We start from the raw sequence: 118,660 nt of genomic DNA, 5'->3' as shown, positions 1-118,660 counted from the left end.
TTCTCCACAGCCAACTACTTCTTCTCCCACATTTGTAAAACTTAAGAGTTTCTTGAATTGGCAATTATAGATAATTAATAGATCTTAAAACATACGATTCTCATCAATAATAGATAAACAATGCATATTTTTCTCTATGGTGAGACTTTTTTTCGGTACACTTTAATTCCTTGAAAGATGAGAGAAACAATATTTTATTTCCTTGATTATTCTTTTTGTCTCTCTACATTCATGATAACTAAGAGTTAGAAAGAACACTTTTTTACTAAAAAGAGGATCTTGTTTCTCATTAGTGGATATTAACCCCTTTATAATCACTATTTCCATCAAGTAGTCATTGTCTCTAAAAACTTCTCATATTTAACCAAATTACCATTTAGTTATTAATTATTAATTATTTGTTAGTCCCTACATAAGTCACATACGTCTCACATGAGACATTAATTTTAACATTCTCCCACTTGACTCATGTGATATTACCAAACATTATGGACTAAATAAATAAATAGATTAAACTAACATAATAAGCATTAAAATAACTAAATTGTTCTATACATTAGGTACATCATAATTTCATGATTAAGAATAGGAACCAATTCGAGTCATGACGGTTCTATATTACTTCATTGACATAGTCTCTTCCATGTACTACAAATTAGTCTTCTCCTTAAAATGACCATTAGTTAGGAGTACATGATTAGTACAACATAATGTCTTTATTTAAGATAAAACTTCTTAACATTACTCTAATACAAATATGCATGCAAAGTAATCAGAAACATATCATAAATGAGCTCAAAGTGTCAATAAAAATGCATAAGGTAAATTACACTAAATGATCATCAATAACAATAATGTTCATACTTTCAACATGTTCTATAAATGTCTTGAGTGGTAATCCTTTTGTCAAAGGATCAACTATCATAAGATTAGTGCTAATATGTTATATTGATACTCTTTGTTTCTGAACTTCTTCCTTCACAATAAAGTACTTCAATTCCATACGCTTAGTACCCTTAGAGTATTTGTCGTTCTTAGAGAAAAAATACTGGTGCAGAGTTATTACAATACATTTTCAAGTGCCTAGCAATACTATCAACAATCCCAAGCCCTAAAATAAAGTTTTGCAACCAAGTAGCCTGAATTGTGGTATCAAAACATGCTATAAATTTAGCTTCCATGGTAGATGCAACAACAATTGATGCATACGGAATTACTTCCATTTGTTTTCGTTCCAAATCATTTCTAAGACATTGTGCGAGACTAAATTTGTCTCTTTTCTAAATTGGAACGGGTGATGCTGAGCACTTTTCCATCGTGAATCTCTCTAATACTTTATTGATATATGCTTTCTGAGACAAGTCTAACAATCTTTGTGATCTATTTTGGAATATTTCTATCCTTATCACATAGCTTGCCTCACCCATATCTTTTATTTCAAAGTTGCTAGAGAGAAACTTCTCAGTCTCATGTAGAAGACCAAGATCATTAGTTGCAAGTAAGATATCATCAACATACAAAATTAAAAAAAAAAACCTTACTCCCACTGACTTTCAAATATATACACCAATCAACAGTATTTTCCTTAAATCCAAAGGAAACAATGGTATTATTAAACTTCAAATATCATTGGCAGGAAACTTGCTTAAGACTATATATTGATTTCTTTAATTTTCACCCATGTGTTCCTTTCCTTCAACTAAGAACCCCATTGGTTGGTCTATATAAATATTCTCCTCTAAATCTCCATTAAGAAAGGAAATTTTCATATCCATCTAATGTAACTCCAAGTCATAATGGGCTACTAATGTCATGATAATCCTGAAAGAATCCTTTTGTGAGACCAATGAAAATGTTTTTTATAATCAATGTCATCTTTCTGAGTAAACCCCTTATCAACAAGTCTAGCCTTGTAATGTTTAAGGTTGCCATGAGAGTCACGTTTAATCTTGAAGACCCACTTACAATCAACTCTCTTACAACCCTTTGACAATTCTACAAGGTCCCAAACACCATTATGTTCCATGGAATTTATCTCTTAGTTAGGAGGCAAGCATTCCTTCCCACCATATGGCTTGCCTCCTAACTATAAACCACATTGAAAAATGTATCAAGAAAAAGTGAGGGTCTTGATGAAGGATTTTGACTTGAGTTTGACAGAGATGTCACATAAGGAAAAAGGTGTTTTTCTATTCTCTTTTTTCTTTTACAATTTTAGAAAAGAAAATAAAGTAGATATTTATGTTCTCGAGAAAATAAATTATTTCTATTGTTATGATAATATAGAGTTTCATTTCTCTGTTTGACAAGATGGGTGTGTCATGAGATAGAAAATCTTTGTTCCTTCTGTGAATGTATATGTATGAAGGTTTTGATGATGTCAAAACAAAAACAATACAAGTTTTATTTCAAGTCCAAATCAAGACCAAGAAAACAAAGTACAAGAAGAAAGCTAAGTCTTAGTCTATCTTTGTTAAAAGAGTCTCTTAGTGATTGCAAATGTTTGACCTCACAACATAGTTTTTAAATTGATTATAAAAAGGTTTTAAAATATTTTTAACATTTTCCGAAAAAGACATTTTCCACTAGCAATCGATTACCAGACATTGTAATCAAATTACCAGAAGCAAAATTATTTTAAAAAGCTTTTTCAGAAAGTTTAAAATTTGAAATTTGAAATTTGAACTTTGAAATTTTAAAAGTTACTCTGAAAAGTCACATCCCTTCATAAGTTTTTGGAAAACCACCAAGAGCCTATAAATATGTGACTTATCTGCGAAAGTTTGAAGAGAGTTTTTTAGAACTTTATTGTCTTGTTCTCTCAAAAACAAACTTTTGGCCAAACACTTGCAAATCAATTAAGGATTATTCTAAGTTCTTCAATTTGTATTATACTTTTCTAAAAGAGAGAGAAACTTTTGTACTTCAAAAAGAAAAAAATTATTGTGATCAAGAGGCAGTGAGTCTCTTGGTTTGTGAGTTTTTCTGAACACAAAGGAAAAGTATTCATAGGTGGTTCAGAAGTTGTAAATGAATTTACAAAGATAGTGGAAATTTCAAGTGGGTTGCTTGAGGACTGGACGTAGGCACAGGAAGTGGTCAAACCAGTATAAACTGAGTTTGTAATTCTCTCTTCCCTTATCTCATTTACATTATTGCAATTTAATTTTGTCTTATGCATTTAAAGAGCATCAATTAAATTATTCATTGCTTCTTCTTCTGCATATTAAGTCTACATATATCATTTAAAGAGAGAATTAAAATTTGTTAGGGGAAAATTTTGAAACTTAATTCACCCCCCTCTTAAGTTATTGAGACCACTTGTTTAACACCTTCTCTATCTCATCAAACAAAACTGTGAGCTAAGAGATCAGATGCAACTTAACCAAAATCGTGTGTCAAAAGGTAGGAACCTCCCTTTTCCTTCTTTATCTTGATTTCATGCAAAACGGGTACCTAAAAAATGGTGCTAATGTTTCTTTGGCAAGCATATCAAACCGGACAAGTAGTAAATTGGAAGTCCAAGTATCGTTTCCTTAGAGACTTGTGTAATATTGGACAAATTTCACGAAATCACTATCTAATCTAACAAATATCACAAGAAAACAGTAAAACATGAACTTTAGTTGATTTTGAGTAAGTTAAAAATAAAACAAGGCAAAGTAATTAAAATACTTTTTTGTGGTTTTTTAGTAAAAACAAAGCTTAAAACAAGGGAGTTTTCAAATAACAAAGTGATTGTCAAGATTGGATTGCACTGAACCAAACTCTCCTTACACTAAAACGTAATACCTAACTTGAGATTTAATGTTAATGTTAGTCATAGTTCCAAAATGGTATTCCAATCCCTAATTCTTTAGGTGAAAAGACCAAAGTTCCTCCATTAAATTTCAATCCCTTGCACATTTTATAAAGGAACTTGCTTTAAGCTTAATAATGCAAAGATAACCAATAACTCTTATCCTATTCCTAACTTCGAGGTTTATTGTTCATTTTACCTTAATTCAAGATAAAGAGAGCATTTTTCAATTACAATCTCATCCCAAAATCAAGTTATGAAAGTATTTTCCAATAACAAGCATTAAAAACTAACATTGAAGAACAAGAAGAATATATATATATATATATATATATATATATATATATATATATATATATATTTCAAAAGAAATACATGAAAGTAAGATTTAATTACAATTTAACCCCGCCAATGGAGAGATCTAGCTACCCATTTCCATGGGTAAGACCAAAATACATGGAGGGAGGAAGAAGATGAAGAATGGAGCCCAAAAAAGGCTTCCCCTCTCAATGGGGTCATGCACTTGTGCCAAATGAAGTACCCCCTTCCTAAATGACAGCCAAGCCCTATATATACAAGAGCAAAAGATTTTAATTTTAGTGACTTTTAGCTAAGCTCAAAATTCTAGCTTAGCTAAGCTCAACGAAAGTGAAAAACATTTTGAGTAAGAGAACATAATCTAGCTCAACTCCAAAATTTAGTTTCATCTTATAAAAAGACCATTTTGCTTGCACTCAGATTTTAGATCAAACTCCATTTCTCGGCTTAGCTACATCAAAGTTTGCTTTTTCTTCAAAAATTAACTCTAAATTTTTTCCACTTTCCATTCCACTTCCACAAAAAGTAGTCAAAACATATTAGATGAAACCCAAGAAACTAAATCTAAACTAGAAATTTAATATTTACCAAACTAAGATAAAAATGAGTAAAACATTTCCCTAAAATTAGATTAATTGCCTTATGAAACATGTGGTTAAGTAATTAAGGCAATTATCAACTAGCTTTCGATGATAAACCATAGATGAGAGATCTTTGCTTTGGGGTGCAATTTGGGTAAGGGATTCCCACAAATTTCTTTTAGTTCCATTTTTTTTAAGATTAGGTTTTAAGGTTGGTTTTTCTATCTAATGTAGGGGTAAGTGATCTCATAACAAGCGAGTGTTTTTTATCCCACGAAATATACATTCTATATGTTGTTAGGGTTTGAAATCCCTATTTTCTAAGTTGCTTTTTGATCATCATTTTTATTTGGGTTTTTCTTTCTATTAAGGGGTGAAAGAGACTTTACCCAAGCTTTCTTTTGCTTTTTATCTAAACCAAATCACCATACAAACCACTAATAGAAATAAAATTTCAGTTCACTAGTAAACTACATTTTTCTTGCAATGTTTGACTATTATGAAATTTGTGATTAGGATTGAGAAAATTTGAATGTAGAGGCTAATTCAATTTGATGAATACTCTCTTTTTTATTTTTCTTTCTTTAACCAAATTAGCCAATGAGTCTTTTTATTAATGCTAAATTGAAATTGGTAATCTATAAGGTTTTTCTTATTCTGAATTGGTAGTTACTAGCTATGGTTGTTACTGCCAAATTGAAACTGGGTACTCTATAATTGTAGTTTTTCTTTTTCTGATTTGGTAGAATAAGTTGCCATGTTTAGGTGACTTGAAATCTCTTTTGTCTCCACTTATAGATTTATGTTTAGGTTTTGTGTTTCTATTAACTTCTCAAAGAATATATGCTAAGCTTAAAGCATAATGCAATAATGAAATAGGAAATTATTTGCTATGTTTTATTCAATGTTGGTACTGGCTATGGTTGCTATTGTCAAATTGAATTTGGTACGCTATAAGGTTTTTGTTTTTCTGATTTGGTATATACTGGCTATGGTTGCTATTGTCAAATTGAAATTGGTGACTTGATATTTCTTAGATGACTTGAAATTGTTATCCAAGTTTTTTCTTATTTCTATAAGTTATGTTTAGGTGACTTGAAATTTCTGTTGATTCAAAAATAAAATATAGGTTAAAGCATAGTGCAATATAAAATGTTTACTTCTCAAAGCATATATGTACATGGAGTATAGTTGTGTGTTTCTGTTAACTAGCTTAAAGCGTAATCCAATTGTGCAATCGAAAATGAATTTTATGAATTGGGTTTAAAGTTGAGGAAGATAGAATTGTGTTGAAAGCTTACATGAAAAACTTAGTAATTTTCTGGTCAGGTTTCATATTTTGCATTACTCTAACTTATGAATGCTTTTTTTTCAATTTCTCTATCTTGAAAATCTTAGATTCTAAATTGGGATGCTTTTTCTTTGTTATTCATAGATCTAATTAAAGGCTATGGGATGCAAGTTTGATCTAATCAAAGAAATAGATGGGGAAAAGGAAACATTGAAGCTAGCGGTACAAATAACTAATCTTTGGTTTGTGCAACCCAAGGATAAGCAAAGGCATCTTGAAATGATAATTATGGATGGAAAGGTATATATATCATTGTTAGTCGTTATTTACGACTAACTTTTGTATTGAATAGTTTCATTAAATTTGCATATTTCCCCTAATTTATGGTTCTTTTTGTAGGATTTGTACATATTTTCATGTTTAGTTTGATTATGCTCAGTAGATATTCCAATTTTGTGTGAATTAATGTGAATCAACTTTAGTTTCAGGCCATTTGAAGAGAAGGCTAGCTGCTGGTGTCTCGCTAAGCGAGGCATGTATGCTTAGTGAGTGATATCCGCTAAGCGAGGCACTCAGCTCGCTTAGCGCGTTGGAAAACCCTAGAAGAGGATCAGTCAGAAGGTTCCGCACTCAGCACGCCACCAGCTCACCCAGCCTGGAGTTTGTCCCTTCTCGCGCTTAGCACGCCCAACTTGCTATGCCAAAGTTGACTTACTCGCACTTAGCGAGCAAACCGCGCTAAGCGAGCCTTCAAAATATGAAACATTCAAGAGCTTTTTTAAACACTGAAGTTGGGCAAAAAAGAAAGGGGCTAGAGAGTCTAAAGAGACAGAGAATAAGAGGAGAAGCTAGAACGTCAGAGCTTCAGCTTCAAGATAGTTTTAGGTTTTGGGAGTGATTTTAGGTTTCTAGAGGTGGAGGAGACATCCCCACCAATTGTAAACTCTATTTCCCTTCCAAAAATCCCTTCTTGGTGCTGAAAGTTGTTACCTTGCAATGGAAGGCTAAGCCTCTTGTTGGGGATTTCAGTTGAACAGTTGATGTAACACTCTCTTACTATCTATTTGAAGTTGTTTGTATGTGTTCATTGCTTCTATCTGTGTTTTTTAACTACATGCTTGTGGCTTGATCACCGATTTATGTGTAAAGTTAGGATTTTTAGCATTGGAAAGTGTTTTAAATCCTTAGAACTTAATAGAGTAGGCTAGAGAACTGTATGTCTGGACATGGAGTACAGGGATTTAGTTTATTTTATGTCGTAATCTTAATGCAACTCATTTAGGCTAAGTTCGACGAGGGATCTAGAACGAAGTTTAAATAGAGTTAGGCCATTCACTTGAAGAATCGTGGTTTAGGTAGTTATTTTCAGCATAAAATACTAGAACAACGTTAAATAGAGAAAAATCCTTAGTAACATCAAATAGGTTCAGTAGAATGACCCAACATTTTTATTCATCAGTTTTATCTCTTATTCTTCAATACTTTAGTTTGTGGTTAATTAGAGTTATAGATAAAAACCACCTTATAATCATTTACTTGCTTTACACAAATGTTTGCTCATTGAATGCATATTTTCTGAATGAAACAAGTTCCCTGAGATTCGATACTCGGTTCTTACCGTTTTATATTACTTGTGTGACTCAGTACACTTGTTGATTAGCATTGCGATTTAATTTATTTAGTGAACAAGCCTTTATCGTAAACCGTGAAACAAGTTTTTGGCGCCGTTGCCGAGGAACTTCTTTCCATTTAGAAAGTAGAGTTCAGTTTGTAGACATTTATTCTTTATTCTTTCATTGATTTTGTGAATAGTTAGTTAGAATTTATATTTCTCTTGATTTGGTTGACCGTTGCTTTGTTTAGTGCTTCTTGTATGTGAGGTAACTCTTCTGCAGGTGATTTAGCTCCATTAGATTTGGAGATAGAAGCCACTTATAGGAGAAACAACACGGCAAGAAGGAGAAGAATTCTGCAGGAAAGGACAACACAACTAGGTCTGGAGGAAGCTCAATCATCTGAGTAATCTTTGATTTTTCCAAAGTTAAGAGAATCTGGAGTAGGTACATCTGAAGTCCCAATTATTGCTGAAGATCAACCACAGAGGGTTACTCTTGAAGATTATTCTAACTCGACCGTGCTGTAATTCTTCACAAGCATTATGCGGCCGGAAGTTCAAGCCCACAACATCACATACCCTTATTCCTTGATACAGTTGATTCAAGGAAAATTATTTCATGGTTTGCCGAATGAAGACCCATATGCACACTTGGCTACATACTTTGAAATCTGTAATACAGTGAAAATTGTCAATGTGCCTAAGGATGCAATAAGGCTGAGTTTGTTCTCTTTTTCATTGTCTAGAGAAGCCAAGAGGTGGCTACATTCATTTAAAGGAAACAGTTTGAAGACTTGGGATGAGGTGGTATAAAAATTCTTGAAAAAGTATTTTCCGAGTCCAAAACAGCTGAAGGAAAAGCAGCCATCTCTTCATTTCATCAGTTCCTGGATGAATCTTTGAGTGAAGCACTTGAAAGATTCCGTAGCTTGTTGCGGAAAACACCAACTCATGGATTCTCCGAACCAATTCAGCTTAATATTTTTATAGATGGGTTAAGGTCACAGTCCAAGCAGTTATTGGATGCTTCTGCTGGAGGGAAGATCAAATTGAAGACCCCTGAAAAGGCTATGGAGCTTATTGAGAATATGGCTGCAAGTGATCATGCCATCTTGCATGATTAGACTTACATTTCTACAAAGAGAAGCCTGTTAGAGCTTTCCTCACAAGATGCTTTATTGGCACAAAACAAGTTGTTAGCTAAACAGCTAGAGATATTGGCTGAAACACTGAGTAAGTTGCCTAATCAATTGCAAGTGATTCAACCTTCACATCTAGTTGTTTTGCAGGTTGTAGCATATGAGGAAGAGCTCATGAGTCTGGGTGTTGTATACCTCTTGAAGAGGCTGCATAAGAAGTGAACTACATGGGAAATCAGCACAAGTTAAATTTTAATGCAAGTGGATTTGCAGGCTTTCAGCAAGGTTCTAACTTTAATCAGAATCAAGGGCAATGGAGGTCACATCCAGGAAACCAGTTCAACAAAGATCAAAGTGGACCATCCAACAGGCCTCAAAATCAAGGGCATAGCCTTTATGAGAGGACAACCAAGCTGGAGGAGACTTTGGCTCAATTCATGCAAGTTACTATGTCGAATCATAAGAGCACAAAATCTGCCATAAAGAACCTGGAGATCCAAGTAGGACAGCTGGCCAAGCAAATAACTGAGAATTCTTCTGGAAGTTTTGGAGCTAACACTGAAAAGAATCCAAAGGAAGAATGCAAAGCTATTATGACCAGAGGCAAGAAGGCAATCATGGTGGAGAATGAAGGGAGGGGTAGTGAAGAACAAGAGCTAGTAGCTGAAAATGACAAGGAAAAAGAAGGAGATCAGTTGAGAGAGATAGAAATAAATGATGAAAAAGAAGAAGAAAATGAAAAAAAGGGAGAAAGGAAGACAAAGAGTGAGCTAGCTAAAGAAAGGAAGAAAGAGTTTGTCCCATGCTCAAGGAAGAGTACCATATCCTTTGGTATCGTCTAAGAAAGACAAGGAGCGACACTTTGCTCATTTTCTTGATATCTTTAAGAAATTGGAGATAACTATCCCATTTGGAGAAGCTCTACAACAAATGCCACTTTATTGCAAGTTTCTAAAGTATATGCTGACCAAGAAGAGTAAACACTGAAAAGAATCGAAAGGAAGAATGCAAAGCTATTATGACCAGAGGCAAGAAGGCAATCATGGTGGAGAATGAAGGGAGGGGTAATGAAGAACAAAAGCTAGTAGCTGAGGATGACAAGGAAAAAGAAGGACATCAGTTGAGAGAGATAGAAATAAATGATGAAAAAGAAAAAGAAAATGAAAGAGAAAAAGAAAAAGAAGAAAAAAATGAAAAAAAGGGAGAAAGGAAGACAAAGAGTGAGCTAGCTAGAGAAAGGAAGAAAGAGGTTGTCCCATGCTCAAGGAAGAGTACCATATCCTTTGGTATCGTCTAAGAAAGACAAGGAGCGACACTTTGCTCATTTTCTTGATATCTTTAAGAAATTGGAGATAACTATCCCATTTGGAGAAGCCCTACAACAAATGCCACTTTATTGCAAGTTTCTAAAGTATATGCTGACCAAGAAGAGTAAACACTGAAAAGAATCGAAAGGAAGAATGCAAAGCTATTATGACCAGAGGCAAGAAGGCAATCATGGTGGAGAATGAAGGGAGGGGTAGTGAAGAACAAAAGCTAGTAGCTGAGGATGACAAGGAAAAAGAAGGATATCAATTGAGAGAGATAGAAATAAATGATGAAAAAGAAAAAGAAAATGAAAGAGAAAAAGAAAAAGAAGAAAAAAATGAAAAAAAGGGAGAAAGGAAGACAAAGAGTGAGCTAGCTAGAGAAAGGAAGAAAGAGGTTGTCCCATGCTCAAGGAAGAGTACCATATCCTTTGGTATCGTCTAAGAAAGACAAGGAGCGACACTTTGCTCATTTTCTTGATATCTTCAAGAAATTGGAGATAACTATCCCATTTGGAGAAGCCCTACAACAAATGCCACTTTATTGCAAGTTTCTAAAGGATATGTTGACCAAGAAGAGCAAATATATCCACAGGGATAATATTGTGGTGGAAGGAAACTGTAGTGTTGTGATTCAAAGAATCCTCCCACCTAAATACAAGGATCCAGGGAGTGTCACAATCCCTTGCTCTATTGGTGCAGTGTCAGTTGGAAAAGCTCTCATTGATTTGGGAGCCAGTATAAATTTGATGTCTCTCTCCATGTGTAGGAGAATTGGAGAGTTGGAAATTATGCCAACAAGAATGACATTGCAGTTGGCAGATCGTTCTATCACAAGGTCTTATGGTGTAATTGAAGATGTTTTGGTTAAGGTGCAACAATTCACCTTCCCTACAGATTTTGTTGTCATGGACATTGAAGAGGACACTAACATTCCATTGATTTTGGGTCGTCCCTTCATGTTAACCACCAATTGTGTGGTGGATATGGGGAAAGGTAAAATGGAAATAAGCGTGGATGATCAAAAAGTTACATTTAATCTATTTGAAGCTATGAAGTGTAACACCCTGGTATATATCTATATATTATTAATAATTATGTTTGATGCTTGATTATATTTGTTGTGTTATTTTATCCGTAATTATTTTCAAGGAGGTGAGTTTAGTTATTAAAAGGGTGTTAGTAGTAAAGCGTTAGCTTCTCAAAGAAGCCTCTTGAGAAAGCTTCTCAAAGAAGCCACGAGGAAGCTTCTTGAGGAAGCCTCTTAATGAAGCTTCTTGAGGAAGCTACATGAAGCTATCTCAGTAAAAACGCCTTTCAGCCTTCATTGACCGTTGGATCTTCTCGAAATTTGGTTTGCAGCTTCACAAGGCACTTGGTCATGATCTGATCATTGGGATCTTTGAGAAGATGTCTGGAGTGTGCGCGAAGTTTCTGTTCCGGAGAGCATTTCTCACTTGAGCATTTCAGCCTTTGCTTTCGTGTAGCTTAGGAAAATCGCCATTTCTTCTCCTTTCTTTCTTCCGAAGCCATTTACAATGACCCAAGCTCTTTCTCCATCATCCATAACCACCATTAGCCACCACAAACCGCTATTGTTCTCCGTTGAAATCCCACACCGAGAGGAACCCTTCAACCGAAGCGGAATCTTCCAACTTGGCTCGCGGTTTCGGTAGAGAACAAAACCCTAATCTGACATTTCGTTTTCCTTCAAGGTAACCATGGTTCTATGCTTGTTTCTCGTTAGTTTCATCCTGTCTTTGTATCTTTTCTGACTTTGGAACCACCATTGCATGTTTTACGCTTCCTTTGAAAAACCCTAGAGCAAAGAGACTTTGTAAACGTTATCCTTTCATGAAATGCATGTTATTTCCATAACCTACACTGAACCCTAGTCACATTGGCGTGGTCGTAATTTCCAAATGATGTCCCTTTGTAAAACCCGAAATGCTCTCAGCCTTTTCATGTAGTGACGTGGGTGTTTGACCCAGAGCATTGTTATTAGCTTTGTTTTCTGAAATCCATATTAAGTCTCCTTCGTTTTGGCATGGTAGAGGCTTGCGAGGAATCGAAGAGCAAGGACGAAAGAGAAATATCCAAGTGATGTGACGAGGAACCCGCGGGTAGCTCACACTAGGTGAGGGGAGTTTATTATAAAATTTACCGTTTTAACACCATAGTTAGGGTCAGGGAACCTAGCTATGAGGATATCTGCCTATCCCTATTGTATGCTGGTTTTTCTTTCAAGAAAATTATGTTTTTAACTAATGGTATGCGATATAACTGTTATTGATATGCATGCTGGTTTTCAGGAAAAACTATGTTTTTGACGAATGAAATGCATTATATATATTTATTGTGATGAATGAAATTGTTGTCTTTATGTGACTTGTGTTGGTTGAAGACCTGAGGAGTGTGAACCTCAGGCATGAAAGTAACATGCATGTGTGGAATGCAATTTATTGTTGCTGTTGCTAATGATGATTTTAGTCGATGTGTGGTGATGTTGATAATTTTGATGATATTGGTTTGAGATGACGTTGTTGATAAGACTATGTCAACATGAATTGATGTTATTGTTAATGATTATGTGAATATGAAATGAGGTTGTTATTGTTGTTGATAACATCATTGAGACGAGATGATGTCTATGTTGAGAATGATATGGATATGGAATGTTGATTGATGTTGGATATGCATTGGCATGTGTATGTTGTGTATGTTCATGGGGGACACTGTGCAATAACCTTGTCTTTGGCACTAGCTTTTGGCCACGTTCATATGTTGGATGTTGTGTATGTTCGTGGGGGGCACTGTGCACTGACTTTGTCTTTGGCACTAGCTTTTTTCCACATTCATATGTTGGATGTTGTGTATGTTCGTGGGGGGCACTGTGCACTGACCTTGTCTTTGGCACTAGCTTTTGGCCACGTTCATACATCGTATGGAGTGTATGTCATGGGGGGTAAGTGCACTGACCTTGTCGGATGGCCTAGACGTGGGCGACTAGCGTGGTTAAAGAATCTAAGTATTTCTGAGGGGATGTTTAGGCGCTTTAATTGGTCCATGGTCTTTGGCACTGCTTACAGCCATGTTCATAGTTCATACGACCAGGAAATAGAGTAATTGTGGCAGAGTGTACTTTGTACTGAGGGGGCTTGTCACCTGGTAGGGAACTCCTTTGGGCTCCCAGGCTGATCACCTATGGGAGAGGGGTTGCTACTTGCACAACCAGGTGGTCTTGACGAACTCTGCATGGTTCCCTAAGTGGGGATGTCGTGTGGACACTCGTAGGCTATTTTCTGAGATTTAGTTGTTGTTGATACGTACCACATTGCATCTGAGAGTTGAGTCAGGTGCATGCATCATTCTGTGCAGTCTTGATTGGATCCGTGGATGGATGATGAGAAATTGTTGAATGTGGATGATGAATAATTGCTGGATGTGAGTGTTGAATAATGAATGTTGTGTAATCATAATGTTTGCCTATAATTCTTGCTAATTGTGGTTATTTGGAATTGGTATTGGTTCTTTTTATAATGAACTCACCCTTGCAATTTTGTATCATGTGGTTGATACCTGTGATGATCGTGAACATTGTTCGTGGGAGCAGAATGACAGTGGCAGGGTGCAGGGAGTAAGATTCTGGTGAGGAGTCGCCGAGCCGACGTGATGACGTTGGCATTATTTTAGGAGAGAGTCGTGTTTTGTAGTCGACTCTTCCGTAGTTGGTTTTCAAGTTTTATTTTATTGAATCAAAGATGTAAAACTTGGATTTTAATTATATTTATGAACAACTTTAATTTCCGTTATGTGTATGAGGTGTACCGAGTTATTGTTTCTATATAATTATGTATATTCACTTAAGTAATGGCGTGTTGATTGGTGAATGTATGTTGTGACAAAATTACTTATATTTTCATAAGCAAAATTAAAGGATTTCTTTTATAAAAATTGAAATTATCTCATAATAGAGTATTGATATCGTAGCGACGAGGCGGGTCGTTACATGAAACACCCAAGTGACCACAAGGCCTGTTTTAAAGTAGAAAAGGTGGAGCATGAGATAGACATGGTAGCTAGAGCTATGGTGCTGCAATCACCACTGAAGAAAGCACTGACTAACAACATGGAGTGTCTGACTACAGAGGAAGAGAAAGAAGTGCAAACTTGTTTAGAAGAATTAGAGGGAGTAGAAGAAAATCCTCCTAGAAGAATGGTTTTTGAAGAGTTAAAGAAGGATAGCCTAGTTGAAAAGGTTAAAGTAGAGTTGAAGACTCTTCCAGATCATTTAAAGTATGTATTTTTAGTAGAAAATGAACCCAATCCGATGATCATTAGCAATTCTCTGGGAAAGGAAGAAGAATCTCAGCTTGTAGAAGTTCTAAAGAAACATAAAGCAGCTATTGGATGGCACATTTCTGACTTGAAAGGAATCAACCCTTCTTACTGTATGCATAAGATCAACATGGAAGCTGACTATAAGCCTCTAAGGTAGCCACAAAGAAGATTGAATCCAGTTATGAAGGAAGATGTGCGGAAGGAAGTGCTTAAACTGTTAGAAGCAAGCCTCATTTATCCCATCTCGGATAGTGCTTGGGTTAGTCCTGTGCAAGTGGTTTCCAAGAAAGGAGGCATGACGGTGATAAGGAATGAGAAGAATGATTTAATTCCCGTAAGAACTGTCACTGACTGGAGGATGTGTATTGACTATAGAAAGCTGAATGATGCCACCAGAAAAGATCATTACCCACTTCCCTTTATGGATCAAATGCTAAAAAGGCTAGCTGGACAATCATTCTATTGCTTTTTAGATGGATATTCTGGCTACAATCAAATTGTTGTAGATCCAAATGACCAAGAAAAGACAGCATTTACTTGTCCCTTTGGTGTGTTTGCCTATAGGCGAATGTCATTCGGTCTTTGTAATGCTCCTGCAACTTTTCAAAGATGCATGATGACAATCTTTGTTGACATGGTGGAGAAGTGTATTGAAATTTTCGTGGATGACTTCTCTATCTTTGGCTTATCCTTTGATTGTTGTCTAGCAAATTTAGAGAGAGTGTTGCAATGATGTGAAGAGACAAACTTGGTGCTTAATAGGGAAAAATATAATTTCATGGCCCAAGAAGGTATTGTATTAGGCCACAAGATCTTTGTGGGGGGATTAAAGTCGATAAAGCAAAGATCAATGTGATTGAGAAGTTACCCCCTCCTATCAATGTCAAAGGAGTAAGGAGCTTTTTAAGGCATGTTGGGTTCTATAGGAGGTTTATAAAGGACTTTTGAAAGATTGCCAAACCACTCAGCAATTTGCTTAACAAGGATGCAATGTTTTTATTTGATGAAGACTGTTTAAAAGCATTCAATGCCCTAAAGTCTAGTCTAGTGTCTGCTCCTATGATTACAGCACCAAATTGGGGTCAAGAATTTGAACTAATGTGTGACACAAGTGATTATGTTGTAGGTGTTGTCTTGGGCCAAAGAAAAGGCAGAGTATTCCATGCGATTTACTATGCTAGCAAGGTTTTGAATGATGCTCAGATCAATTATGCTACAACAGAGAAGGAAATGCTCGCAATTGTTTTGGAAAATTTTAGATCATACTTGGTGGGATCAAAAGTGATAATCTACACTGATCATGCAGCCATGAAGTATTTGCTAAATAAAGCTGATTCCAAGCCTCGATTGATCAGATGGATTTTGTTACTTCAAGAATTTGATCTAGTTATCATGTACAAGAAAGGATCTGAAAATCTGGTAGCTGACCACTTGTCCAGAGTAGTCAATGAAGAAGTGACCCAGAAGGAGCTAGAAATAAGAGACAAATTCCTTGATGAATAACTGTTTATGGTAAATGGGAGGCCATGGTTCGTTGATTTGGCTAACTTCAAGGCAGCTGGAATCATCCCCAACGATTTGACTTGGCAACAGAGGAAGAAGTTCCTACATGATGCTCGCTTTTATATCTGGAATGATCCACATTTGTTCAAGATTGATGCTGATAACCTTTTGAGAAGATATGTAACAAAGGAGGAAGCCAAGAACATATCATGGCATTGTCATAACTCACCATGTGGAGGACATTATAGTGGAGACAAAACAGCAACCAAGGTCCTACAATCAGGATTCTTTTGGCCAACACTCTTCAAGGACGCTCATGAACATGCCACTCATTGTGATCAATGTCAAAGGATGGGAGGAATCTCTAGAAGAAATGAAATGCCCTTACATAACATAATGGAAGTAGAAATCTTTGATTGCTGGAGAATTGATTTTGTAGGTCCTCTTCCTCCTTCTTTTGGAAATGAATATATTATTGTAGCTGTGGATTATGTCTCCAAGTGGGCGGAAGCAGTGGCAGCTCCGAAGAATGATGCTAAAACAATGGTGAAGTTTTTAAAGAAGAATATTTTTGCTCGCTTTGGAGTGCCTAGAGTCCTAATAAGTGATGGAGGCTCTCATTTTTGCAACAGCCAACTGCAGAAGATGCTAGGTCACTATCATGTCACTCACAAAGTACCCTCACCTTATCACCCACAAACAAATGGTCAAGTTGAAGTTTCTAACATGGAATTGAAGAAAATCTTGGAGAAAACTGTGGCTTCCACGCGAAAAGACTGGTCAATCAAGCTGGATGATGCATTATGGGCTTACAGAATTGCATTCAAAACACCCATAGGCTTATCGCCATTCCAAATGGTTTATGGGAAATCCTGTCCCTTGCTTGTGGAAATGGAACACAAGGCATACTGGGCCCTGAAATTCCTTAATTTTGATGAGGCTTTATCAGGTGAAAATAGGAAGTTGCAACTCTTGGAGCTAGAAGAGATGAGGTTGAATGCTTATGAGTCTTCAAGAGATTGTAAAAGGAAAAAGTGAAGGCTTATCATGACAAGAAGCTACTCAAGAAGGAGTTTAAGCCAGGACAACAAGTGTTGCTGTTCAATTCAAGATTGAAATTGTTTCCGGGTAAGCTAAAATCTAAATGGTCAGGACCCTTCATCATCAAGGATGTCAAGCCATATGGAGTTGTGGAATTATTTGATCCTCAATTAGAAACTCCAGACAAAAAAATGGATAGTAAATGGTCAGAGATTAAAACAGTACCATGGTGGGAACATTGAGAGGTTGACCATCCTCATGCAATTACAAGACCCATGAGGTAACAAACGTCAAGCTAGTGACGTTAAAGAAGCACTTCCTGGGAGGCAACCCATATCTTTTTCTTTATTTTTCATTAATCATTGCATATAGTTAGGATCAACTTGTTTATGATTGCCTGAGTAAGTCACAACATGTTTTGCATAGACATATGGGGTTGTTAAAGCTTCTTTGAAGCTGTGGATGAGAAATAACTTAGAATTTTTTTTCACTCATCCACTCACTCAGCGTGTCCTGTGCGCTAAGCGAATCATCATGCATGCGTTGAGCAAGCTATCACTCGAGCTAAGCGCGTCAACCTATACCCATTGGTTGAAAAGGGTCTCGCTAAGTGAAACCGTTGCGCTAAGCCTAAAAACTTCTCTGGAATTTTATCTTTTGGAATTAGGCTAAGCGAGTCATCTCGCTAAGCGCACCAGTGCGCTAAGCGCAATTCCCTCTCTGTCTGGACCCTCATGTTAATTGGGCCCAGCGGGTCATACCCGCTAAGCCCAAATCCTTCTCGGGTTTGGAATTGCACTAAGCGAGACCATCTCGCTAAGCACGCCCCACTACTGCATCTTGAGGCATTTAATTCGCTAAGCTTGATGCAATCCTACCCTCCAAGGGTATTGGATAGAAGACTCCAAGAGGATTGAGCTAGAGCTGCTAAAGAAGGCCTTGGGGTTCTCATGAACCCCAAGGTAGATTTCTGAGCCCATGGGCCATGGTTGGGTCCACTCTTCTTTGTAAATATTAGAATATGTTTTTCCTTCTTTTGGGCCTTGTATTTTGGCCATTCTAGTAGTATAGGATTTTAGCCTTGTATTTCATGGCATTTTGAGTAGTCTTTGTAGTAGGGACTTTTTTTTTTCATGTATTTTGGCATGGGGGTGAGCTTAGCTATTATAGGGGGTGTGTAGCTAAGCTCTAGCTTCTTTAGGAATCTTCCCAAGGAAGCTTCTTAAGGAGGTGAGCTTAGTTATTAGAGGGGTGTGTATAGCTAAGCTCTAGCTTCTCAAGGAAGTTTTCTCAAAGAAGCTTCTCAAGGAAGTTTTCTCAAGAAAGCTTCTCAAGGAAGCTATCTAGTCTATAAATAGAAGCATGTGTAACACTTGTTGTAACTTTGATGAATGAGAGTCTTGTGAGACACAACTCAAAGTTTAACTTCTCTCCCTTTTTTCTTCCTTCAATTTCGTGTTCCCCCCTCTCTCTTTCTCTCCCTTTTTCTTTTCCTCCATTGAAGCATCCTCTCCAAGCTTCTTATCTAAGGCTCATCTTGGTGGTGAAGCTCCTTCTTCCATGGCTTATTCCCTAGTGGATGGAGCCTCCTCTCACCTCTTTTCCTTTGTCTTCCGCTGCATCTCCAAGGTGGAAAATCACCATTAAAGGACCTCATTGAAGCTCAAAGATCCAGCCTCCATAGAAGCCCCACAAGCAAGCTTCCATCAAAGTCGGCATACGTCCCGCTAAGCGTAAGTTGCAGACCAATCAGAGTTGCAAATCTTGCTAAGCGCGTACCTTTTGCGCTAAACCCAAATCCTTCTCCTTCTCTTTCTATTACAAAGGGCCACATGGCCTGGTGCATTTAAAGGTTCCAACTCAAACAGTCATTTGGCCGCACGCCTAGCAACATCTGCATTTGTTTTACTAAACCCACATACTCCAATCAATGCTCCCTAAATGGCATGATTTGGTTCAACTGGTAGCCTTAAGACAAACTCCTCAGCTTCCTTCACCTTTCCTGCTCGGCCCAGAAGATTGATAATACTAACATAATGCTCCAAACCAGGTTGAATAGCATAAGCATTAACCATGGCAAGAAATAACTCCCACCCTTTATCAACAAGACCCGCATGAGCACATACTGTCAAGACACCAAGGAATGTAAGGCCATCTGGGTAAATTCCAAATTCAAGCATAGTTTCATACACTTTTAAAGCTTTGTTGGCCATCCCATGATCTGAAAGGCCCATGATCATGGTGTTCCAAGAAATTTTGTCCCGGTAAGTGATGTTAGAGAATATCCTATATGCATCATCTATCTCCCCGCATTTTGCATAAATTGCAATAAGAGAGTTCTCAAGAATCAAATCATATACATACACTATCTTCAACTGTATACTATTAGTCATTTTATACGATTAACTTTTGTATAGAAAACATTTCCTACACTTCTGAGATTCCCTCTTCTACAACTCCTTCTACCACTACTATTTCATCTTCATCTGCTCCATCTTCATTGACTTCAGCTCCTATTTCAGTTCCAGCTCCTTCAGGATCTTTATCTTTTACTTTAGAAACCTTATTTGCCATGCTATAGAGTCTGCACAGAGGCTAGGTGATCATCATGTAGAGCTTACAGAGCTCAGGCCTACAGTCTGTTATGAGCGTGGATGAGTTCCTGACTCAGGTGGCTTGGTCAGGAGTCTAGCCTTCTCCTTTTGGAGGGGGTGGGACCTCCGCAGCCCAAGAGCCTAAGCCCACAGAGGAGCCTACACTAGTAGCAGAGGACGAGCTGATCCCTCTTGAGTCATTTATTCTAGAGCTAGATGCAGAGATTGCTTAGAAATAGCCAGCATCAGCATCACCAACACCAGTTCCTAAGGATTCCTAGCCATCTGCTCTAGCATTGGAGTCAGAGCAGCTCATTGTTCAAGATCCACTAGCTGCTCCGGTGTTGGATCTGAACGAGCATGCTGAGGATCGCATACAGGAGGATTGAAAAGATTTTTATTTTCTTGTCTTGCATTCTGAACAATTTATTTTTATTAGTTTATTTAGTTTATGATTTATGTTTCAGTTATTTAAATTTTAGTCTTTATGCTTCAGTTATTTAAATTTTAGTCTTTTAAACTTTAGTTGTTTTAGTTGTTTGTACAAAAGCATGTTTGAACAATGAACTGATTGAATATGATATTCAGTGGTTTGATTTCTTATGAAATGAGGTGTTTGTGATTGATTTGAATGAGAATTGTATGAATTGAGTGGATTAGAATGTTAGATTTTGTTTTAATCAAGCTTGCAGCCATTTGAAGAGAAAGAACATGTGATTAGTAGTATGAATAAAAATGTTAGTCAGTTTGTCAGATTGATTGTGAAGGAATGCATTGACCGTATCCCGATGAGAGTGTGATCCTTAAATTTTGAGAGAAATGACTATCATTTAGTTCTGATTTTTGCATGAATCTCTGAAGTATGGACTGAATGCATGAAATTGAGGATGATGAAAGCCATGTTTGATTGTGATAGCCACTTAGCCAAAAAGTTGACCATGTGCTTGAATTAATTATCCGTTGCACCCAGTTTTGAGCTGAATGATTGATTGATTGAACCTTGAATCTATACAATGTTATCTCTTGTTGCCTTGTCTTAGGTTGTAGGAGAGCATCATCCACAGAAAAGCTTGGTTCAAGACAAATTTGTCCCAAATTTGGGGGAGTTATATGTCAAAACAAATTTGTCCCAAATTTGGAGGAGACACTGGGTAAGAAATAAAATGGTCAAAGAAGAGCAGCATATACACATTGTTTCTGTATATATAAAAAAAAAATTGTAAGTACAAATAAAAGTGTTTAAGTGTGTGTGCTGCAAATCAATGAAATGAAGCTAAGTGCTTAAAAAGAGGCAAACATTGGGGTGGGAATGAATGAAAAGTAAAGGTTTATCTATGGATGAATGCTTTCCTAGAATCTAAGCTTTTGAAACCTAGAAAAACCATGATTTGTTGGCAGCCCAACCTCATTACAAGCCTAGAAAGTCCTTCGGATTCATTTTGTGTGTTTATTTTTGTATGGTATGAGATGAAATGCAAAGGTTAGGATTTGTGTTAGTTGTTTATGATGGAATGAGCCTAAACACTTGCGCTTGAGTGAATCAATGACTGTGAGGCTTGGGTCGATGATCCTTCCTTAATTTCTGCCATTCTTACTAGCTTCTTTTAGTTGTGACTCTAATGCATACGTTCCTATCTTTGAAAAGTTGCATGTTTGTGAAGGGCATTTGATTGAAGCATTCCATGATATTCATTTCATATGATTAGATTTTTTTGTGAAACAAACACCATTTTGATTTACCACTATATTTTGGGGGAGTTTGTTAGTCTTCTTATATGACTACATTTTGTATAGAAAACATTTTCTAAAACTTGTATAGTTCCCCAATTTATGGTTATTTTGTAGGAATTTGTATATAAATCTTGTTTTGTTTAAATAATATGTCTTTAGAGTATCTTCCATGTGATTTAATGATAAAAATTGCTTAATTTCAGGTTTAAATGAGGCTAAGTCTTGAAGTGCAAAAGAAGTAGTTGTGCTCAGCGGACCATTTGGGCTCAATGCACATCTGGCGCTAAGTGCAGCTTCAGCGTGATTAGTCTGACAAAGGAATCTGGCAGAGCTCAAGAGTCAAGGCCTCGCGCTAAGCACAAGATTAGCTCTCTAAGCATGATGGTTGTCCTTAGCCATGCTCAACACATGACTGGTGATAAGCTCAAATCCACTTACTCGCGCTAAGCGCGACATCGTGATTTCAGAGCCTATTTAAAGTTTGTTTTGCTCAGAATTAGGGTACGACTTGTACAACACAAAGTACGAAATTGACCCCACAAACTTCCAGAGTGTAGTACTTGGCTCAGAGGCAACAAAGAGGAGCAGTTGTGCAAAGAAGCCTAGGGTTCTACAATTTTAGAGAGATTAGTGAGTGTTAGAGTGATTGTAAGGTGCTTAAAAGAGGAGGAGGGATCCCCTTTCTTGTGTAAGCAACAATTATTTTGTACTCTCTATCTCATTTGTGTTAGGGTTTCTTTGTATGGCTGGCTAAACACCCTAGTTGGGGATTTCTAAGGAACAATTGATGTAATTAGCTTTAATATCTAATTAATTGTGTTTTGTGTGTTCAATGCTTAATTCTTGCATGCTCTTGGTCTGATCACCCATTTGTGTGTATTGTTAGGTGACTTTAGCATTGGGAAATGCACTGTTGCTGTAGAACTTGATAGAAGCAGGGCTAAATAACTACATTACCAGGGATGAATTGTGGGGTTTTGGTTTTCTAAATATGTTGTGATGATAATGTTGTTTAAATTAAGCCTAGTCTTAAATTAGGGATCTGCGGATGAAGCTTAGGTTAAATTAGTCTAAACTTACGAGGGATCGAGGTTTAGTACTTTAGGCTACAACATGGAACACAAGAACATGATTAATTAGAGAAATATTCTCATATGCATCAACTTGTTTGTTAGAAAGACCCAACGCTTTTTACCTATTGCTGTCAACTTTTACTTGCATTTACTGTTTTTACCATAGAATTAGTTTATTTATGTTTTTAACCATCAAAGATAAATGTTTATTCCAACAATGCCTTACTTCTGAATAAAATTATATCTAATAAGCAAGTTCCCTGCGTTCGATACTCGGATCACTCTGTTTTAATTTTAAATACTTGACGATCTGGTGTGCTTGCCGGTATTTCATTTCCCTTGAATATATTTGTTAAAAATTGGAGAAAAAGGAATAATAAGGGAAAGTGAACACATACCATGTAAATGTCACCCCTGGTCAAGATAAGCAACTGAACCCATGGCTCCAAATAGAACAACATATGTAGAACTCATAGGAGAAACACCATGAGCCATCATCTCAACAAACAAGCAGAAGGCTTCAGCAATGAGCTCATTCTGCACATACCCATAAATCATCTCAATCCACGCAATGTAATCCCTATCAGACATGTCATTACACAAATTCCAAGACTTTAGTACTTGGCTAGCACTAAGATAGCCAGCAATCATGCTGGTGGATGCAACCTTGATCCAAACAGGTACCATGTCAAACAACTCTTGAGCGCTTTCCAGCTAACCGGCCTGAACATAACCATTTATCATGGAATTAAAACACTGATCATCACAATCTTTCATATTAGCTTCAAACACATTGTGTGCAGAGTCCATAAGACCAAACCCAGAGTACATCCTAACAAGACCTTTTCGCAACCTACCATCATAATCATCAATCCCCCAGCTGTTAACAATCAGCTGAGCATGTAACTACTTGCCAATGCAAGAAAAACCCAAACCACCACAAGCATAAACAAGAGAAACAAAGGTCTCACCATTGGGCTTTGCATCAGAAACTCTCAACATCTCAAGAAAAAGCAACAATGCCTTTTCATAAAAGCCATTCCAAGCAAAGCCACCAATCATAGCAGTCCAAGAAACAACATTTTTCTCCGGCATGGCCCGAAACAAACAATAAGCCCCCTCCAAATTTCCCTCGCGACAATAACCAGATATCATGCTAGTCCAAGTAACCATATTCCTAAACTCCATCTTCTCAAACAATTTTCTTGCCTCATCCATTCTCCCTTTCTCAACATACCCCGCGATCATAGCATTCCATGAAACCACATTCTTATAAGGAGTCTCCTCAAAAACCATCCTCGCTTCCTCTAAATTCTCATTCCTAACCAACGCCACCACCATCGCGTTCCACGAAACAATATTTCTCTCAGGCAATTCATCAAACACCTTCTTCGCATCTTCGATCCTCTCGGCATCGGAGAAACCATTGAGCATTGCAGTCCAAGACACAACGTTCCTCTCCGGCATGGTGTTGAAGAAGCGGGAAGCCTCGTCAAGCATGCCAGAGCGGAGGTACGCGGACAACATGGCGTTGTAAGTGACGAGGTTTTTGTGGGGCATTATGTTGAAGAGTGTGCGAGCTTCGACCACATTTTTGCTAGTACACTCCACATTTTTTCTAAAATACCAAAAATGTTCTTATGAGTATTTTTAGTTTTGTCGTGCCTTTTTTTTGTATTAAAATTGTACTTTCAAGTACACTCCACATTCTTTTGTACAGTTTGACGGTTTTTCATCGCCGGAGAAGAAGAGATGCGTATTAAAAAAATTCAAAACATACGGCATGTGTTTTGATTTTTTAAAAAAATTATAATTTTTTTATACATTTAATTTATTTATAAAATTTGATAATTAAAAAAATTTGATATTTAACTTAATGTTGTATTTAAATGTTTATTACAGTAATTAATAATTAAACAAATTTAATATTTAATTGAATGATGTATTTGAAGGTTTATTACAGAAAAATTAAACAAATATGATATCTAATTATCACAAAATTTATTATATAAATTTACATGTGCATTAAATACACATTAGAAATTTTAGTGTTATATATAACAATATTAATTATTTTATAACATAATTAGTCTATTAGCTTAGTTGGTTATGACATTTTCGTAATAACGGAAAGCGAAAGACATAAAACAAATCTTTCTTATAATTTTCTTTTATTTAATTCTTTAATATTGCTTTGTTATTATTTTCGTTTAATCTGAGATAAATGAACAAAATATTTAAATAAATTTAATAAGAACGCGATTGAAAATATTTAATGTTATTTTATCATTCATTTTAACACTTATTAATATATTTCGGTCCATTTAAAAAATATACTTCACTAATCCAAGGGTATGGTATACCCAAATAATCGTGAGTGTGAGTGTTTCATTTATGGGTCATGCTCAAATTAGTGACTTATTTTCAATGACTTAAATGTCGAAAATTATACCTTTGCTAGTTAGCACTCTTAAGTTGGGAAGGACCATAAACACATCAGAGCAAGATTTTCAAATACTCTCGCATAAGCTTAGTAAAATGCACGAGAAAATTTATTAGAAAATCACGATGGCTAGCTAAGTTTCAAAGCCAAGTACATTCTGTTGTAATGTCAAATGGAAATTAAAAAGACACGGAAGGAGGAGCTGTTGTGATGTCAGGAGCTATTGAACCCTAAGAATTGATCCACAAGCTTAGCCACACAGTTGGCAAGTGTATCAGCTGCTTCCGGTGTAGATGCCTCAGCATACACACGAACAACATCTTCAGTGCCAGATGGTCGCACAAAGCACCGACCTTGGGGGTACTTAGCTGTAAATGCAGAAGAGGAGTACCAAGCTGCAATATTAGTAAACTGAAATTCTGCATTTCAATCTTTCACACTAAAAGGCATTCATGGATGGATGAAACTGACAAATATCTCGCACTCAGTGCAATTTTGCCAAGCCACTTGGACTTGATAACAGTAATAGTATAATCCCATAAACAGCAAGACACCAACTTTTCAGGAATATAACATTCAATGTTTGTATTATTTAGGCCTCCTTGCCTCCCTCCCTCTGCCCATTCTTGGTGGTTTCACAAATAAAAGCAAGCAAGCAATGATAAAACCAAAAAATAATGCTGTCTTTGAACAAAACAATGCAATATATACACATTACAAAAACAAGCCTCCAACAAATCTTGCAAAATTGGTGTGGAGAAATGTCACTAGCCTCCCTCTCCCTCCGGCCTCCTTCAATCAGTGGGGAGAAGTGCAACTGGCCTCAATGTCAGAAGGAGTGGTGCCATACTATGTTACTACATTTTTCTTTTCATTAATCTTAGACACTTGTTGCATCAATGTGAAATTTGGTAAAACACATTGGTAATTCAAACAAACATGTCGCACAAATTGAAAAGAAGGAATAGAAAAAAAGATACCAGTTTCTTCATTTATGGCTTCTTTTAGACCCGGGGGGCTCACAACCACAGTTTCTGCATTTGTTGTAACAATAGCCGTTCTGTCAGCAACTTTGACCTGACAGTTGAGAAAAGCCAAACCAAGCATTAATTTCTGAATTTCCATGAATTAATCAGTAAAAACAAATAAATTGACACTGGAATGATAATCACATATATTACATTGGCACATGCATGCTAAGGGAGGGAAGATTAAAATATTTAAATTGAATAGTAGCTTCATAACAAGGGTGAAATGTGAAATTTTGGGTTAAAACAAACACATTCAAGCTAACAGAGTTTAAACAGTTAATTAACATAATTGAAATTATGATTAACATTTCAGGTATAGTAGGACCACACTATATTTTCTTATACATAAGCTTCTGACAGCAGTGCAAAAAATTCTAGTTACAGAAAAGATAAAAGATAATAATGATTGACCTTGAGCTGCTTGCTGGGTAAATCATGATAAAGTTCATTCCATTTATTTATTGACCATCCCATATGCTGTAATATGACTTCCACCAAGAGCAATCCACTCAAAGCATCTCCAACAGCTTGATTGATCAACTTACTGACAGCCAATAATCTCAGAGCAGCTTTTTCCCCTTCTGAACCTGAAACTAACAATCACACATTTCTATTTAGTTGAATCTTGTAAGTGAAGTGAAAATAGTCAGAAACCTCAGAACAAACCTTTGGATCCTAAAGAAATCTCATTAGTTCTAGCCTCCAACGACTCTATGAAAGATTCTGAAAATAAGACAGTTCCATGGCCATTTGCCTCAAAGTAGATACCAATATCAAATTCGGTGGCTTTTTCATGCAGATATTTCACTCCAGTTGGAGTAAAATTGACTTCAAGTCCCAACAGTTTAAGGTAATTAGTAGATGCCCCATTTGCATAAGCAGTCTGTACGACACCAAGATGGGCTTGGTGGCAATTTTTCATGTCTTCTTTCTCATTAAGAAAGCTTAGTTGCTCCCTAATAAATAAGGCAAACAGGGATAGTATCTTGTCCCCATCAACAAGGTCAATCCTACCACTGCTTTCAGGTGGCACAATAAAATAAACAAGCCGATCAGCATCTCCATCCAAACTAACACACCTACAAACTAGAACTAGCTCCATTAGTAAAGACCATAATAAAGAACACCAATATAACAACACTAAAAGAATACATATACTAAAATGGTAGGGCTAACTTATCCAGCTTTCAATAAGACCTCCTCCTACTTCCCCTAACCTGCACATATCACAGACACCCTCCCCCCCTACCAATTAAAAATGGAAACAAAAAATTACTTACAAGCCAGAAGCCTAGTCCTTTTAAGTTGAATGTTTTTGTTTATTATTTTTTTAAGTAAAATTAATTCAAGGATTATGTTAACAAACTATCAATTCATGGTTACAAATTTGTAAGTTTCAATGAACAACAAGCCTTCCATTTCTACAATTGTGGTTGGAATTACTTGCGGTAAGGTAACCATGCAGAATTGCAGACTGATTAAATTGTTAGAAAGAAAATCTCAACTTATTTATTGGAATATTACTGGGATGCAGATATACACTTCATAATTTCATATTAGTATAGAAATGTCAAGCAGCATGCCTGCATGAACTTCACTTCTAACACAAGATTATCAGCAGACTAACCTTATCCCGGTGTCTTTAGAACCAAAGCTGTTTGGAAGAACCTTCTCTTTTTGCACATAATCAGCACCAACTCCATCATTCAGTACACCTCCATCTTCACTGCTGTTCCGAACCTCAATAATCAAACCATTCAACAATTTCCCTAAATATTTAAGTTTCACTCCACCAACCCCATTAGCTGCATCCACTACCACTTTGTCGTTCACCCCATCAAACTTACATTTTTCAGCTGGGATCAAATCCACTAAGCACCTGATCCAATCACACAATGACCCTAAAAGGATGTGCTCATTGATGATTTAAAAATCAACAAAAGAAAGGAACAACATGAAGCAATGTTCATCTACCACAAGAATATCAGGATTGGACTAACCTGAATGAGCTTGAAAGCTGTTCAAAGTAATCCTGCTCCGAAGCTTTCATACCCTTATTTCTAGCACGAACCATCCAATGCAATTGTGGAGTTGTCAAGATTCCCATATCTGTCGCAACAGCTCCAACAATTGAAGTGACGCCCTTCATTTTCATCCAATTATATGTAATTAAAATCCACTCAATAAAATAAAAGATGGTAGAATTTCCCAATCATTTATGATTCTCAAGGTTTTAAATTGTGGTTGTAGTTTCATCGAGTTTATTGACATTGCAGGGAATAGCAGACAAATGCAGCTCGTGCAACCACAATTGCAGTCGCAAATACTCCAAATACCTTGACATTGCTGCTGAAATCACAGTAGCAGAGCATTTTCTAAAATTATGATGACTCTTATACCCTCAAGGTTATAAAAAAGGGTCTGCAACAGTGATTTCAGCCACAACGTCACGGTTTTTGGGGTGTCTGGTTGTCTGCAACCCAACTGTGACCACATTGGCCGCATTTGTCCACGCAATGTCAAGGAGCGCCAAGAAACTGTGACTGTAATTTAAAACCTTGCTCATGCCTGTTTAGCTGCTTGAAGCAAAGCATCTCCACTTGGTCTCGTGTCTCTCCCCAAAAGCACTTCGACATGCCAGTCCCCATCCACCGAGATCCCTTCTTTCTCCACGAATTCATTTATCAACTGTACATAACCACATTCGCCAAACACGGTTTCAACAAAAAGGGTAGTGTGGGAAGAAATTATTGGTGCTAATAAGCTAACTAACCAGGAGGAGGTGTTGGGGAGAAGGGGCGTTGGCGAGGGCGTCGGCGAAGGGTTCCCAATGCTGAGAGAGCATGCCGCCGCTTGGGTCAGCGATTTTGACTCCGTTATCGGAGACTTTGTTGTGTGAGGCGGTGATCATGAGGCCGATGACGGAGCGGGTCTTGAGCGATCTAAGGGCTGCAAGGATTCCCACTCTGTACACCGTCGATTGGAGAAGTGATGCATCGGCCCTGAAGCCCGCAGTGCCGTACGATAGCTTCACTCCTTTGGGGGGCCAGAAGCGAGAAGCTGAGCTGAGAAGCAGACACTGTTGTTCTTCGTTCATGGCGGAACACACACAGATTGCTTGTTTAGATCTTCACTCCTTTTGGCGTGTTTTGTGCAAATGTTAGTTTGTTAGAATGACACTGATGTGGGAGCGGGCGTGATCGACGCGGATTACAGGGGTGATACTGTTGATAATCCAGCAGATGGTGATGCCGCAGGTTGTTGAGGTTCAGGATTTGGATTCTACGCTCAGAGCTGAAGCTGGCTTCGGATCCACTACTGGAGTTTAGGAATAGATACAGTTTTAACAAAAAGGGGAATAAACCCCAACCCCAAACCGAACAAGCTATTATAAGTTATTAATTTTCATTTGTTCATTTAGTTTTAATTCTTATTAATTGTTTTTTATTAGAGAAAATAAATTATGCATTCTAGTATAAATTATACACAATTTATTAACTTTATTAATTATATAAAATAATCGGCGTGGTGATTGACCTTTGCCTCTAGTGATTGACCTTACCCTTCATTGGCTTCACAAAATGGAAAAATAAAAAAGGGAACAAAACAGTTCTCATAGTCTAGATTCTAGAACAAGATTCACTGCATATTCATGATGTATTACCTAAGTAAACAGTAGTCTATATTCTTATTTCAAGTGTTTTTCCTTCATATTTGCCAAATTGCTTGTTGGGTTATTCTGCCCTGCACATAACACTTACAAGAATGAAGAAAAGTTGGCTCAAATATTTGGGCTTACTGAATTTATAATTTATTGAATTTCACCAACTTTTATCAGCTGTGTTTTAGTGTAACTGGTTTAGCCAAGTGGTCATAGGTTAAACCATGGGTTTGAAAACCAAGGTTTCAAGTGCTGCTGTGCATCTGTGGGGACTGGGGAGTTCCCATTCGAAGTTTATTGACCCTATGCCTGATTTAGGTCTAGATTATAGAACAATGTAGACCGATGAAGGTGGCATGGTGGTTTGTTTACCATCTGTAGGATTGCAGTACATCTTATCATAAATACAATTTTCAAAATTGACCATGTAATGAGGATTTGAGTTTTAATTCCTTTGTTTTGTCGCTACCATGCAAGGCTTGATGGGCTGATGTGCATAGCCAGTGTGTGTGTGTGTATATATATATTAGTTTGTACAGTCCTTAAAACAAATGCGCCTTAAGTTGGTATATGCAGCTGTGGAGCTGCCTGCTACCAAGTTGATGCATATGTATTTTGGTCTAAAGCTCAATCTGCATAACTGAGTCTCTTATCATTACCGTATTTTTGGTTTTTATGACTTTCTCTTTCATTTTCTTCTGTTTCTATTTATGGTTTTTGATTATATTTCTTTTCAACTTCTATTTGTATTTTATTACTACCATCTTTCCTTAAAGGATGGAGAAACAGCATATGTTTCTCTTTGCACTCCTTATTGATTTTCCATCTTAAAAATGCAGAGCTCATGGATTATATGCCTGAGTGTTGGTAGTACTCCTTGTTTACAGGGAAAGGTGGTTGATTGCAACTATATTCGGGGTCCCAAGTATTTAGAAGTAAATTTTCATTCAATATCTTTATAAATTTTTGTCTGTCTTGTTGTAGGAAGTTTCCTACTAATGGATGATGTATGTATCCTAACTTGTCTGCCATGGTTTTTTAATCAATTACTTTTTATTTGTAGATTGATGTTGATATTGGTTTTTCTACTGTTGCTAATGGAGTTTTGGGTCTGGTTATTGGTGTGATTACAACATTGGTGGTTGATATGGCTTTTCTTGTACAGGTGAGCTTGATATACTAGTAATTAACATTTAAACAAGTCATGGGATTAAGTGGCAGCAATTGGGCTAGAGCTATTTTGTTGCATTCAGTGTGGAAACTTTCATGTTCATATTGCACAAGCATAATGGCTTTGATTTCACATTTGCTAGTCGTACTTGATTTTAGTTGAAATCACTTAGGGTAGGTTGTAGGTCTTCAATATTTCAGATTGTGGAGACCTGCTAAATGACATGACAACAAATCTGTTACTTTCTTACGAATTGTGTTAAATTTCATTACCTGTTTTTCCTCCAACTGCTAGGAATTATAAATACTCTATGAAGCTGAGCTAGCTATGCGTAACAAAAACATTTTTTCCAAAGTAACAATATCTTGCTCTGCTGTGTGTGTTTTGAAGATTCACTGCATGCTGCTGCTTTTATGCTTGCACTTTTGTATTTGGGAATGGTATGTATATTCTGAAATTGAGTGCCCTTGATTTAGCTAAAAAAAAGTTTCACAGGTGGTGATTCTATTATGTAGATGAAGTCTTCTATTAAAATTAAAATTTTGTAAATCTTTAAGCACTAAATGATATGATGGATAGCCAACTTTGTAGTGAAAGTGTGAATTTGGTTGTTAATTGAGTTGAGGTCGCGTTGTATTGTGTCCAAGAAGTGTCCATTAGTTTACCTAATATGTATGGGAGAGATGGATAGTGGAGCTGATGAATTGCCCGAGAGGCTTATTGGAGCTGTCGTATTTCTCATATGCAGATGTACCATTTTTTTTCCACTGTGATTTAGGTTCATTGTTTTATAATTGGGTTCTTCTATGAAATCTTAAAAGGAAATTCTTCTTTCCTTTTCCCCCTTTCTTGGTTTTTTTTTGTAGCTCATTTAAGTGTTAAGCTGATAGGATCTGTATTTTGTCAATGTATTCATATTCGGATATATTTCATCTGATTATGAAGTATTGTCATATAGTTCTAAAAATTTTTTTTGTAACTCCCAGTAAGTTAGAAGAAAAAGGGAAAGTTTTCGGTCATTTCATCCCGTCATGGAATTTGCTCGTGTAATAATGTACATAGTTTCTCCTTCATGACATCTCTCATCACCAAAGATTGTATCTACATTTTGTAGTAATGCAGTTTCTTTCTCATTTCCAAGGTTTTATATGTGAAAAGGTTGCCAACTTCCTATGTTTAGTAATGAGGGGAGAACGAATGGTGTCATTCTTAACATTCTCTTCCGAAGTTTTTTTGTTGTTTTATGTATAGATTAGGAGTGCCTTTTTATTTTTTACTTACCTATTTCTTTTCACTTTAATTTTCTATTTGAACAAGTGGTACACGATGATTGGATGAGAATGAATGGTGTCATTACTCATTTGTTTGCCATTGAGTATATCTCATATAAGATTAATTTTTTATGCATGGGAAATTGCATGACCTGATTTCACTATAATCCACCGAGTAATCAATCTGTTCTGTTTATTCAAGGCCAATATTTATTTCTTAAGGGTCTAAATATTTTTTTGGTCCATGTAATTTAATGTTTTTTTTTCATTTTTTGTCATTATAATTTTTCTTCTATTTTAATATAAAATGTGTTTTATTTTTTACCTTTAAAGTATTTTACATTTTTAAACAGTAAAAAAGTGTTTTGAATTGTGGAAAGAAGTATTATTTAAAATGCTTTAAAGAAGAAAAATAAAATATATATTTGGTAAGGACTAAAAAAAAATAAAGACATTTTAACCAAATAATTAAATACAAGTGGTTAATATATTGAAGTTAAAGGATAAATTATTCGGATAGTATTTGAGTTTAATTCTTTTGAGGGAAATAATTTTATATCAATATTTATTAATTTCTCAGTCGGACTCCGGAAATGGGACAATGAATAAATGAGTGGATGGTTTGGTTATTTCTGAAATAAATATATAAAATGATAATTTTTTAACATGTAATAGAAATGCAATTGAAATTCAAACTAGCATGGTCCAAACAAATTTTATCCTGGAAACACTTATAAGTGCTTATAGCAAAGAGAAATGAAGAGTGTGAATTAGATTTTTACTAAGTGTAAAGAATATAGTTCTAAAAAACCTTCAAAGATAATATTGTAGCCTATACGTAAAAGCTTTGAAAAAGATTAGTGGATATACATTTTTTTATTAATACCTAGAGAGGGGAAACAAAAACGCAAGAGAAATACATGTATAATATGTTTTTGGGTTGAATATATAGGTACAATGATATAATATTATAGGAAAAATTGAAAAAAATATAGAATGTATGACATGTGAATGTCAACATATAATCACTTCAACACTATTTGAAATGACACAAAGACAACACAGGGGATAGAGAAAAATACAAAATCAATTTCTTCTACTATTTGTCTTGGACGGAAAGATGAAAGAAAGCTAATTTTGTGTAGTAAAAAAAATAAATATTTGGAAGTAAAGCATTGTCTAGATGTTAACTTCAAATTTTAGTTACATTGTCGTAAAGTGATGTTCTACATTGAAAATTTGGAAGTGTGTCCAAACACACCACGTATTACGTTACAATGTCATGTAAAAAAAGTTACAAAGCTAACAAACAAAATATAATATTCATAATTAAAAAGATACAAGTACTACATTGACCCAATTATCGTCAATAGTAAAGATTAATAACAAGCCACCACCTTTTGTTTACCAAAATACAGGAACTTATCTTCATTTATATTCTAACAAAAAAAAAAAACAGCGAAAAACACAGAGTGATTCATTTAATCAGTGATTGTGATTGTCTGATAAAGTTCTACACAATAGTCCACACACAAATGACGAAAGATGAATTTATAAACTGTACAAGTAACAACTTGCTACTCATTGACACCACTTTTATGCTAGAAAACGCCATTTCTTTGGGCCCCAACTTCAATACTTCGTTAATCAAATGGCAAGTGTGTAGAGTCCTTTCTAAATCTCTGCAAAAGAGCTGGAGACCAACCCCTGTTGCTCATCACATAATAAGGTAGCTTCATAAATTATGTTAACATAGAAAGAAGGATATTAGTTCGTATAGACATTATGTTAAGGAAAAAGATTCATTGACAACAGAGGGAGATAAGAAGAGTAGGATAGTAATTAACATTAAAAGTAGGATAGTAGTTCTTATTAGTAAGATTGGTAATGTGATGTGACAAGAAAAAAAAAAAGAATAAAGAAAGCTAATATAAGGGGTGCCAAGTAGGTGTTTGCACTGTTTGGGGTGTCAACAAATCAGCAGTCTTAAGTTAATGTCAATGTTGTTTCTAATACATATACATTAAAACAATATTGTGGCTCTGAAAAAGACACCATAGTGGATTTCCTCAGTTATGGCACATAAGAAGCTAGAATTGCTTACCATTAGTATTTCCTGAAATATCAAGCAGATGGAAGAATCTCAAGGGCAACTTCCTTGAGGGATGGCATACTATTCTGCTGATGTAGACAAACATATTTCCTATTCCCCACTCTTCTAAGGACCTTCCAGAGTCCTGGATAGCACCTGAGGGAAATTGTAATAAACACACAACACATAAGTGGTACATATGCCCAAAGAAAAAACAAATAAATTTCTTAAGCACTTAAGCAGTTACTAAACCAAAGTCTAGCTACTGACAGAAATTCCATTTCATCTCAAAGCAAGATATTGAATATTTCTCAAGCTACTGCAATACTTTTTTTTGCTCAGCAAAAATAGATAATATATTAATTGAGTACCAGAGGTACTAAATATACAAACGGTGCATTATAAGACCACAGACCAATGGTTCCATTGTCAGACTAATGTAGTCTTGATGGAAACCAGAGCCTAGATTACATGTGACCAGTATTTTGCACCTATACATTGTACTGTCGACAACTAATACACAAACCCTGATCTAAGATTGCTGGACCAATGATTGTAGCTGATGCTGAAATCCTTCTCTAAGTGCCGAAGCCACGTCCACAATAAAAAAGATGCATCTTCCATGATTTTATTAGCATCAAATGATTAGACCAATTCTCTAAGCTACTGCAATACTAAGCATGACCTTCCAACATAATTAGACCAATGGGAGTTAATTTAGCTAGCAGACCTAAAAAGTGTTCCTCCATTGCGGCCCTTGAAATTATGAATGTAATACACAGTTTCCATCATAGGTAGGAAGGACTTCGTAAGTGCAGCAAGCTTTGGGTAGAAGAATGATGGATAATCTTGATTCAATCAAGGATAACTATTTTCTGAAAAAGGCAAGAAAGAGACTGAGACTTTCTGATGTAGTTGTTTTCTCAAAATCACATATTTGACCCTATTTTCTTTGGTAACTCATTTTCTAATTACTACCTAACAAATATTTTGAAAGAAAATAACTCTTAATATACGCGGGATAGGAGCAGGTAGATCCATATTAAAAAGCTGCAAAATTTGGCAAAGGATACATCCAGATCTTATGCGATCGAGTTCTCCATTGAATATAATCAGTTTCCGTTCAGTGTTCAAGACCGCCTCTTTATAAAGTTCTTCCACAACGAGCATTTCTGAAATACAAGGGAGCAGTAATCTTGATACTTTCATTGTTTAAATCAACAAGAACAAAGGGTATTTAGATTTACCATTGACATTAAAATATGGGTAGCCAACCAAGAAAAGTTCATCTCCGGTCTTCACCCTGTCTGACATTTTTATTTTCTCAACAAAGCCAAAATCTTCAAAAAATGAAGGCTTTGTCAAATAGTCCAACTTAAAAGAACATCCACTAAAAACTGATTGTCTGGCAAAGTCAACTTCGCTAGCCTCTGGAAAAAACTGATCAAAAGGTTATGAATCAATTTTAACTGGAAGTGATGAAGTTGAATTATGTCAATAAAAACATTTTGCATGGCCATCTTTAGAGAACAGGACTAACTTTTCTAGATAACAAACATATGAAGAAGGGGGAGACCGCATGCATAAACAAGAAAGTTAGAGCTACTTGGAACAATCAAACTATGGAATTAAATCTTGGCATCTAGGTGTATTGATCATAATTGATGTATATATGCTGAGTTGGAATTATACAGCAAGAGACTTGTAACTAACTGTAAACATAGTTAGATTGTATGCTAAGAAAAAGAAAACTAAAACAACAAAAACTTCCTAGTTATTTGAAAAATGCAAGGAGCACAAAACCCTTTTTTACATGTAGAGAAAGCTTTTCATCCAGAAACACATTCCAGGGGCACAAAGAAGAACAATTCTTTAAATCAAGAAGATTACTATTCTTGTTCGTGTGACTTTCTCTGAACTAATGAAGCGGTCACAAAATTCACGAATCAATTGCATGCTCTCAGTCATTTCAATTCCACCTTCCCCATCACCTGTGATGTAACGAGTGAGATGAATCAATTTCCATTTAGATTGAAACAATGATAAAACAGGGCTCAAACCAAAAAAATGAAACTGAAACATGTAGAACCTGGCACAGACCCGAGTCCAGCTGTGGGAAACTCAATCTCCTGTATAAGATGGTTTCATTACAGGCTCTATAATAGATTAGCTCCTCACTTTAGTGTGTGCAACTTTAGTTCTGGATTCCAAATTCCTAATAAAACTACTATCATATATTACTCACCATTAGCTGTCTGTTATCCTTTATAGCCAAATCTGCAGCTACTCTGGCCTGTTGGTTGATTCAATAACAAAGACACCAATCTTAGTGTTCAATTACCATGTGTCTGAGTGTACATGATACACAACTATAAGTCCAACCATTTTTTCTTATATTGTTTAGGGTGGTTTAAATACCTTTTCCATTCTTATAAATATACTACTTTTTTTCACTTTTAATCTTTGTAATTTTCTTTCTTTTGTTTATAATCCCAATAATGTCGAAACTTTCTGTTTTTATTCTCCTGTTACAAAAAAATGCTTGCGTGACTCCTTCGAAGTGTTGCCACATAGGAATGCCACGTTACAAATTGCTTACATAGCAACATTAGATGGAACCAAATAAATGTTTATGTAAAGGAGACTGATGAAATATTTGAATATTTCCTGGATTATGACTACAAAAATTGCATATTTGTAGGTTCGAAAAGGTGTTGAAACCTTTTTTATTCAGTAAAATTTACCTGCTCTGTCGATCAACACAGGATTGACATATAACAAATTAACAAAACCACCACTACATCGGTCCATCAATATCAAAGTTGAATGTTGCAATGAACAAAAGATTGGTGCAAAGGGAGGACAATGAAACACTTACTTGTTCCAGAAGCTCATTAAGAAAGCTTAGTTGCAATTTTCCATGTCTTCTTTCTCATTAAGAAAGCATAGTTGCTCCCTAATAGATAAGGCAAACAGGGATAGTATCTTGTCCCCATCAACAAGGTCAATCCTACCACTGCTTTTAGGTGGCATAATAAAATAAACAAGCCGATCAACATCTCCATCCAAACTTTTTTTTTATCAGCAAAAATATATATTTATATAAATAGATGTGAGTACCAGAGGTACTGAAATACATGTATTTGGATGGCCATAGAGTTGGTTCCAAATCAGACTGAATAGAGTCTAGTAAGGAACCAAAACAGGCTTCACCAATCTATAAAGCTACTGCTAATCTCTGTGACTTTTCTATCCTAATACAAAAACCCTTCTCTAATATTACTAGACCACTGATTAAAATTACTTACAAGCCAGAAGCCTAGTCCTTTTAAGTCGAATGTTTTTGTTTATTATTTTTTTAAGTGAAATTATTTCAAGGATTATGTTAACAAACTATCAATTCATGGTTACAAATTTGTAAGTTTCAATGAACAACAAGCCTTCCATTTCTACAATTGTGGTTGGAATTACTTACGGTAAGGTAACCATGCAGAATTGCAGACTGATTAAATTGTTAGAAAGAAAATCTCAACTTATTTATTGGAATATTACTGGGATGCAGATATACACTTCATAATTTCATATTAGTATAGAAATGTCAAGCAGCATGCCTGCATGAACTTCACTTCTAACACAAGATTATCAGCAGACTAACCTTATCCCGGTGTCTTTAGAACCAAAGCTGTTTGGAAGAACCTTCTCTTTTTGCACATAATCAGCACCAACTCCATCATTCAGTACACCTCCATCTTCACTGCTGTTCCGAACCTCAATAATCAAACCATTCAACAATTTCCCTAAATATTTAAGTTTCACTCCACCAACCCCATTAGCTGCATCCACTACCACTTTGTTGTTCACCCCATCAAACTTACATTTTTCAGCTGGGATCAAATCCACTAAGCACCTGATCCAATCACACAATGACCCTAAAAGGATGTGCTCATTGATGATTTAAAAATCAACAAAAGAAAGGAACAACATGAAGCAATGTTCATCTACCACAAGAATATCAGGATTGGACTAACCTGAATGAGCTTGAAAGCTGTTCAAAGTAATCCTGCTCTGAAGCTTTCATACCCTTATCTCTTAAACACGCGGATGTAATTTGTTGTCTGAGAAGAAAATATGAACTGTCCCCCTCACCAATATCCAACTACATCCAGGTGCCTTCCTCACACCTTTCATCCTCATTTCTTTTCTTAAACTAGTATCCTCAATATGCCTATCATTTGCGGCATATATGTTACAAAGGGCCACATGGCCTGGTGCATTTAAAGGTTCCAACTCAAACAGTCGTTTGGCCGCACGCCTAGCAACATCTGCATTTGTTTTACTAAACCCACATACTCCAATCAATGCTCCCCAAATGGCATGATTTGGTTCAACTGGTAGCCTCAAGACAAACTCCTCTGCTTCCTTCACCTTTCCTGCTCGGCCCAGAAGATTGATAATACTAACATAATGCTCCAAACCAGGTTGAATAGCATAAGCATTAACCATGGCAAGAAATAACTCCCACCCTTTATCAACAAGACCCGCATGAGCACATGCTGTCAGGACACCAAGGAATGTAAGGCCATCTGGATAAATTCCAAATTCAAGCATAGTTTCATACACTTTTAAAGCCTTGTTGGCCATCCCATGATCTGAAAGGCCCATGATCATGGTGTTCCAAGAAATTTTGTCCCGGTAAGTCATGTTAGAGAATATCCTATATGCATCATCTATCTCCCCACATTTTGTATACATTGCAATTAGAGAGTTCTCAAGAATCAAATCATATACATACACTGTCTTCAACTGCATACCATGTAATTGCCGCCCCTGATCAAGATAAGCAACTGAACCCATGGCTCCAAATAGAACAGCATATGTAGAACTCATAGGAGAAACACCATGAGCCATCATCTCAACAAACAAGCAGAAGGCTTCAGCAATGAGCTCATTCTGCACATACCCATAAATCATCTCAGTCCACGCAATGGAATCCCTATCAGGCATGTCATTAAACAAATTCCAAGCCTTTAGTACTTGGCCGGCACTAAGATAGCCAGCAATCATGCAGGTGGATGCAACCTTGTTCCGAACAGGTACCATGTCAAACAACTCTTGAGCGCTTTCCAGCTGACCGGCCTGAACATAACCATTTATCATGGAATTAAAACACTGATCATCACAATCTTTCAGATTACCTTCAAGCACATTGTGTGCAGAGTCCATAAGACCAAACCCAGAGTACATCCTAACAAGACCTCTTCGCAACCTACCATCATAATCATCAATCCCCCAGCTGTTAACAATCAGCTGAGCATGTAACTGCTTGCCAATGCAAGAAAAACCCAAACCACCACAAGCATAAACAAGAGAAACAAAGGTCTCACCATTGGGCTTTGCATCAGAAACTCTCAACATCTCAAGAAAAAGCAACAATGCCTCTTCATAAAAGCCATTCCAAGCAAAGCCACCAATCATAGCAGTCCAAGAAACAACATTTTTCTCCGGCATAGCCCGGAACAAACAATAAGCCCCCTCCAAATTTCCCTCACGGCAATAACCAGATATCATGCTAGTCCAAGTAACCACATTCCTAAACTCCATCTTCTCAAACAATTCTCTTGCCTCATTCATTCTCCCTCTCTCAACATACCCCGCGATCATAGCATTCCATGAAACCACATTCTTATAAGGAGTCTCCTCAAAAACAATCCTCGCTTCCTCTAAATCCCCATTCCTAACCAAAGCCACCACCATCGCGTTCCACGAAACAACATTTCTCTCAGGCATTTCATCAAACACCTTCTTCGCATCTTCGATCCTCCCGGCATCCGAGAACCCACCGAGCATTGCGGTCCAAGACACGACGTTCCTCTCCGGCATGGTGTCGAAGAAGCGGGAAGCCTCGTCAAGCATGCCGGAGCGGAGGTACACGGACAACATGGAATTGTAAGAGACGAGGTTTCTGTGGGGCATTATGTCGAAGAGTGTGCGAGCTTCGGCCACAAAACCGTGGCGGGAGAAGTTGGAGAGTAGCGAGGTCCAGCGAACAACACGCAAGTGGAGGTCACCTCCAGAGGAATTTTGGAGGAGGTTTCGCGCGTCGTTTAGCCACCCATTGGATAGGTAATGTAGAAGCAGAGACTCGTCGCATTCGGTTCTTTTCGGAAACGGAAATGGGGATTTTCGGGGTCGGGAATGGTTGATGCGATAAACATTGCGAAATGAAGACTTCAAAATCCGCGGGAAGATTGACTGTAATTTAAAACCTTGTTCATGCCTGTTTAGCTGCTTGAAGCAAAGCATCTCCACTTGGTCTCGTGTCTCTCCCCAAAAGCACTTCGACTTGCCAGTCCCCACCCACCGAGATCCCTTCTTTCTCCACGAATTCATTTATCAACTGTACATAACCACATTCGCCAAACACGGTTTCAACAAAAAGGGTAGTGTGGGAAGAAATTATTGGTGCTAATAAGCTAACTAACCAGGAGGAGGTGTTGGGGAGAAGGGGCGTTGGCGAGGGCGTCGGCGAAGGATTCCCAATGCTGAGAGAGCATGCCGCCGCTTGGGTCAGCGATTTTGACTCCATTATCGGAGACTTTGTTGTGTGAGGCGGTGATCATGAGGCCGATGACGGAGCGGGTCTTAAGCGATCTTTTCCCCTCCCTTCTTTCTTTCCCAGCCGAGGGCTAACTTTAAATCTCCCCGTTTTGTTTTGTTTTTCAGCACCGCGATCTGGATTAGCATGGAAGCACTCGACCGATGTGGGAGCGGGCGTGATCGACGCGGATTACAGGGGTGATACTGTTGATAATCCAGCAGATGGTGATGCCGCAGGTTGTTGAGGTTCAGGATTTGGATTCTACGCTCAGAGCTGAAGCTGGCTTCGGATCCACTACTGGAGTTTAGGAATAGATACAGTTTTAACAAAAAGGGGAATAAACCCCAACCCCAAACCGAACAAGCTATTATAAGTTATTAATTTTCATTTGTTCATTTAGTTTTAATTCTTATTAATTGTTTTTTATTAGAGAAAATAAATTATGCATTCTAGTATAAATTATCCACAATTTATTAACTTTATTAATTATATAAAATAATTTAAATAATAACTTATGATTGATAAATTTATTATTTTTTAAAATAATTATTTAAAATAATTCAAAAGATAACTTATAATAATTGGATGACGATACAGACACTTCTAACAATAACAGTTTCTTCTGAGAATGGCGTCTCAAGATAACTAAGTATTCATTATTTTTTCATTGCTATACCCAGAGGAATTTTTCAAATTTTCAAGGACATGGTGTTGTGTGTTTCCTTTACACGTTTGTGTGCGATGATTGCTAAAAGTTCCTCATTTTCTATGTCCTTGTGTGCCAATCGCATGTGTTTCAGAAACCTAGCTTGATATTTATTTGTTGAATCACTCATCATTCTGTCATGAGTAATTGTGATTCATAGTTATACTTTTCATATTCTTCATGTTTGTTCTGTTATGATAGCATTTCATATGACACATGGATCAATCCTTTCTTACGAATATAAATATTTGGTGAATGGATGAATCTGCTATTCACTTTTTTCTAGCTGAGACCAAGAAGGATTTTGCACCCAAAATTATATATCCTGTTTGAGTTGCCTTTTCTTGTCTTGAAAATTAAAACAAGAGCCCTTATTTGCCATTGTTCATAATTTTGAACCTCCGGAAAAAACTAAAAAAAAATCAAGAAAAAAAGCACGAATCTTGAAGTCATATACATATATTGTAGGTGGAAAGGGCCAATTACTATTAGCCAACCTTCTCCTATAATATTAAGTTGTGTTAAGGTACTTCACTGCCCCAATTCCCTGCATGGTAGGTGCAAAAAGTCTATCGATGTTTGGATCTGACAATGGCCAACAAGTTGTGTTAAGGTAACATTCAGGCATTCATTAGGCTTCAGTTATACACCTCAATGGCCAACAAGGGTGGCATTTCAATTTTTGTGCAGCCCAAAAGAGGCAATCACCAGTTGTTGCTTAAAAAAAAGGTTTTATAAAATAGTCATAAACTGAATGAAATTAAATTAAAAAATCTCAGAAATATATATATATATATATATATATATATAAACCTTGAAGGAGTCGCCTGGTGAAATGGCTTGTTCCCAGAACCAGGCACAAATGGAGCGATCCATACGGTGCCCCGAGAGCTGTTTGTCTAACATTCTCTTCATATGAAATAAAAAAAACTCAAATTAAAATCAAAGCACCAAAATTCCAGCAAGTAGAGCAGATTTAAAGCGTACGAATTGAAAATATTTTTCACTGAGAAATGAAAGTTATAAGATGGGACAAACAAAATTAAAAAAAAAATTGTCATATTTAGGGATAAAATAATATCACATTAATTTATGGCAGTTTATTTAAAGTCTTTAAACTTAATAATTGTGAAATGACATTTATTTTTTAATTTCATTTTAAAAAATGATATATTACCATTAATTGAATATGTTAATCTTTTACTTACTTTTATAAACATTATATAACTATTTAAAAAAATATTTACTCATCTGCCATCCCCTCCAAAATCTAATCCTCAAATGTATCTTTAATTTTTTTTTTATTATTATTTGACAAAATATTGTATTTGTTAAAAGTGCAAATAATCTGCAAAATAAAATTATAGGTTTTGGAAAGTATAAAGCACCATCAAATGGATCAACAGATCCACCTAATTAAAGATATTAAAAAATAGTGTCACGGGTGTATTTCGCAAATTGTTCTTTGAAATTACCTCTATCTGACCAGACGAGTATTTTCGCTTCTTGTTAAATCTTTCTAAATTTGATTTAAGTTGTACATATATTTTGGTCAGTGAAACAATTGTGACCAATCAACGGTGATGATGCAACCTCGTAATTTATAATTATCCTTCAATTTCCAAGAGTCAATATCCTGATTATATGCCATAAAGATTTATTGCAGTCAATACAGAATATAAATCTTAATCCTTCGATGCAAAAAGAATACAAGAAAAAAACATGATTTACACCTACAAAGAACTGTTTTACTATGTAATTTGATCATCAAAGTCTCATTCAAGCCATTTCATGTAAAAAGTACAAAATTTTGCATTTGCTATATCAGTAACTATGCAAGTTTGATCAATCCAATTCGATGCTCCTGGCCGAAATAATCATGTACAAACTTCCACCGCATCTCAATAATGAACGGTTCAACTTGCATTTCCATCTTTGACGATCAGACAACACTGAACGCTGACTGTAAGGTAGATGAGAACCGAGAGGCAATTGTCTGAGAGGCAAATTGTTGAATCTGCTTCTTGGCATCTGAAAAGGCAACCAATATGTTTTAGCCATTGCAAGTTTCTCCATTAAAGAGGAAATGGTATATTCATTTTGAGTACGAAGAGAGATCCTTCCTGTTGGGTATGAAGGGGACACACAGAAGACAAGAGCTAGCGTAGAACCACTATTCTCAAGATGTGGAGTAAAACTAGCCTTATAGAAAACTCCTAAGGCATGTATGTTTCAGAAATATCCAAATTATTTGAAACGAAACATGTATTCATGGCAAGTAGGATCCTATTAAACAGATGCGATGCAGACAATATTGATACAATAAATAAAAACAATACCAAGAGTTCCTAATCCCACCAAAACAGGGTACTGCTGCAGGGAGTTGTTCCCTTTCACAAACCATGTACAATATCATTCCAAAATGGCGTTTCTTGTTACTTAACCAAACCCCCTACAATTATTTCTATAGCTATAAGAACAACATCTTCCAAAGCATTTTCGTACCAAATATCACAATCCAACCCTAGGAAACTACAATTCAGTTGTTAAATGGCTCATGTTGAGGCCTAATGGAGCCCTTTCACCCGCAGGGAATTGACAAAAAGATCATAAATTGCTATTTGACAGATAAAAGATGAACTCTAAACACGAGTTATCAAGTAGTCAGCAGTCACCCTCATATGTCAACAACTTTGCAAATTATAGTTTGCATTTTTCAAAATGAGATGAGAAACAAGCGCTACAAGATAAGTTTCCATAACTTCAAGATGACATATATGCATATCATAAAGCATGAAAATGTCTTGCACTCAAAAAATTTGCATCTTACTATATGCAGACAATTCCTCCAACCTAAACCAATTTTGCTATATTAGGAGAGTGAGAAACACACATTTTAAGAATATTATCAATAAACTTACTGACCTTTTTTGCATTTGGTAAAACCAACAATATTTGCAATGCTAAGGGTCAGACAAACTCCTACAACAAGGAGATAATCAGCTTGAAGCCTTATGAGTGAGAATATAGCCAGCACAATCCACAGAATCGCCTGTTGAACAATACAAATAAAAAATAAATAACATTTCTTATGCTGAATATAATTATGATTATATCTTTTGGGAAGTGGGTTGTATCATAACTACAAGCAATGTTCTTAATGGCAGATGGTGGTTCATGGAAGCAAGCAAAAAAAGCCCATTAAAATATGTTAAATAGTGTAGCAGGTTAAGGCAGAAGCATGGTGGCTATTAGTAAAAGCATAACACAAATGAAAAATACAAGAAACTGCACAATCTAGCAAAAAAAAGAAAAAACTAACTAGTGTTAAAGAACAATAAACAAAAAATATCGCAATTCATAAACTTTAAAGACAGCACTATTGCCTAAATAAACAGAGTAGAAACACTAACTACAAGTAGCAACACAACCATGCCATGTTAATTCATAGAGTTATTCTCCATCCCAACCCAAATTTTATGGAGAACTGATTACTTTATTCTGAGCATTACAACCTATCTAGCATACAATTTACTCTTAAGCAACACATGCCCCATGTCAATGAATCTGATCAAGCAATAATATTATATAAAGCCCCTATTACTGGATCTGACAACAACCACATTTTGACTGTAACTCTGTAAGGATCAAAGAGGAATGTCACAGCATGCAGTAGTCAATCATATTATCTTACTGTAAGATACAGGGTCCACCAGAAAAGCCATGAGTCCTTCTTGTTCATCCGAGCCAATGACTGTAGGGGAAAAAAATCAATATATGTCAGATGCAAGCACATATCTATAAAGAATTCAGCGCCTGTTCTTATGCTATGTTCTGATTCAGCAGATACAGTACATGATAGAGAGATTATTTCAAAAATAAGATTACACCACAACAACTGATCTAAACAAGGAAAACTGAATACCTACCTCGTGGTCAAGACATTCAAATTTCCAAACACTCTCACCCAGATCATTAATTTCATTCCACCACCTCAATCCAACTAAAATTCGCCCACTGACATTCTTGACTACCCAAAAATCAAGGGCGGCAAGAAGGACAGTCACCACGAAAATGATGACAAAGTTATCAATAAAGAGGGCCGAGAGAATGTAAAATGCCAAGGCTGCAGCCTGAGAGGATACAAAAAACAAAATATGCCTTAATAAAGTGAACATGGCTTGCATAAAAAGATATGCTAAAGAGCACAATTGGGTAAACAAAACCTTGAAGAGGACATGAAAGAAGCAAGTCCTGGGATTGGCGTAGTTTTCACCCACAGGCTGCACACACAGGAAAATCTAATTAATCACCTAAATCTGAAAATTGAAAAATTGAGCAGAAAATAAATGACTTTACTGAATCACCAGAGGAAATTAAGCGTGTGATTAGATTTTCCCCCAAGGAACAAAAATCAAATCAACTCACTTTCGAGGAACATACCAAATTGAACGAAGCAACCTTAGATTAAACCAGATCTAAGAATTATGCAGAAATGTTGACTCACCTGGTTGGGATCCATGAGTGCAGATGAAGCTTGCAAGTAATCAGAGACGTGGGAGCAAGATCTTATACTCTGCAAAGCAACGATTTTCAGACCAAAATTTGTTCCCAAAGCACAAGTACTTGTGAGTAAAATCGCATTAACCCCTTCCCTTGTATGGACTACGGAGAATTAGGGGACTTTTTTTTTTTCCTAAATGCAAACATATACCAAAAAGCGTTTTGGATTGGATTGGGCTTTACTTGAACTAGTATTGGAGATGGGTGGGCCTGGAGATAGTGGGTTCTGCTCGCTCCCTCCCAGGAAATTGCTATTTATAACTTCACATTTGCTACTCAAACCTCATGTGCTTCAAAAATAATTTTGTTCTGAAAATAACCTTTTACAGAAATGTGATTTGTTGATAAAATACACAACAAAATCATGTTTCCATTATGTAAGAGTACGTATAAAAAAATACACTATGAAAACTTGATTTTCAATAAACTTTTCTTAAAAATCACCAATTTTAGTGAGTCTTACTCTTAAATTAGGAGAGAGAATAATTAAATAAGAAATAAGACCCTACAAAACTGGTGATCATTAATGTTTATGGAACTGTCCAGCCATCAACAATATTACATGTGTCAAGAATTATTGCATTTTTACCTTTTTTCCTTTGCATTTAAAAAAGAAAAAAGATAAATGAACACTCAAAATGCTAATAGACACCTAATGAGAGAGAGAAATATATAGGTATTATAAGATTTATGATATAATTTGAAGAAAGAGGAAGAGAGGGAGAGAGAGAGAAAAAAAAAAGGAGATGTGGGTGGATCAAATGAAATTGAATTTTCTAGATGCTAAGATAGGTGCCTTCTGCATTGTGCCAATATTGTCAAGAGGAAAATACTGCACATTGCTAGCTCAACAGTTTCTTAATCTTCAACTAATTACTGTGAAATTATCCATTGACACATAAAAAGTGAGAATCTATCGATCAACGAAAAACCTAGAGATTACAAGTCTGCCAGCACACTCATATTCAAAGTTTGACATGCATATTTATAATAAGTTTAGCACTACCAGAAAACACTGAATAGCGACCGAAATCAACGACCAATAAAAGTTGGTGACAAATTGCAACTGCTTTAGCAACTGAAAATATCATTAGTCATTTGCCCAACTTAGCGACCAAATTGGCAAACACATTTTCAGTAGCAATGCATGTAATCTCTCATTTGGTCACAATATGGTTAAGCAAAATGTTTTTGAAAATACTAGCGACTGACTTAGTGATTGTAGTTTAAATTGGCTTAGTAATTTTATTTTGGTCATGGACACTTATGAATATTGACTGAATTATTTTCGGTCACAAAATAACAAAACATTTTTTTTCTTTAGCGATTGATGATTGATCATGGTCTAATAAGTCCTAGGTATAGTATTAATGATTGACCAAGATCCAATAAAACTCAAGAGTAAAACTAAGGATTGATTATGATATAATATGTTCAAGTGTAGCACTGGTAATTGATTATAACCTAATAAGGTTCAAGTGTAACACTAATATTTGATAAAGATTTAATAAGGCCTAAACATAACACTAATGATTAAACAAGACTCAATAAAACCCCAAGTGTAACACTTATAATTGATCCAGATCCAGTAAGTCGCAAGTGCAACACTGATGATTGACTAGGGATCAATAAGGCCTTGGTGTCATACTAATGATTGACCAAGGCCCAATTAGGCCCTAGTGTAGCCCCTAATGATTGGTTAAGATCTAGTTAGGCCTTAGTGTAACATTGGTGATTGATTATGACTCAATAAGACCCAAGTATAACATTAATAATTGACCAAGACCTAATAAGACTCAAGTGTAACACTTATCACTGACTAATGCCCAATAAGGCCTAAGTGTAACACTTATCATTGACCAAGAACCGAGTGAAATATTGATGATTGACCAAGGTCGAATAAATCCTAATTATAAGCCTAATGATTGACAAAGACCCAAGTGTAACACATGATTGAGCAATGCCCAATAAGGCCTAGGTATAATATTGATGATTAACCAAGGCCGAATAAGATCCTAGTATAACATTGATGATTGACCGAAGCCTAGTATGACCCAAGTATAACACTAATGATTGACTCATGCCCAATAAGGTTCAAGTGACTCATGATTTACTAAGGCACAATAAGGCCTAAGTACAATATTGATAATTGACCAAGGTCCAATAAGGCCAAAGTATAACACTAATGATTGATTATGACCCAATTCTGGCTCAAGTGTAAGCCTAATGATTGATTATGACTCAATAAGACCTAAGTGTAACACTAATGATTGATTAAGATCCAACAAAGTCCAATTATAACACTTATGATTGACCAAGACCCAAGTGCAACATTGATGATTGACCAGGACCCAATAAGGTGTAGTACTAATGATTGACCAGGGCCTAATAAGGTCCCCTAGATGTAGCACTGATGATTGACCAAGGCCCAATAATACTCAAGTGTAACACTAATGATTGATTAAGATCTAATAAGGCCCAAGTAGTGCAACACCAATGAATGACAAAGGCCTAGTAAGTGGTAATTGCTATGCATACTTGGTTTTTGAACTTAAATCATATAGCAATTATCTCATTTCTTCTCTTGTAATGCTTATTTTGATCTCAATAAAGTAAGATTTAGTTTTCTTTTAGACTTTTAGTTTAATGAAATTAATTTCAGTGAATTTTGTAGTTTTAATTGTGTTTTATAGAGTTTTGGTGCATCAATAATAGACTGGAAGATGTTTGAAGTTTGAAGCATCTAGAGGTTGTTAGAATTAGTTTAGAAGTTTTGAAGGCGTAGCTATTAGTTGTTATTTATGACTAAATTTTGTATTGAATATTTTCATTAAATTAGCATCTTTCCCCCAATTTATGGTTCTTTTTGTAGGAATTGTACATATTTTCATGTTTAGTTTGATTTTATACAGTAGATACTCCCATTTTGTGAATTAATGTTGAAACCACTTCAATTTCAAGCCAAAAGAAGATAAGGTCCTTGCAATTGGTGTCTCGTTAAGTGAGGCATATGCGCTTAGTGAGTGACATCCGCTAAGCGAGGCACACAGCTTGCTTAGCGTGTTGGGAAACCCTAGAAGAGGATCATCCAGAGAGATGCGTGTTGCGCACCACCAGCTCGCCCAGCGAGTCATTTGTCCCTTCTCGCGCTCAGCGCGCCCAGCTCGCTAAGCCAGATTTCACTAACTCTCGCTTAGCAAGCCTTCAAAATCTGAAACATCAATGAGCCTTTAAAACACTAAAGTGGGCCTAAAAATAAGAAAGAAGTCGAAAAATAAAGCAAGAGAATAAGCTAGAACGACAGAGCCTCAACCTCCAAGAAAGTTTAGGTTAGAGGAGTAATTTTAGGGTTCTAGAGGTTGGAGGAGACATCCTCAACCATTTGTAGCCTTAGTTTTTCCTTAAAATCTATCATTTGTGCTGAAAGTTGCTAATTTGTAATGGAAGGCTAAATCTCTTGTTGGGAAGCTCTGCTGAACCTTTGATGTCATATTCTTTTACTATCTATTTAAAGTTGTTTTTATGTGTTCATTGCTTCTATCTATGCTTATTTCTGTATGCTTGTGACTTGATCACCCATTTGTATGCATAGTTAGGATTTTTAGTACTGGAAAGTGCTTTAAAACCTTAGAACTTGATAGAGCAAGCTAGAAAACTGTATGTCTGGGGACATAGTGCAGCAATCTAGTCCTTATTATGTTGTAATCGTAATGCAACTCTTTTAGACTAAGTTTGTTGAAGGATCAAGGATGAGGTTTAAATAGAGTTAGTCCCATTCACTCGAGGGATCTTGGTTTGGGTAGTTTTTCAGCATAAGAACACTAAAACAACGTTAAATAGAGAAAAACATTTAGCAACATCAAAGTAAGTTCAGTAGAATGACCCAACGCTTGTTACTTGACTGTTTTACTTCTCAACTTTTAGATATTTTAATTTGTAGTTAATTAGACTTTTAGACAAAAACCTTATTCAACATTTACTTGCTTTATACAAATGTTTGCTCATTGAACATATATTTTCTGAATGAAACAAGTTCCATGTGATTCGATACTCGGTTCTTATCGTTCTATATTACTTGTGTGACTTAGTACACTTGCTAATTAGCATCACGGATTACTCCCGAACACTAGTTAATTGTTTCCCTTGCCTAGTATTTTGGCTCAACATGCACCTTAGGCTTCTGCATAGCCACTTACTCCAATATTACTTTTGCATGCGTGCTCAGTGCGACATTCTAGGCTAAGTGGACAAGCCTTTATGCATTGATGATGGTGCAACTATTTTGGACCTATTTAAGCCACTTCTAGCATTATGATGGAAGGAAGCCTCAACCTAGGGTTTTGTGTGGCAGCTAAGGAGCTCTCATCCTCCATTTTCCTTTGTTGAGGAATTAATGTACTGAGTTTACTCTCATGTAGTTAATCTTCATATTTATTCAGTGTTTATTCCTATGTTATTACTTCTTTCCATTTTGATTGCTTGTTTTATGGTTTGATTACCTTAGCTTTAATTCTTTTTTTATTGTCATTGGAAAAATGCTTAAAAACAGAGTTTTGAATAGAGCATCTAATGAATGTCTCATCTAGGGACAAAGGGATGCTTATTAGTATAATTAGTGATCAACTATATGAACTTGTTTCATAGTCAAAATGTCATTGAAATTATTTTTTTAACTAAGATCTGAGAGTGGTATCTAATGGGTGTTATGTCTAGGGATGGAATAGCACTTGTTAGCCTTGATAACTCCTTGTTCTTGAATCCAAGTGGTTTAGCTTGACTTGCTAAGGGATTAAGAGTTAAGTTAAGCTACTTAAACTCTTTCAAATGAGGAATCATGGTTAAAGCACCATAATGGGTTAGTGTAGCATTAGAGTGAACATTGGATAAAAATAACTTTTATAACTACATATATTGTTAACTTAGTGTAGTCAAATCCTTAACATTTCATTTATTTTTTCATATAGCTCATTTCGCCCACCAATTGTTTGTGTTTTTGCTTACCTTTAATTTATTTTGTTTTTAGTTTAGAACCAACTTTATTTTTTGTACTTTTACATTTAAAACAAAATCTCCATTGCCTACAACTTGAATTTGCATGAATAGCTTACACAAACAAGTCTTATAGATATGATAGTCGGACTTTCCGTTTTATACTATTTGCACGATACTTTGTATGTTGGCCATGGATTCAATAGTAAGACCCAATAAAAATTGAGTAACTATATAAATAGTATGTTTTAAACTATTTAATGTAAATTAAAAATACAGTTTGTATATTAAAGTTTTTATTTATTATAATTACAAATTATATAAAATAATTATTTATCTTGTGATATATTCAAATTAATATACTAGTATTTAAATGATATTTTATCAAATGATAAAAAAAATATTTTACCCGTGACTAAAAAATGGTTGTTATAATCAGTGATTGATTATACAGTCACTTTTTTGGGTGACTAATAATCAGTTGCCATATCTAACTGGCTCTCTTTCCCAATTTTTATTTTAATATCAATGATTGAAAAAACAGTCACTATAATTTAATATCAGTGACTGATTACTTGATCACTCTTTTGGGAAACTAATTATCAGTCACCATATATAACATGCTTTTTGATTCACTATCCAAAAAAATAACCAGCTCTTTTTTTTTTTATTTCCCACTCAGTGTCTAGATTGAAAAACCCAAATGGATAACGAAACAGATCCATAAAACACTAAGGAAACATAGCTCTCGTGTCTTTCTCACTAAGGAAACATGTTGCGTAATTGGGGGGGAAGGGCTATGTCTCTCTCACATTGTTATGGGGTTGTTTGATTTCGAAAGAGGATCGAAAGGCATAGAGGGGTTAGGGTTGTTTGGTGTGGATTGAAAGGTTCAAAGAGTTTGTGACGTAGAGAGATTGAAAGGTTCAGAGAGGTTGTGGCGTAGAGAGATCGAAAGGTTCAGAGAGGTTGTGGTGACGAAAGGTTGGGGTTATTTTGTGTGGATCGAAAAGTGCAGAAAGGTTATGGCGCAATACAGGGGTTAGGATTGTTTGGGTTCAAATAGGAATATAGGATTGCTAATTGCACAACACACACACACACTCTCTTAGGCTCTCTCTCTCTCTCTCTCTCTCTCTCTCTCTCTCTATCGTCTAACATTGAAGGGGTTGTTTGGTTTTGTTCTTCACTGTCTCTTTGATATCAAATCTTTAATTCCTATATGGATTGAAGTGCATAGGAATTTCTTCTTTCAACCTTTCATTCATTGAAGTTTACAAGTTTGTGGCTTTCAAACAATTATACGGGGAATTGTGTGGCTAAGGTGAGGATATTTAGATACATGAATCAGTTCATTAGGGTAAATGGATAAAAATTGTATTCAAAACCTCTTCCAACATTGCAAAAGCTAAACAAGCAGCCTCTTGTACTTGCTTGTTATCATCCAAAATTCTTCTTAGAAGACCCATAAGAACATTATCAAATTGTGCACAACCGTTAGGATGCCCAATATCCTAAGGCCCAAATTCAAATTCAAATTCAAAGAAGACCACCTTGAAATGAAAACTATACAACAAATTGCTTTATACTTAACTATTAATTGCTAAACTTTTCATATAGGTGTTATATAGAATACTTGTGTCACGACCCACTTTTGGACCATGAGCAATGCACCAACTATAATTTCCTTAGTCTCTCACTCCAAATCACAATTAAAAGATTAACCAAAAGGAATTACCAAAAATCCAATAGAGTTTCCCCTAAAAACAGGATAAATCCCATATTAAATAACATGTGGAAACATATCATATATCCATAGAAATAACTATATATATATATATATATATATATATATATATATATATATATATATATATATATATATATATATATATATATATATATATCCAACAGTTAGATATCAAGGCTACAAATCACAACATAGGCCCTTGACATACTATCCAAAATATTAACTAGTAGTGATGTTGGTCATACTTACTAATCATCAAAGTGTCTTAAAACATCATAATTACACCATAAACATATCTATAAGATAGGATCATCTACATCTCAAAATAAAGGGACTTTTTCTATATCTATTACAATCATTATCCCTATAACTGCATTATACAAGAGTAAAAAAAAAAAAATACTCTCTATCAAACGCAATGGATACCTACCAAAAAGATAAACAAATTCCTAGGTAAATCAGTAAATCCCAGGAAGTCAGCTACTGAACTACTTGTGTATCCGAGAAAAAAATGAAAGAAGGAAGTAAGTCACGTAGATTTAGTGAGAGGATAAAATACAAAGCGGACATGAAGGATAGCACAACATAGCACGAGTCTTTACATCCAAAAAGAATTTAAATAACAGTAAATAAAAGCGAAATAATTACAACTCACTTTCAGAAACTATTGTATACTACCTCAAAAGTTTTTAGAACCACATATAAACTTATATTCAAGAATAATAACTTAGTAAAAACTTTCATTCTATTATGTGCATATAGACCGCATTATCTCTTTGTTGTGACAAAAGGTAATTATAGAACTATGACATTTAACTCATAGGCTACATTTTCTCTTGGTTGCAACAAATGGAAAAAAATATACATACATAAATACATACATACATATATATGTGTGTGTGTGTGTGTGTGTGTGTGTGTGTGTATGTGTGTGTGTGTGTGTACTATGAGTGTTTATGGAAGTTTTTACATAAGCAGTTTTTCTAATTTGCATTTTTTTACATAAGCAGAAACCACATTTATGGTAGCTGGTACATTACATTTATTTTAGTGTCAAGACCACTGCAGAACTGCATGTGTACACAACTTTGGTTTAACCAGTTCTACCTAGTTTTAACAGTTTTTAATGTCGTACTCTACAATGTCAAAAGAAGCAATATACACTATGGTTGCTTCTATTCCTAGCTACATTGTTGTTAAATACAAACGAGCATAAACTCATGCTCATAAATTGCTCACAGATTTGGTCTAAGCGAAAAGATTTCTTATACACTTAAATGGGTAAGTTACCTTGCCATAAACTACCATAATGTTCTTACATATCAAGTGGGTAAGTTACCTTGCCATTAGATACAAAGGCTCGAGAATTTTGGTTTTAGAAACATTGAAAACAATCTGTTTTGGTTCTTTGGATAGTGAAGAAAATTATGAGGATTTTCTAGATAATATAAATGTAAACATTTAGTAGGCAGTAAGTTGATCTCTTTGTTATTCTGTTGGTTTATTCTTCTAGTTTATGATAACTCTAGTTTTCTTGTCTTTGCAGCATCAGGCATTGAATGAATCTCCTATTGGACATAACCAGTCCCCTAAAGTTACCTCAGAAGTTGTGGCCATCGCTGAAGATATTAATGACATGTCATTTATCAGTGCACAATCAGTTGAAGTCACCTCACATACAACAGACAAGGGACATGATGGTTTATTGGAGGAAGATGAAAATGGAGCAGAGCAAAGGATAGTATAATTAAGGATGGAGATGTAACTGATGGATTGAGGAATATGTCAGAAAATCTATATGCAGCGGTTGTGAATGTAAGTGACAAGTTTAGATTGTCTCTTAACTGCAAAATTTTTATAAACTTACAGGCTGGGAGAAATTCAACACTTGAAGATAGAGTCACCCATCTAGACATTGCACTTAAGGAATGTGTTAGGCAGCTAAGAAAAACAAGGTGTTTATAACCTGGAAAAGAAGGTATTATGGTTCCAAGTCTCTATGTTGATTTCTATTTTTTTCTTTCTTCAAATGAAGGCTGATTAATTTTGCCTAATGCTGATATGACTTATTTATGTACTATGTCAGTAGTATATTGCTCTAATTCATATTGATTTATGTAGTCATTTGGACCAAGATCATTCAACATTAAGGCTTACTTGCTTATCATCCAGAATATAATATATCTAATACATGATGTTTTTACTAATAATATAACTTATCAGTCACACTAAAAGAATAGAACAACATTGCTAGTTATCTCAAACTCGAAGAGTGCAATTGATGAATGGACAGCTCAAAAGAAAGCAAACCACCAAGGTAGAGGTAGAGGTACTCCCTACGCCTTGCAACTAAATCTACCGCTGAGAAGCAACCAAAAGCCAAAAAAGAGAAAATAAATATTAGAACTTGGCATCAACATAGATATACTTGCCTGAGAGGTAATTTGCTGAATTAAAGGAATAGTACTGCCATTAATTATAATGTCATCAACATACCCAAGGAGATATACATGGCAAATTGACCAAACTGGGTTATTATAGAATAACAAAACTTGAAACTTTTGGAAAAATCAGTGGTTAAATCTTAAATCCTATTTTTCACCTACTTAGAGACATTTTTTGGAAAAATCGGTTGACCAAATCTCCTTTAGCATTTGCTCTTGGATTCTTCTTTCAATTTCAAGCGTTTTGACATATTATGGACCTCAAACGGACATTCCTATCAAAAGTTACAGTCGTTTGAAGTTTACTTGCACAAACCCTAACTAAAGTAAGGTAGTCTGAAGCATAGGGGTTAACTATGGAGTATGTTGGTGGTGAAAAATAGCCATATAGGGTTTAACTTAACAAAGCTCATTTCAAGAAATTGTAGAGAAGGAATTACCTGACTGAAACTACAATGTTGGTGTTAGTGTTGAATGTTGAAGTCGGACTCCAACGGACCCTAGCGATCACGAACCCCGACGGCGATCACGTACCCCAATGACGATGATGGTGTGGAGGAGACCATAGTGACAGGTCTTCGTGGTGAGGGAGAAAGAGGCTTTTGTTTCGTTTCTGAGACTAAGCTAGTGTGCGGGGGGAGAACCTTCTGGGTTTTAATTTATCTATAACCCAACATCGGTTTTATAAAGAAAATCAATGTTAACATCAACTGGTTAACATCGATTTTTTAAAAGACCGATGTTAACTAGTTGATGCAGTTGATGTTAACATCGATTTTTAAAAAAATCAATATTAACTAACTAGACTTATTTACAAAAATACCACCGTATTTTTTTTAACATCGATTTTTTAAAAAATCGATGTTAATCATGTGATGTTAAATCTATATTTTGTAGTAATGACGACTCCATCTTTTCTCCTATCAACAACTTTTGGTAAGTTGTCGCCCATCATTTTATGATGGTTGTTGGTCTTGTTTGTCATTCTAGTAGACTCAATCTAGAAAATCAGAAAGGAAGAAGTTCGGTTTTTTTTACCAAATTACATACTCTCTTTCCATTCTTTTCCTAAAATACACTACTTTTGGTATTTATTCCCAAAGTACACCTGTTTTGGCCACTTCACGGAAGTCGGGTTCTCACACCCCGACTTCCGTTCTTTCTTTTTTTTTTTTATAAAAAAGTTTTTATATTATTAAAATTAAATATTATATTATATAAAATTATTTTTAAATAATTTGAAAATTTGTTATTTAATTAATTTATGTAATATTATTTTATAATTTAATTTTGTTATTAAGAAAATAATATTATTAAATTTAAGTGTTTTTGTTATATTATTTAAATTATTTAAGATATTTTTTGGTGAATATATGTTTTAAAATTTGAATTTTGTATAATAATATATTTATTTTAGTAAATATTTATTTTGTATAATAATCTGAATTTTAAAATTTTTAATTTAATTATATTATATAAAATTATTTTTAATTGATTTGAAAATTATTTATTTATTAAATTAATTTATGTAATATTATTTTATAATTTTTTGTAAAGAGAAATATACATATAAGGAAAAATATAAAAATTGGATAAAATTAGAGTATAATTTTTTATTTATGTTATATGTAATTGTGTAGTTAAATTTATGTTTTGTTAATTTTTGTATGTTCTTGTAATTAAAAAATAATAAAATTAGTTAGTAGTATTAAAATACAGTAAGAAAAACACCACAAAAAAATATATATGACAAATGAGTCATAGACAAAATACTCAAATTACAGTAACTGAAATGATACTCGACAATAATGAAACATATTGAAAGTTACACTTACAATGCAAACATAACAAAACTAATGAGGATATGAAATATGTTGTGCAGAATACATGTCTTCTTCTATTTAGATTACTGGTTTGCTAAAAATAGCCAAAATTTCTATTGTGCAGAATCGTTTCCAATAGTTGGATTGTGCTAACACTTTTAGCACGTCTTCATCATTTTTCAATTCTGTTATGTCATATTCAATCAAATTTTCGGAATACTTAGAATGACCTGGTTGTCGAAAGAATAATCGTCTAACCAATTGTGATCCGTGAATTCCATTAGGGGGAACCCCTGTAGGTGCAACTTGTTTGATTAAATCCTTGAGTTTCTCCATGCCACATCCCGAAGGAATGCCAATTCTTATTGGATTAGTTCCAGTAAAGGAGTAACCCAAAAACTCACCTATATATAATATCACCATTTGACAACAACATATCACACACAACAATTTTCTCACAAAACAAAACTCGATTTGTAACTCTCACACCATTTCCACTCATATCCCATAAGCACCACCATGGCTCCACCTAAAGAAATTCCGACCCTCATTTACCACAGTGGTCACATTGTAGACGATCCAGTTCAAGGATCGACGTACCAATGTACGACCCCAATATTTTTTTACGCCAGTCGTTCTATTACGTTTACACAATTCATTCGAAAAATTAACAATCGTCTTCCTACTCGAGCAACTGAACAAGTTGCTCAATTGTTATTTCGTGTCCCTATTTCAATTCATCTCGGTCAGACACGTTTTATTTCGGCTCAACTATTCGACAATGATGATCTTAGAGGCGCGATGGAAACAATTATCCAGAATCCACAATTGAATTCTGCCGAATTCTATGCTGTTACTGAGCTTATTTCTCAACCACAACCATCGTTTCCACAACCCTCATGTCCACAACTACAACTACCGCCTCCACAACAACATAGACCTCAATAATCCAGTATCTTCATACAACAACCTTGAATCACAAGACCCCTTTGACATTTATACTTCATACACACAAATATTATCCGAGAATGATTCCTTTTTTCATGGCCAAAAAATCTCCTTTGACCAACAAAACCATCCTTCATCCCCCTTTACGCCACCTTCACAACTACCACAAACGCAAACATCAAACCGAGATGAACATCCCATTGCTAACGAAGATCCCATTATACGATTTCATCATGAAAACATGGATGATTTTACTGAGGATGAGGATCAACAGTTCTTTGATCACATCAATCAGCAAAGCGATGACCAAAGTGATGACCAAATCGATGACGAGGGTGTTGGCAGACCAACGACACCTCTGTCACCTCCGTTGCAATATCAGCAACCTAGGTGTCCAGTAGACTTAAACTTTGACCACCTACCACACTATATTGATCGACCCCATTTTGTTCATCAGCAACACAATGTACAACCACCAGTCGGTGTACTCGAGGTTGGCATGACCTTCGATGACAAATCACAATGTATTCGAGCAATCAAAGAATACAACATCAGAAATCATTTTGATTGCAGAACAATTTACTCTGACCAAAGAAGGCTACACTTCGTCTGCAAGTTACATGAAAATGGTTGTACATGGAGCTTGGGCGCATGCAATTCAAAGAGGCATAACAAATGGATTATCAAGAGTATCAGAGGTCATCACACTTGTCTCGTGCCGATGCTTAGACAAGATCATCGCCAACTCGACAAACACGTCATAGCACAGATCATCCAACCAATTGTCAAAACAAACCCAACTGTCTCCATCAAGACATTGATTGCAGAGATCAAAACGTTCATGAATTATACCCCATCCTACAAGAAGACATGGTTAGCAAAGCAAAAAGCATTGGAGATGATTCATGGAAACTGGGAAGAATCATATGCCAAACTGCCAAAACTTTTCGGAGCTTTGCAATCTTGTGTTCCCGGGACTGTGGTCGCTGCTCAAACAGAATCCTTGTATGAGGGGGGAGAAATAGTACCGGGCAAAAGATTGTTTAAACGTGTCTTTTGGTCATTTGGTCCATGCATTAATGGTTTTGCATATTGCAAACCCATTGTACAAGTAGATGGTACATGGCTTTACGGAAAGTATACTGGCACACTGTTGATAGCTACCGCACAAGATGGAGCTAACCATATCTTCCCGATTGCCTATGCCATTGTAGAAGGGGAGACAACTTCAGCTTGGGGGTTTTTTCTAAAGAATTTGAGAAGACATGTTACTCCGCAAATTAACATTTCTCTTATTTCAGACCGACACCCCTCAATTATAAGTGCCTACAACAACCCAAGTAACTTATGGGTCCAGGACACATCCCATTTCTTTTGCCTGCGCCACATTGCACAAAACTTTCTTCGTGGTAACTCAAACTGCAAACATTTAAAGAAACCACTTATGTTGGCTGGTGAGAATCTATTTTATTTATTCGTTATAATTTTCTTTCAATCAAATTTTATAACATAATACATTGATTAAATATTTACAGGGTACGCATACACGGAGAAGATGCACTGGCAACATCTTGGGGATATCGTGCGAATAAGCCAAGTGCAGCTGAATGGCTTGATCAATTACCCAAACAAAAATGGGTACAATGCTTTGATGAGGGGAAACGTTGGGGACATATGACTACCAATTTGTCGGAGTCTGTTAATTTCATGTTCAAAAACACAAGACATTTGCCGGTGTCATCATTGGTTGAGGAGACCTATTTCAAGACCGCACAACTCTTTGCTAATAGAGGTCGACAAACTCAGGCAATGATCAACTCCGGCTCACAGTATTCTGAAGTCGTCTTCGATGCAATCAATAGTGGTCAACAAGAATCTAATACACACATTGTAAATGAATTCGACAGACACAATCACACTTTTATTATAACCGAGACTCAATCCCCACTTGAAACACCCAAACCACCTGAAAGGTTTAGAGTAATGTTACAATCCCAAAAGTGTGATTGTGGTGAATTTCAGGCTAAACATTTACCGTGTTCTCACGTCATGGCTGCCTGTAAATCTGTCAATGTTGATCCCATGACCTATGTGCCGATGATATTCACTTTACAACACATTTTGCACATCTACGACAACTCCTTTGGTTTATTGCCACACGAATCAATGTGGCAAGAATATGAAGGAGATCAGTGGGGTCCTGATCCAAGGAGAAAGAGGACTGCAAAGGGTCGTCCCGTTTCAACTCGCATTCCTACTAAGATGGACGAAGACGAAAATGAACGAGCAAGTAGAAAAAAATGTGGACTTTGCCGGCAACATGGTCATAGCAGAAATAATTGTCCTAATGTATCCTCATCTTAGTTTTTCCTTAGACAAATGTCATTGTTTAAATATTTTATTAATGACGTAGTATAATGTTCTTATATAAATAAATTGTTAAAAGCTTTAATTTTATCATTTTTAATTAAATCTAAAAACATAAACAAACTAATTATATTTAGTAAAATAGTTAAATTAAAAATTTTAAAATTCAGATTATTATACAAAATAAATATTTACTAAAATAAATATATTATTATATAAAATTCAGATTTTAAAATATATATTCACCAAAAAATATCTTAAATAATTTAAATAATATAACAAAAATACTTAAATTTAATAATATTATTTTCTTAATAACAAAATTAAATTATAAATTAATTTACATAAATTAATTTAATAAATAAATAATTTTCAAATTATTTAAAAATAATTTTATATAATATAATATTTAATTTTAATAATATAAAAAAAATTTATAAAAAAAAGGAAGAACGGAAGTCGGGGTGTGAGATCCCGACTTCCGTGAAGTGGCCAAAACAGGTGTACTTTAGGAATAAATACCTAAAGTAGTGTATTTTAGGAAAAGAATAGAGAGAGAGTATGTAATTTGGTAAAAAAAACAAGGAATTGAACTTACTTCAGAATCTATATAAGGCTTAAAAGACAAACCTGAATTGTAAAAAAGATTCATTTTAAGTTATATTGAGAGTCTCACATGTTTTTCTAGCACATAATCGTTATCATTATGAGAACATAACCAAGCCTCCACTATATCAACTATTTCCTTTCTCTTTCTAACATAAATTGTAAAATTTGTTAAGAAAAAGTTATGCATTATCCTTAATATTATATATACTACTAAAAGCAAACGCTAACATCATGCTGACTTACTAATCAACTCAACTGGGAACCTGTAGTCTAAATGATCACGTACAACGCGCTCGAGTGTTTAAGCCGAACTCACATAAACATCTCCTATGTTTAGTATAAATATTTTAAAAATTACTATAAGAAATATAGCATTCTCAAGAATCTTTTTTTTTTTTAAAAAAAAAAAATTTCTTACTAAAACTTTTTCACAGGACGGAGTGAGGCCTTTATCCTTTGAACATTCTTTTTTGTTTTTTTTTTTCCTGTTTGCAAATCTGCAGGTTTTTGTTGTTAGATCTAGAAAACGCCAAAGAAATAGAATCAAGAAATTTACCAAAGCATTCCCTTTTCCTTTTCTCGATTTTCTGATGGAGAATAAAAAAAAATTTGGTTGTGCAGAGTTGCGGCGGAGGAGGTGTGGGTATGGGTAACGAGGAGGTGGTTTGGGCTGTGTAGAAGTGCACCGGAGGAAGAGGTGTGGATGGAAGCTGGGGGGGGTGTTGTGGGGATTTTGAGAGATGGGAGGTTAGGGATAAAGTGGGAAACAGAGAGAAAAAGGGCATAAAGGAAAAGAAAGAAAAAGAAAAAGTGTCAGCCTTTGGTTAAGAAATAAGTATGTCCAATGGATACAGTTTGTTTCTCATTGGAGAACCAAAGCACTTTCCCATGCTGGCACTCACTATTCTAATTTTGGTTTAATTATCTTTAGTTTTTAAACTTTTTTTAATTTATATAATTAATAAATGGATTTTTTAGTTCATAAAATTTATATTTTAATTTTTAAAAAGTCTTTATTATTAAAATTCTTTAACTAACAGAGTCAAAAAATTATAATATAAACTTGAAAGACTAAAAAACTTACTTATTAAAAATCAGGGATTAAAACATCCACTTATTAACTATAGAGATCAAAAGAGATAAATTTAAAAATTATATAAACTAAATAGATAATTAAACCTTTAATTTTCAATAAACGTTAGCTAATTACACAAAAATGTTAGAAAGAAAGTGTAAAAAAAAAATCGTCAGTAGTCCCCAAAATAAGATATTGATGAATGGAGGAATTGATTTGCTAAAAGGATGGAATGAATCCTTTAACTCTCCGATGAGATCACAAGATATCCTTACAAGTTTAGATATTTTAAGTTAATTATGAGACTAATTTTTAATAGACTTAATCGTATCTTCATTCCTTCTTAATAGTGTATTTTAGGGATTCAAACTCATGTTCTTTCTCACAAATTTTTACTAACCTTTTTAGTACAAAGATAATAAAAAATACTCTGATTTAATGGCATAAAAAAATCGCAAAGCTCTTATTAATTTTGTTTTGCTGCAGCTCTCATTGCGATTTATTTTTACTTTGACTTAAAAGCTAAATATAGGATCCAAAATATGAAAAATAAAGGAATCTGGAAATTTAGAGAATATTCTCATGGAGGATGTTTCCTCCGTGTTGCTGCCAGTCAATTTCTTTTGTAAAAAATATTGAAGTCAATTTCTAAATCTAAAATGGTCGGTGTTTGAAAACAAAGCCCAAAGTATTATCCTAAAAATATAAAATGTTATATTTCATTTACTATTCTATTCGACTATTCTTTATGTTGTTGCTGCTGCATCATCTTATATACCATCGAGTAATGTCATATTTTAAAAAATGTAACTTTTTACCAGCCTCATGATATTTTCTATTTAAATAAAAAGTCTCACATAGAATACTTTACTAAAGTTATAATTAATTAATTCATTAAATTAGACTTTGGTCGACCAACTAACATCCATGTGGCTCTCTCTTCACCAGACAGTACCACCTCATATTACACACGCAAAGGATTTTATGGGTCCCACCAAAAATACAGAGACTTCGCAGCAATACCTTAATTGGAAGCCACGTGTCTAGTAACGGTCCACGTGCCTCACCATGGCGATGGTGATAGTATCCACTTTTTTAATTATTTCTGTATTGTTTTTTAAAAATTATATAATTTTAAAATTAAATTATAAAATTAAATATTAATAAAATTAAATATTAACACAATTACATTAACAATACATAAACGGCAGGAAAAAAGATAGAAGTTAATTTTTCACTGTTGGGGGCGGTGGCAGTTAACCTGAAAACGGATATTAATTCTATACTTTCTTTTTTGTCGTTTATGTACCAAAGAAGTTTTCAACATAGAGAGAGGTTGATTAGTATGAAGAAGGATCATAAAATGTGGTTAGTTATCTGTATGTATCACCTATCATGTCATCTCACATTTAACTTTTCCCATATTTTTGGAAGTCGGTTTCGAAATTGTGTTTTTTGTTAAAACTCTCAAAATTAACATAAACCTTAAAAAGTCATGTAAAGTGTAAACTATTCAAATCTCTTATTATTATGTTTAATAGGTTAAACATATATAAACTATAGTATATATGTTTCTTAATTAGAAAGCATTACCAAATCGTATATGCTTTAAAAGAATTCACTTTGCATAATAACAAATATGTTAACTAGAGCTTGCTCATTTGTTCTGCCAAAAAACCAATATATGTATGGTCAATGTTGAGAGGTTTTATTATGGACTCTGTCTCTCTTTAGGAAACAAAACTTAATTGCAAATTTCTCGATTCTTCGTATGCATGTCTACTTCAATGATATTATTCTATTTCTTCTAATTAAGAGTAAGAAGGGGATCATGATCTTCAAAAAAGAAAAAGAAAAAAGAATCTAATGCAATTATTGATACTACACATGAATAAATATATAGTAAGAAAATGCGTTATAACTTTTTTGACTACGAAGAAAGAAACTGTTTTGATTTGTATCTTAAAAAGAATGATACATCCGTCAATCACTATGATTCATATGTTTTCTTAAAAAAAAAAAAAGATTCTGATTCATGTTCCCAAACGTTAATTATTTTGATTCTGGTTTTTTTTATTATATATATTTCCATTTAAGATATAATAAAAATAACTGCAAAAAAAAATTATTTTGATATAAGAATGTGCTTTGCCAATTGTTTGCTATATTTATATTTACGAGAAGATTTTATTGTTCAATTAACAAAACTTAAATGCTACGATTCTTCTTATAGTTATAGCTATATTGTCTATCATTATCAAGATTTTATTACAAGCTTTACAACTACTATAACCTAACAGTTCACATCGAAGCAACACTAGAATGCTCTAATGTTACAAGCCTACAAAAAAGATAATATAAATTAATTAATCGTTTCTTTAACTAATTAGCCAGTAAAAGACTATCTATAACCGCGTGAATGGAATAAATTTATTAATTAATCAACAAAACATTATCCATTATCCTTCCCCGTGTGATTCCAAAACCATCTCCTCAACCGTTGGATTCCTTGAGACTGTAATGGCGATAATACCCTCCGAAGCTCTATATAAGCAACCACACCATTTCCCCTACCATCACAACCACAAACCAAGATCTTAAAATATCTCTTCCATACAAGTTTGTTTTCAAAGTGTTTTTGTCTCCCAAATCCTACTCTTGTGACCACAAGCCTTCACTTCACTCTCTCTCTCTCTCTCTCTCTCTCTCTCTCTCTCTCTCTCTCTTTTTTGAAACCCTTTTTTCTCTTCTCAAACCAAACCAAGCAAGCAATTATATTACACTACTCACTCACTGAGACCATGGCTCCTAATATCACCACCGTCACCGACGCTCAAGCCAAGGCCGCCGGCGGGCGTGGCCGTGCCTACGTCACCTTCCTCGCCGGAAACGGTGACTATGTGAAAGGTGTCGTTGGCTTGGCCAAAGGTCTGAGGAAGGTGAAAAGCATGTACCCTCTGGTGGTTGCAGTGTTACCCGATGTTCCAGAACATCACCGAAACATTCTCACCTCCCAAGGTTGCATTGTTAGAGAAATTGAACCCGTGTACCCTCCTGAGAATCAGACCCAGTTCGCCATGGCATATTACGTCATCAACTATTCCAAGCTACGTATTTGGGAGGTACGTAAATAAATCTCTTTATAATCTATGCTAATTAATATGTAATTACTTCCGTTCTTTTTTATATATAAAAAAAAACAAGTTTTTTTTTTTGTTGGACCTTTTGGGAGTTTAGTTAACGTGTGTTTTCTTTGTTGTTATTGCAAAATGTATATCTCAGTTTGTGGAGTTCAGCAAGATGATATACCTAGACGGTGATATACAAGTGTTTGACAATATTGACCACTTGTTTGACTTGCCTGATAACTACTTTTATGCGGTGATGGACTGTTTTTGTGAGCCCACTTGGGGCCACACTCTGCAGTATCAAATCGGATACTGCCAGCAGTGCCCTCATAAGGTTCAGTGGCCCACTCACTTTGGGCCCAAGCCTCCTCTCTATTTCAATGCTGGCATGTTTGTTTATGAGCCCAATCTGGATACCTACCGTGACCTCCTTCAAACTGTCCAAGTCACTAAGCCCACTTCCTTTGCTGAACAGGTACTTCCTTAATTAACTCAATCAATTAATCTTATACAATAGTATTAGTCATATATTATATGAGTTTAATACTTATACACGGAAAATTCACTTTGAATTGATCAAAATATATGCAGAAATTCTGACTTTTTGTAGAGATGTAAAATCCAATTACAAATATTTGGTATTTTCTGTGTAAAAACTTTTTTCTCATATTATAAAGTGTAAGAGTATATTTATGTTGGATTATTGTGTTGCAGGATTTTTTGAACATGTACTTCAAGGACAAATATAGGCCAATTCCTAATGTCTATAATCTTGTGTTGGCCATGCTGTGGCGTCACCCTGAGAACGTTGAGCTTGAAAAAGTTAAAGTGGTTCACTACTGTGCTGCTGTGAGTGTTCAATTTTAATTGAAATGAAATTGGAATTTAAATTTTGGTATACAATAAGAGAGAAATTTTAATTTGGTTGAATTGGTGGGACAGGGATCTAAGCCTTGGAGGTACACAGGGAAGGAGGAAAATATGGAGAGAGAAGATATCAAGATGTTGGTGAAGAAGTGGTGGGATATATATGAGGATGAGACTTTGGACTACAACAATCCATTCAACGTGGATAGGTTCACTGCGGCACTTTTGGAGGTTGGTGAAGTCAAGTTCGTCCGTGCCCCATCTGCTGCTTAGAGTGTCTTTGGAAATCAAGTGTGATCCAAGTACATAGGATAAGATATACAGACCCATACATCATTAAGTTTTATGTGTTTTTAAAGTGTTTAGAGGACCTTTTTATGTGTCCCTTTTTTCTTTTTTCTTTTTCAATTCTGCCATTGTAAAGCAGTGAAATACCATGTCCTTAATTTTATTATTGGATATGAATTTTATTTTGTACGTTCTCTTTTTCTGGTGCTGATTCTATTCCCTTTTACTTCCATGATAAGTCACAAGGGCACTGTAACGGTGTCGGTGGTGACCCATGTTGTGACACCAATTCATAGTACCAACTACCAATTAACCTTACAAATGAAAATGAAGGGCAATTGTAATTTAAAAATTAAAGCTTTCAATGTGGCTCCTCCTCCTCCTCACATTAGTTGTGTCAAATTTCGCCTGTACAATCGCATGACCTGCAGGGCACGTAAATACTTGTCTGTTTAGCATGAAAGGTGATCACATAAAACCAATTAAGGTGTTGGTGGTGAATCAAAATGATCAAGAAACTTATTTTGATTTGGAACCAGTGACTTTTCGACATTCACAAGAAATGTCTAAATAGCATAATATAAATATATCACTTGGGGAGCTTTTGGACTTATTAAAGGTCACAATAAATGTGTAGATAGCATAATATAAATATATCACTTGGGGTGCTTTTGGACTTATTAAAGGTCACAATAAATGTGTAGATAGCATAATATAAATATATCACTTGGGGAGCTTTTGGACTTATTAAAGGTCACAATAAATGTGTAGATAGCATAATATAAATATATCACTTGGGGTGCTTTTGGACTTATTAAAGGTGCATGCTGTGGTGCCTTCATTCGAAACTGTTTTGGTGCCTTTGAACAGACAAATGAGTTGTCTTCATGTGGACTCATCATTTCCATGTCAACAATGACCTGACCATTTTAAACTCTTCTAGAATTTAAATTTTTCTAAATTATTGTATTTGTTAAACAATACTTTTAGGACCTTATAAGAAAAACAATCCATCTAGGACTTGATTAATAAATTAAAACACTTTAATAATAATATTTATTTGAATATTTAAAAAGTGAAATTGTTTTTACTATTTAGTTCTGCCTCTCATAGGAGAGTCCTAGGCAGTCAAAAGTCAAGCATCATAGTGAAAGAGCATGAACATGTGACAATGAAAGTCTCGTTGAAAATCAAAGGTTATTTGCCTTGTCTTGTTTGTGAATCATTCTTAAGACTAAACCAACATTAAACTTGTGTAAAAAGACTCAATGGGAATTTATAGAACTGAAAAGAGTGAAAGTGTACTAGTTCGAGATGTCTAATTTTGATTTTGACCGAGTTCTGAGATGCTTTTAGATGGTTTTTCTTTTTGACATAACAAAGTTAGTGGTGAAGGGTTGGTAACTACAAAGGCAATTTAATGCTCAAATTAATGAGAATTTTGGCAGAGTTACGTTAAATGTCATAAATGTGTACCTGATGCTTGGTGATAATAAACCTATTTTTATAAGGACATTCTAAAGGGGAGATTTTTATTTGTTTGGGATCATTAATTTTTTTAGAGAATATACTATTATTAGTTTACTCATAATTTTTTTTATAACATAGTTTACTCCTAATCTCTCTCTCTATATATAGACACACACATGTATATATGTAGAGTGACACACATGACTATCTCATATTCATTCCCTCCAAAAATATTAAATTGTATTATTCAAAATTCAAATCAATATTATTTAAATAGATTTTGTTTTATTATTCATTCTATTAAAGATATATTTAATTATTATTTTATTAAATACAAACAATTCTATTTTTACAATTTTTATTCTTAATCAATTATTTCATTCCTCTTTTAACATTTATAATAACAATTCTAATATTTTTTTAATAATATACTACAAAAAAAATAAAAACTCAGTTTATTTCATTCATTTTTAGTATTTTTTAGTTAATAATATATTCTTTCTAGGCAATATATATTAAGCTATATCAATTTTGAAGAACAAGGGTAAACTTATGTTTTCCATCATGTAATTAAAAAATATAAAAATGAAATATAAAAAAATATTAAATTCGTGAATCATATTTAAACATCAATTGATAAAATTATACTCAAATTTTAAAAAACACTTAAAAATTTCAATAATAACATTCACCCATTTGGAATAAGTTTTTAGTTCAAATCAAATTTTTCCTTATTTATTCAAATAAAGAAGATTTTAATATTTTAATTTTTTCTATTAATGTTCAAATTTCTTCAATTAAAAATATATAAATTTATTAATATAAAAATATAGAAAATATAAAATAAAATATGAAGTACGATGTTAAAAAAAACACAAATTTGGTGCATGTATATGAAAATATAATATACAGCATACAAAATTTTGGTTTGAATTTTATAACATATATTAACCTCGTTAACTATATTATATATATATATATATATATATATATATATATATATATATATATATATATAATATTTTTATTCATGTATTTCTTATTAATTTAAATATAATAGATAAATACATTAAAAATTTATAATATATAACAATTTATAAATTATAAAATTAATATCGACATGGGACACTAAGAATTCATTTGATTTGTTAAAATTATGATATTAGATAGAATAAGATAAGACAAAAACACAACTAAAATTATATAAAATTTAATAAAATATTTAATATCAATTATCTTAATATAATTGATATCAAATTTAATGAATTTACTGAAATAAAAAGAAAAAGATATTAGAAAAAAATCTGATGTTTCCTTCTTAAAATGATTGTGTTAGTTAGTTATTATTATTATTTTGTTATTAAAGAGATATAAATATGAACATATATGTCTTTTTAATACTTTATAAATGAAACAAAAATTTTCCATGATTTCCTAAATAACAAAAATTAAAGATTTATTTTATTCTCATATGCTTGATTTATACTGTTTACTAATCTTTTTCAAATCAAACGTGTAACACAAACGCACCCTAAACTAGTTGAGGGATAGTTTGTTGTTATAATATATTGAACTTGTCTTACAACTGGGTCGATAACTGTCATGGATTCGGCCTAATTGTCTTAAAGGCTTTTTAGAATAGCACATATTTTGGGTTAAGGTGGACTAGCTCTTGTAGATTGGGCTTTTCTACTTTTTGGAATTATGTGCAGTGCGTGATTTTGTTAATTGAAGTCTTCTTCCAAAAATTAGATGATAGAACAATAAAAATATCAGTAATACATTACACAAACTAAATATTGAAATTAGTAATCTAATAACATTCTATCGATTTGTTTTCCAAATATTACAAAATTAAATTTTGGAAATAAAATTTCAAAAGTTTATAAATTTATAATTATATGTTCTAAAAAAGAAAAAGAAAAGAAATATACAATATAAATTAATTTTATATTATTATTCAATTACATTTTTCATGTATGATAAATTTGTTAACTCTTTTATAATAATTACTTTAAAAGTTATATAACGATGATTGAATTACAATTGTTTTATACTAAATAGCCTTTAAATTATCTAAAAAAGTATTTTCATGAAAAAATACAAAAAAAAAATGAGAATATGAAGAGAATTATGTAACCTATTCAAATGAAATTGAGGTTAAACAACTTAACAATAGATTATTGGAGTAATTCCCATTTTGTACTTTAAGATGATTAGTAGTATAATCTTTAAATTGCACTAATTATCTATGATGAAGTTATGCAACTCTATTTTGCTTTGAGTAAGTTAAGGGGTAAAAAAGAACAAGGGAATTGGCGCTTTGATTGAAGACCCAAAAGGCCACCAAACACAAGTTCAATTTCAATCTATAAGAAGCAATGTCAGAAGCAGAAGCATAAGCGTCGGTGTTGAACGTTAAAACCTAAAATGACTGGTAACGAGACCCATTCAGATTCAAAAGCAGCCACATTTGTGATTAAGGATCTGAAATTCACATACCCCGGCGTCGACGGCTAGCCACCGCCGGGCTCCACTCCGCTCATTGAGGATTTCAATCTCACTCTATGTTCCGGCCACCGCTGCCTCCTCGCCGGTTCCAACGGCGCCGGTACTCTCTGAATCTTAAGCATTTGGCTATTCGCATATCCATTTATAACTTTATCTGTTTTTGTGATTATTATGAAAGACCACTATCCTCAAGATATTAGGAGGGAAGCACTTGGTGGAGCCTGACATGGTTCGCGTGCTCGGAAGACCAGCTTTTCACGACACCACTCTAATATCTTCTGGTCATCTCTGTTACCTTGGTGGCGAGGTTCGTTACTGCTTTTACTTTACTTTTCCACCTTCAAAATCGTAACCAACTCTACTTTATTTATTTATTATTATTGATGTAATTAAGTGCTCAACTCCTTAGTTACAATTTAGGACTGTTAGAAATTGATATCGTCTTTTTTGTTTTTTGCAGTGGAGGCAAGATGTTGCTTTTGCGGGTTTTGAGGTTCCAATACAAATGGACATATCTGCTCAAAAAATGATATTTGGTGTGCCTGGGATTGATCCTCAAAGAAGAGACGAGCTAATCAAGGTCTGCTTTGATGAATCTTTTCTTAAACCTTTATTAACCTAACATGGTTCCTTGGTTTTATGTGTCAGCATATACTTCATGAATACTTTTTTTTCTCTTCATATGACACGAGTATGCTTTTTGTAATTTTAAACAGGCAAAACAAAGCAGCAGGGCAACGCCATGAATAACTTACCTTAGTGGTTAATACAATTGACCACAATTCTTTGGCAACTTGTTTTCTCTTTGTGGGCATAGATATGGCTGTAGGAGTGGCTTAGTGACCACTGAATTGGCATGTTGTTTTATACAAAAGTACCACTTTCTGTATAACCATGAGTCCATGAGAAATATTATTTGACTTTCATTCATTTCGTAAGATATCCTTCTTTTTCCATTGGGCCTCTTTGGTTCATTTATGAATGTGGTTGTCCATGAGGTTTCTCTTAACTTATGTAGTTTATGTTAATAAAATATAAGGAAACTAACTCATTGAAGTGAATGCATTAAATATGTTACCAGCATCTATCCATGAATTTGATATTAGATGCCATATGGCATAAAGACTGAGCTTTGAAGTTTCAGATTTGACCAAAAATAAAGCCATTATGTACTCTTGATGTTGATGTTCTGTTTATGTGTGGCTATTTCTGGAAAGGTTTTTGTGGGAACGCATATATAGTTGCCTCTGGAAATACTGTTGCTTAATTTCTATCTTGCTGTTCAACTGGATAGGTATTAGATATCGATCTTTCCTGGAGATTGCATAAAGTATCTGATGGACAAAGACGAAGGGTGCAAATTTGTATGGGTCTCCTCAAACCATTCAATGTATGATAATCTTTTGTTTGATCTGTTAAAAAAGTCATTTTAGCCTCATTGCGCGTATGTACAAGCTTGTTCCTTGTTTATATAGGTTCTTCTTCTCGATGAGATAACAGTTGACCTTGATGTCCTAGCAAGAGCTGACATTCTGAGATTTCTAAGAAAGGAATGTGACGAGATGGGTGCCACTATTATCTATGCTACACATATATTTGATGGTCTTGAGGATTGGCCAACAAATATTGTACGTCTATGCTCCATTCTGAACACTTTTTATGTCAATGTTTTAGCATAGTCCTTCATCATTCTTAATGTTCTTTTTATCAGGTTTATGTAGCCCATGGGAAGCTGCAACTAGCAATGCCTATGGACAAAGTCAAAGAAATTAACAAATTGTCACTAATGGTTAGTGCTATACATTATTTTGAGACTTAAAACACATTTGATCAATTATTTATACGCCACTCACTGTATCATATGGTAAAGAAATTAACAAATTAGTCTATGGTTGCATAGTTGGTCCAAATCCAAGTAAAGGAAAGAGGGTTGTGTTAGGTTCCTCACAGCTATCATAAAACTTGTCAAGACCCCAAGCATACTCATGCCGAATTGTGTGACAATGTACCAAGAAATAATGCATTGTATGCCTCGAGTATAATTTTAAATGAGTTGGTGTCATTTTTCTTGGCACTGTGATAATTTCCAAAACACTTTTTTGCTCAACCTAGTATTACAGTCATAATCAATATTTAGGGTTTGGGACCAACTATGAGACTGTAGGCAGAGTTAAGCAGTGAATTTTCAATTAAAAAAAAATTGTGCCTAATTAGTTTTGAATATGCAGAGAACAGTAGAAAGTTGGCTGCGGAAAGAACGAGATGAAGATAGAAAGAAAAGGAAAGAGAGAAAAGCAGCTGGTCTTCCTGAATTTGGAAAGCAAGTTGTGGGAAGCCGTGTAACAGGGGATCCAGCGCGTGCTGCAGTTCAAGTAATTAATAATGGTTGGGCTGCAGGACGATTAAATTCCACCATTGCTGGCGAGGAAAACTTTCTCCTGAGCTCAAACCGAGTATTGAGGCAGTAGATAAATTTTAAATGCTATGTGCGTTTTTTCTGTGTATTTTATGAACTTCAAAACAAAATTTGTTCTCCAATGCTTTCTGGCATATGTAATTCGTTTTGATATAGAAATGATCATAACAGGTTATACACATAAAATCAGAGTTAATGTATGTATCTCTACCCTTGAAAGTATTGCAAATTTGTGACCAATATATGAGAATAAACCAATAACAACCTTCAGTTCTCTTAAAATTACTCTGGTTGTTTTTTTTATTATTATTATTTATTTAGATTATCTTTGACTTTAAATCCAAATATCCGAGAATTTCACTAACATAAAAAAAAGGCTTTTAGAGACAAAGGTCGCCTGCCTACGGATTCATAGATTCATAGCCTGGCGGCAGTTCGCTAGAAACTAAGGGACTAAGTTGTTCGTATTCAAGATGGATAATTCGATTCTTCTGAATTCCATCTCTCAATTCTCTGCATAAAATCACAATGAGATCTCCAACTTTATAATTTGTAAAAACTCTCATTCATTTTCTCTAAAAGATAAGAGTATATTTACAAATTAGTTTGTGAAAAACTTATTTTAACTTATGCAGAAGTTTTTTTTGTTTTTTTTATTCTTATTTTATATAACCAAAATAACCTTTATAGGAAATTGGTCCAAAATTGTGTTAATGTTTAAACAAACTAAACTTTTAAACGAGTGCCTCCGGTCTCGGGAGTAGTAGAGCTTTAATTAAGCTTTGCCAAGAAAATATACGTATATTTGGCTTCACAGAATATTTACACAAAAGTGTCTGAAAATAAAAAATTTATACCAAAACTCATGCAGGCTGCTCATCGACCAAAACTGGTGGCTTATGGTGATAATACAAAAAGAAAAGAGACCTAGCTAGTTCTTGTTACTGGAATAAAATGTATTAACTATTAAGTGCATTAGTCTTCCGCTATGATGACTTAATTACATGCATGAATCTGGAGGTGGTTCATTTATTTAATTTGCATTTGAACAAAGATATTGTTTCTCCCATACGTATAATATGAATGTCATTGTCTCAAATATAACTTCACAATACTCGGGAAGTAGAAGTAACAATTTCCTTAAATTTCCGATTATAAACCGGTATGTTCAACTACGCGAAATAGTTAAGAGGATGATTTGTTTGGTTACCTTGAAACTCTGATCTGATCTCATTTGTTAGTGAAGCTGCAATCATCATAAACTCTGAAAACAAATTAAGTACGCTTTTATATATATAGGGAGAGAGAAAGAGACACACATGCAGGTTATATCGTTATGTGTTTTATTATTTGAAGAAAAGAAAGATTAAAGAAAAATAATACTTGAACACCCAAATGCTAATTGATACCTATTGGAAAAGAAAAAAGATATAAGTAAAATGATATAATTTGATAGGAAAGATAGAAATGATGAGTGTTAGGTAAGTATTGAAAAAATTAGTTGTCTAGATATCATGAATTTAAATTATTTTTCTTTTCATAATTATTTTGGTGGGACAAAATTTGAGTTTATTTATTTTCCGCTTCTTTGATATATTTTATGGAGTTAAAAACCAGGAGGAGAAATGTGAGGGAAGTGGAAGGTGTTAGCCAATAGCCACTCGTAGTTTACGGGCACTAAATATGAACAACGTACACTATAAATGAAGCTCTGCAACAAATTAACCAAGTCATATACAACTCCTAGCATGAATATATATTGCCTTAATCCTTTGCTGGATCTAGGTTATCATGGCTGGAAAACTCAAATCCTTAGCCTTCATTTTTATTATTCCCCATTGATTCAATTACAGACATAGGCTTTTGTCACATGAAAAAGAAATAAACATTAACATGGAATTATGTAACGTCGGTGATAGACTCGAGTAATTCAAAGTCTTTTTTAATAGAAAAACGCAGTGCTACCAGAATCATTATTATAAAGTAGCTGGTTTCCAATAACACCCAGGAAGGAGAAATATTGGAATCCCATTGATTACAGAATTAGCACTGTTTCCGCATAATCAAAGTACTGTACTCCATATTAAGTGAAATTTCTAAAGCGTCCAACGGAACAACTGATTAATGGAAGCTTTAAATTTAAAGGTTTAGAGATTATTGACTGATGCAGGATTGAAAAACATGATCGGGTCATGTATAGTTTGTAATTCATTAATTATTTAAAAATTCTACAGGATCCAATACGATTGCTATGATATAGTATCAAACACCTAAATAAAGAAAAAGAAAAGACTTAAAAGAGTAAAAAAGAAAATATTATAATGCTATATAAGAGATGCAACAACCCATCAACCTCATAATATAATCGTAAAGCCAAGCAAGAAGATAGCGGCATTCCACAAAATGTCCCTTAAGCCTGATCCAGAAAAGTAAACAGAAATCAGAGTTACACAGGTCAAGCAACGAACACAAGAGATGCAGAATTTTCAAGGCATACCTTGTTAGCTATATTGTTGGAGAGCCAGTCCAGCCCTTCATATAGTCCTTCCCCAGAGGTGGCACATGTGCTCTGGATATACCTGCAATGAAAGGGAAAAAAAAAACAATACAAAAATTCAATTATCAAAGTACACATTAATTAAAGGTGGAAGCAGGCAGATATAACAGAAATGCATTTGAATACCAGTGGCGTTGGCGTAGAGAATGAAGACCAAGCTTGTCTGTGATTTCTGCAGCATTCATAGCATTTGGAAGATCTTGTTTGTTGGCAAATACCAGGAGAACAGCATCTCTCAACTCATCCTTTAAATTAACCAAGAAGATAACTAAATTTTCTACCACAAAATATAATGCTTAAATGCAACAGTTTCACCATCATCGCTCATAAAGTCAACCAAGACCTTTCGAATCCAGTGTATGCAAGTTTATTTGTAACAACTCATCAAGCAAGACCTTTCGGTCAAAGTGATGCTGTCCACATATTTAAGATTCATCTTGCTCTAAGTGTCATCTATTTACCTCATTCAACATCCGGTGGAGCTCATCTCTAGCCTCAACTACACGGTCACGATCATTGCTATCCACAACAAAGATAAGCCCCTGAGTGTTTTGGAAGTAGTGTCTCCATAAAGGACGGATCTGTGAGTGCACAATAAAAAAGACCATAAATGTTTAGTATGCAAGAATAAAAAAATAAAGGCAAGACAAATTTGGAAGTTAACCTAATAGGACTTGCATGTATGTATTCTAACTCCAATAAAGGTGCAGAAGCCATAGGAACCATCCAAAATTTTAGCAAAGTAAACAGGAACGCAGTAAAAATTTTGCTACCTCATGAATTTCAAAAATGTTGTTGATTAAAGCACATAACATGGTAAATACTAAATACTTTTGAAGAAATACAAATGGATGAATGAACAAAGGCATTCGCGGAAATACACTAAAAAAATACATGGATGATGAGACTACTCTGTACATGACTTTCCATAAGTAAATACAACTCATCAACCTTTACAAATACATATGCACATTGGAATTCTGATTAGCATCCAAACTGTAAGCCACGCCATGTATCATGCCTGCCATCACATTTTCACAGGAAAAACTTGGAAACCACAATGGCTTAATATATAGTTTATAACTTATGTAAGTATGTTGGTGTTGTGTGCTAATGAGGGAACCTCCGATAGGCACAAGACCATCAACAAGCATGTTGCAATCAAAACCAACAGATTTTAAGGATCAAATTCTATAGAAGGGGAATTTAGAATAAATTACAAAAGATTGCATATATCTACATTTAAACAAACATAAAGCAGCATATATTTTCATAGGCAGTGGCAGAGCTTCTTTCAGGTAGGGGTTGGCAACTGGCATCCTAAAGTTTTGAGTCTTTCTTGTTTTGTCATAAACTTCCTTCACAGTCATCTGTCAAAGCTTGATGTTTTTTACCATAACTAGGACCTAAGTTAATTCAAAGGAACAAGGACTACAGAGAAGACATCATTAAGCTCCTGCCCCCATCAAACTTTTGGGTGATGTTCTGCTGTGTTCTGTCACTGTTTGTAGGAGTTCTTTGTTATAAAATGTAAGTCCCAACACTGATAACTTTCCATAATATGGTTAAAAGAAAAACTCAAAAGGAGACAGGTGCCATATATGTATCCTATGTTGATGCACAAAAGTAAGTTTGAAATAGAACAAGGTAGTTAGTAGTTACTGCCACATGTTCACATCACATCTGTGATCAACAAAGAAACATAACAGGAGAAAAAAAATACTATAAATCATTGCGAAATTGAATAAAATATTCTTCCAAAGTTTTAACAGAACTTATTGCAAAAATACAAATATACAATCCACAAACCTTATCTTGGCCACCCACATCCCATACAGTAAAGCTAATATTCTTATATTCCACAGTCTCCACATTGAATCCTGGATAACAACAAACATAAGCATCAATTGGCAATTCATTTTTCAACAACCATAAGACATGCAAGGGAAGCTGAATGGTGAGTAGAATCACATCATAAAGCACTAGAACTTCTAAAACTATGGAGAATAAAAGAAGTTGAAACACAAGAAAAAAAGGAAGCATGTAGAAGACCAATTAAGGTGAATACCAATTGTGGGAATGGTTGTGACAATTTCTCCCAGCTTGAGCTTGTACAAGATGGTAGTCTTACCAGCAGCATCAAGACCTACCATGAGAATACGCATCTCTTTCTTAGCAAAGAGCCGGCTAAAAAGCTTGGTGAAAGACAACCCCATCTCTTAGTTCAACTGGATGACGAAATTCATGAGAAGGAACATGTCAGCCAAATCACATAGTTGCAATCAAATCTCATATTTCAAGAATCAAATGTATAAGAGAAGCATTGTCATCTTATCCAGATGCAACGAACACAACCTAATTTTTGAAACTCAGACTGAATTAAAAAAAATACTACACGAAAGTGATATTCCAGGTTTTTTTCTAAAAAAATTAAAGAGGCATTGTTAAGTGTTAATTTATTTCACCAACTACCTTTAAAATCCATCAAACAAAATACAATAAAATAATTCATTACGAGCAAAAATCTAAACCGAACAGGAAATAAACAGAGAGGAAAAAGAACAGAGAGATCTGCTCGACACGACTACGAAAGAAAATTTTCAAAAACTGTTTCGACAATAAAATGATTTGACTTCTTCACTCAGCAGAACACACTACACATCAATTGCTCGATTCGCGATTTGAAAATGAGAAACGGATTTACTAGGAACAGATCTGGTAGCGTAGCACGTAACAAGATTGAAAGCATTTGAATTCAGATTATGCACGGACGAAACAACGAACCAGAACTCGAATAAAAGATAATCAGATCTAGAGCAAGCAAACACGCGAAAATGAGTACATAGCGAAGGCAAGCACCTCTTACAGTCCACAAGGAGAAGAAACAGGCGGAGAGAGCGAGCGAGAGAACTTACAAGGAGAAGAAGCAGAGACAGAAGAATGAGAATATTAGCAAACAAGAGGGTAAGATCCAAGAAGAAACTCCCCCGAAACCATACGCAGATGAATGCTCCTCGGTTTTAATATTTATTTATTTACTTTAGTACAAAATATTATTATTTATTTTAAGTTAAATTATTTTTTTTCTATTTTAAAAAAAAAATTTGATTCTGTATTTTTTAAGTTTAATTTAATCTTTTAATTTTTAAAAATAATATAAAATTATTATAAAACACACATTTCCTAAAATTGTTAATTTAATTTAAATGACATATGATCAAATCAAATTGATTTTGAAATTTGGAAAATCAAATTAAATCTAAAAAAATTAAAAGATCAAATTAAACCTAAATAATAAATTAAATAAAAAATTAATTTAACCTTTATTTTTTTATAGAGTGTTATTACTAGAGAAATGTTTATCCGCACTCGTTGATACACGTTTTAACATAAGATTCATTAAATTATTGGAGTTTGATTCTTTAATATATAAAATTTATTTATTATTTATTAAGTAAAAATTATCCTCTAAAAAAAGTAGAAATTATTTTTTATGGATTGTCAAAGTATAAATATTTGTATATTGTGAATAGAAAATCATTTGAAATTAGATTTTTATTGTAATTATTATAAAAATTAATAAATTTAATAATATATGATTAGATGATAACCTGTTTCAATTAAATTCTTTTTTTAAGTATATCTTATATGTTAAAATTCATTAATCAAAGAATATGTCAAGAAATTTATAGGTTAAATTATTTACTTAGTTTTTATAGTTGTCTTTATTTTAAGTTTTAGTCTCTATGCAAGAAAAGAAAATTATAAGTTTTAGTATATACACAATTTTTTGTAATGATTTGTCACCATCAAAAAGATTTTGATTGGATTTACACAACGTATGTTTTTTTTAAAGTGTCGCAATGTGGTTAACGACGGGACGTCAAAATAAAATTGTCAGATAAATAAATTGATAAATTGTTTTCCAAATAATGAAAAACTTGGAAAGTCGTCACCAACGTTTACTTATAGAAAACCTTGAAAAAACCAAAAAGGATAAAAAATAATCTACCATTCGAAAAAAAAGATCATAATATTTTATTATTTATCTTTCCTTAAAAACATAAATTATATTTTGTTATATTATTTTTTTATTTAGAAAAGGAAATCAAATTCTTATATTTTTCTAAAGAAAAAATATTTTATTTTTTAGTTTTTTTTGGGTCGACAAAGGGTTTGCTCTCACTCCTACGTATCTCAGGTGCAATGAGAAAATCAAACTTACTTAATTCTTTGTAAAAAAAGAGGTTGCGTGATGGGTTGATTTATTTTATTTTATTTTGAAAGGTTTTGGTTTTGTGGTAAACTTTGTGAAGTCAAGCAAATCGAAGACCCAACATGACATTCACAAAATTTACTCACTTTATTGAAACACTGTCAAGCAAGTCAGAGACCCAACATGGAGTGTATAGAGCATAAGCGTGTACCGAAGAATACTAATGATGATTTGCAAAAATAAACAAATAATTGACATAGTGATAGGAAAGCAAATAAATAGAACGTGATATAATAGAAGTGGGGAGTACACTTAGTAATTAAGGATGTGGGATTGAAACGCGGAAAAAATAAGAGGAATAACCAAGTATTTACAATATATTACTTAAACTAAATAACAAGACAATGATAAAAATAAAATCACATGGAAGAATAAACAATATAGACAATAAAGAAATACAACAAAATAAAGAGTTATTCCTAATATGTATAATTATTTTTTTTAAAAAGTCAAAGGATTGACTTGGATTATTTAGTCAACACTGATGGAGTGCTGACATGATGGGCCTAGTCATCATCCTAAGTGGCATGGGTGCACATATAAACAAAGAGGTGTAACCATCAATCTTTTTTTATTTTGGACTTCACAAAAGAAATGGGCTAGCCCAAAATGAAAGGGTGCATGCATGTAAAAAAGAGGTGTAAATAGTTGTTTGCATTTTATTTCAGACTTCACAAAAATTGGCTAGGCCCAAAACAAAAAAGGATGCATGTATTAAAAAGAAGGTGTAAACAACAATTGTTGTTGTTGTTTCTTTTTTACGTTTTTTGTTTTTTTGTTTTTCTTTTTTTTAGGGTTGGGTTGGAATCGGGTCAGGGCGACCCAGCCCAACTCGCAATTACGCAACAAGGTTGAAAAACCCTAGTTGCATCACGTAGAAAACAGCACGCCCAAAGTGGAAACCACTAGCGTGCTGCCTGTGGCGCCACTAGTGCAAGGTCCTGCGGCGTGAGGCCACCACGGGGGTAGCGGCCTGACGGCGGCGGTGGCACAAAGGTGCAAAAAAGAAAAAAAGAAGAGAAAAAAATGAATGTGAAAAGGGGACCTAACGCCACCGGCGAAGGGTCCAAGGGCGAATGGTGACGGCAACGCTCCTACACTACCATGGAATAACGACAAAATAGTGGGAGCGAGGAGAGAAGCACTATGGTCTCACCAGAGTTGGCAAAAGACAATAAAAAAAACAAAAACGCTTCCAAGAAGCATTTGCACAACTCAACAAAATAAAGGGATGAGAAAAAAAAAACAACAGACCGTGTAGGCCTTGTTGACGACCATGGTGGAGTCACCACAGAGGGTGGCCTGATGGTTCGAAACCATGGTGGAGTCACCACAAAGGGTGGCCTGATGGTTCGAAAAAAAAAGTGAAAGAAGAAGAGGAGGAGGAAGAGATAGAAAAAAGAAAACAAAGAGAAGAGGAGGAAACGTGAGAGTGAGGAATGAGGGATTACCTGATGTTCCCTGATCATTTCCCAAACCTTCCGTTTTTTTTTTGGCTTTTATCTTGTGCTATTTTCTGTCCTAATGGATTCTCTTTGAGAGCCCAATAGACCTCAAAATGTATTATTATTATTATTGTTATTGTTTTTCTTATTATTATTTTTTCTCTTTTACGTTTTCTTCTTCTTTTTTTTTACTCTTCTTTTTTCTTCTCCCCTTTTCATTTCATTTTTTCTTAAAAAATAATAAATCAAACCTTTAATTATTTGTTTCCTTTTACTCTTTTATGAATCTTTCTTTCAATTTGCTCCGAATTAGCCACATTGATTTTATCTATCTTGTCTTGTTTCCTTGTATTGAATCAATTTGATTTTATTGTTTTTATTAAAACCAAAATGTCTTGTGTTTAGTGTTTTTTTCTTTGTTCATTCATTTTCCAATTTAACCAAAACCAAATTTTGCAAGATCATCTTAATCATTCACTTTTAGAACTTGATTTTATTTAACTTGGAGCACAAAACAGACTTTGTATAAATAATTAAAAAAAAAGAGACAAAGAAAAAAGCATTTAGGCTCATGAGTCCTTTTGGCACAACCTAATTCTGAGTTGTGTTCAATCTAATCAGTCTCAATAAGAATGATAAAAATATACATTGATAATATCTTCAAAATTCCATAAAATTAAACAAAAAAATATCAAAAATGAAAAACAAAATGGATCAGGACATTTCTACATAGTTCAATCCCCTATTCTGAGCCCTGCTCACTACCCTACACCTTGGTGCAACCACCTGTTTCACTGAACTACCTTCCTTGGGTCAGCTACCTGCTTGTGCTACAAGGACTCCTAGCCACATGTGATAGTAATGGCACTAGCTGCCACTGCCATAAGAAGATAATTTAAAATAATTACAATTGAAATAAAAACTATTTCCAAGCCTCTGTAAATAGGAGAGGAAACCCAGCAAGAAAAACAAAACAAAACTCTAAAGAGATCAGATACTCACTTCAAATACAAACAAAATTAAAGATAAGAAAAAGAGGAACCTGAGTGGCATCGAAGAGATCACAAGGAGAAAACCAAAAATCACAAAGGGACACAAACACAGGTAAGCATCATCTCCCCCCTGGTTCTTTGGCTTGGCCATGACCATGTTGTTAATGTCTTGTATAATCTTGTTGTGTGCACCATTTGTACAAAACCACATAACTGAAACAACAAATAGAGGCAATAAATTGACTTCAACATTAGTCTGGGATAATCAACACTCATCCAATGCTTAACCTTGAAAGAATGAGCAATACTACCTACACCAGGAATCAAAGCAAATGAAAAGGCAACAATGGCCAAACTCAAATTAATTGCATTAAACATTGACTCCCTGAAATGAACACACATCTCACAATTGAAAACCTTGCAAATAAAAAACCCTAATGCTCAACAGAGCATCATAGGGGAATAAAACTATAAGAAGAAGACAAGGAAAGAATATAAAGAATGGAAATTTACCACATCATCATGCACAGTCGCACTTCGCCATGCTCAATTGGTGAAGCGATTTCCAATGACCTTTGTCTTCTCATTATGGAACCACTCTTATCCCTGCTTCTTCTCTCTTGTTCGACCCAAGTAGCAACAGAGTCGTTGACGCTGCCTCGTACCGCCACAACGACTCTCATCCCATTCCCTATCTCACACATCTCCCTTGACCAGAACGATCCTCGCCACCACTACGTTGTGATGGTTCAACTTTTTCCTCCCTCACTTATGCCCCATCACGCCACCATGGTGAGCCGTCGTGATGGCGTTTCCATTATACGTCTCTCCCCCCTTTCTAATACCTTGCATGGCCCTTATTGACGAAATCCATAACAGAAACAAACACTCGCTACCATCGCATCGTGCCGCAACGACATGACTTTTCGCTCTTCGCCATAGTCGCTCTTAGCCTCTACCAGATAGAGAGTTGCTTCAATGTTTGTGATATTTAGGTTTAGCCTTTAGGTTTTAGATTATCTTGGGTAGTTCCTTGTTTTATTCTCGTGCATTTGATTGTTTTGCAATGGGTCTAGCCTAATTGATTTTTTGCCCCAAGTCCAATTCGTGCGAAATCCATAAAAGAAACAAATAATCACTAATTACAACCTATATATTGATAATAATGCTTTAAAAAGGATTGTAATATAATCTTAAATAAAAGGTAATAAATATGTAAATGATCATCTTTTTTTACGTGTAAATAATTAATCATTCATTAAACAATCATTTAATATTAGAGTAATTCAATTTCAAGGATTAATTTTTATTTTGATGATGATGATCAATTTCAATTTCTATAATTAGAGTATTTAAATTAAAAAAATATTTTCTTTAATTAAAAGGGGATAATTATATGTGACATCTCTTTGTTTCTTAAAATCTTCGAGGACACAAACTATGACAACTTGATGCGCTCAAAATTATTTCTCAATTAATATGTGTTATCATAACTTTCTGAACACATATATTCCATAAAAAATAATAATAATAATTTAGAACTATTAAAAGATACTGGTCATTTGGATGTATCCTTATAATCCTTAAAGCTCTGAGCCACATGTTGTGACAATTTGATTCTTGATTTTTCCTTCTAAAATATACATGTTGAAACCATATTAACTTGCTTAAGGAAATGATTTTGGTGTGACACTTATGTCAAGTCTACTTTTAAGACATATGAGTTGTGACAACTCAAAAATCCTAAAATAACAACTATAAAATAACTATGCACATATCACAATCAAAAAATGCATAGTCTTTGATTCTCCATTATACTTGGAGATACGTAGGACCAGAGAATTATCCATGTCGAGCCATATAAAATAAAACACAAAATTTATCAAAATTAAAAATAAAATAAAAATAATTGGATGAATAAATTCATAGTCTTTGTTATAATTAATTCTTAGTTGTGTTTAAGGTGAGATAAATATTTTAAAAGTTATTTGTTTAACTAATTGAAGGTAACCGTTTTTTTAAAAATGGATGTCGTAAGGTGCTAACACCTTCCTTGCGCATAATGAACTCCCGAACCAAAATATGATTTTCAAAGACTATTTTTCGTTTAAAGGTTTCCTAATGTTTTCCTAGTAAAAATATTGGTGGCGACTCCTTAACTTTTCACAAAATTATCGTTTTGAGTTCTCGTCGTCCCATCACGACCCTAGTTGTGACACCTTCCTATTGAAGAAGGTTGTATTTCGATCACTGTGCTTAAGCTACAATGCTTTCACATTAGCTCTTCTAGCTTTAACAGATCATCCAACTCCTTCACCATTGATCTCGACTCCAAAAGGATGGTCTTGGATTGGGGCTTGTGTTGCAGGTCATCCAACTTTTTCCTAAGGGCCTTGATTAGTTTTTGGATTTGGCCAAAATTTGCATCTCCCATCATTTCCAAATTGGATCCCACTCTCTTGATATTTTTCATAGTATTACCACCCAAAACCCGTGAGCCTATGATGATGGCCTAACATTCCTCTATCTTTTGCAACCAAGTTTACTCAAAGTGATAAAGCTTTTGCCTCTTTCTCTTCTTCCCTTTTGGCTTTAGACTAGCAAGACAATCCAACATAATGTGATTGTGGTCAAACTTATATTTAGGAAGAGTAGAGACCACATAATGAGGCCAAATATCTTTCCATTTGTCATTCATCACTACCCGATCCTACTTTTCTTGAGTATTGTAGGGGTCTTTTATCATATTTGACCAAGTGAGACAGAACCCAACTTGACAAATATCAGTAAGACCACAATTAGATAAACCAACATAAAAGGTTCTCATCGAAGTCAAGTTTGGAGCATCTCCCCTCACCATCTCCTTCGTTAATCTAACTTGGTTGAAATCCCTCAAACAAACCCAAGGGTAGTCATCTAGAGGCTTCAATCTCCTCAAAAGGTCCTAGGACAAGGGTTTTCTATCCTGATCAAGGAAGCCATAAAAACCTGTGAGAATTACCTGAAAAAACTGATATTTACACACATATTTCGCTGAGATGTGATTCAGAGAGAAGGATAGATGTCCACCTTAAGCAAATCTTTCCAGAGAAGGATCAGAGCACTTGCTTTAGCCTTTCCACATCCCTTACAGTCCACACCGAAATAATGCTTCAAATACCCTAAATTCCTCAGAAAATTATACTCCCTACCTTCTTCTTTGTCTCCATTAACATTACATTGAGACCCTCTTGAATAACGAGCTTTCGAAAAGCTCGAACTATCTATGGGTTTCTAAGCCCATGATAGTTCCAACCTAGGGCCCTCATTGTGCCTAGTGGGACTGGGCCTTAGTCCTTACTGGTCTTGCTTGGTGAATTTTTTTTGTTAAGGTGTTCATCCTCCACCTCCATCGAGTCACCTTTCGCCACCATCTCCATACTCCTCTTGCCTCCACGGGAGTGTCGTGGTAGTTCAATTATTATGGTATTACTCCTAGCCACCCTTTTCCAAACTCGAACCTATTTGTGCTTAGGGGAATTAGTAGTGACCACACCCTTTATCTCTGGTCTCTCCACAAAGTCTTTCTTTCCTTCCTCTGTCTCATTATTCATATTAGGGTTTTCCCCTAATCCTTTTCCCCTACCTCTTTTTTTCCCTAAACTTGGTAAAACTTTTGGTTCCATATCCCCTTTTACTTGTCCCATCATGTCCCCTTTCTTCCCTTCACTTAAGAGGTTAGGCTCCTTTATAAGTGTCATAAGAGAAAAGTTCTCCAAAGAAATTCCAACATTCATCATGGACGACTCTATTTCTAGTGTAGGGTGGGTCCCATAGTCATTGGTTTGTGAGACACCATCAATAGACCCTGCCTTGGTAGGTGACAATTTGTCACTAATTGGTTCCCCATGTTTAGTGCAATTTCCCACAAAAGACCTCATTGGAAATAACTGATACAACGTTTGGGTTTAGGGGGGGGGGGCTTAGGTCAGGGCTAAAAGGATAATTATCATAATCCTCATCGTCCACTTCCACCCCTGGCTCCTCACATTCTTTCAGCACATGATCCATCCTCCCACAAGCATAACAAAAATTACTCAATCTATCATATTTCACTCTTAGCCTCCTTGGCTTCTTGCCTCCCAACTTCAGTTGCAACCCCTTTCGCAAGGGCTTAGAAATATCAATCATGACCTTGATGCAAATGAACAGTCCAAGCCAACTTTCCTCTCTACCGTCCCACTCTACAAACTCTCCTAATGCACTACTTTTTGTGTTCTAAACCCAATTGGAACATTATACCCCCTAATCCAAAAAAGGGACTGACTTAGATCCACCTCCTCCCTGGTTTCATTTCTTTCCGCACCACCAACCTTTTGTCAAAGTTCCAAGGTCCCCCTATAGAATCCTCTCCTTATCTCCTTCTTTCGGGAACCTGAAAGGTTCTTCCCTACATCTCTAATCTCAATCCCCCATTTCACCCTTCACGTATATGCCATTGTTGTTTTGAAAGCTTTCACATTGAAACCATTTGTGGTAGTCACCTTTCTCGCTAACCAAGCCTCCCCATTCCCCTCTATTTCTCCTTGGCATTCGTCTTCTGTGATGGAAATAATGATATCGCCTTCTCCATCATGGGTAGCTGGTCTCTTTCCCCGATCCATAGAGAGAAACGACAAAAAGTCTTAGTTGAAAAAAACCTTAGCAGAGTAGGAGAGAGAAAAAATCATATTAATCAATATAAGCATGTTATACTTAGGGGAAATGAAGATAATTGAAAAATTAAAATTAACTTATGTTTTCTCTAGTATGTTTTTTTTAATATAAGGTTTTTCTAGTTTTAGCACTATGGACCAAAATTGAATTTTTATACGTGTAGGAACTAGAATTTACAATTTTCTAGTATAGGACCTAATGTTTTAAATAAAGGTAATTATTTAATCATTTTTTAAATATTTTTAACATATAAATCATATGAATGTAAGTGCAATGAGATTAATATTGATTCTTCCCTCACACACACACATAAACTAAAAGGAATTGATCTAGTAAAAGAGATTAGTCATTTATAACACAGTAAACCAAGGTTTGGATCTTTCTTGAAAGGATGTTTGCATTTAGTATTAAATAATGTCTTGAATAAAAGATTGTCTACAAAAGGATATACCTCTAAAGAACTATCAAACTTCTTTGTTGGGAGTTGCTCAAGATGAAAATAAAAACATTTTTCCCATAACATGACTGGATGGTTATTTTAGATTTTAAAATAGTTTTAGAGTTACGTTTATAATTTATAGTTCTTGCTTTTTTAACAAGCATTCGAATCAAAAGGGAAACTTGAAACAGCGATGCTATTTGTTTACTAAAAAAAAAAAAGAAATTGACATGATAAGACTATGAATTAATATCAGAAAAGTAATGGTTATGCACGAGTGATGGAATTCATATCGTTTAGTAACATCTAACAATCTTTTCTCAACTTGAGAATGACAATATTCTTATTGCCAGATAGGGGTAATAAATTAAAATGTGTAGGAGCAATTTTCAATCTAGGCTTTCAAATGTGACACAAGATTACAAAATGCACTAGACGTTAGAAACGTCTTGTCTTCATGCACTTGATCTGCATTGAATCCTCTGCATGTCACTTCCTCTTCCCTTTAATTAGCATCATGATGGTTACCATTACCGTTGGAAGGATCATAGGGTTGCAATTCCAGGTCTTTCACCTCATCCTTCTCGCTTTCCTTTATTGCCTCCATGACTGTGCCTTCAACTTCAACCATGTCTATCTTATTCATCTCTTTGTTCTTTCCCCACAAAACAAAATATAGCCCCAACACTATCAGCAGAGACCCAATGGCACTGAACCAATCCAAAATTTTCCATCAAGAACAAACCAAATTGAAAAAAACCATAATGTACAACTTTTATTTATCATCAGGCACAAAAATGAAATCAACAAGCTAGCATTGAGTCATATATCGATGGGTGGGTGATTATTGATTATTGAGTAAAGTCCATATCATATAATTTCTTACGTTCCAACGTATAATTGCTCGTGAAGCAAAGCCCAGCTAGCAACAGCAATGATGACAAGCAGCAAAGGGGAGAACACAGACACATAAAGGGGACCTTTCCTCTCTATGGTCCATGACATTAGCACATACGCTAGCCCAGTAGAAATAGTCCCCTGAAACCAACATTATAGAATGCAATATAATTATGACTACTATAATTAAATAAATGAACCAATTCATCATTGTGTTGTAACTACTATATATATGTAAATATACCGCATAAAGTGCAGAGGTGAGTCTTATAGTACTGTGGAGTGACCAAGCTGAGACATTGTGTTCAGCAGACAAGGCAATGGCCACACACTGAATGCTTGCCATCAAACACATGTAGAAAGTGCTAGTGTAAGGAGCTGGATAGCTCTTGCTCATGTTTGCCTGAACAAACCAAAACAAGTATATATATTAATTTAAGGAACCCTTTTTTTCAAGTATAGTAACTAATTAATTAATAATATCACTTGGAATCATTATGCTTACTTGAACTATGAACCATACTGCCCAAAGAAGAGCACTAACAATTACAGCAACAGGGCCTAGAATCAAGTTTGTTCCACCCCCAGAAGAAGAGGATTCTCTTTGCATTTTTTCTGCATATCTCCAGTGAATCTCTGACTCACCTAGACCAAGGACTTCTCCATGGTAAAATGATAAAAGCACCGCTCCACCCACACTAAGGACTGTTCCTAAGGCCTTCGCTACCCCTGCCCTAGTCTTGATTCTCAAATTCTCTTGTCTGCACATAAATAAAACATAATGTAAGTGGTTCTACTATGCTTTCTTTTTTCTTTTTCGTGTGATCATTATCTAGTTCTATCTTGAAGCCTTCTGCAAAGTAATATTATCAGTGAACATGAATAACGAAAATACTGGGGTAGTCTTGTTTGTTTGTTCGCTACTCACCTAGAGAGGACTGCAAGAACAAAAGTGAATGCTGGGAGCAAGTTGTTTAGTGCACATGCAATTGTAGCGGTTGAATATTTAAGCCCCAAAAAGTATAGAATCTGATTTCCTGTTACTCTGCATTCAATTTCAAATTAATAATTAATTAGAATTAGCGGAACAAAATATCAATAAAGAAAATAAGAGATATTATTTTTCTAAAAATATTTGCAAACAAACAGTTTGGTGATTGAACATTGAAGTGTTATAATGCAACTTTGAACAAATTAAAAGGGTAGCAGCAACCAGATTAAACTTACCCTGTTAAGGAAGATAGTAATATCTGGAGCGCAATGTGCTTTGTCATTCGGGGAGCCGTATTCCTATTGAAAGTAAACCAAAAAAAATGTCTTTTAATAAATAAATTGTAAATCATGATGCAAACACTGATCAGGGTTTTCTCCCCAGTTCACCTTCCTATTTATTAACTTTATGCTAAGGAGCAAAAAAAGAACTGGCAATTTTCACCAAACTTTTTTACTCGTCCATGTAGAAGCTAGACAATATATATAACTACAACTATATGCACTGAGCAGAGTCTTTATAACGAGTAAATCATGTTTGAACACTGTAATTATAACTAATCAGAAGCTCAAAACGTGTTAAAATAATAATAAAGTCCGTTAGAATTAGAATTTAATTATAATTTGTCATGTGTAAAATTGTTTATTTTTGTAACGATTATTTTCAAAATTACATGGACATAATTAATTAATTATCAACTTATCATCCCAGAAGTAGAACTCTGGATCGATGTTGTGTTGATAGAGGACGAGAAGTTGGATGCAGAATATGAGATGGGAGAAATAGCCTTAGGCCTAAATGGTTCAAGAACTATAAGGTTCCTTGAACATAGGGTGTATGAGCTGTAGAGTGACGTAAAGCACGAGAAGTAGTTATTTTGTTATGGTGTTGAGTTTTTCTGTTATTTTCAGCACATGTTTCTCTGTTATAATGAGGAAAGTGTGAATCATACAAGGATGCTTGGTTGTACTAAAAATCATTTCCTTTGTATAAATTGTACCTTAATAATTATAAGTTAGCTAAAACTTGATAAACTCTAAGATAATAGCTGAAAAAAAATCAAAATGTATAAGTAATTGATTGAATTAAAAGTATTTGATAAAATTAATTATTAAGTTAACTGATAAATATAAAATAATATATTTAGTTATTTGAGATAAAAAAAAATATTTTAAGTAAATTAATGAAGATAAAGAATAACAAAAAAAATAGTAGTTTATAATTTTCATAAACAAGTTAAAGAAACTTATCAAAATAAATTAGAAACAACTTCATTTACTAAACAATTTTTTTTGTCAAACTAGCTTATAAATTTATAAACTAGTCAAGTAGTTTATAAGCTAATAGAGTGACTTATCAAACACAAAGAGTTAAGAGTTAGTAAGAAATTAAAAATTGCATTATTTTTTTTTGAAGAAAAGAATTGCATTATTATTGATGGTGCACGTGTATGAAATAAAACCCGACTACAAAATAACATAAGCATATTCATAAAATGTGGATATATGTGAGATATAAGTGTATTATTACCGTTCAAACCAAAAAGCGAAGGGAGCAAGGGAAATAGTTGCAAAAATTTGGCGATAAGCAACAAGTACAAGAGGTTGCATGCCAGATTGTATTGCAAGCTTTGAGGTAATATTCATCCCTGCATAGCCCAATTGTACAATAATCATGGCCAAGAGTGGAATAATACTACTCGCCATTAATTCTCTCTTCTAAGTAATTTAAGGTTCTTCTTCACTGCTCTGCCTTGGGAATTTGGAGAGAGCTTTCAAGAGAGATTGTTTTAGAGAATGGGTCTTGATCGACAAAGAATGAGAAATTAAATGTGGGAGAGAAGTGTCTCTATGTACAAATATATATAAGAAACTGCAACAAGAAGTATGGGAAGCCGTGAATGAAATGAGTATAAGAAAAGTGTGGCAAGTGTTCCAAATATAAAAGTAAAACAAGAAAAAGAAACGTAGACAGACAGTGCGTATATATATATGATCCCTTTTTTAGAAAAAAAAAAACAAATTTAGGTAATATCTTATGGCCAACACTGACACATTCTCAAAAAATGTCTTTATACACGTCAAATGATTTTTTGAAATCTGTGAAAAAAATTGTCTGAAAAAATTATTTTCCAACCAAAGCTTTCAGCATTGAATAAATATGTCGATGGTTAAAAATGAAATTTAAAATTAAGGATTTAAGATTAAATCTAGTTTCTGATTCAAGAAGCTACTCTACACTGGAGTCTGGACTCATATCACTTCTATCAACAATAAAATAAAAATCAGTTATTTATTATAAAAACTCAAATAAGAAACCTACATATTGAAGATGGTCTAACATTAAAATATAAGTATTTTTTTTATTGGTGAGGTTCAATTCTTTATGTCACCAATTTGTTTCTCTTAAACATTTGTCCATAAAAAAAATTCTTTATCACTTTACCAAAAATTTATTACAGTTCACTTGCAAGGAGTGATACAATAAAAGTTAGTTATGTCTTAAAAAATGTGTATCTTTTTTGGTGTATGATATAATTTTTTGGTGTATTTGATTATAGAATAGATCTTATAAGAGTTATATCATTTTACCCAACACAAAATGAATCTGTGCCAAAAAACACAAAAGAGTTAGGGTCTCAAGATTATAATTATTTATAATATATATACTATAGAACAAACTCTCCCGCATATCTATAGATTTTAAGTTTTAATATCATTCTGTATAAGATTTGATTGATTTTTTTTTTTTTTTTGTGGGGGTGGGGGAATAGTATATGCAGATGTCATTCTGTTTATGTTTTTTTGTCTCGGGCTGCAAAGCTTTTGCTGAATTCAGAATTTTGAAGTAACGGAATGTTATACTTCTAACCAGGCCCATGTCAGCAAAAACAATAAAGTGAATAAACAGGACCCACATCAATTCTCATTTCACACATATTAAGGTTATGTCTTATTTATCAACATGATGTGTCTTGATAAATAACTTGCCTGTTAAATATGTTGTCCAAATTCATGCCATGGAATGGAATAAGATCTTTTAGGAGAGGTCAATAGCTGATTTTCCTATCTCGAGGGACTAGTGTGTTTTTCCATTCTACCGCTTTTTCGTAAAATACAAAAAATACATATTTATAAACTATTAGTTTATTTAATTGCTTGAAAATCAGTTAATAAATAGTAATATATTGATACCCATTACAAAATCCTCTGTGACAATGCAATTTAATCAAAATATTTTCATCCATTCATCCCTTTGTCCTAACTTTACGATAAGACAACTAAAATTATGAGTTTTTTTAATCATTCACTCTTTGAAACGCGTGACCATATCAGTTTAAATTTGGGGTGCGTGTGTTTGTAAAATTGAACTGTAACTAATCCAACTTCATGCATATTTGAAGTACGTGCGATTCTACTTTTACTAGTTTTATTTTAACACATGCAATCTTTCTTTTACTTATTTGATGTTCTATATTTGGGCTCATTTCAGTTTCTTTTTTTTGTCTGAGTCTCGAAAGCTTTGGGCTACATTCAAAGTCATGTAGCAACCAAATTTGTTAATTTCCAGCCATGCTCATGTCAGCAAAACCTACAAGCAGGATCATCTCAATTCACATCGGGAAAATGTTGGTACGTATCTCTTTGGAGTTACAATTCGTCGTAACTATGTTAAAATAAATAATCTAAACGTGAGACTATATATATCTTGTTGTAATAAACGTGCTCACTGACCATACATTAAGGTTTGAGTTTTTTTCCTCAAAAACTTTGAATTAGTATGAGTCTAAAGAAGTTTGATAAAAGACAAAATAATGAATACTTTAATATAATGTTTAAAGGGACAAGTGATCATCAGAAAGAAATACTAGCTAGCTTGTGTGCATTTTGAACCGTGATTCAGGTAAAACTAGCTGTGCTTTTTTTAATGAAATCTTAATAGCATACTACTGTGAGACGAGCCAAGATGAAAATCCGTGTCCATTTTCTTCTCCATTAACTCATTTAATTTACTACACTACTTAAGAGAGAAGTCCATATTGTGTTAAAACATTTTATGTTTTTATCAAATTGAACTTCATTTGTTCATTTTGTTGCACAGTATGTTATTATATTGATGCAAACAAATATTAACTTAATTACACTTTTAGTTTTCCATATTAGCATTATATATAATAGTACTATTCTACACAAGTGACTCCTATACTTGTTCAACACAGGCACCAACTTGAGGTATTGGGATTTGTGAATTTCTAAAGCAAACATTTTTACCACCACATTTTAACTCCATGTGTACTAGTCCTGTCAATTGTAATTGGCTGTGTAAGCAAAAGACATTAGTAAATTGACAATGAAGAGATTTATTATAATTAAAGTTGAGGGATCCAGTTGAAGCAAATTGGAAATAGAGATCTAATTCTCACAAAGAGAATAATACGTGAGCTAAAGTATAATTAAGCCTATTTTTCATGGCTTCCTCCTCCAAATGGCTCAGTTAAGTGCAACCTTGATGCAGCAATTTTCCATGACTCCCACTCCTTCGGTGTTGGCATTTGTCTTTGTGGTCCAGATGGTAGTTTCATAAAAGCTATGACTAACTATCAAAATGGTATTCCTCTGCCAATCGAAGCTGAAGCCTGTGATCTTCTCCAGGCAATTAAATGGGTAGCAGACCTTGGCTACCAATCTGTTATTTTTGAATCCGACTGCAAGAACATTAACTGTTGATGGATACAATAGCAACACCACCGGTCTCTCTAATCTCCATGTAATTTTATTGAATAAATGTAGAAACAATTTATTCTTTTATCCAAACTTTAAAGTAAGTTTTGTTAGAAGATAAGTCAATCATGTTGTTCACTCTCTAACTAGGGTATTAAGATTTCATGCTTGTAAGATCATGTCCTTAATTTGATTTGGAATGAAATGTCATAACCTTTTGTCTTCTAAGCCTATTTTATAATCTTTTTTTATTAGGGATTTTTGGTTGTTGTAATCTATAAGTTCAAATACCCCACAAATATATGTTTTAATTAATATTAATTATTTATTTACTTCATGGATTTTCTTTTGGTACATGGAGGGGCCAAGCTTCAAAGATTCTTACCTTGACGGTGGAACATATTTTTAAATGAAAATATAAATGGAGAATTTTTGTATGATCTATAAAAAATTCTCAACTCTGTGTTTCCACTCAAATGAAGAACAAAAGTTTTTAATTAACTTTTATTCTATTTTTTCCTTTTTTATCAATAAATATTAATTTTGTTTAAAATATTAGTCAGAAGAATTCGAACCAACAATTTCTCTTTATTTTCTTCTTCACTCGATCTTCTCCAACTTTTATTTTTTTATTTCTGTTTCATTTCCATTGAACTAGAGAAGGGTGGAATAATCTACAAATTTTTCGTCTGATTTTGATTTCATGAGATCGCGCTTTTCCTTCTAATGTGATTAATTTTACATTTTGAATGTGATTTTTAAAAACAAATAAATAGAACTTGAATTTCACGCTGTTCATCTGAAATTACACCTATAAGCACCCATAAAAGACCAGGCAAGCTGGGTCTCTCCTAAAGCTAAAGCCTAAAGGCAATGTATCCTCTTCTTTTGGTTGTCGTTTACCAAATAAAGAGATGGTCAATGTTGTCTCCATCGTCAGGGAGTGTTTTTTATGTTAGAACTTAGAATTAGAACATTGATCTATGGAGATGTCAATACTACATGCATTCATTTCATATCTTTTATTTCTCTTCATATCTCTCTTTTCTTATTATATTATATCGTCTATTATATTTAACTCTTTTTCTCATTTATTCCTTTTCATTTTAAATGTCAAATAATTTATGGGATATCAATGCAATACATCATTTTCCTTTACGTTAACATCGCAAGTCTAAATTGTAGCTTGATTGTTGTGTGCAAAACAGCACCTGATTAATTCATTTTTCCAATTTACTTTTCTTCTACGCTACTCTTTTCTGATATTTTTTTTCCTCTTTAGTCTATTATTAGTTATTATCTGACTTGTGATTTCTGGGCTTCCAAAATTGGCCCACTAACGAATAATGGCGTTTTATAATATGACTCGGTTACTCTTTTCCCGAACATGCTTAATGCAAATTGGTGCAGTTGTCTGATGTCAAGCTAATCGTCTGCTCAATCATTACAATGAGACTATTGTAAACAAAAAAAAATTAATCATTATTTTATAATAGACTCTCTCTCTCTCTCTCTCTCTCTCTCTCTCTCTCTCTCTCTCTCTCTCTCTCTCTCTCTCTCTCTCTCTCTCTCTCTCTCTCTCTCTCTCTCTCTCTCTCTCTCTCTCTCTCTCTCTCTCTCTCTCTCTCTCTCTCTCTCTCTCTCTCTCTCTCTCTCTCTCTCTCTCTCTCTCTCTCTCTCTCTCTCTCTCTCTCTCTCTCTCTCTCTCTCTCTCTCTCTCTCTCTCTCTCTCTCTCTCTCTCTCTCTCTCTCTCTCTCTCTCTCTCTCTCTCTCTCTATTCTTCGAACAAAACTAATTTTAATTATCATGTAAGGATATACATTTAACAAAATAAATACTTCATTTCTTATATATATTCTCACTTAAGACAACTCTATTTATTAGAATATTGACTCATTCACAAGTTCTTAATTGTTTTAATAAATCTTACATTGTAATATTATATGTAAGAAATTTAACATTTTTTTATTTTAATTGTAAACTCACTTAAGAACTTAAAATAAGACTTTAATAAATAATATATATATATATAGTATTTTTATATTTATTTTCAAGAACTTAAAATAAGTCTCACTCGTAATTTTAGATTGATTCTATTGATCAGTTTTAGCTCTACTTTGATGTAACATTTTCATGTTCATATATAAAAAATAATTAGGTCTTTTAGGTATGTTGGTAATATCCAATTTATTATCATGTGTATGAAAAATAAAACTTAATAAACATTCACTCAATATATTGTTAGGACACAATCAATAATGAAATAACATCATTAAAATTTGAAGCTAAATTAAAAATAAAGTGATTTCTCCTATGTATGTGAATTTGGATTTTGGATGGGTGTCCGTACCTCAAATTTTTTTAATAGTTTGGATATATTTTATTTTTAATTGTTGATTAATACGTCAACTTTACTTTTGTAAAATTAAACAATAAAGAAAAGAAATTGTAAAATCAACTTTATAAAGATAAGGATTGAGGGCGTAGAGGACCAACGGAAGAATTCTTCTAGCTTGTTCCATATGATTGACATTGAAAAATGACCATTTCACAATAAGAGTGTGATTAAGTTGCCTTAGCGTTATTATTAGTTGAATTTTTACTTAATACAACTTTATATGACGACAACAAAGTGATAATTAAGGTTAAATACAACTTTATATAGTTTTACATGAAGATATTATGAGTTGTGACCAGAATTGAGTTGAAGATCCTCTTACTTTTATTTTCTTGATTTTCTTTTCTTTGTTATTTTTTATTTGAGTCATGTAGGATTATCAGGCAGAAAAATATTGTAATCTTCTTATACTATTTCCCCCAAAGATCTATTATTGCCTCTGAGTATGATTTCATTCTCACAAACCAAACGTCATAACTTTCTCCATCAAAATTAGGTGGAAAAATTTATGAAAAACTTACTTCTACTTCTATCTTCTTAGGTCCATAAGAACCTTAACTTATTTTTTTATTGTTGTTATCTGTATGTATTATATTTGTAAAAGAAAGAAATATATTACGTGAAAGAGATGCATCGATACTTTATTCATGGGACTTTTATATATATATAATTTAAATAATATCTTAATCGTAAAATCAAATTGCTAATATCCTAAACCTAAAAGATAAAAGATAAGATCAAATTTTTATTTTTATCTAAACAAATGATAATAGTTTTAACTCTAAATAATATCTTATAAATTTGAAACAAAGAACAAATTCTTAAGAAATAAACCAAAATATATATATTTTTTCTAAATTAAAGATATTGAACATATTCTGGACGAATTACACTGAATTTATTGTCAATTATAAAGAAAGGGTTAGGTCTAAATCGGTTGGTTTGTTGTTATTTCCATGTTGGGCCTCTGGGTGTGGCTCTGGGGTTACCTCTTTCCCTGAACCTGAAGAAGGAGCTGCAGGTTGATGACGTAAAACATTAATCTTGGCCAAGTCTTTATGATCCATGAAATCTTCTGGTTGAAACGTTGGTTTCCAACCACCCTTTGCCTTCTCTTCTTCTTTCTGTTTGGAGAGCCTATCCCTTACATCTTTAGTGCTCTTTATCAGGGCAAAGAACTTCTCCATCTGCTGCTCTTCACTTTCTTCTTCCCTCTCCATTCTCCTCTTCCTTCTTTCTCCCTCCATTGTTCTCACTTTCAACTATGCCACCAAGATTAACTAGCAGCAAAACAGAATTGCATATGTTCTTATAGTAACATGAAAGTAGTATTAGTCAGAAATCACTCACCCACTATTTATTCTTTTTTTGGTTCTAACCTATGGTGGCCCTATACAGTAAAAGTGAACAATTTTAGAATCGAATAATTAATATATCACCTGCCATAACTCTAATCACTTCAATATTAATGCACGCACCAAAACCCTCTTGATTGAAATTGAATGGCTAGAGAGGTAATTAAAGACCGCGTGGTTTTATTAATTTGCTAGCTAGATTTATGGATTGACAAGAATGGCCACGATGCCGAAAACTAAACATGGATTTCACTTGATGATGGAAAGGGGGGTAATGTGGTAATTATCTGGAGTACAAGATGATGTTGTGTCCCATAACAACTTTACATTGGTATGGTATATGCGTCAGGGTTGCTTTATGACGACAACGGATGCAGCATCTTTTGGGAAGATCAATTCAGTGGAGGAATAATACTTTTAGGTGGGTCATCAAGGATATGGAATTATGTTTCAATAATAAAAGATATTATTAAAATAATATTGAATTATGTTTCATGTATTTTTTAATTATAAATAAAATGGTTTAAAATATATTATGATAATAATCCAATTAAAGATATACTATTAATTATAAATTTATGGTGAAATAATTAAATGATAAATTTATTTTTTACTTATTATTTTAAAAAGTCATTAAACAGTGATTCTTTTTATTTCTTTTACCTAATCAACTTAATCACTCTACAAGTAAAATTGTGTATGAAAAGTTAAAATAAAATTTTGGTTCCTTGTCTGTATTTTATGTTTAAAGTTAATCTCTTAAGTTTAAAAAGTTTTATTTTAACTCAAATTAACTTGTTAGATCAAATTTTTCCTTCAGTTATCATATTAACTCAGTGAACTTACTAATACGTAAAAAATTATAAGAGATACTAAGTCAATCAAATTTGATATTATTAGGATCAGAAGTTGATAAAAGAAGTAAAGTGAAACTTTTTTAAATTTAAGAGACCAAATTCAAAAAAAAACTTATAAATAAGAGATCAAAAATCTACTTTAGGCTATGTTAGATAAAAAATAGTTTAAAGTTGAAAAATTAATTAAAAATTTATCTTATTGAATTATAAGTATTTGGTAAAATTATATGTTGAACTAGTTCAAAAATATAAAATTGCATAAACTATAAAAATAATAAAAATTTATCTTAAACATAAAAAGATTAAAAAAGAAATTTAATAAATATTTAAGGACTAAAAATGAATAAATATAAAAAATTAAAAGCTAAAGTTTTAAAAAAATATTACTCCAAAAAATATTAAAAATTTCTAAAAACATTCGTTTGCTAAGCAGTTAAACAATTTTTTTTTTCAACTAATAAAAAATTAGAAACCAACTGAATTTGTTATGTAAAACACATTTTTAGCATATATATAATATTATGTTTTTTTATTCTGGTTTTTCTTCTTTTGTTCATATTTTTTAATTTTTTTTTTCAAATAAATCACAATAAGTAACGTTGGCGAAGGGGGATTAAAAAAAAAAGTAAAATCCGAGGTAGTAAATATACTTAGAGGTTGTTTGACCATGAAACTCAAAATAAATATATGTTGCAATATCGTATTATTTTACATAAAAATATATATTTATTTATTTATTATTTTGAAAAATTTTAATTTTAATTTTTCAAAATATTACACTTTACACGTAATTTATGTGTTTGTGGAATAATAAAAATAACGTCATTTAAGTGTAATAATGGTTTGTATGGTCGTGAGAGAGTTGACGGATAAGATGTAATGATGGGGGTTGGTCTGCATTAAAAGTACTTCCCTCCTAAAGTGGGGGCAAGTAAATTGTTTTCTTTTTTTTTTATTACTTTTAATGTTTCATAATTTTTTATATTACACATGAAATTTAAATATTTTTTATCAATAAAAAATATAGTAATAAGTTTTAGTTTTTTTTATTAAATTGGCTTTTTTACTATCATAAAATTTTCTTTCATATAATTTATTCAACTTTTACTTTCTATTTTATTTGTCTTAATAAATGGGGAAAATTTTCACTTATTTTTCTCCTAATTATATCTATTTTATAAAAAAAAATATCTTTCTACCTCACTCCTATTTTTCTTTTATATTTCTTATACTTTTATTTTACCATATTTCAATTCTCATCCAAATAAAGTATAATAAAACAATACCAATGGTCAATATTTCTTTTGTTAAATCATGTGAGAATTAATTATAAAATAAATTATTTAAATTATATACGCACGTGGATGAGAAAATGGGCAGTTCAACGTTATAAAAATATATATTAATAAAAAAATTCAATTGTTAATATATAATTTTTAACTAATTAAAATGTTAGTATAAAATATCATAGATCTATACCATGCATGCATATACTTGATAACTAATGGGTGATTGTTTTATATAGTACATGCTTGATTTTCCTTAGAGTATGCTTGAGAGTTAGATTTTGGAGAAAAAGAAGAAGAGAAAAGAAAGCAAATTATTCATTTTTAATAATTATTCTCTAGTTTGATTATTTGTAAATTAAATAAATTATACGATAAATTGGCTTAAAGTTAACGTGTCATTCTTTTATTTAGTTTTACAAACATTATATAATTTTTTCATTTAAAAATAAATATTTGTCATGATTTTGTTTCTTCTCTAAAACTTACCTTTCACACATATTCTTAAGTAATTTCTTGAATTTCAATCTTGTGTGTGGTAAATTTTCTATTAGGAGAATAAGTCTTGCTATAATATAGATGTTCCTGATTCATTGGAATAAAATTGGGTCTCATAGATAACACATGCAAACTAATTAGTAATTATATTGGTATAAAAAGTGATATAAAAAAGAATAAACTTTGGCCGGCTGGTTTCCTCTTTTTTTCTTCTTTCTATTTTAAAACAAAAAAAAATTGGTAATTTCAAAATTAATGTTTATGTTAGTTTTAAAACTACAAAATCAAAATATCTTTAAGTTGCTTTTGATTTTGTATTTTCAGTTTTCTATTATTCATATTTTTTTATCCTATTATCAAACAAGTGGATTTATTTGGTGAGGGTGTTTCCTCTCAACAAAAGAAATTATTAAATGGTTTAAAATTTCATCCGTGATCTCGATCAAAAATTGCACAATACAAATATTTTATCCAACTCACATAGGATTCCCTTCAATCAAGGTATTTGTAATCTAAACAAAAAAAAATATTTTTCTTTATTCTTTCACATTTGACTATCATTTCTGTCGTTCTCCAAAAAACAGTTTTTAAAAAACTAAAAAGCAAAAAATAAAATAAAATCAAACACATTGAGCATGATTATTTTATTTCATGGACTCATGGTTATGCGCGTGGTGATGTGAAGACGGTGACAAGTAGCATTTTATGCTTTCATCATGGGAATGGAATAGGGATGGTATCATGTACGCAATGGAGTAACTCATCCAAGTTTTGTGGCCCTACATTGACATGGATGTGGATGCTCCATCGGCATGATTTTGCACCTTCTAACATCTCCAATTGATAAGGTAGAACCAATCCACAGATAATCTTTTTTATTATTATGTTTAATTTTATTATTTAATCCCTATATTTCTATAACTTTTATGTTTTGGTCTCTACACAAAAATATTTATTTTAGCCTTTATATAATAAATACGCTTTTTAATTAAGTTCTTGCACTTACATTTTTTTAATTCGTTTTAATATTATAACTTTTGGACTGAAGAGACTAAAATAGATTAAAATATGTAAATACTAAAATGAGTAATTTATAGAAACTAAAATCTAAAAATTATACACATAGAGCACATGAGTAATTAAATCATATATGCATATCTTACATTGTGAAGCTGTGTCATTTGGGATGATTTTCTTGCCCTTCATTACCGTACCCTGCATGTTTCTATATATACATTGGTAGCAAACTTGTTTGTTTTTTTCTTTTTCCCCAGGAACAAAATCGTGGAATTTCATTCATAATAGATTGAAAGAATATAATGAAAAACTTAAGACTAGTTTGTTATAGCTATAAACTTTTGTATTTTTTAGTCTCTGAAATTTTTTTAATTCTTAAATTTTAAAAAAATATTTTTTAGTTCATAACATAATAAATTGATATTTTTTGACGATTTTTAAGTACTTTTGTAATTGATTTTTTAATACTTTGTAACAATTTTCAAATACAAATTCAAGCGGTTAAAAAAAATAATTTAAAACAACTAAAAATCATTATAAAATGTTAATTTATTATGTTAGGGACTAAAAAATACAATTTTTTAAAATTTAGAGACTAAAAAAACATTTTTAAATTTCAAGAACTAAAAAAATACATATTTAGACTAAAATAATAATTAAACCTTTTAATTTTTATAACAAAATATGATATCTACTTAAAGAATAGGGAAAGATTATTATGGCCATTTGCCCAAAGGTGAATTAAAAAGTCAATAACTTTTAATTATTTGACTACAAGATTATGTCAAATATAATATACAATTGTCAGTAATGACGCTAGTTTACCTGTCACAGTTCCTTTTAAAAAATTACCGAAGTCTTGGTACCATGAGGCAAGTAGATATTTGCGCTTGTGACTTACAACTACAAAGATATTATTGCATGCAAACTTAGACATGCTTTAGCATAAAGGAATTCTTGCATGCAAACTTAGGCATCCTAAGGCCGTAGGCAAACTCATTATTAGTCTATTTAGTTTTTCCTATGCTGTCCTTTTATAGTATTTTTGGATGGGAAGGAAAAAATAGAGAAAAAAGAAAATAATTCATAATAATGTATTTTTTTTTGGATAAAAAGAAAGTGAAAAAAATGGAAATAATTAGAAAAACAACGTTTCCTAACATCTCATTCCTTTTTGGCTATTTCATTGACCGTATTCAATTCTCAGAATAACATTACAAATTTCATAGCTGTTAAGCACAACACTTCTAGGAGAACATAAACTTGCTTTGAGATATGGAGAATCTAAACTAACCATGTCCCACGTGTGATATGAAGAAAATATTATAGCTGGGATATGCCAACGATCTAGTCTAGAAAAAATGTGTACATTCACGCTTATAAAAGGTATATCCAAATAGACTATATATATATATATATCTATATATATATATATATAATGTCATCAGTGTTTGACGATTATGAGTTCCAATTAAGCCTGTTTTAGTTTTACCAAAAAATTGAAATTCATGTCATCTCAAGTCAATAATTACATCTCAATTAATTAAGGTTCTGTGAATTACTATAATTGCTCTAAACGGGTTATCATAAGTCATAACTAGTATAAGTTCCGTAGGCTACTTGGTGTTATATATTCTGTAATCTCTCTCTCTCTCTCTCTCTCTCTCTCTCTCTCTCTCTCTATATATATATATATATATATATATATATATATATATGTATGTATCTTTTCAATTTAAATATCTTCTCAGTCAAGACTCAGTGCCAGTGGTTGTTCATATGGCAAATAATGCTATTATATATTTGGAGTACGACTATGAACAATGTCATCATTATAATCCCACAACCACCAATGTGGGAACAATTAATAATGTCATGATTCATGAATAATCACATTACCATCAATGTACCAGCAGCTGCACCGGAAAAAAAAAGGACTATGTTGATGTCATTTGATAAACAATTAATTAGTTGCGGCGAGACACACATTGTATATATTCATTGTCATGTACATGAAATCCCATTAATTAACTACCACACTAAGGTATCTGCAGCTGCACGGGAAAAAGGGACTATATTTTCATATTCTTTTCACTCTTTTAATTTTTTTTCTGTCACATTAGTCACTTATATTATCGCTATCATTTCATTAAATTAGAGAATATTTATTGGAAATAAAAAATTTATTCTCGATAATCTTTCTTTCCAAAACTTTAAAACTCAACGTATCTCTAAATTAAGTGGTGTATGTCATTAGTAAAATGCCCTCTCAATTATTACGAGCACGGAGCACCGGCCACTAGCAAGACACAAGTAATATGCAAAATTGTACATTTGACTAAATAATTTAATCAAATACTCTTATCTAATGAGTATTTATCTTCTGATTGTTTTTGTATATGTTGATTATATAATAAAAAAGAAATAAATCTAAATCATATTCATTTAGGTCAGTTTTACTCATAAAGTTATTTTAAAGAAATTATTGACACCAGCTGAAAACAACTTATAAATATAAGTTATTTTCTTCTTTAAGTTTTCCAAAATACACATATCAAAAGATTAATTCAAATAAATTGTTAAATTCTTCCACACATGCATGGTGAATTTTTGACATAAATAATATAAAAAAATTATTATTTACCCAAATGATACAAACAAATTATTATTTACATCTATAATACAAATTATTGTTCATAAGTGAGAAATCTATTTCCCTCAAATCCATGTCTCACCTTTTTTTTTTTTTAATTTTAAGTTGTGAACCGTTTTCATGTATTATTTTTTAAATTTAACTCGGATAAGCTGATATTAAATATATATTTATCTAAAGATTGCTTGATAGCAAAATAGTATGGTGCATGAAAGAGTTTAGCTTGGCCAAGCCGACACAAAATACCTATTATAAAAAATATAAAAATGACTCATTTTATTAAAAAAAAATACTTTTAAAAACATAAGTAATTTTCTCATTCATATATACTTTGTTATTAAAAAAGGTGTTTTTTATAATAAAAAAAAGTAGGCCAGAATGTTTTTTTTTTCATTTTTCTATTTGAGTTTTTTTATTTTGTTTATTTAAAATAGTTTCCTAATCTTTTGTTACCCTTTGTTTTTTAAAAAAATTATGTCTTTTTTTGTTTTAATTTGTTTAAATTTTTTTATTTTGCTAATGTATATATATTAATTTAAAAGAATATAATTTATGTACACTTATGTAAAAAATTGAATATAAAATATATGTTTAAATTGATTAATAGACTAAGTTAAACTTTTAAATAGACTAAATTAAAGCTGAAAATAAAATCTATAATCGAATATAGACCAAACTCAATCGTTATATTTTTTTACCTACTTGTTAACATATTTTATTTTTTTACATGTTTGTTTTGTTATCATATCATAAATCCTATAAAAGTTATACTTTTTATAATTATTTTTTTATCTCTCCCTAAATGTTTGATAATAATAGTGTGAATGTTTATCAAATATTTTTCCTATGAAATGATATCATTTATGATATTTATATATATCAAATGTTTTAAATTATTGAGACGAGAATAACATTGAATACAATTTTAAAATTCACTTTTTAAATTAAAAAATTAAGTTAATGATAAAATTAATTTTATTTATTTTTAAAATTTAATCTAAAAAAAATTTATCTTGTTAAAAATAAGTGGAAAAAGTATAAATGATAATAAAAAGTAAAAAAAATGTAGCAAACAATCAAAAGAAGATTAAAAATATAGAAACAAATTCATTTGAAGTAAAATATTTAAATTTGAATTAATATAGAACAACATTTTACAAATATAAACAATATGACATACATTCAACGTTGTTGGCTTGAGCCTACACGGTGAGGACAAGTTTTATTTGTATGACCTGCGATGCGACACATGAAACATTGCTTTGGTTGACCCGATTCTCAGATATCCATTTTGGTGTGGATATGAGTGGAGACAAGATGACCCTTATTACTTCTTTTCTTTTCTGGGTCGAGGGAGATCATTGGCTCATGACACATTGGCTAATAGGCTTCGTTGCATAATTCTTCAAGCAATTCTTTGTATACGTTGGAGACACTTTCCAACGTATACACGGGATGTATGTAGTTTGTGTACTCATGATGAGCATGCTTACAAGTAACAACAATATGAGAATAAGGCATGTGCAACTTCTAGAATTTTCCACAATCACATCACCTTTTATGTAGCTTGACCGTGAAATCTCCAGCAGGCCTAACCTCTCTCGATTTTATTGTCTCTTGGACCAAGATCTATGTGTCGGGTCGATCGAACTCAACAACATTGTGAGTGTTTTCCTTTCTAAGTGCATATTCGATGGCCTTGCTTAGTACTTTTGTATAAACTTAGCCATATACAAGCATTATTGTGGTTTCTCTTCCTCTTTTATTGAACAATGTATTACATCTTACATATATGGATAAAGGTAAATTGTCTTGGGTAGCATATGGTAATTGTGAATAATGGGATGGAGGATAATATTGTGGTTGACAAGGTTCTGGTTCAGGGTTTGGGGTGGGAACTATATTGCACTCGATGTTTGCATACAATTTGCAACATTGAAGAATTTCAATTTGGTGAATAACTGAAATCATACCTTTTACGTCTTTGTTGTCAACAAGTTGGACTGCTGTAAATTTCAACATTCTACGCCCCACTACTTGTGATTATCATAATGAAATATTGCATACTTGGTCCAATGGTTAAAGACAGAGAAGTTGGTGGTTTTTTTTTCAAGGCCTCAAGTGTGAGACCTTGCTTTGTTTCAAAGAACAATGGGTTGGGGCTTTGAAAAGTAACATCTTCATCTATTTTGATGATTTCACCATCATAGTGCACTAACCATTTGACAAATGAGGAAGACATATTGTGTAATAGACAAATAACATAGAAACAAATGTGACACAAGATTTGTGTTTGCAAACTTCGAAGAAAGTAAAAGAACAAGGAAGTGTAGTGTGGATGTGTTCAATGAAGGTGGATTTAAGTTCTATATATAAGGATCATGGTTCAGGGATTGTGACCTAGGGTCAAGGTAAGGGCTATGGTTTGGAGCATTGGATTCTCTTGGGTGAATAAATAAGGGTCTGGAACACATTGGATTCTCTGATATGAGTAGATAAGGGTTTGAAATTCATTGGTTTCCCTAACATGAGTAGATAAGGGTCTGAAATAAATTGGATTCCCTTACTTGAGTAGATAAGGGTTTGAAATTAATTGGGTTCCCATATATGAATAGATAAGGGTCTGAAATTCATTGGTTTCCCTGACGTGAGTAGATAAGGGTCTCAAATTAATTGGATTCCTTGACGTGAGTAGATAAGGGTATGAAATACATTAGATTCCCTGACGTGAGTAAATAAGAGTCTGAAATTAATTGGATTCCCTGACGTGAGTAAATAAGGATATGAAATTCATTGGTTTCCCTTATGTGAGTAGATAAGGGTCTCAAATTAATTGGATTCCTTAATGTGAGTAGATAAGGGTATGAAATAGATTGGATTCCCTTATGTGAGTAGATAAGGGTATGAAATTAATTGGATTCCCTTATGTGAGTAGATAAGGGTCTGAAAGCATTGGTTTCCCTGACATGAGTAGATAAAGGTTTGAAAGCATTGGTTTCCTTGACATGAGTAGATAAGGGTCTGAAATAAATTTGACCTGTAAATGAGACAAAAAAGTGTATGAACCAAGTGGCAAAGATACGAATTAATTACTAAGACTTGAAGATTTTAATTCGTGAGGGCAACTTTTGTCACTTAGATTGTTATTTGTATAAAGTGTTTTGGTCAAAATAATGGTTCACTCTAGTAGTTTTCATTTCAATAAAGCCATTAAGACAACTATCGGGTCTCGATTTAGCCCTTAAACAAATGAACCAAGTGGCAAAAGATACGAAAAATTACTAACACTTGAAGACTTCAATTGATATTTAAAACTTTTGGTATTAAAACACAGATGACCACAAGTCAAAAACACAACTATGAAAAACACACATACGAGTCCTACAAATCATTAAATGATAAAATTTACTCAAATAAATTGGGGGAGGGGGAGTTTCTTCAAAACTCGATTCATGGTTCATTGTTTAAGCGAGGTATTCATCTAAATCCTCAAAAATTGAAAGAGCTAACAGAAATTGGTGGTGGATGTGCACATGTTTGTGTAGGTGGGTCCGCAGTGGTAATATACAACTCTAGGCATGTCAGTTTTGAGATGTCTGCATACATGAAAAACATAATCCTTGCATCCTCATCATTGTGCAACATGCATGTCATGTACTTGCCACAATCACCAACAAATAATACAGGTAAACAAAAATGTATATACTTTACCACTTGACCATTTGGTAGACTAATGTTGTTTCCAATAGCTTGCTTCAAGGCATCAAATAACCATTTGTTGTCAAGTTGAACAATCTTTCGTGAACCGCTTACAAACATTGAACCATATTTAGTTGTTATGATGGCACCATCATAATACACAATTGAATTGACTGATGATGAACCCATGATTTAGGGTTTAGGGTATATAGTTGCAGAAAGGTTTCTGTTTGAGGTAATGAATCAGACTGCCTCATTGCAGATCATATTTATAATGTTTAATGACTTGTGACATACACCTCAAAATGAACGACCAAGATGTCATCGACAAAATCAACAACCTAGATATCATCGATTGGAACAACAAACGTTGAACAGGCAAGATCCCAATGACAAAATCAAGGACCTAAATATCATTGATTGGAGCAATGAGCATTGAACGACCAAGATGTTATTGACAAAATTAATGGCCTAGATATCACCGATTGGAGCAACAAACTTTGAATGGTGATAACTGTTAAATATGAGTTATTTTTTATAATAAAAATATATTGAAAATATCTTTAAAAATATTTATTTAGCAGTTATTTTTTACTTAAATGATAGGAATTGATATTTTTCTTATTTATGGATTGCATATATGAAAATGAAGGATTAAAATAAAAGAAGATCCAGAAAATATCAAAAATATAAATAAGGAAGATTTTTTGCATCAAGCCCAAGTCTAGTCCAGCAACAATAAAAAGGGAGTCAAGCCTAAGTCCACTCCAAGAGCTATAAAAAGGGAGTCAAGCCAAGGAGGAAAGACACATCGAGTCTTAGAACACTTTAATACACACCTAAAGCTTGAGAACTCTCCCTTAGGGAATTCTTTCTTCTCTTTCATCATTTTCTATTCCCTTTTTCCATCTCTTCTCCTCTATCGGTTCCTATACCCCTTTGCTAGTGTAAGGCCCGTTATGACTATGAGAGGCTAAACCCTTAGTTAGGGCCTGACAGACCTAAAAAGCCAAAAGATGTATTGTACACTTCATATTTATCAGTGCAAACAAGTGTTTTTTTTCCTATTATCCTTTCTTACTTTTAATTTCATGCATGATTCGTTCTTGCATCGTCTTTGGGGGTTAGGTGCTCGACAGAGAGTAATCCTTAATAGAAAAATAAGAAAGGTTTTGTATGCATCTGTTTTAGGAATTAGTCGTTCGACATAGGGTAATTTCTAATAGAACTAAAAGGAAGGGGTATCTTAATAAAATCATTGCTAGACATAGAGTGGTTGCATTATGCCCATGCATCAAAGCAAACATCTAGAATTAGAACTTCATGCATTTTATCTATTGACTCTTTGCAAAGACATTTGAGAGATAGATAGGTAAAATAGGCTTGTCATCGTGAGACATTAGGGGCAAGTATTCTAATAGATATGGGTAGGATAAATTCACCTGATTGATAGAGAAAAATCACAAATAATACATCTTAGACAAATAAGGAATGCTAGGTCCTAACATTCTCATCTATTGAATTCCCTATTATTTCTTTTGTTTTCTATTAATAGTTATTATTTTATACTCTGTTCTTTTAAAGTTATCTTTTATACCTCATATTATCTTTTTCTCTTATAAATTAAAAATTATCCAACACAAGTATAAAACAAAGTCCCTGTGGAAATCGATACTCGGACTTTCGAATCTTTATTACTTGGACATTTGGTACACTTGCCAACGAGTTAACAAATTACCAAGATCCCATTGACAAAATCAACAACCTAGATATCACCGATTGGAACAACACACGTTCAACGCACCTTAATAAATCTGGAGAGTTATGTAACACATTTTGTTTAGTTGAATGTTAATTTTGTTATGAGTGAGAAATGACGATGATGTTTTTATTATTTTCATTTCTTCAAATAACAAATGATGTAATCCAATCATATGCTCAGACAATGCCCACTCCAAATCCCAAAAATTAAACCTTTGTTGGTTCAAGCTGGGTTTTTAGATGTTGCAAAGCTTGAACAAGTTAAAATCGATGACACTTTAGTGACTACTTTGGTTGAAAGGTGGAGACCAGAGTTACACACGCTTCATCTTCATGTTGGTGAATGCATAATCACCTTGGAAGATGTTGCTCTACAACTAGGTTTATGCATTGATGGTAGACCAGTTATTGGCCCAACATTTTATGATTGAGAACAAATGTGCGCATAATATATAAGTGTTGTTCCCCAAGAGAATGCACTGGTGGGATCAATACTTAAACTAAAATGGTTAAAAGAACACATGCTAACTCTTTTAGCAAAACCCACACCACAAAAACTAGCAGGCCACTGTAGGGAATACATTCTAGGGCTGATTGGTGGGGTGTTGATGTCAGACAAGTCAGGGAACATAGTTCAACTGATGTATCTACCCTTATTAGCATATTTTGATCGAGCTAGCTATACAGCTAGGGTTTGACATATTTAACACATTTTTATAGAGAAATGAGTAAGGTTATTTATCCCACATCCAAAAAAAGGGAGGATGTACATTGTTGTTATAGTCTTGGGTATGGTATCACATGTTGTTCATTCAACCAAGGGTAGAGCACCAACCGTCATATCCACTTGCAAATAGGTAAACAAAAAGTTCTAACTAAAACAAATCTCATTTTTCAGTAATCTATTTGACACTAACATATCTCATTTGACTAGATGGAGCAACAGAGGCCTACGATTTTCTAGAATTGCACATGGTGATGTCATCAACTACAGGTCAAGATTCAACAACAAGCGTAACAAAGAGGTTGAATCTTTTGTTTTTTTATTCAAACTTCAATTTCATTGTTTTTAAAATAACTAACGTAAATTAATTTTTCAGTTTCATTGGATGCCTTACAGAGGTTTGGAGTCATTTTTTTTCCAAAAAGTGCATACAAGAATACCAAAATATGGAGTGCTTATGTAGCTTTAATCCGTTTCTTAATGGTAGTATGACATCAAACTGATAGGGATATGCTCCAATTTGGACTTTGTTAAGATATGCCAAATCCACCTCATAATTTTGACAAAGTCCATCAAACTGACATGAGAGGACATAGTGACATAAATTGGGCAGAGGAACATCAATAGTGCATTGCAATTTGGAAGGAAAGACACAAATATGTGTTAATCGACCAACCAATTCTAAGAAAGATTGAACATATGAGTCACTACATGAATTAGTACTGAGCAAATTCTAAAATTTACCTTACATAATTTGTAACTTATCCCAACGTTGGAACGACATCTTGTTCAGCTCCAGACATGAAAACTAAATAACATCCTCCACAACAAAGTCCACTACAGGCTGTCAGCATGCATGATGAAGGACTACCACCACGTGCTCAATCGTATGAATTCACGCCACAACCTCATCATCATCAACAACATTATGGGTATAATATATAGTTATTTAGTGCAAGCGGAGAAGACTTTATGAGCAATTTCATGGGTATAGATCTTCACACACTGATGTCTACTTATGCATACATGCAAATTATGCTCATACCTTCATTTTCTTCCTTTCACCAAAGTATTGTTGATAGTTTTTCCACTAATGATTTTGTGCAGGAAAAACCAGCTGTTGTTCCTGATGAACAAGTTGAACCACAATAACATGGTTAAGTACATTGAAATCCGACAAGAAACAAGCAATCACTCAGATGTGGAACTGGTGGACACAAATGACATTAATTGTTTGCCCTTATTAATTGTTCTCGTTAATTATGTCCTATTATGTTCATTGTCAATTTGTCGTTGTTACTTGAATGAACAGTAAACAATGCATTAGTTATTGAGCACTGTATTTTTGTCATACGAATTGCCACAACAATGCATTAATTCCCCAAGAATTGATTTCTTAATGCCAAAATAAGAAGAAAAAAATAAAAGAGAGGTGAAAATTTGGTTTAGAGGGACCAATTTCTCACCTATGAACAATGATTTGTATCATGGATGTAAATAAAAGTTAGCTTGCATCATTTAGATAAATAATAGTTTTTTTGTATTATTTATGTGAAAACATTCACAAAAATGAAGAGATATTATAATTATAAAGTTTACAATGAAATATAATTATGTACTGAAAGGTTAAGTCAACACTAAAATAAAAAAATAACATATGTTAAAATCTGTGTCTTTCACAACTTAAAATTGAAAAATAAAATAAAAGAGATGTGAGAAATTGGTCTGGGGAGAACCGATTTCTCACCTATGATCAATAGTTTGTATCATAAATATAAATAATAAATGACTTATATCATTTAGATAAATAATAAATTCTTTTGTATTATTTATGTCAAAAATTCATGTATGGTTCCAAAAAGTGCAAGCTTAGTACACAAAGGATGATTCTATAGTTCCCTAGAATCTTTTAATTTGGAGGACCAAATGCTTGCACATAGCTTCTAACATCACTTTCAAAGCTACTCACATCTATAGGAAAGACAATCACTATAACATTAGAGAATTACTTGAGTAAAGATTCTCTTCTTGACATAGGTTTTGGCCTAGTCTACCATGGTCTTTTTGTAACTCTTCTTTCCTTTCATTAATAACTTTGCTCAATTTGCTACATTCGGGGTTATTGATTATTCAGAGTGGGCGTTGATCCCATTTGTGTTGTCATACCCTGCATTCATGAAAGATTTCTTTTACTAGGAAAGCATCTGTTTGTCCCCGATCGTGAGTTGTAACTATGTCCTGTGCTTAATCAACATTATTAAATACTTTTTTATAAGCATCAATATTATTATTGATTACTAATTATGATATTCTAGCTTTTGTGTTACATCAAAACCTTCCATGCAGAAATGTGGGTGATGATGCATGTAGTATCCAAATATAAGCAGCGTAGCTTATGGAAGCAATGATTTTCTTATCAGGTTCTTGGAGCCCATTTGGTAAGATATTAATGTTGATATGATGTATAAAGAATTGAGATGAATTATGAAGTTTATTCAGTAATTTTTAGAATTATATTATTGGAAAAGATAATTTCAGAAATAAAATTAAAAAATAATTATAATATAAAAGCAAATATAAAGAATATCAAATACAAAGTTAAGCAATTCCCCGTTATTTCAGCATTGGAGATGTGAGACAATCAACTGATCTGTTACTGAACGAAATGACAAATAATCAAAGCATTGCATTTTCTAGGCAATTTCCAGTATGACCAAATCAGATTAGGCTTTCTAGGTAGGTCTAATCTGATTTGTTCTGTTAGCCCAAAATTAAAACTATACTTCATATAAACTTATAAGAGTGCTGCTAGGTGCACCCAACATTATTGCTGGTGCACCCAGCAATTAAGAAGAAAAGACAAATGTACCCCTGGGCCAATTAATTAAAAAAAAACGGTTCATTTCCGCCATTTCTTCTTCTTCGCCATTTCTGTTGCTTCTTCCTCTTCCTCACCATTGCTGCTTCTTTGTGACCTTCATTGGTGACCTTCGTTGGTCTTCTTCTTCCTCTTGAAAAAGCTTGGTTGCGTCTTCTTCGTGACCTTCGTTGGTCTTCTTCGTGACCTTTGCTGGTCTTCTTCGTGACCTTCCAATCGCATGCTTCGTTCGTCTTCTGTGGGTGTTGACGGTGGTGTTGCTGCGTCCTCACGTTGGCATTGTCGAGGTAAGTTCCTCTTCATCTTCATCTCCGCCATGGGTGTTGACAGGGAAGGTTACGGATCAACTTGATCCGTAAGCTTTTCTGGATCAACATGATCCGAAAATCTTACGGATCAAGTTGATCCGGAAGGTTTGTAAACACAATTTACGGATCAAGTTGATCTGTAAAATTTTCCGGATCAACATGATCCGGAAAATTTTACGGATCAACTTGATTCGGAAATTGTGTTTACACCTTTTCTTTATTACGGATCAACTTGATCCGTAAGTAGTGTAGAAACAGCTTACGGATCATGTTGATCCGGAAGTTGTCTGAAACTGCATTTTTAAAATTGCTAACTCTGAATTTTGTGTGTTTTTTATTCTAAAATTTGAAGCTTACTTCATCAAGGCTATTTATTTAATACAAGGTCTTCGTTTGAACTTTGAACAAGGTGAGTACTTGATATATTTGATGAATTTTTTTTTTCAACGTTTAGCATTACTTTGGTAGAATAGTAAATATTGGCTGTAATTTGGATCATTCTTATTAGATTGTTGTTACAATTTGTTTTGACCTTAGTCACAATTTGGTTGTAAATAATGACATGTTGACATATAGATAGATAAATAGTATTGATTGATTAGCATGAATTATGATTATATATACATATATTGATTATCCAAATAGTATGAATTATGATTATATTGACATGTAAATAGTCAATGTTACATTCAACCATTTAGACACTTTTTTTACCCCAAAGTCTTTCACAAAACTTCTCTTGACACTTGTGTAAGTCTCTTTTTTAATTAGGTACCTTTCCATCAAAACCTCAATAAAGATAAATGACTTACATTGTAAACCTTCCTAACATAAATTGATTCTTTGCAATCCCCATCTCTTCCTTTATAAAGTTTCGAAGTCAACGATAAAGGGTCCAAAACTAGCCTCCCGGATGTTGTGAGAAAAATTGTCCCTAGAAGCTTGTTTACATTGATGTAGACTACAAGTGTAGCACAATTTAATCTATTAGGAGAGGGTAGTGTAATTTTAAAAAATATAAGAGAAAACAATATTATTTGAGCATCTCTCAAAGGAAGGGGAGTGTAATTTATTCTAATAGATAAAATAAATGGTTTAGTGTTTCTAGGTTACACCACTATATGACCCATGTACTATTTGAATGTGAAAAGTAATTGATCCTTACAACAACAACAACTACAAACACATTATTCCAACATGCATGTATTGAACCAAATCCCTAAATTTGATCCTTACACCAGTTAAATATATCCAAATGCTATTTTCCAATATTTTAGTTTATTTATATAATGCTCAGCACTTTGGTTAATTTACATTAACACGATTAGCCACACTCATTGTTACTATCTTAAATTCCTCCAAAAATGTCTCTTGAGAAATAGACTTATCCAAATCAGAGCCATCTTGAGATAGCAGTGCCGGTTCCACAATGTTGCTCAATACCTAAACCAAAAAAAAATGATAAGCCAAGAGAGGAAGGAATTAAATGAAACAAGTTTGAGATTTTTATGTTTCTTGGTTAAAGTATAAAAATAAAGCTTCTTAGCAACAAATGAAAACTTGTTTTAATTTCTCATGACTTTTTTTATAACATAAGTAGCATCTCTAAAGAAAGTCAACGATATTATTTGTATAAATTGGCTACCCAAGGATCTGATGTAGGAGGAATTCCTTGTTCAACAGTGAGCTTGCCAAGAGCTTCAATTATATGGTCATGAAGTGATCTGTCAGGGGACTTAATCTGAGAGAATATGGATACCATTTCATCTTCATAACCTAAACCATTCCTGCTTCCCATGTGTGAATTCATTCAACACCTATGGAATAAATCATTCTACATGTCAATTCTCTCTTCCTGATTGGCTCAACATTGGCCAATCAAAGTCTTGATACACAAATATAATTAATCTTATAGACGAAAAGGAAAATTTAATGAAGAGATAAACAATCCATTTAATCCTCATAATGTCAAGTTATTTTAGAACTAATTGCTGCTACTTTTTTTTTTTGGCTTCTTGTGACATTTATAAAACCATGTATGGAGACATTTATAAAACAATCCATTTAATCCTCATAAGGAAATTTTTACCCTTAATTCTCGCAACAAAGTCCTAAATTCTTTGATCCATTGAATTTTGTGCCTTCTCTGGCCTGAATTAAATTGTCCATACTCTACTGATGTTAGTATCAATGAGACGAACACAACCAAAACCATGCATGGAGTTAGGATATACTATACTGATGTTAACAAGAATGATCTGTTTCTCAGATTCCTGAATCAAGGTCAATACCACTAAGCATTTGAGATGCTGTTGACCATTGTTTCTCAGATTCATAAAGTTGAGCAAGTTTCTCTCTAATAACTAAAACATATGATAAAACAACAAGTTGGCATTTAGAGTAATTGAATTGAGTCAACCAACTGCTTGAACAACCATTGGGTGATGGTGCTTTGTTGTCCCAAATCAATGTCCTATATGCATTAGACGCATGAAATTTGAGAAAATGAAATGAGTGATGGATTTTGCGGTACTCATTTGCAGATCATGGTTAGGACCAGAGGATTAGGTCGTGCCTTAGGTCAGGTCACTGGCAGAGGTGTGGGCAGAGGAAATCATGATGATTCCGATGATGCTCCACAGCGTCGACGACCTACTGCATCCGCACGGAGGCAGTGAGTCGCTGTGACTGCGGATCAGGTCGATGAGCCAGTCATCCCTGACCCAGATGTTCAGGATGACCCGATGGAGGCACCAGCTGCTGTGGAGGACATTCCTCTGGACATTCCTGCGGACGCAGGTGCAGAGGCAGTTGAGGATCAAAATCAGGGATTTCCGGGTGGTCCGAGCGACCCATCCGTGTTGACAGCGTATGCGAATCATGTTGCTTGCAACATATGGACAGGACAGGTATTTATACTATTTATTTTTAGTTACTTGTAAATTATAATTTATGATTAAAATTAGTTTTCCTTTAAATAATAATTTTAACGAATTTTGTGTTCCTTTATACTTCAGGAGCGTCCTAAATTGAAGCTATCCTCTCATGGGAGGAAGGTCCACAGTTTAGGCAGGTCTGTCCCTGCCATTGAGGGACTTATTACTGGTACAGGACTAAGTCCTCTAATTGCGTGTTCGATAGACACCGGCGATCAGGGACTTTTGTCCGCGTTTATGGAGCGGTGGCACCGGGAGACGTCTAGTTTCCATCTCCCAGTGGGAGAGCTCACCATCACATTGGACGACGTCTCCTCTCTTCTCCATCTTCCCGTTATTGGCGACTTACACGCATTTCAGCCCTTACACATGGACGATGCAGTTCAGATGCTGGTGGACTTGTTGATGGTTTGTCCAGAGTCTGCTAGGACTGAGACAATCCAGTGTCGCGGACCGTAAGTACGCCTGCAATGGGTACGTGATATATATCAGCGACGATGCCGGGCAGGTCATTGGACAACTGCGACTCGCGCATATCTTCTTCACCTACTAGGTTGCACTCTGTTTGCTAACAAGAGTGCAACCAATGTCCATGTTGTCTACTTGGAGGCCCTTCGTGACCTCAGTGTGACAGAGAGGTACGCTTGGGGAGTGGCTACTTTGGTTCATATGTACGACCAACTGAACGATGCATCTATGAGCCACAGTCGACAGTTTGTCGGTTACATCACACTGCTGCAGGTAACAAATATGTTTTTCATTCATTCAGGCTAAACAATGTTCAACTTTAAATTTTGTTAAACTTTCATTATTAATGTTTATAATTTGAATGTTACATCTATAGTGGCTGATTTACGAGCACTTTCCCTCGGTCGCGAAGTCCATCGCTGATCAGGACTACGACGAGGCTTCTCCACGTGCGTGCAGGTGGATTGCGACAAAGAAGACCGTGAAGAGCATTTGCACGCCGTAGTACAGGGAGCGCCTGGACCGACTCCGGATTCCGGATGTCTGTTGGATCCCTTATGGGGAGCATCAGGAGGTCCAGGACTTCCACGTCAGATCATGATATTCCGATCTCTTGCGCTGGGGGCCTGCTGCTGTTTATTATCGACCGAAGAGGGTCGTGCGACAGTTTGGCTGCATGCAGACCATTCCTGCTCCTCCTGTCGATTCATGGGTCTCGTATGATGATATACACGGCAGGTGGATGCACTACGAGGATCATATCGTACCAGCAGGTGAGGTGTGCGTTGTGCCAAGGGCGTGTTCCAGTGACTACATCAACTGGTTCTTCCGCATCTCCCATCCTTTCATAACACCAGGCCACGCATTAGATCCTCTGCCTCATGGTCACGCCCCGCAGCCCTGAGTCGTCCCTCAGGCCCCGCAGGCAAATATCCCTCGCGTGCTGGAGCCAGGAGCATCATCGACATTTGCGGAGGAGCCCAGACATGCAGTGGTAAGTAATACTAATAATTTACGTCATTTACCTCAATATTTGCATAATAATTTGTGTAATCAGTTTGTTTTGTATGTAACAGGAAGTTTGTGATGACATTGCTGAGAGGTTGGAGCGCCATCTGAGTCTAGGGGTGGTCATGTCTGGCTCATCGACACATGAGGTGATCGAAGAATGCCTCAGATTGGCCAGGAGTGTGACACAAGACCATCTAGTATACGTTAGGTGTAGACGCAGGCGACGCACTGATCAGGCGTAGTTTATGTACATATTTTATATTGATATTCCTTGTATATACAGATATTGTACATGAACTAATTTCATGAGTATTGTTGGTTTTATTTATTTTCATTACTAATGTTAGATTTATTTATTTTCATTGATTGTGTATTCCATTTGTGTCTATATACACGCGTGTTATTAAAATTGTCTAGTTAACTTAGTTATAGTATATGTAAATTATTATAAATGGTATAATTTAAAATATAACTTTAAATATAATTGAAATAAAGAAGTTGAAAAGGGTGTAAAAAAAATTAAACAAAAAATGGACATCATTCGTTATCTAAGATCCTTATTTTATATAACGTACCAATATTTTTAAATTCTCTTATAATTAATATTTTCCCACTTATAGTAATGATCATGTAAAAAAATGTATTATAAAGTAGTTAGTATTTTAATTTTTAATATAATACTAATTATTTTTTTATATTCTTTATAATATTAATAATGATATGATTAATTATAAAAATAAAAAATAAATTAATGATGATAATATTAATTTTATAAAATTATTATTATCTTTTATGTATTTATTGATTTTTATTAATATGTATAAAATAACCTTAAACAATATCTTTAAATATGTAGTTAAAAAATTATTTTTTTTCCTTACGGATCAAGTTGATCCGTAAGAAGAAAACCAAGCAAGGATAATTTCGCCATTATGCACTAACAATAATGCTGGATGCACCTAGCAACACTCAACTTATAATTCAATATTTTGGTTGACCTTTTGGAAACATTTCATGTTTTTAATATATTGATTTTTAATAATATTTTTATTTATTGATTTTTTAACCATTATCCTAACAACAATAATTAGTAATTTTAACAATAAGATTAAACTACTAATTTGGTTAATCTATTTATTTATTTATTATATTCAATGTGGTCACTCTTTTAATAAGAGATCCAAATTAGTCTCTTATTTAAAAAAAATCTTAATGTGATCATTTTTATTCAATTTAGACCCAT

General features: G+C 33.8%; 11 protein-coding genes, 2 long non-coding RNA genes and 2 pseudogenes across 28 annotated transcripts; 7 read left to right on the top strand and 8 right to left on the bottom strand.

The window, feature by feature from the left end:
* The first annotated feature begins 10,583 nt into the window (after positions 1-10,583).
* LOC114402069 lies at positions 10,584-11,511 on the top strand. Its single transcript, XM_028364608.1, has 2 exons — positions 10,584-11,120; positions 11,413-11,511. The coding sequence occupies exons 1-2, from the start codon at positions 10,584-10,586 to the stop codon at positions 11,509-11,511; spliced, it is 636 nt and encodes a 211-aa protein (XP_028220409.1).
* A 7,211-nt stretch (positions 11,512-18,722) lies between these two features.
* LOC114402068 lies at positions 18,723-24,069 on the bottom strand (annotated as a pseudogene).
* A 771-nt stretch (positions 24,070-24,840) lies between these two features.
* Positions 24,841-29,181, bottom strand: LOC114401280 (phosphoacetylglucosamine mutase-like). Of its 3 annotated transcripts, none has more exons than XM_028363770.1 (8): positions 28,581-29,181; positions 28,376-28,495; positions 27,808-27,950; positions 27,435-27,686; positions 26,474-26,823; positions 26,219-26,400; positions 25,757-25,853; positions 24,841-25,144 (listed from the first exon to the last, which is right to left on the bottom strand). In XM_028363770.1, exons 1-8 carry the CDS (start codon positions 28,902-28,904, stop codon positions 24,990-24,992), a joined length of 1,623 nt encoding a protein of 540 aa, XP_028219571.1. In that variant the 5' UTR covers positions 28,905-29,181; the 3' UTR covers positions 24,841-24,989. The 3 variants fall into 3 exon arrangements, with proteins under 3 accessions (XP_028219571.1, XP_028219569.1, XP_028219570.1); XM_028363768.1 differs by having other exon boundaries at positions 26,474-26,886; positions 28,581-29,180; XM_028363769.1 differs by having other exon boundaries at positions 26,219-26,394; positions 26,474-26,886; positions 28,581-29,180.
* A 1,130-nt stretch (positions 29,182-30,311) lies between these two features.
* LOC114401282 lies at positions 30,312-31,774 on the top strand. The gene is made up of 2 exons (XR_003664245.1): positions 30,312-30,403; positions 30,532-31,774. It is a non-coding gene; the product is annotated as an uncharacterized LOC114401282 (long non-coding RNA).
* Positions 31,775-34,330: 2,556 nt separating this feature from the next.
* On the bottom strand, positions 34,331-35,243 carry LOC114401281. Its single transcript, XR_003664244.1, has 2 exons — positions 35,076-35,243; positions 34,331-34,850 (listed from the first exon to the last, which is right to left on the bottom strand). It is a non-coding gene; the product is annotated as an uncharacterized LOC114401281 (long non-coding RNA).
* Positions 35,244-35,377: 134 nt separating this feature from the next.
* LOC114401279 (pentatricopeptide repeat-containing protein At1g32415, mitochondrial-like) lies at positions 35,378-40,964 on the bottom strand. Of its 12 annotated transcripts, none has more exons than XM_028363762.1 (7): positions 40,485-40,964; positions 38,031-40,399; positions 37,658-37,909; positions 36,881-37,018; positions 36,248-36,295; positions 36,092-36,158; positions 35,378-35,993 (listed from the first exon to the last, which is right to left on the bottom strand). In XM_028363762.1, exon 2 carries the CDS (start codon positions 40,390-40,392, stop codon positions 38,092-38,094), a length of 2,301 nt encoding a protein of 766 aa, XP_028219563.1. In that variant the 5' UTR covers positions 40,393-40,399; positions 40,485-40,964; the 3' UTR covers positions 35,378-35,993; positions 36,092-36,158; positions 36,248-36,295; positions 36,881-37,018; positions 37,658-37,909; positions 38,031-38,091. The 12 variants fall into 12 exon arrangements, with proteins under 12 accessions (XP_028219563.1, XP_028219566.1, XP_028219565.1 ...); XM_028363765.1 differs by having other exon boundaries at positions 36,103-36,158; XM_028363764.1 differs by having other exon boundaries at positions 36,103-36,131.
* A 1,923-nt stretch (positions 40,965-42,887) lies between these two features.
* LOC114401331 (Golgi apparatus membrane protein-like protein ECHIDNA) lies at positions 42,888-45,986 on the bottom strand. 2 transcript variants are annotated; one of them, XM_028363834.1, is made up of 6 exons: positions 45,814-45,981; positions 45,533-45,589; positions 45,236-45,439; positions 45,001-45,060; positions 44,232-44,358; positions 42,888-43,337 (listed from the first exon to the last, which is right to left on the bottom strand). In XM_028363834.1, exons 1-6 carry the CDS (start codon positions 45,826-45,828, stop codon positions 43,249-43,251), a joined length of 552 nt encoding a protein of 183 aa, XP_028219635.1. In that variant the 5' UTR covers positions 45,829-45,981; the 3' UTR covers positions 42,888-43,248. The 2 variants fall into 2 exon arrangements, with proteins under 2 accessions (XP_028219635.1, XP_028219634.1); XM_028363833.1 differs by having other exon boundaries at positions 45,236-45,589; positions 45,814-45,986.
* A 12,251-nt stretch (positions 45,987-58,237) lies between these two features.
* LOC114403022 lies at positions 58,238-59,786 on the top strand. Its single transcript, XM_028365733.1, has 2 exons — positions 58,238-59,277; positions 59,359-59,786. Exons 1-2 carry the CDS (start codon positions 58,323-58,325, stop codon positions 59,499-59,501), a joined length of 1,098 nt encoding a protein of 365 aa, XP_028221534.1. The 5' UTR covers positions 58,238-58,322; the 3' UTR covers positions 59,502-59,786.
* On the top strand, positions 59,633-60,187 carry LOC114402067. The gene has a single exon (XM_028364607.1). The coding sequence runs from the start codon at positions 59,633-59,635 to the stop codon at positions 60,185-60,187; it is 555 nt and encodes a 184-aa protein (XP_028220408.1).
* A 4,268-nt stretch (positions 60,188-64,455) lies between these two features.
* LOC114401411 (galactinol synthase 2-like) lies at positions 64,456-66,355 on the top strand. The gene is made up of 4 exons (XM_028363929.1): positions 64,456-64,996; positions 65,157-65,477; positions 65,717-65,851; positions 65,945-66,355. The coding sequence occupies exons 1-4, from the start codon at positions 64,676-64,678 to the stop codon at positions 66,140-66,142; spliced, it is 975 nt and encodes a 324-aa protein (XP_028219730.1). The 5' UTR covers positions 64,456-64,675; the 3' UTR covers positions 66,143-66,355.
* Positions 66,356-69,923: 3,568 nt separating this feature from the next.
* LOC114402858 lies at positions 69,924-72,740 on the top strand (annotated as a pseudogene).
* Positions 72,741-74,726: 1,986 nt separating this feature from the next.
* On the bottom strand, positions 74,727-78,126 carry LOC114403844 (ADP-ribosylation factor-like). Of its 2 annotated transcripts, none has more exons than XM_028367039.1 (7): positions 78,027-78,126; positions 77,180-77,339; positions 76,921-76,991; positions 75,573-75,692; positions 75,238-75,356; positions 75,052-75,133; positions 74,727-74,970 (listed from the first exon to the last, which is right to left on the bottom strand). In XM_028367039.1, exons 2-7 carry the CDS (start codon positions 77,325-77,327, stop codon positions 74,965-74,967), a joined length of 546 nt encoding a protein of 181 aa, XP_028222840.1. In that variant the 5' UTR covers positions 77,328-77,339; positions 78,027-78,126; the 3' UTR covers positions 74,727-74,964. The 2 variants fall into 2 exon arrangements, with proteins under 2 accessions (XP_028222840.1, XP_028222841.1); XM_028367040.1 differs by having other exon boundaries at positions 77,971-78,120.
* Positions 78,127-87,204: 9,078 nt separating this feature from the next.
* LOC114402851 (WAT1-related protein At1g09380-like) lies at positions 87,205-90,679 on the bottom strand. The gene is made up of 7 exons (XM_028365536.1): positions 90,377-90,679; positions 89,083-89,145; positions 88,784-88,900; positions 88,361-88,616; positions 88,100-88,258; positions 87,845-87,996; positions 87,205-87,668 (listed from the first exon to the last, which is right to left on the bottom strand). Exons 1-7 carry the CDS (start codon positions 90,550-90,552, stop codon positions 87,464-87,466), a joined length of 1,128 nt encoding a protein of 375 aa, XP_028221337.1. The 5' UTR covers positions 90,553-90,679; the 3' UTR covers positions 87,205-87,463.
* A 6,195-nt stretch (positions 90,680-96,874) lies between these two features.
* On the bottom strand, positions 96,875-97,213 carry LOC114402066 (protein NIM1-INTERACTING 3-like). Its single transcript, XM_028364605.1, has one exon. The coding sequence runs from the start codon at positions 97,211-97,213 to the stop codon at positions 96,875-96,877; it is 339 nt and encodes a 112-aa protein (XP_028220406.1).
* Positions 97,214-116,408: 19,195 nt separating this feature from the next.
* Positions 116,409-116,911, top strand: LOC114402065. The gene is made up of 3 exons (XM_028364604.1): positions 116,409-116,412; positions 116,492-116,679; positions 116,783-116,911. The coding sequence occupies exons 1-3, from the start codon at positions 116,409-116,411 to the stop codon at positions 116,909-116,911; spliced, it is 321 nt and encodes a 106-aa protein (XP_028220405.1).
* The last annotated feature ends 1,749 nt before the right edge of the window (positions 116,912-118,660 follow it).

This window comes from Glycine soja, chromosome 20 (assembly GCF_004193775.1).
Source record: "Glycine soja cultivar W05 chromosome 20, ASM419377v2, whole genome shotgun sequence".
In the NCBI taxonomy this organism is placed as follows: Eukaryota; Viridiplantae; Streptophyta; class Magnoliopsida; order Fabales; family Fabaceae; genus Glycine; species Glycine soja.
This window is presented reverse-complemented; position numbering and strand designations above follow the sequence as displayed.

Excerpts from the sequence above, each read along its gene's own strand:
- LOC114402069 (XM_028364608.1), top strand. The coding sequence starts at position 10,584 with ATGCCACTTTATTGCAAGTTTCTAAAGGATATGTTGACCAAGAAGAGC. Across the intron at positions 11,121-11,412 it reads CTATGAAGTGTAACACCCTG|CTTCACAAGGCACTTGGTCA; the intron begins GTATATATCTAT and ends TTTGGTTTGCAG.
- LOC114401280 (XM_028363768.1), bottom strand. The coding sequence starts at position 28,904 with ATGAACGAAGAACAACAGTGTCTGCTTCTCAGCTCAGCTTCTCGCTTC. Across the intron at positions 26,401-26,473 it reads GATTTCTTTAGGATCCAAAG|TTTCAGGTTCAGAAGGGGAA; the intron begins GTTTGTTCTGAG and ends TGTGATTGTTAG. Across the intron at positions 25,854-26,218 it reads TACCCAGCAAGCAGCTCAAG|GTCAAAGTTGCTGACAGAAC; the intron begins GTCAATCATTAT and ends CTCAACTGTCAG.
- LOC114401279 (XM_028363755.1), bottom strand. The coding sequence starts at position 40,392 with ATGAATTCGTGGAGAAAGAAGGGATCTCGGTGGGTGGGGACTGGCAAG.
- LOC114401331 (XM_028363833.1), bottom strand. Across the intron at positions 44,359-45,000 it reads GGTGGACCCTGTATCTTACA|GCGATTCTGTGGATTGTGCT; the intron begins GTAAGATAATAT and ends ATTGTTCAACAG. Across the intron at positions 43,338-44,231 it reads TTTTACCAAATGCAAAAAAG|ATGCCAAGAAGCAGATTCAA; the intron begins GTCAGTAAGTTT and ends TTGCCTTTTCAG.
- LOC114403022 (XM_028365733.1), top strand. The coding sequence starts at position 58,323 with ATGACCTTCGATGACAAATCACAATGTATTCGAGCAATCAAAGAATAC. Across the intron at positions 59,278-59,358 it reads GAAACCACTTATGTTGGCTG|GGTACGCATACACGGAGAAG; the intron begins GTGAGAATCTAT and ends AAATATTTACAG.
- LOC114402067 (XM_028364607.1), top strand. The coding sequence starts at position 59,633 with ATGATCAACTCCGGCTCACAGTATTCTGAAGTCGTCTTCGATGCAATC.
- LOC114401411 (XM_028363929.1), top strand. The coding sequence starts at position 64,676 with ATGGCTCCTAATATCACCACCGTCACCGACGCTCAAGCCAAGGCCGCC. Across the intron at positions 65,478-65,716 it reads CCACTTCCTTTGCTGAACAG|GATTTTTTGAACATGTACTT; the intron begins GTACTTCCTTAA and ends ATTGTGTTGCAG. Across the intron at positions 65,852-65,944 it reads TGGTTCACTACTGTGCTGCT|GGATCTAAGCCTTGGAGGTA; the intron begins GTGAGTGTTCAA and ends TTGGTGGGACAG.
- LOC114403844 (XM_028367039.1), bottom strand. The coding sequence starts at position 77,327 with ATGGGGTTGTCTTTCACCAAGCTTTTTAGCCGGCTCTTTGCTAAGAAA. Across the intron at positions 75,693-76,920 it reads ATGTGGGTGGCCAAGATAAG|ATCCGTCCTTTATGGAGACA; the intron begins GTTTGTGGATTG and ends GTGCACTCACAG. Across the intron at positions 75,134-75,237 it reads TCTCTACGCCAACGCCACTG|GTATATCCAGAGCACATGTG; the intron begins GTATTCAAATGC and ends CTTTCATTGCAG.
- LOC114402851 (XM_028365536.1), bottom strand. The coding sequence starts at position 90,552 with ATGGCGAGTAGTATTATTCCACTCTTGGCCATGATTATTGTACAATTG. Across the intron at positions 89,146-90,376 it reads TTCGCTTTTTGGTTTGAACG|GAATACGGCTCCCCGAATGA; the intron begins GTAATAATACAC and ends TACTTTCAATAG. Across the intron at positions 88,259-88,360 it reads CAGTATGGTTCATAGTTCAA|GCAAACATGAGCAAGAGCTA; the intron begins GTAAGCATAATG and ends TGGTTTGTTCAG.
- LOC114402066 (XM_028364605.1), bottom strand. The coding sequence starts at position 97,213 with ATGGAGGGAGAAAGAAGGAAGAGGAGAATGGAGAGGGAAGAAGAAAGT.
- LOC114402065 (XM_028364604.1), top strand. Across the intron at positions 116,680-116,782 it reads GTTACATCACACTGCTGCAG|TGGCTGATTTACGAGCACTT; the intron begins GTAACAAATATG and ends TTACATCTATAG.